General features: G+C 39.7%; 7 protein-coding genes across 15 annotated transcripts; 1 reads left to right on the forward strand and 6 right to left on the reverse strand.

Annotated features, from left to right (window-relative positions):
* Window positions 1-13,702: 13,702 nt before the first annotated feature.
* LOC144528218 (uncharacterized) lies at window positions 13,703-15,590 on the reverse strand. Its single transcript, XM_078266706.1, has 3 exons — window positions 15,573-15,590; window positions 14,574-15,356; window positions 13,703-14,026 (listed from the first exon to the last, which is right to left on the reverse strand). The coding sequence occupies exons 1-3, from the start codon at window positions 15,588-15,590 to the stop codon at window positions 13,811-13,813; spliced, it is 1,017 nt and encodes a 338-aa protein (XP_078122832.1). The 3' UTR covers window positions 13,703-13,810.
* An 891-nt stretch (window positions 15,591-16,481) lies between these two features.
* Window positions 16,482-20,984, reverse strand: htatsf1 (HIV-1 Tat specific factor 1). The gene is made up of 10 exons (XM_078266304.1): window positions 20,767-20,984; window positions 19,856-20,023; window positions 18,763-18,997; window positions 18,461-18,508; window positions 18,143-18,297; window positions 17,803-17,966; window positions 17,580-17,676; window positions 17,374-17,463; window positions 17,144-17,281; window positions 16,482-16,900 (listed from the first exon to the last, which is right to left on the reverse strand). The coding sequence occupies exons 2-10, from the start codon at window positions 20,021-20,023 to the stop codon at window positions 16,646-16,648; spliced, it is 1,350 nt and encodes a 449-aa protein (XP_078122430.1). The 5' UTR covers window positions 20,767-20,984; the 3' UTR covers window positions 16,482-16,645.
* Window positions 20,985-23,584: 2,600 nt separating this feature from the next.
* bod1 (biorientation of chromosomes in cell division 1) lies at window positions 23,585-39,259 on the forward strand. Its single transcript, XM_078266707.1, has 7 exons — window positions 23,585-23,923; window positions 24,145-24,269; window positions 25,782-25,992; window positions 30,581-30,653; window positions 35,290-35,432; window positions 37,133-37,344; window positions 38,932-39,259. Exons 1-7 carry the CDS (start codon window positions 23,774-23,776, stop codon window positions 39,257-39,259), a joined length of 1,242 nt encoding a protein of 413 aa, XP_078122833.1. The 5' UTR covers window positions 23,585-23,773.
* A 1,451-nt stretch (window positions 39,260-40,710) lies between these two features.
* On the reverse strand, window positions 40,711-47,765 carry bnip1b (BCL2 interacting protein 1b). The gene is made up of 6 exons (XM_078266345.1): window positions 47,658-47,765; window positions 44,117-44,209; window positions 43,931-44,022; window positions 42,934-43,041; window positions 42,030-42,148; window positions 40,711-41,816 (listed from the first exon to the last, which is right to left on the reverse strand). The coding sequence occupies exons 1-6, from the start codon at window positions 47,739-47,741 to the stop codon at window positions 41,620-41,622; spliced, it is 693 nt and encodes a 230-aa protein (XP_078122471.1). The 5' UTR covers window positions 47,742-47,765; the 3' UTR covers window positions 40,711-41,619.
* A 7,718-nt stretch (window positions 47,766-55,483) lies between these two features.
* crebrf (creb3 regulatory factor) lies at window positions 55,484-91,959 on the reverse strand. 4 transcript variants are annotated; one of them, XM_078265496.1, is made up of 10 exons: window positions 91,825-91,959; window positions 81,818-82,037; window positions 80,840-80,965; window positions 67,463-67,638; window positions 64,416-65,572; window positions 64,051-64,248; window positions 62,935-63,124; window positions 62,510-62,583; window positions 60,957-61,076; window positions 55,484-60,220 (listed from the first exon to the last, which is right to left on the reverse strand). In XM_078265496.1, the coding sequence occupies exons 2-10, from the start codon at window positions 81,824-81,826 to the stop codon at window positions 60,102-60,104; spliced, it is 2,169 nt and encodes a 722-aa protein (XP_078121622.1). In that variant the 5' UTR covers window positions 81,827-82,037; window positions 91,825-91,959; the 3' UTR covers window positions 55,484-60,101. The 4 variants fall into 4 exon arrangements, with proteins under 4 accessions (XP_078121622.1, XP_078121624.1, XP_078121623.1 ...); XM_078265498.1 differs by lacking the exon at window positions 91,825-91,959 and adding an exon at window positions 91,042-91,125; XM_078265497.1 differs by lacking the exon at window positions 91,825-91,959 and adding an exon at window positions 85,649-85,793.
* Window positions 91,960-95,513: 3,554 nt separating this feature from the next.
* pcyox1l (prenylcysteine oxidase 1 like) lies at window positions 95,514-104,350 on the reverse strand. The gene is made up of 7 exons (XM_078265999.1): window positions 103,935-104,350; window positions 102,177-102,383; window positions 101,236-101,410; window positions 100,062-100,273; window positions 99,573-99,713; window positions 98,462-98,873; window positions 95,514-97,656 (listed from the first exon to the last, which is right to left on the reverse strand). Exons 1-7 carry the CDS (start codon window positions 104,041-104,043, stop codon window positions 97,407-97,409), a joined length of 1,506 nt encoding a protein of 501 aa, XP_078122125.1. The 5' UTR covers window positions 104,044-104,350; the 3' UTR covers window positions 95,514-97,406.
* Window positions 104,351-104,632: 282 nt separating this feature from the next.
* tcerg1b (transcription elongation regulator 1b (CA150)) lies at window positions 104,633-119,981 on the reverse strand. 6 transcript variants are annotated; one of them, XM_078265635.1, is made up of 22 exons: window positions 119,912-119,981; window positions 118,390-118,621; window positions 117,459-117,611; window positions 116,541-116,814; window positions 116,209-116,451; window positions 114,065-114,124; window positions 113,118-113,189; window positions 112,363-112,563; window positions 111,843-111,949; window positions 110,879-110,967; window positions 110,636-110,796; window positions 110,225-110,306; window positions 110,000-110,135; window positions 109,766-109,855; window positions 109,565-109,683; window positions 109,081-109,231; window positions 108,720-108,884; window positions 108,113-108,295; window positions 107,677-107,856; window positions 107,355-107,438; window positions 106,867-106,967; window positions 104,633-105,408 (listed from the first exon to the last, which is right to left on the reverse strand). In XM_078265635.1, exons 1-22 carry the CDS (start codon window positions 119,956-119,958, stop codon window positions 105,207-105,209), a joined length of 3,132 nt encoding a protein of 1,043 aa, XP_078121761.1. In that variant the 5' UTR covers window positions 119,959-119,981; the 3' UTR covers window positions 104,633-105,206. The 6 variants fall into 6 exon arrangements, with proteins under 6 accessions (XP_078121761.1, XP_078121760.1, XP_078121765.1 ...); XM_078265634.1 differs by having other exon boundaries at window positions 107,662-107,856; XM_078265639.1 differs by lacking the exon at window positions 113,118-113,189.
* Window positions 119,982-121,048: the final 1,067 nt, after the last annotated feature.

Consider the following 121,048-nt stretch of genomic DNA (forward strand, 5'->3'; position numbering starts at 1 on the left):
CTCCTCCTCCTCCTCCTCCTCCTCACTTCCTTCCTGATCTCCCTCCATTTCTCCTGCTCTACCTCCTCTTCATGAAACTCTTCCTCTCCATTCTTGACAGCATGTGAGAGAAAGAAAACCAGACAGAGCCAATTGACAGACAGGATACTAATACACAAATATGCTAATCCTGCTTTGCACTCGTATGCTATCTGTGTGTGTGTGTGTGTGTGTGTGTGTGTGTGTGTGTGTGTGTGTGTGTGTGTGTGTGTGTGGCAAGGCCTAGCCCCTGGGTAATAAAACAATACAAAGAGAGCTTTAGGCCTGCTGGGCCCGCAACAGCACTTGAATACCAAATCAGCCAGCAGAGATCACTGCGGGAAAGGTGTAGTGTGTGTGTGTGTGTGTGTGTGTGTGTGTGTGTGTGTGTGTGTGTGTGTGTGTGTGTGTGTGCAGGAGTGAGGCATATAGCAGAAAGCGGCCCAGTTTTTTTCAGTAGTGACCGTTGTTTCGGTATCTCCTGCTTCTAAAAGTAGGAGAGCAACTTCGCAACAGCTCTGGGCACAGATGGATGAATTTCAAAAAAAGAAAGGAAGATTGATGATGGGGGGGGTGCATAAAATAGCAAACAAGAACGGGTATTTATAAAAAGATATAGAGTATAGAGCGCCGTAAAAAGGATTTCTACCAGTTTCACTTCTCTGTTGGTCCACACACACACACACACACACACACACACGTTCATATATATATATACATATATATATATATATATATATATCCACCCATCGCTTTTTTCTCTCTCTATCTCACCCTTGTCTGTCAGCCAGCCCTTGCCTTAATGGACCATACACACAATTACTACTGATTAATATACAACTTAACATTTTGACCCCACTCAGGCAACACACACACATACATGCGCGCACACACACACACACACGTACTACACAACACTTAACATTCTGCCCTTGCCCTGGTATCATTGGCTTCTCAGGTACCCAGCATGCTGCACCTACACTCCAGGGCAGCTCCGCTGAGACCACTGCTGTCTGAAGAGGAGAGTAAAAGTCTATGTGTTTGTGTGTGTGTGTGTGTGTGTGTGTGTGTGTGTGTGTGTGTGTGTGTGTGTGTGTGTGTGTGTGTGTGTGTGTGTGTGTGTGTGTGTGAGAGAGAGAGAGTGTGCGTGTGCATGTGCATGTGCGAGTGTGCGCGTGCGTGTGTTGAAATGAGAACATGCCAGCGCCAGCCCCTGAGGGACTACCAGCCAGTCCAAGTCCTCAGGAAACCTCAACACTTTGGGAATGGCCCTACAGTGGGGCATCATCTCAGCCAAGGGGCCCAGAGGGATGGGGGGAGAGAGAGAGAGAGAAAGGCAGTCGATTGGGGCACAGTGGGGCCTGATCATCGTCAAGAGAGGGAGGGAGGATGAACTGATACATGGGAAAGGTGGATAAAGGATTATGAACTTGTCAAACTGCAGTCAAACACATCACTTCTTATATTGCCAACAATATTATATTTAATTATAATGGGAGTGTGAGAGGATAGAAGGGTTTGAGGAAACCAGAGGCATGTAATGTGACCTGTGGAGACTTTGAGTCAACATCAGCTATTCAGCTAATTGTGTTTCTAAAAGAACAAAACTTTAACCTGCAATAACAGTTTTTTTCTGTCCACTGGGGGCAGTGGAAACAGGTTGTGACATATCATCACATTCTAAGTTGGTATGGCAAAAGCAGTTGCTTATTTACACATCCAGCAGATACAAAGCAACACTATCATTCATTTGGAGTCGTGTTTGTGGCAACCTGATGAATGTAAGTCCAATATTCTCTCTCTTTTTAGCTCTGTTTTGGTCTCTACCAACTTCTGAGGGAAATATCTGTCTCTTTAGCTGCTAAATGCTGCACTTCTGTATGTTCACCAGCTAGTTTCTAAATGCTGTTGGATGCTGAGCAGGTAGTGTACAGCTCTATGAGATTGGTGAAAGTAAACTAAAACAGTGAAGTTGTAGGTTGGACAGCTAAACAATCAACTGAAACTCGTTATAAAGCCCCGTAAAGCTGAGGGCAGCTGCAGATTCAGGTGATGAATTCTCTGTACGTTCATCAGAACAACCACTTGTTTTCACATTGTCATTTCATACATTGTTATTATAAAAAATGTATGTATTTGCTACAAATAATGGGACTTTTTGTCTCTGCTGCGGCACAGGCTGTTGCAAAACTGTCTGCAAAGCTACAGGTGGGTGACAAATTAAAGAAAAAACTGTGGATAAAAGCAAGTAATGAAATATAATAAATACAGATGCTTTTATATGGGCATGTGGGGTATGAAAGGTTTGAGTCTGAAAATGATGTGAATCATGTGCTATAGCCTTCGCAGTCACCAGTTTTTAATCCAACATTGCAACAGTGCAATGTACATTTACAGAAAGACATGACAGATTGTAAGCATTTGTAAAAACTGTGTTTTTTTCTGGACTGTTACAGTAAAGGCAACAGTTGGTCATCACATCACAAACAAACTTTGTCTCAGACAGACAGTAAGCCTGCACACTTCACATTCCAAGACCTGAGCTGTACTTTATTTCACCATAAACCAGCTCAATGTTGTACACTATTCAGCTTAGTATGGTAAGAGTGTAGAAGTGAGCTGAGAGCAAAAAGATAAAATGCACCACAAGCAACTGAGGGGGTTAAATTATATAAAGAGAGAGAAAAAGAAAGGCATATTATAGAGATAAAAAAAAAGGTTTGAATGTGGCATGAAGGTAGCAGTGAGGGAGTAACAGATCAAGGTGTGCGAGGATCACAAGGGAGAGGCAGGGATGGTGTGACAGTGAAAGCTGGAGGGAGGGTGTGAGTCAAAAATACAAATCAGAGGAGGGGTATTAATTATATTCAAGGCACTGGGGTGAACACGCCACGGGCCTGATGTTCTCATGATAGAGACATGAACGTACACATCACACAAACCCAAGAGGGTTACCTGGTGCAGGAGATAGTGATAGTGATGGTGCTGTGATAGTGTGACAGTCACAAAGTTAGTTTTTTATTAAGTTGAAGAATGCATGGGGTTTATCGTGCAAGTTGCCAGAAGGTGAGGAAACTGGGTTTTTATTTATCTTTATTATCCTTCTTCTCTATGTTCCACAAAATGTTTTTTTCTCCATTTTCTATTTTTTTCTATATGTAATGATATCTTTTACATAGGTAAAAGTAGAAATACTGCAGTATAAAATACAGAGTCAGAGTAGTATTCAAAATTGTATTTAAATGCAACCCTATCTCCTAGAAATTATATTTATATAGCCTACTTCTAATTTGCAACAGCAAATACATTATGAAACATGCTGTCCAATATATGTTTTCAACATAAGGAAATTAATTTTAAATGAACATATAATTGTAAAATGTTCATACTTAACATATGTGCATATAATTCATTTGTTTTCCTACTATATCTGCTCGTAGCAAATAAAGCATAACTATACTATTTTCCGATTATATTTAGGTGCTCACGGTAATCCGTTAAGGTTAAAAAAAGATTGCGATCTTCGTAAAAAAATGAAAAAGTCAAAAACAACTTGAAGCGCGAGGCAGGATGTTTTTACTTTGTCAACTGAAATCACAAACGTGACCACTTCCTACAACTACTGTGCAGAACATAAATATAGGGTGAATGTAGTTCCTATACTGAAAAAGCAATTCCAGTTAACATAATCCAGGCAGTAATTAATTTTTTCACTGTAAAATGTAAGTTAGTAGTAGTATATAAACATATAAACATTTTAGACATCTACAGTTTAACAAGGATCTAGTGAAAGTATTAGTTTCTTAATCACACAAGAACATGTATAAAATATGAAGGTTGAATAAAACTCATGCAGTGAACAAAGCTGATGTGTTACAGTGTGTTGCGATAAGTGTTGGAAATGATGTGTGTATCTACCCGTGTGCAGTCCACTAATGAGATATTGACTCCATTGTGACTGTACAGTATTGTTTATTCCCCTTATTTATTTATGAACAATTGATGTGTGGGTTCAGCTGAGTTCCTACAAACACACACAGTGAATGAGCGAGGCAGAGAGATCAATATGCAACATTAACACAGGGTAGTCTTTAATGTTATTTTCATTTGGAAAACACAAACCCACTGTTTATTTCCATTTCCATAACCCTCATTTTCTTATGATTGATACCTCTCGGTGTAGCTGTCTCACCCCCACCCCACTACCCTTCCAAACGCACACGCTCACACATACACACACACAGACACACACACACACACACACATCACACCCGGCCCTCTCTTTTCTCTCTCCTGGCTGTGTCAGCAGCAGCACCCGCAGTACTTGGGTCTTTGTGTCTCCTTCATATCATCTTGTTAAAAATTAAAGTGATTCTACTACCCTCCATCTTTCTATCTCTCTCTCTCTCTAATGCTAATCTGTTCCCTGTTGGACCAGTATGCAGATGAGAGGCAAATACAGCAGAGCCTGATGAATAGTGATGAAGCTATAACACACACACAGACATACACACACCTGAGCAGCCTTGGAATGCCCTGTGGTTTACCTGTCTGTCTGTCAATCAAAGCAGTGACCGAGTGAACCAAGGTTTGTGTGTCTGTGTATGTGTGTGAGCGTGTCCTTAAAATCACTCGTCAAACCATGACATTAAAGTTAAATTATGATCCAAAAAGTCTGTCATTTTTAAAATATACTTGTATTAGAACAACCAATGATCTTTTGTCATGTAGTGTGTTTCATTTACAGATAAAAGGGTGATGTCGTTATTGTTTTACCCTTGTCTGTAACCAAAGAATGTACTGTAGGTCTGAATATCTCCATGTCCCTTTAAAATATATGGTGTTACAGATCAATGAATTTGTTTCTTTTTTTACTATATTATAACAGTTGACTGTACATATATGCAAACAAGTAAAAATCTGGCATGGCTTAAGTGTTGATAGGAGCACAGACATACAAACTATATATTAACCTATTGCTTATTAGTCAGTTTAAATGAAGATCTCTCAATTAACCCCACTAATGTGTTTTCCCTCTTACAGTAACTGCTTTTCTCCTGAATATCTTTAACTGAGGAAGAGGGGGGTTCCCCTTTGTCCCACTGCTAGATGTATGGTTTCCTGCATGAGGATTTGAATCAGTCTATTAAGGACATAGACAGACAGGAAACTGAAATAAGAGAATCCCCTCCAAGGTCAACATGTGCCAGAATTTGTTGTGACATTTAATATTCTGTGAAAATAAAATTACAATTTCACAAACATACATGGTTGCATGATGGATGTGTGATGTGGTGAACTGGGGCTGACCTCACACAAAGTACAGGCAGGATACAGTATGACAGCAAACTAAACATAAACATATTAGATGTACTATGCACTGAGAGCCAAAATGATGATCCAGTGCAGCAACAGCAGAGGAGCTGGTGACATTATGAGGACATAGTGAGTAACCTTGGGTGCTCTGGGATGTATGTAGCTATGTAGCTGACGCTGGAAACTGTATATTTGTTGCCATGACAACACCGGAAATGAATATAAGCGATCTGTACGATTGCTAGGTAGTTTCAGTTTTACGCATTAATAAAACAGTATTTATTGAATTTCGGGTTCAACAGAGTTGTATTTTGTCTTTTGGTATATTTAGTACGAACGAGTTTTATTTTGGTAAGCCACAAGCTACAGGACCGGAAGTTTTTGACAAGCGCGAACAGAGGTGAGAAATGTCGGCCGTGAATGGCGAACTGTTAAGCGAGAATTATACTGGACGCAGCCCAGCTGGCGCGTACAAATGTGACGTCATGGGATCGCCGTGACTATTTATACCCGCGCTGGTGCTCGCGACCATAGACAGTATATAAGAATGGACCAACAGATCCCGTTGCTCTGGACGGAGACCAGTAAAGGATATTAGAAGCACTTTTCCGGTGAGCGCCGAGCGTTACTGCGCAGCCTCCAACTGAGAGAGACGACGTAAATGTGACGTGAGCAACGTGTCTGAAAGTTGTAAGTCTTCTGGTAGCTGTGCCAAGAGAAATCTCAATCATTCCCAATCTTGCAGAGACGGAGAGCGTAGGTATATGTAAGGAGACAACATGGACACAGGCTAATTATTACTAACTAAAATGCTAGTTAACATTAGTAATTAAACGTAAACAGCTAATGTAAGTCCAAACTGCCTGCGAGCTTCTCCTGTGCTATTGACCCTTTGCACGTGACATCACGCGCGAATTATGAACGCCATGACGGACGGCGGAAGAGCTATCATGAGCTAATTCATCTTAACCCAGTAAGTTTACCAGAGAGACTTGCAGTAACTCGGAGAGTCCTGGCATCCGGTTGTCGGCGAACCCGTTCAGGCCTCCCGTTTCCTCTTTGTCGCGCGCCGCTGAAAAAGCAAGAGCCGAGCGCGACAGCTGGACAGCGCACACCATAAATTGGGCGCGCCGGCAGGATATTACGTCATTTTGACGTCATCGCGCCACCTTGGATGCGTCCAGTATAATTCTCGCTTTAGGCTCCTGTTTTATTTTATTCTACTGTTGGTCTACCAGGCGAACACGTTTCCACGGTGTTTCATCATACTTCTATAAGGAATAAAGGTGAATATGGACATCAGTATGAAGTGTGGACTCCACTCCTCGCTATGAGTTGTTGAAAATAGTCATGACTCATGTCTGAAGGCGCTGGGGATAAAGTGACATTGATCTGCCAGTGCACAAAAAGACAATACATGCTATAGTGCAACTTGTATGAAATTGAAATCCTATTGAAATAGATGCACAGATATCAAATGTGCAAAACAGAACAAAGTTAAACCAGGTTCAACTTTGCTGCAACACAACGTGCACTGGCTTACAAATAAATGCAAGAGCACATTCCTTGTAGATTACTTAGTAATCACTGTGACAAAAGATAAAACAGTTGCCAGCATGTTACATTTCCACAGTTGTAAAAATCTGTCTGTGAGTATTACTGGTTTGTATCATTATGTCCTCTTAGCGGCTGGGCCCTGATGTAGGAAGATGGCTAAGATAGTTCTGCAGTACATTGCATTATTTTACATTTGGTGTGCTCATTGGTGTGTTTGGGAGCCCATAGATAAATTGGGATGTCAGCAGCCAGTAACTAAGAAAACGCTTTGTTAATTATGTTGATTTTGATGCTTGCTCTGTTTACCTGGGCTGGGTAGGTTCCAGTTAGGTGAGGCTGAGAACACCATTCACTGGAGTATGAGGGAGGAAGAAGGTGGCAGCTTGCTTTGTGGCTGCAGCTTTCATTAGTTTTGTGTTCTTTTTGCTTCAGTTTAATGTAGTTTTGTTGAATTGCACAGGTTTTAATTTAGCCTTTGTTTCAGTAAACTTATTGTTAATGAATTTCACCTTTTTTGCACTCACTTCTGCTTATTGAACTGGTTCCTATAAATCCCTTTTAAAGTTTTCTGGTGCCAAGCAACATCATCTGCCCTTTATATGGGATGGCGGTGCTACAAAGAGAATAAAAGAGATGGTTGCCTAACATTTTCAGTTGTAGTGGTGTATCATGCCACCTAGTTCTGTTGACTATTACTGCATTAATGTATTGCCTCTTCTGAATTTATAACATATAATAGCAAACTGCTGCTACTAATCACAAGCACACATAAATACACTCACACACAGCTGCAGAGAAGGCTGTTTCCTGTATGTGTCCACATTACTGTTCCATCTGCACAGGCATTTCCTGTCCGACCTTGAAACCAAGCCCTCACCCACGACCACCATCACGTTACACACTCTTCCCCCATTTCCCTACATACTCTGTGCTTTTGCTTTTTGAAGACAAGACATCCTTTTTGCTCAACATTCACATACTCATCCACTGTCCAAACACACAACACCCCTATGTTCACTTACGCACTGACAAGTGTCCAAATTAAAAAGTGACTTGGCAAAAACAATCCCCAGGGGAAGATAAATACGTAAATGCCTCAAACCTGTAATTATCAGTTATGAAAAACTAAATCCTATGGGACAATCTTGGCATTGTTTTCATGACTAGAAGCAAAAATACAGCACAAACTCCAACTTTACAAGCACCCAAAGTTACTCTAATCTGCCACTTTCACACAGGGAAGCCGTGATGTCATCAATCAGAAACCCAGCGCTCAAGCGGCGGCCAGCCTTCCCCAACCCGGCCACATGTGTTTTTATTCAACAGGAAAGTTATAGCAGAAAAGGTTAGGTCACAGATAGTTTAAAATAATATTATTCATGTAAAGGAAAGTGGAAACGATCCCTGCATGTGACTTCACTCTATTTACACAAGCATGCCCTGAATACATTGATATCGCCAGCCAGTAAAACTCACAGCATACACACACACACACACACACACACACACACACACACACACACGCACACACACACACAGAACATATTACACATTAATTGCATGAACTGGATTTCATAAGGTGATGGAAAGGAACCAAGTCAGAGCCTGACAATTAGCAAAGATTTAAAATAACAACTGAGGGCCTGAGGCATAGTGTTAAAGCAGAGGAGACATAATGAGAGTCAGAGTTATGATTCCACCTCACAGGAGAAACAGAGACACTGTTGTAGTGTTCGCATATCCAATGCCAAGTTGTTACCGTTCTTGGATAAGCTCTCTGGTTGTTTTAATACTGACTTGATAAGGAAAATATTGATTAAAATAAGTCACATAAAATTTGTGGAACAGGCATTTCTAAATTAATGCTGTTGGCCATGTTTAAAGACCAGTGGCAAGAGAGATGGATGGATGAAAAGCATCAACTAGTACTAGCCTATTTTTGCTTTACAAAATAGTCTTGTCCAAATGAAAATGCCTATGTGTGGATATTATATGCACTGAATTGTATTAATCCGATTTTGGTGACAAAAGTTTGTGTGTGTGTGTGTGTGTGTGTGTGTGTGTGTGTGTTGCAGTAGCCTATGTGTTTTCGTGTGAAAAGAGGACACATCATCAGACATACATGATACAGCACCACACTTCCCACAGGAGAATACAGAACATAGCAACGGAGAGAGAGAGAGAGAAATGTGGTCATGAATCTGAACATTCACACGGCTGTTGTCTTGCTGAAATAAATGGTTGACACCTCTAGCAAAGCGGTTTTGCTCTTTTTTACCTTTTGTGCCTTCTTAATTATTTGAGATAGTTTGTGCAGTTCTAATATGAAGTATCGCAAAAACACAGTTTTTACACTTGGCTAACAAGTGCGTTCATAACACGCAAACGGTAAGTTTACATATCAACTTGTCACGTTTTGTGTTTACAGCTTGTTTCTGCTGCCCCCAACTGGCCAAAACATAATATATTACATGTATGTAAACATGTTCACATGGTTTAAGTTAGAATTTGATTTTTTTTTTTATAGAAAATAAAAGTTGATTTTACATAAATGAATTCAAATTGGTGCCCTCTTCCCTTTCAGGATTACAAGAACAAAACAAGAATGAGGATGAAGAGACTAGACTGCCTTGCTCAAGGACTTCTCGGTGACAGTTACTGAAGGTAAAGTGTACCATCATCTGTTCTCCCATCCCTGTATCTTCTTGGACCCATATGCAATTCAAACATCATGATTGCAGACTCCCTTCTGTAACCATCAAGCTACTGCCCCTTCAGCTGGTCAAACTTTGTTAGAAATATGGGAGACAGTCTTTTTCACTAACCAACACACCAATACAAACACACCCATTTCCATAAAGAATCAACCTTATGTCATTTTCCCAGTAGACTGGAGCATCTGCAGCAAATCAACCTTGCTTTTCCTTCACCTCCCTCTTTTCTCTCTCTGTCTCCCACTCACTTGCTTCCTCTATTTTGTTGTTGCATTTTTCAGTTATTAGGAACAAGTGTAATGGGCCAAACACTTCCTTCCTCTATCTCTGAAACAAACAAGCATCCATTGGCTCTTAATGAATGTTTGCTGTAATGCACAGGTGCTTGTCTTCTGTCTCAGAAGTCACAATGTTGCCCCAAGACTCAAAATGAAAAGAACAATTGGGTCTGGTGCACAGGATCAGTAGGTAAGTAAGTGTTATTTATGTGTGTGGGGGAAAGAGAGAGCTATATGCAAACATAACTTCATTGGTCACCAGGAGTATTGGCTTGTGATCAATTAGCATCAGAACCACCATTGTACTCAGTAGGCATTACATTTTGGGCACTCCACTGCTAAGTTCCTAGTTCACACACTGGAAGACCCCCACACTCCCACTCCCACCCCCTTGTGCACGCTGTTAATGGAGCAAGACCTGTCTACGCAGCGCAGTGGACACATCTACTCGCTGGAATTTCCCATGGCTGATCATCATCTATGGTCACGGACGCCTTCCACTTCAGCCATCTCGCCCACTCTCCATCCCAACTCAAAAAAGTGGGAAAACAAATCAAACAATTCACAGTTTCCCATTATTCTCTCTGTCTGACAGCATATGGTTCCAATCAGCAGTGTGTGTGTGTGTGTGTGTGTGTGTGTGTGTGTGTGTGTGTGTGTGTGTGTGTGTGTGTGTGTGTGTGTGTGTGTGTGTGTGTGTGTGTGTGTGTGTGTGTGTGTGTGTGTGTGTGTGTGTGTGTGTGTGTGTGTGTGTGTGTGTGTGTGAGAGAGAGACACACCATGTGAATGTTTTTATTTTCCATACATTTTCTTCTCAGATACAAAGCTCTTTGTCCACACTCTTTCTCCATCTCTTTGGCTCCTCCTTCCTCTCATGCCCTCTCCATCTTCTTCCATTTCTCTCTCTCTCTCTCTCTCTCTCTCTCTCTCTCTCTCTCTCTCTCTCTCTCTATTTTAGTCTTGCTTTTCTTGGCTGCAAGTCAGACCTCAGGCAGACCTAGAGGTCTTTTTCCCAAGCGATCTCCAGGGTGGACTCCGGGGAACAGAACGCACACACACGCACACACACACAGACCCTGCTTTCACATGCTCTGTCCATTTCCTCCTCCGACTCTGCTCCTATCTCATATCTTTCTCTGTCGGCACCTCCTTGTTGACTCATAAAATGTTGTTGCATTACTGTTAAGCTGTGTTGCAGTCATAGTTTATTGGAAAACAGAGAACACAGTGTTCAAAATCAAGTATTGTGTTCTTGGCCCAGCTGAACTCTGCAACACGTACACCCATTTGTACATGTACATTGTACATGCTTTGTGGGTGTTTTAAAGCTTTATTTATCCAGGTTAGGGAGTCCTGGTCGGGACTGCAGCAGCACATTAAGTTTTAGACAGAAAAACTGCAAATTCAAATGAACCCACAAGTTTGATCGAGTGCTATAATGTAATGTGATTGAATAACACTGAAGGATATAGTGGATTAATAACAAGATATGTGCTGTTTCCTTTACTCCACCCTGCAAAAGAAGTATTTTCAAAGAAACTATACGAGTTATAAAATCTTTGCATTAAAATTTGTTCAAATTCATTTGAAATGGCAATACTCTGTAAGCAGTGGGTGAAGAAGTATAGTTTATAGTTCGTTTGTAGTTTAGTTTGAACATATATAAAAAATAATATATATATATATATATATATATATATATAGTAAAATTAAAATAACAGATAAATAAGAACATGTACATCTCAGCACCATCTTCCAAAATTATTGTAAGTGATTCAAATAAGAAATTCCTATGTTCAAAAAGGAGTAGGAAGAAGTTCCAAAAACAAAACTTTTCTGGTCCTAACCCCTTTTTCTAGTTTTATCCTTTAGTTAAATACAAAACAATACAGTATTGCAATTGATTTGGATATTTTGGCCTTAATATAATGTATATGTGGCTTCCAACATCATTTTTCATTGATTATTATTGATTATTATTGAGTATCAAATGCCTTATTAAGATCCAAGAATATCCCCACTGCATTTTTTTTTGTTCTATTGCTGTTGTTATTTATTCTACAAAGTGCATGTGAAGTTGTCCTATTAGCCCTGAAACCATATTGCTGATCACACAGTATATTGTGTTTAGTAATGAAGTTGTCGAGCCTTGTAGAGAATATTTTTTCTAGTATTTTTGAGAACTGGGAGAGCAGTGAAACAGGTTTTTCACCAGCTTTGTATATTGGTATCACCTTTGCCATTTTCATTTTATCTGGAAAAACTCCAGTTTTCAGAGATTGATTACATACAGTACATGTGTTAGATGTTTAACAACACAACCAATAATACTTTCGACCATAAACATGCCAATACCATTCCAGTCTGTGGACTTTTTACTCTAAATTGTTAAATGTTTTAACAATCTCAATAATTTATTTTTCATCAGTTCCCTTAACAAACATAGATTCATTAATATTGACATTCTTGCTTAGCACATCATTTATACTGCCAGCCTCTGTGAGCTCCTCAGCTAAACCTGGACCAACTCCAACAAAAAAATCATTAAATTGCATCTAAGGTCATATCCTTAACCGCTGTATTGTTTTTAGTCAGAAAATAGTTAGTCTCCTCTTTTGCCTTTTTTATTCTTGATAATTTCATTCAACACCTTCCAGGTGTTTCTTATATTGCTTCTGTTGTCTTCCAGTAGTTTACTGTAATAATTATTTGTATTGCTTCTCATGATTCTGCTCAGTTGGTTTTTGTATATATTGTATTTGTTTTCTGCTTCTTTTGTTCTCTAAGAACTCTTTATATAATACATTTTTCTTCTTACATGCACTTAATATACGGTTAGTTATCCACGGTTTTTCATCAGATTTCTGTTTTACTTCTTTCTTTACCAGAGGACAGTTTTTTTCATAAAGTGATGTTACAACAGTCAAAAATGAATCATAGGCTTCATTCACGTTTTCTACGTACACTTTGCCCCAGTCTTGTTTCATTAAATCCTCTTTGAATGAATTGATGTTTTCTTGGGTTCTGTGTCTGGTCATTGTGTATATTTTGTGGTCTTTCCTGGTCTTAGTGTAGCTATGTATGTTTGCAAAAACTGGCAGATGATCACTGACGTCATTTATTATTAGTCCACTTTCAACTTTATAGTCAATAACGTTGGTAAATATATTATCAATTAGTGCAGCACTATTGGTTGTAATTCTGGTTGGTCGAGTGATTGAGAGATATAAACCGGTACTGTACATCAAATTAATGGACTTAGAATTTAAATCTTGTAGTTAAATATTTTCTTAAGTCTAAATTTGTAAGTAAAAGTAGCCATACCACCTCACGTAAAGTACAACTACATCAAAATTGTACCTAAGTACGGTCAATTCCGTAATTTCCACCACTTTCAGCAAGTAATATTTAGTTTGAAACTGAAAATATTTTCAAGGTTTCAAAACTTTAACTTTAAACAGACAGTCCTGTTATGGTGCTAATGTGACATAACTCTGATATTGACTGTATGAGAACAAAGTTCACCAACCAACAGCAGGATTACAGTGCCCTCTAGTGGTGAGGCAGGGTGCAGATGTTCCAGAGTTTTATGATTTTGACATTTGCAGTGGTTTCTAATGTGACACGACAAAAATGTTAACTACTGTCAGTTTTATTGCCATGTATACTTCTACTGTGAGGTTAATGTTTGTACTCTCTTTCGGAGATAGGGATGACACATTGGCGGGAGAAGTACTCAGATATGTCTTGTTGTTTAGTGTAAAACATCCACAGTGACTCAATATTGTAGAATAATAAAAATAAAGAAATCAAAGCAAGAACTTTTTATGGGCTAAAATCCACATTTAATTAGATAATAATTATGACACCTCTTTTGCTGGTAAAGGTTTGCTGGTGGCGAGTTGGTTGGAGGGGACTGCTGTCTCCTCACTCTCCTTCTCTTTTTTTCTCCCTTTCCTTGTTTTCTTTCTTCTCTGTCTTCAATCTTTTCTTATCCTTCCTCTCATTTTCCTCTCTCTCCTTCTTCTCTCTCTCCTCCGCCTCTTTTCTCTCCTTCTTCAGCCTCTTTTCTGTCTCCTTCTTTGCCTTCTTTTCATCCTTTGCCATCTTGGCCTTCTCTTTGTTCGTTTTTGAGGCATACTCCTGAAAAGACAGAGACAGAATAATGATTCAGTATTTCCTCTTTAAAAACAGCCTGAAATGGGACAGTACTCACCAGTACTGAGTACCGGCACTTCTCATATTCACACGAGTACCCTTACTATAACGTAATTGTAACAGTATTGTCAATAGGCTTATATCATAGACTTTAAGTTTATATCACAATAGGCTATATATCATGATTTTTTGGGAGACACCAACGATTATGCTATATGTAAAATCTGACATTCAGCACCTTTTTTCATAACCACATTTTCAGACAATTCGACTGTGAGATTGGGAGTCAAATCATGCTCCTTAGATCAAATAGTCGACTATTCGGGGTCACCCTTACAAAATATACGTATAAATATAAATATATCCATGACACATGAGATGATCATGTCATGCAACTGCTGAATTATGGTACTGGCACCTTTTTTGATCCAATTCAGGCACTGTTTGAAAGGGTGCATTAGCTGATGTGGCGTACCTGTAGCTCAACATATTGCTGAATCAGGAGCTTCATCTCCTCCTCCATCTTGCTCACCTTGTTGAGCCACTCCTGTTCCCTGTTGAGCCAGTCCTGTTCCTTGATGAGCCACTTCTCTTCCACCCCTCTGCTCTGTTTCTGCAGCTCCTGTATTTTCTTAAAGCTCTCCTCCTTCTCCTCTGCCTGTCTCTGGCAGATCTGTGTCTCTAATGCTCTCACCTTGGCCAAGCTCTCCAGATTTCCCTCTATCAGTGCCATCATTTCCTTTCTGACACTGGTGATCACATCATCCTTTTCCTGGATGACCTGGCTCACCTTCTTCTCGCAGTCCTGCTGCAGAGTTTCCAGCTCAGCAGCTACCTCCTTCTGTCTAACAATCCCCCGGCTTTCCCACTCTTCATTTAACTGTATCAACATTTTATCAAAGGAAAGTTTCATTTCATTGAGCTGGTCCTGCTCTGCCTTCCAGGAATTTTTTACCTTCTCGGTCTCCATCATGTGGAAGTATAGATTTTCTGTCAAGGAGCGTACTTTGTCCTTGTTTTCTTTAAATGTTCCGTTAATCTTTTTGCCCACTCCTTGAGTGTCAAACTTTTTTTGACTAGCTCTCGCGAACACTAAAGCATTAACCATGTCACATCTGGCCATATACAGAGTTGACACTAAAAAGTCCTTTTCATACAGTAGCTTCTTTTTTTCTTGCTCCCAGCGGAGCTGCTTGATGGCTGTCCACTCCCTCAGAACAGCATTTTCTGTAGCCAGCTTCTTGTTTTCTGCTTTGGAGCCCAGAAAGACCCGTTGCACGGCTTGCACGAATATGCTGAGAGCATGCTGGGAGTCCTGAAAGACACAAATATACATGCAATAGACAAGTGAAAGAAGTGTAGCCATTTGTATGTGTTGTAAAAGAGCCCTGCATCACCATCAGGAAAATGTCTCCATTCATTTCTTTGATTGATTGAAAATGATTCACAATAATTGTATTTGTTGAAGCTTAAAACAAAAGATGAAGAAATAAACGAAAAACTACGCTGTCTCCTGCTTAGAAAATCTTACCTCAACGCTTTTCTCCATGTCTACTGAACACAGATACTGAAGCGGTATTGGAGTTTTAGTATTTTCTTGTAGTTCTGGTGTACTTTCCATAGTTGTTTCCGTTTCCACTGAGATGTTTCTCTGTTTGAGGTCAAGTTGTAACTCACTGGAGTTTGTCACAAGGTTTTAATTTAAAACATGTATGTCATCATAACGAGCGGTGTTTTGTGTCATAACAGGGTTCAGAATGTGATGTCAAGAGACAATTCCACACAACTTTATTAAACACATCAATGCTTTTATTTACAAGAGAGCATCCCAAGGGAGTGTGTGTATTTGTCGTAGAAATGGTATTTGTAATATTAGGTCTGTCTTAGCACATGACCATAGTTACCACCTCAGAGATCCAGATACTGGACACAGGGTCATTATCTATCTATTTTTGTTTGCATTCATATATAAGTGGAAGTACTATCTATCTTGTGTAAAGTGTGTTTAGATGCTGGAGGAGTGTCTAAAAACCTCAAAACCCTGATTACAAAAAGAGAAACAATCTTAGGCAACAGCAACATTACTGTCATGACATGCTCAACTGCAAAGCCATAATGGGGGAGACATTAAATAAATATATATTTAGCTTTTGTTTGGGTTCCAATTCTGCTTTTTTGAAAATCTATATTCCAAGAAGAACAAACCATGAGTGAATTGTTATCATTTAAAATAAAGTGTTATGATTACTAAATCTGAACAATTTTCTACAACTCAAATCCAACAGTTTCAGTCTGGTGTCTTTTGTAATTCATTCATTCATATTTTAGGGTAATCAGCACAAAACTAAACAAACTGGCACACTGAAATTCAGCAAAAGATGGGCTATACTTGACAAGTGCAGGTCTAATTACATTGTAAACCTAAATGATGAAAATAGGGTAGACAAAAATCATAATTTTATTTTTCTACATTACAAAACAGCTCCAACTGTCCAAATACCTCCTCTCCCTCCTCCTTGCCTGCTCAATACGGAGGTTTGCCACAGTTCACAATTAAGCAGGACTGTCCTAATTGGTTGCATGGGGACCAAAGATGTGCAGTATCTAGGCTTCCTCATCATCACTTCCTGCCAGGCTGCTGTCTGTAGAGTCTGCTTCCTTTTCCTCTTCCTGTTGCTGTGGTTCTGTTTTTGGATGCTGTTCAGGCTCCGTGGTGTTGGAGGGTTCTGTGGGTTCTGTAGAGGTGGTGCTGCCCTCCGCTGGCTTGGAGGTGTTGTTCTGCTGGCCCTGATTGCCTCCATCCAGGAAAGTAGACCAACCCTTCAGTCGCTCCTCCCGCTCACGTGTTGTCTCTTCCACCTGCACAGACAGAATTAGCATGAACGATGCAAATTCTTACCAGATGTAGAGTTCAAGTTAATCTAAGATATCACAATAACTCAAATATCCGACAGGCTCCGGTGTCCTATTATGTTATCCCGACTTTTATTCTCTAGTGTCGGTGAAGCTTCAAAAAATGCTGCATCCGTAAAATCGTCATAGTGCAACTCAATGGCATATTGTCATCATCATCCTCCTTGTTGTATTTTGCATTTGGTTTACCTGATAGTCTGTTGTTCCATCCCAAAGCTCAGCAGTCAGCTGCCTTCCTCCAAACCAGCGACCATTAAACGACTGAATGCATGCATCAGCTTGCTCAGGCTCCTTAAATGCGACTGATGCCACGCCATCTGGGTGTCTCTGCAGCAGAAACACATGCCAGCTCCTTATTGATGCCACTGACAAACCATTCTACTATGACTATGAAACCGCACCAATGACATTAAACTCACATCAAAGAGGATGACCTTCTTGACCCCCCCAAACTTCTCACACTCTGACCGCAGATCCTCGCGATACTCATTCAACTCCAGTGGGTCTTCCTACGAACGTCACACAGAGATTAATACCCTCAGTGTGAGAGTGTGAGAGTGTGTGTGTGTGTGTGTGTGTGTGTGTGTGTGTGTGTGTGTGTGTGTGTCTCTCTCTCTCTCCGCACCTCAAAGTCACTGGGGTGGAACATGTTCCTAATGATGACAACTTTTTCATGTCTCTTCCTCACTTCTCCTTGCTTCTCTGGCCTCCAGTCCAACTGTCTACACAGACAAAGACACTCAGTTATTTGTCTTCCCTTGGTCCACATCAGCATATTGGGGAGTGCTTATCCCTACATGCGGATGTGTGGGAGGTTAAATAAAAAAGAACAAGGAAGTAGAGTTTACTTCTGTTGCTGCTGCAGCTTCTTCTTATAATCTTTGTTCTTCTTCTTCTTCTTGCTGGCATCATACTGGCCCTTTAGCTCAAACCGTGCTGCTTCCACGTGGAGTCTGTAACCTCGGACCTCTGACTCGTCAATCAGACGCAGAGCCAATGCCACTGACTCCTTCTGCAGAGAATCACAAACACACAAACACTGTCACTTTACTAGAGTGTAATGCAATACTAACTAATACTTCTACTATGTACTGTGTCATGTAAAGCCAAAACCCATGCAGACCCTCGTGGACATACAGCCTTGGAAACTATAAATTAAGCTTTAGGCAAGCAGAAGGACAGACGAACCTTGAGATAGCAGCAGAGGCCATCTCCCTTCAGATTTCCCTCTTTGTCCTTGTAGAGTTTGACCTTGTACTCTTCAGTAATGGGGTCCCGCATAACAATGCCACACTTGGACATCAACTCAGCAAACTCCTCACTGCTGATGTCAGGAGGCAGGCCTGAGAAGGAAGAAGACAAAGAGGAAAAATGAGAGAGAGAGAGAGAGAGAGAGAGAGAGAGAGAGAGAGAGAGAGAGAGAGAGAGAGAGGATGAACAGAGTTAGCTACTCATTGAACAGCTTTCCTCCTTGACAATTAGAAAGAAAATGTTAGCGATACCAACCTGATACGTAGACGTTCGTGTTTTTATTGTCATCGATATCAAACCATCCTACAAGCATAAAAAAGGAAAAAAAGCATTTATCAAAAGATGCGTTTGTACAAACTTAAACTTAGAAATTTCACATATAAATCCATACCAGTAATAATCACTATTATAGACAGGGAGCAAGGTGGAAACATACACCAATGATTGTTTCTCTTTATGAAAAAAAACCATTATCATATCACCATTTGTTGATTCCCATTTGTTTTAGTTACTGCACTGGTTTTCTCCCTCCTCTCTGATTGTGGATGTCGCTTTACCTGGATCTGCTTTCCTCTTCTCCCCTTTATGTTTGGCTTCTTTAGCTGCAGTCTCATCCTGGTCTGGGTCTGGGTTTTGGGTGGCATCTTCTGGTTTCTCCTTTTCTAAGGGCTTGCTGTCTGGTTCTGAGGCTGCTGGGTTGGAGCTGCTCACTGCAGCGTTGTTGGCATCTGGATGGCCATCTTGAGTGAAGCCATAGTTGGCCTGGTAGGCTGCAATGAAGTCCTCTGTTATCTAGAGAAATGAAGCACATTAACATAAAAAGTATTACTACTACATAAAAAAAGAGGTCTGCAATCCAGTTTGGGGTGCAGTGACATTTGCATGGGGTCCAGTTTAGGTAACCAATGATGCATTTTATTGCCAAGAGTGGTCACTGGCAAGTACAAGCTAGTATGATGGAGACCTTGAATCTTAAAGTTAACATTATTGTTGCCACAGCTCCAGCTAGGGCTGGGCGATATGGAGAAAATCAGATATCACGATATTCTTGACCAAATACCTCGATATCGATATTGCGGCGATATTCTAGGGTTGACAATTGGTGCTTTAACAAAATATCTTCACACCTAGATTTTAGATAAATAATCACCAGTAATGTAGACATCATGTCTAAGTGGGGAAAAGGCAAATAATAGAACAGCTAGAACAGTCTGATAAGTTCAGAAAAGTACATCACTTTACTGTAAGGCAGCCTTTATAACCAGCAAAAGACAACACTTATGTCAATCACGATATTGCGATATCATTAATCTAAGACGATATCTAGTCTCAGATCACGATATCGATATAATATTGATATGTTGCCCAGCCCTAGCTCCAGCTCCCCTGTTAAGAGTGGCATAGTATACTCTGCATCGCAAAGTCAACCAAACTTCAGTAGGGCAAAACACAACAGACTCAGCCCATATTCAGTGTTGACAAAAATAAGGCCACATACATTTAAACACAGCATCATACATGCGAAAGACTGCTGCACATACAGCAACCGAACTTGTAGGAAGAAAGATCTGAAGCTCAGGGACTCAGAGCCTTCGAAGAACAAATATGAAGTAGGAAAACAAAAGCTGAGAGGTAAAGAAAAGTTCATACTTTAGGGAAAAAAGCCTTCTTTTCATGGTCCCAGTCATACACAGTCCCATCCTCTGGGTCAATGTAGGTGTTGGGGTCAGAGGAGCCATCCTCATTTCTCCGGTCATAGAGTTCCTGCATCCGCAGCTGCTCCAAAAAGTCTTTGTTGTTATTTGATTGACCACTCATCTGCAACAAGAATATGAAATTATCCAGGTCAACAAGCTATTACATTTCAGGATGTACAAAGCAGTGGTTTTATGCTCCAATGTAGCAGCAACACTGAGTAATGATTTAATATCCTGCTTTTCCATTTCCTAATTATAATTTCAGAAGTAGTTGCAAGATTTAGTATAAATTGGTTACTATCCATCAAAAATCTGAAAAGAAAGCAAATTAGCTCAACAGGGGTCTTTCCTCTGTGCTCATAGATTTAGTAAACATCTGCCAAAATATATAGTTAAACAATAAGGGTTGCTTGTGGCCAAAGCAGGATACGCAGATGTCACTGTCCTAGTCGGACCAGATCTGTAAAAACAAACAAAAAAACGACTCTGCTTAGCCTGTAAAATATTTCAACTGCCTGCACAACTGCCCACAACAAAGCCTTTTTGAAAACAAGCCATTTGACAACCAATCATGTTGCTACTGGCACTGCCACCATGAAAATGGTGTCAGCCAGTTGCTTTAATTCATCGCCTTATGATTACTGAGAACCCTACAGCTTCATCAGTGTCAGCAAGCTAGTTTGGACATGTTAAAATCTGCTGCCCGTATTTGAACGGCTGTTGTGGTTCAGTATACATAATGGTAATTTACTAAATGGTAAAACATGTGAAGATCTGTGCTTGTGAGTATTGAGATAGTATAGCAGGTAACTTAGCTAAGTAGTTAGTTGATGTTAGCTAACATAGCTTAAAAGCTATCGTTACCTTTTACAACAATAACGTTAGTCCAGACGATCTTAATTCTGGTAGGTGCGAAGGTTAACGAAGCCGAGTCCCTCCGTCTAAAAGACCAAACCACACAAAACACTCGGCTTCTGTGTTTTCAGATTTTTTTTTTTTTAGAGATGTTTTATTTAAATTATAGACAACGTTAATCGCTGCGCGTTAACCTTTCCCCCAAGGCAGGCACCCGGCACTTGAATGAAGCAACGAAGTACTTCCGATGTCAGGTTTCGAATGCGCATGTGTGACAACTGGGAATTGTTTTGTTTTTTTACAATCATACAAACAATCAAGGCACAATGTGTTAGTACATTTGTCCAAAACGTGTTTACAGCTTTGAGGTAGAGACAATATATATAGCAAATCATAATAAAGAAAATAAAAATAAAATAAGATGCTAGGGGTCTTTTAGTCCATTAGGGAATGTAAGTCCAACAAATACAAGAGTCTTTTGGCGTTTCCTTCTGTCATGTATTGTAAAGATGTAGCAAAAAGCTTATGTTCATTCTTCCAACCATTGATGTGGGGTTTGACCTTTAAATATTTGCACCTATGAATAAAATGTTTACAATGTTCAATCAAATTATTTATCAAGAATTCTAGATTTGTATCCTTTAAAAATATTCCAGCTTTAATTGACATTTCGTTTAATGGGTGTAGCAGTATATCTTTAGATTGAAGCCAGCATTGAAAAGACAGCCACAATTCATTAATCGGTTCACACTGAAAGAAAATATGTTCGACTGTCTCAATATCACTCTCACAGAAAACACAGGAGTTACTCTCCCAATTCAATTTTACATGTAGGAAGTGATTTGATGGATAAATATTATTTAATATTTTAAATGTCACTTCTTTGGCTTTTGGTGGGAGAGGATACGATAAGAATCGTTTCCTAATCTTTCTTGCCTCTTCATCACTGTAATCTCGGAGAATATATTTTCTTTTCAGTTGAAAGGAATGATATTTTATACATAATACACTCTTAACAAATTTGTTAGAGAACTGTTTGCTGTTCAAACTGACACCTTCAACACAAAGAGGCCTCATCTCTGATATAACATTTGCATGAACCAAAAGCTGTTTGGTCACAACTGGGACTGAAGCGCTCGATTTTCAGTTTCTGCCTTTTTTACCGTAGCAACTACCACTGTCCAAGAGTGTATACATAACGTTATACAGTGTATAAGCACATCATATTTCCACACACTGACACAAAAAAACACACACTCTATTTATAATTACTGTATTATTATTATTTTCATGTTGTTGCTGATATCAATCAGTTATGTTCTTGCTGTTGTCTTTCCTATTATTATCCTAACATGGTTGTTGCTTTTGCATCTTTAAAAAACTGTAACGTTACTTTTCCCTGTTGTACTATGTGCTTTAGCAATACTATGTCCAGAGACGGTTTAGAAAAGTATAGAGGATCGTTGCTATGTCTCAATCGATCTCAATATGGTCATGCTAACAAAGCCTCTTTGAAAAGTTGATCAATAAAGTATCAATAAAGTATCTATCTATCTATCACCCCGCCCGCCGTTTGTTAAAGACAGTCGAACGCATATCTTGTTAAATTCAGAGGGGAAAAGCATAGCATAGAGGGAAATTTCCAAACATTATTGGGATAGTGAAAAAAGGGAGACACTTGCATGCAATACAAAATAAAGTAGGAGTGCGAAACAGTGGGGCTAACCGAAAAGAGCAGGTAATTATCAGTGAATTGAGAATTGGTCACAGTAGATTGAACAGTACACTTTTTAATAATAGGAAAACACCCAACTGGGCACTGCAGTCTGTGTGAGGAAAAGGAGACGGTGGAGCATGTCCTGATTTCATGCAGGAAATGCAATCAAGAAATAGGGGTCATGTTAGCAGGATTACATAAGTTATGGGTATACGTGCAGTTTAGTGTCCTAAATTCCCCATACAATGTCCTTAATTAATTATGAACCTGCTAAACCACCTGTGCTACCCTAATCCTACCTAACCTTAACCTGTCTCAAATAAGACCCTAATCATTTGGGACACTCAGTTTTTGGAAAATAATTTGTGACACTAAACTGCACGTAAGCCATTTATATTTTTGAAAAGCACCGCACTGCTTAGAAAAGTATAATGAAATAATAGATAACGAGTAATTACCAGTAGGAGGCAACGCATATGATGCCAACTGCCGTAAAACCCCACAGAAGAAGAAGAAGAAGCATATCTTGTTGGAAAACTACAAGGGGGTAAGCTTCGCTTCAGAGCTCGAATCTCCTATGGCGCCATTTTGATGCTACAAAGCGATCACCCGACGTTAGCATTCCATTGACTGCCATTCATTTTGACGTCACTTTGACAGTGAATAACTTTACAACTGAAGCGTTTAAAGACTTTATTTGTCCATTGTTTATCTCTAAAGAAACACGACAATGTATAAAAGGCTCCATTACCTTGTACCTCACGTTATGGCTCCGTAGTATACGTTTTTGTAAAAATAGGCTAACGATTGTGTCATAACCACGCGACTTACTGTCGCATCGTAGAGGAATTACCGTATAGTACAGGAGAAGCTAGCAGGCAGTTTGGACGTACATTAGCTGTTTAAGTTTAATTACTAATGTTAACTAGCATTTTAGTTAGCAATAATTAGCCTGTGTCCATGTTGTCTCCTTACATATACCTACGCTCTCCGTCTCTGCAAGATTGGGAATGATTGAGATTTCTCTTGACACAGCTACCAGAAGACTTACAACTTTCAGACAGGTTGCTCACGTCACATTTACGTCGTCTCTCTCAGTTGGAGGCTGCGCAGTAACGCTCAGCGCTCACCGGAAAAGTGCTTCTAATATCCTTCACTGGTCTCCGTCCAGAGCAACGGGATCTGTTGGTCCAATCTTATATACTGTCTATGGAAAACTACAAGCGCTGACGGCTCAGCTAGCGTTCCATGTAGCTAGCAGGCACTTAACTAACAAGCAAATATTTACTTCGGTTTGGCATGGCGGAGGGTAGCGGTAACGTTAACGTCGGTGCGGCCAACCTTCCTCCGGGAGACCCACAGCTGATCGGTATGATTGTGGAGCATCTGAAGAACCGGGGGCTTTTTGATGAGTTCCGTCGGGACTGTCTCGCCGACGTTGATACGAAGGTAACGTCAGCTAATGCTACCTTGCTTCTTTTGTGGTTTACGTTAACTTTAGCATATACTTACTTGGAATTGGTATGCAGCTAACGTTAGTTATTAACTCGTTTCTGATTTAATTGGAATACATTTAGCAGTGTGTTCCTTCCCTTTTTGCTACAATATACTTTCAGTATAATGCTGTATGATGACCGAGTTTACATCGCTGTCACTGTCATTGCTGCTAGCCCGCCTATCAGAACCTGCGACAGAAAGTTGACAACTATGTCACGTCGCACCTGAGCACACAGGATTGGAACCCGTCTATCAACAAGAACCAGATGAGGAACGGACTGAGACAAAGTGTTGTTCAGTGAGTGGTACCTTATACTCGTCATGTACCTTGTAAAGGATTAACCAATGCCTGTAAAATGTACAGCTATTTTTTGAATTAAGAATATTTTTGATGAATTGTATTTACTTGCAATTTACTTGTACTGATTTTGTAGCAGACATTTGTTATGACATATGAAACTGAAATTCAGTCAGGCCGCCACATTGTTCCATCAAAGAGGTTCTCCAGATGTTTAGTATTGCACTTCCATTAAATGGGAAACCAGGATCCAGCCTCAAAATTAGGGCTGCAACCTGGCAGCAACTAATTATTTTCATTATCAGTCTATTATTTTCACTATTAATGGATTAATCATTTGGTCTATAAAACATAAAAAAAAAAAAAAAGTTGAAGTTCCCCTCACAATTTCCTAGAGCCCAAGATGACATCTTCCAATGTCTTGTTTCTTCAATTAACACCCCCAAACCCGGACGCCCGGATAGCTCAGTTGGTATAGCGGGCGCCCATATATAGAGGTTTACTCCTCAACGCAGGGGGCCCGGGTTTGACTCTGACCTGCAGCCCTTTTGCTGCATGTCACTCCCCCTCTCCTCCCCTTTCATTTATTTAGCTGTCCTGTCAATAAAGGCCCAAAAATAATCTTTAAAACCCAAAGATATTCCATTTAAAATTATATAAAACAGAGTAAAGCAGGAAATCATTACATTAGGAAATGGATAGTGTTGTTGCTTGAAAAATTTACCTAAACGATCGATTTTCAAGATATTGACTTATCGCTGCAGGTCTAGTCAAAATCCAAGTAACACAATCCGAGATATCCCAACTCTTTGTCTTTAATATGTCAAGCCCTACAAATACTGGATCCTATTATTGCCATTATGCCACTCAACAGTGTCTTTCACTCACTGACATTCAGTGACTTTTCACTGTACATGCCATACTGTAGTTGACCAGTTTCTGACTTGTAAATAGTGTTCATGTCATCATCCAAGTCGTAACTATGACTGGGAAACTTGTATTGTTCTGAAAACCCATATCTGATTTGCTGAAAATGCAAACCAATTTGGATACCCCTGGTTTGTCTGAAAATATAGCACTGTATCAATTTGGGTTTAATTACCTCAAACAACAATGTATGGTACTTTTAATCTTTGGAAAACCAACCAACCTTACCTACCATACAACCATCATGAGTTGTCTGATGACATGAAAGGTCACATGTCGTGTATGTATAGGAAATTGTTCCATCTTTAGCCAAGATAAATCCGATGACATCATGAGGGTTATTTTATCTTCAGAAAGCTTCTTCAGAACCACAGAAGTCATTGTATAGGTTTAACTGTTTTCACAGAATATGTACTACATTGCATAAGGATTAAACTGATCTTCGCTCTTTAATGGTGGCCATACCTAACTAACCTTTAATTAGACTTGAAGAGAGCTTCATTACAATTTTTTCATGAGCAGTTTAAAAAAAAAAAAACAGTACTTCTGTAACTCCTATTTTTGTGATGTATTTATTTTTTTCAGATCAGGTATGCTGGAGTCCGGTGTGGACAGGATCATCACTCAGGTTGTGGACCCCAAGATGAACCACACTTTCCGGCCGCACATAGAAACTGCCATCCATGATTTCCTGTCAGGGGACAGGAGAGAGGAGAACGCCTTGTGTCCTAACTCTGCACCGCCTGAACAGACAGAACTACAGGAAGCTCCGTCTGCTTCTGGCCCCCAAACCCCCTGAGGTCTGTTTAAAAACTGAAATCCAATCTAAGTTCAAGAACAATTTAGAAATACAGTTTTTTTTTTAAATCTATGTTTTCTTTCTTGCTGCAGGTACACATGCTGGTCTACACATAATGTTGTATGGGTGGCCTTTTGAAATGTGCAGCATCAGACAAGGGGACAAAGAAGAAGAAGAGGGGATTGTTTCCTGCTACCTCTGTTTAAAAGACTGGAGTCAGGAGCCTGGAGTGTTTCTGCATTCAAAATGTTCAGCATGAGATGTTGTTTCATTGCTGCTGAAGAAGCTGGACAATGCTGAGTGGTGCACATTTACTGCACGGCTCTGCCTATAAAAAACATGGCACAAACCTGGATTATTAGTTTTTATTTTTTGTTTATGTTTTTTATGTGCGATGTCAGACAGATTTTGTGCTTTGGAAAGTTGTATATTGTATAATGCAGATTTCTCACTCTGTTTGTGTGTATTTTCCACAGATAACATGTTGCCTAACAATATGTTAAACTAAAGAAACTACACTGATTCAGAATGATAAGTGAAGTCAATGTTCTGGTTCCAGTTAGGAGGATTAGAGGAAGGAGAGGCTTCATTTTATTCTTACTCAAATTATTGAAAGACATTTATGTAAATATATTTTGATCAGTATCTAGAGGTCTTCATTTTTCATCAAACGTGTCAGGTTTCCTTTTGGTGCATCCTATGTGCTTTACTAAACACAGTTGGCATCATGTTTCTCTGTGTGTTCTTTTTCTTATTGTACCAATTTATAGTTCATGTGCTTTTATTAGTAAAGATACTCAAATGTATGTAAGGCTATTGGGTAAGTTTGTGAAAATATATAAGCCACACAATCAATTATTTCATCTGAGTTTTTCTCTGTTTCCTGCCATTAAAACAGAGACCAGAGCCCATAATCATAAAACGGTACCACTAGGTGGGGTAATTTTAAAAGTATTTTTAGATTTATGTTTTAGAGGCAAACCCCCTGATTCCACCACCTGAAACATACAGGTCCTATAATGAGTTTGCATTGAGTGATGAATGGTACAGTACTGGGTACCTTTTGCATGAGCCACAGAGGGACTGTCATGTAAGGACATACTCTCCAGCTGTTTGTGTTCATTCTGTATTGTAAAATATACCATCAAACCTGCAGAGGCATGCATAGTGGTGTAAAAAATCATTTAAAACCTTTTTTGTCTAATTTCTCTCAAAAGTTATAGACAAAAGACGTGTGTGTGTGTGTGTGTGTGTGTGTGTGTGTGTGTGAGAGAGAGATCGCTACTTGCGTAACTTTATTGATTTAACTACTTGTTTTTGGCAGGAGACCCACACGCTGTGTGTCAGAGTGTCTGTAAATCTGTTGCCCTCTGTTCGTCTGTGCTGTGTGAACTCAGATACACTTTAAGTATTGCACTGAACAAATTTAATGTATGGATGAATATATTTGTAAGTGATTTTAATAATCCATATTGCCCATTTAAACATCAATTAAATGCCAAATAGTTAATCTTTTAAGCAAAAACGTGCAAAAAAAAAAAAATCTATTTATCCATGGATTCACTTAATTTGCAAAACCTTTTCTAATTCCTGTTTTTATTGTTCAGTGAGATATCAGTTGATACAATGCTCTTAAGTGGCACCCATGGTCATACATTTTCTCATTTACCTCTGTGGTGCTCAAAGCAAAACTGGAAACTGATCAGATTATAAATCCAAAGGTTATGGTAATGCTTCCTCCTCAGATCAATTATCACAATTAAATACTGAATGACTGTGATCTATACACACAGAGAAAGACATCCAGAGGCAGACATGTTTACAACATGATCATGTGAGAGCTAGAGAGCATAAGGAGGTCCTTCATGTGTACTGTTTGCACAGTGGTGTCTATGTGCATTAGTGTGCCATTTTGGACATGCGAGTGTATGTTAGTCTGTTTTTGGGGTGAAGGGTCATTGCATGGGTGGTCATCAGAGGTTGTGTGAGGGAAGGGATGTTGTTTTGAAGCAGGATAAGACAGAACGAGCGGGAAAGGTCAGGGGAAAAAGTCCTCCAACAAACGTCCAAACATCAGCCCCCCGTAAGAGTACTGTATGTCTTCCCCAACTGGGCCCCCTTCATAGACACACACACACACACATACACACACCCTGTCATTGTACTTTGACCTCCCACTGCAACACACACACACACACACACTTGTTCTAAACCATGTTCACTGAAGGCCTCTTGGATGCAGTATAGATAAACCCAAGAAGGCAGGGGAGCTACGAGTGAGAGGTATTAGGTTGTTGTTTTTTTTTACCCGTGTGGAGACTCTGATGACATGGTGTCACATTGCTGTGGCCTGTCTCTTTGTAGATGTCAAGGGTCAGAGGTCATGGCCATTATGAGACAAACACAACCACAACAACTAGGCTGCAAGATTTGAACATATTGTAAAGAAAAAAATCAAAGGCTAACTCACCTTGGACACGCAAACACAGATATGTTATTCTTTGATGTGACCAATCTAACTAGAAAATTGTCTGGAACTACCAAGAGTTACCAGTAACCAAAATAAAGCCTCATTAGTGATCTCAAAGAACAAAAAAGTCAGTTTCCTATAACCTGTAGTTTTAAAGAGTTTGTTCAAACAAACTAAAAATAAACATTTTCTCACTTACCTCTAGTGGTGTACTGTAGACATGCTGAAGTTTGAGATATCTGTCACAGAGATTTTTGCTTCCACCCCAGTACAATGGAGGATGACCACATACTAAGTTACAATTATTATTATTTTATCACAGAAGTTTCAACCAGACTTTTCAGGTATTTCTACGGCAGATTGATACAAAGTGACAGATACAACCTTCTATAATACATACACCGCCTGGTGGCTATCTCTAAATTAAAGTCAGAAAGAAGAGTTTAACATTAAAACATAAACAACATAAAAAAGTTGAAAAATACCTCAATATCTATAAACATTTTGACAGGAGATAGCATCAAAAATTATACCGCAGCATGTTTACAGCATGTTCCAAAAATGTTAGCAATCCTAACTCGTCATAATGTCACGTGTGTGCATTAACCATAACCAAACCAATAATAAGAACAAATGGGTTGCGTTAGGTTGGCAGGTATTTATCCTGTCTCTTTGGTAATAATTCAGTTATACATGTTGGTAATATATTAATTAATGCTCATGGCTATCTCAATTTCTATTATGTCATTGAGTCTGCAGTTATAGATGTTAATAAGTCATTAATAAAGGGTTCAATTCTGCAGTCGTAAGTGTCAAAAGTAAAGTAAAGTAGTTAATAAATGGATGTTTGGTCCAGATTTGTCTCTGTCCCCTCTTTAGCCCTTTTTATTATGGATTTCTATATAGATCTCTAGGGATAGATGGCAATCAACAATTACAGTAGGCCCAGACATTCATGGTCCTCAGTGAACGAATCCGACCAATCCACCAACTGACTTTGGTGATCCCTTGACTTTTCCTCTAGCACCACTATGAAGTTGATATTTGTGGTTTTGAGTGAAATGTTAGTGAAATGTTAGCTTTAAGCCCCACTGTGCAAAAGTAGCTACAGTCTTGCAGAGCTGTTAGCATTGCTGTAGACTCTTGGTCTTGTTTAGAAATATGGGATCAAAGGGATTTTTTCCCAGCCTGGTAACCCAACGTTTCCTCTTATCAATAATTAAATTGACCTGATTAGCATTAGTAAATGTATTATTGACATCAACAAAGCTGTTCGCTACAGTATATCCCTTTATAAATAGTGCCTTATTAGAGAGTGGTAGGCTGTCGGATATTTTGTATTATTATAGGCTTTTTTATATGAACATGTCAAACAGAAGTGATGTGAAAAATGTCAGAAATGTAGCACTAACAATTTATACAAAAAACCTGACCCTCTTCACACAATCCTGCTCTCTCTATCTTGCAGTCTGCCAAGAAAGCAGCTGGTACCTCTCAAACACACACACACACACACACACACACACACACACACACACACACACACACACACACACACACACACACACACACACACACACACACACACACACACACACACACACACACTGGCTGTCGGGTTAATTGAGTGTGGATGTCTTGAGTGGTTGACCTTCACGTAGCCTACCCCTGCAGACTCCAGAGGAACAGGAAGACCTTATAAGAGCATTTTTCGATATTATATAGTATATTGGAAACCTAAACCAGATCGAAGCCTGATCATCGATCAACCAGTTTATTCAAACACTGCACTGCACTGCAACTGCACACATTCTGCTACTGTCGGTCCTCTTTTTCTCTCATCAATGATAAACTTTTGGCTCCAGTGTGGTGCGCTGTGATTGGTGGAGACAAGCGTGAACGCGCAGCGCTCATGCAGCTTTAAATATTTCTGCCTTCATGCCGCGGTCATACTTTATAGTGGAAACTCCTCTGCAAGGCTGCTCTCGTGCTGCTCCAACCTATAAAACAAACACTTTTTCAAACAAAAAAAACTCAAATATAAAGCTTTGGTCAGCCTAAAGCATGCCGGCGAACTTGTCCGCTGTGTTTTTTCTGCTCCTGGCCTGTCAACAGGTGTTGACCATGGATCAGCATGATGTCCTGGAGAAACAACTAGCCAAAAGACGCCTCTCTCTGCAGGGCACAGGTGAGTTCTAACAGCAAGTGTACTGCTGCCTTAACTGCCTGTCACACTGTGTACAGATATTTACAATGTCCTCATGCCTCTGGCGGTCGCATATGGGTGGTCTCCAGACAAAATTAAGGTTCGATTAGTCACTGGCCTTTTAATTGTTAACAGTTTGAATTCAAAGCATGTGCAAGATTGCGAAGAGCAATCTCTGCAATGAGGATTTTTTATGATGTGACTAAAAGTGCTTGTTGACATTGAAAAGTTTGGGAAGCTTTGTTTAGTGTTTAAATATGCGTTTTTTTTGCATTTCATCAAATTGTGTAGCCTAAGTAGTTTGTTCATATGTGGTGGAGTATGTCTTTACTTTGCAAGGAAAACCTTCAGTAGCCTACTAATTCTTCCTACTTTCTGTCCAGTTTTAGCACTGATGGGACAATTGGGCCTGTTTTGTGGTCTGTGGCGTTATCATGCTCCCTCTGGATCCCACTGTTCAGTAGCCTTGGTGATGGCAGCCTGCAATGCAAATGTATTTATGCATATTTTAATGTTAGTATATTATTAGGCCTACTGACTTTTGTTGCAGAGTAATACGTCTGCTCCTTACGTCTTCAGTAAAGTGAGGAGCGTTAAAGTGACCCTATGGCGCCTTATTTCTATCTTCATGTTGGCCTTTCATTGCATCTTTAAAATAGTTTGTATGTTGAGCAGCCTATATCAGTTTGAACTACGTATATCATAAGCCGGTGTCGTTACTGTCCCGGACCGAGAGCAGGGCGCGCCTCTCTTTTTGCTCTCCTGCTCCGTTGGGGGTGTAACTCAATTCGCAGCTCCGGCGGCTCTATCCTGTCGAAGCGCATTCCCTCCGTACCAACCGACCCGGAGCTGACCTGCAGGATGCACAGCATCAGCAACAACCGATAGTATAGACATATAACAGCAAGAACAACATCATAACAATCCTAGGCTATATGTTGGTTAAAGATTAATTTAAAACAAACTAAACAAAAAGTGTCTGAGATCTGTATCACTTCACTGTTTTATTTGAACAGGGAAGTAACCACAATAGGCCTAAACTAAGCCTACTTGTAGTCATAGTATAGTAGGCTATGTAATAAAAAATGTTATCACTTTTTTCGACATACTATGACTTTTTTATCACTTTTTTCGACAAACTATACTATGACTTTTAATGATTTTTTCGGTAGGCTATACTATGACTTTTCTATCACTTTTTCCGAAATACTATACTATGACTTTTTAATGGCTTTTTTGACATTCTGTACTAGGCTTTTTTCGACATGCTATACTATGACTTTTTAAATTGCTTTTTTGACATACAATACTATGACTTTTTTCAACATACTATACTGTGACTACGGCTCAGTGGTTAGCACTGCTCCAGCAACCACCAGCAAATAGGAATGGCAGACTATTACTAGATAGATACTAGTCCGGGCTGGGCCTTTTGTGTGAAGTTTGCATGTTTTGAAATACTATACTATGACTTTTTCATAACTTTTTTTAACAAACTAAGCTATGACTTTTCATGATCTATTTCGACATACTACATTATGATTTTCAACATTCTATACTAAAACAAGAATAACATGGTACTTTTTTTCTGGGAGATACTGATAACTTTGTTGCAAAGAGAGTTGTTTGAATGCAGCCAGTTATATTGTTGGCATTTAACTGTAGCAGAACAAAGTTGTCTGGTTCAACAAGGATGAGAGTTGAACCCACACTTGTAGGGCACAATGAATTAGCAGTCCTTCACCTTAACTTCTTTGCCTCCTCCTCTGCCTTCATGTGTTTTCAGAAGAGCGCTTGTTTATCATGCTATACAATGACTTTTTTTTGACATACTATTCTATGACTTTTTTCAACATACTATACTATGACTTTTCCGACATACTATACTATGACTTTTTTATCACTTTTTTCGACATAGTATACTATGACTTTTTTTTTTACATACTATACTATGACTTTTTTATCACTTCATTCGACATACTATACTATCACTTTTTATCACCTTTTTTGACATAGTAAAGTATGACTTTTTTCGACATACTATACTTTGACTTTTTAAAGGCTTTTTTCAACATACTATACTATGACTTTTTCATGACTTTTTTCAACATAGTATACTATGACTTTTTATCACTTTTTTTGACATACTATACCATGACTTTCATGACTTTTTTCAACATAGTATACTATGACTTTTTTATCACTTTTTTCGACATACTATACTTTGACTTTTTTATCACTTTTTTCACCGTACTACTCTATGACTTTTTCATGACTTTTTTTAACAGACTAAACTATGACTTTTCATGATTGTTTCGACATACTACACTATGATTTGTTCAACATACTATACTAAAAACAAGAATAAAATGAAATGAAATTTGCATCATACGATACTATGACTTTTTTCGACATACTATACTTTGACTTTTTAAAGGCTTCTTTCGATAAACTAAACTATGACTTTTTATGACTTTTTTCGCTGTACTATACTATGACTTTTTATGATTTTTTGACATACTATACTATGACTTTTTTGACATACTATACTATGACTTTTTATGACTTTTTTTCAACATACTATACTATGACTTTTTATGACTTTTTTCGCTGTACTATACTATGACTTTTTTATCACTTTTTTTCAACATACTATACTATGACTTTTTCATGACTTTTTTTCAACATACTATACTATGACTTTTTATGACTTTTTTTCATACATACTATACTATGACTTTTTATGACTTTTTTCGCTGTACTATACTATGACTTTTTATGATTTTTTTCAAAATACTATACTATGACTTTTTCATGACTTTCTTTAACAAACTAAACTATGATTTTTCAAATTACTACACTATGATTTTTTTCAACATACTATACTAAAAAAAGGAATAACGTGAATTTTTTTCTGGGAGACACTGATAACTTTGTTGCAAAGAAAGTTGTTTGAATGTAGCCAGTTATATTGTTGCCATTTAACTGTAGCAGAATAAAGTAGTTTGGTTCAACAAGGATGGGAGTCGAACACGTGTAGGGCTCAATGAATTCCTCACCTTAACTTCTTTGCCACCTCCTCTGCCTTCATGTGTTTTCAGAACAGCGCTTGTTTAGCATGCTATACAATGAGTTTTTTCGACATACTAGTCTATGACTTTTGCATCATACTATACTATGACTTTTTTCGACATACTATACTATGACCTTTCCGACATACATACTATACTAGGATTTTTTTATCACTTCATTCGACATACTATACTATGACTGTTTTATCACTTTTTTTCGACATTGTATACTATGACTTTTTTCGACATACTATACTTTGACTTTTTTATCACTTCATTCGACATACTATACTATCACTTTTTTTATCACTTTTTTCGACATAGTATACTATCACTTTTCTTTTACATACTATCCTATGACCTTTTTCATGACTTTTTAACAAACTAAACTGACGTTTTATGACTTTTTTCGCCGTACTATACTATGACTTTTTCTTAACAAACTACACTATGATTTTTTTTAATCACTTTTTTCAACATACTATACTACAAGTTTACCTTGAGTATACTATCACTTTTTTGACACACTATACTTTGACTTTTTAAAGGCTTTTTTTTAACATACTATACTATGACTATGTCTCAGTGTTTAGGACCGCTCCAACAACCACCATTAAATAGGAATGGCAAAATATAATCCCTGGTTCAATCCCAGTCTGTGCTGAGCCTTTTGGTGTGGACTTTGTATGTTCTTCCAGATGCTTTGACATACTATACTATGACTTTTTTATGACTTTTTTCGACATACTATACAATTACTTTTTCATGACTTTTTTCAACAGACTATACTAGGCCTTTTTTCGACTTTTTCTCACTTTTTTCGACATACTATGACTTTTGTTTTATCACTTTTTCGAAATACTATACTGTGACTTTTTTCAAAAATACTATACTGTGACTTTTTTATGACTTTTTTTGACATACTATACTATGACTTTTTTTTATCACTTTTTAGACATACTATACTATGCTTTTTTCAACTTACTATACTATGACATTTTTAGTCACTTCATACGACATACTATACTATGACTTTCTTAGCACTTTTTTTGACATACTATAATATGACTTTTTAATGTTTTTTTGAGATATTATGCTATCACTGTTTTCAACACAGGTTATTTGGTGGCACAGTATCAGCCATAACTGCAGCAGATAACGTCTAAAATAAAATAAAAATACAACTAGGCCTGTAAAAAAAATCTCCTGCTACCCTTTACCTGTATTGATACAAATACACAGGCTTTTCCAGTGTTACACTGAAATCAGTGACCCTTCAGAATGTGTGCTCTGTACCGCCATCTACCTGCAGTAAATCATTTTTTACTTTGCAGAAAAAATCGGACCTGGGCAGAGTCATTGTAAGTCTCATTTGCTGTTACAGGTCATTTATGATCATTAGATGAAACATTTCAGAAACATTTAAAAGTTACATATAGTACAGTAGCAGCACATGTGCTCTAAGAGACACACTTGCTTCTGTGGTATCACTTTAGGGATGTTAATACTGATTTCTCTCTCTCTCTGTCTGTGTTTCGGTCTCTCAGCGGAGATTCAGAGTTGCCTGGTGAGTTCAGGGGATGTCGGCTGTGGGACGTTCCAGTGTTTCAACAACAACTCCTGTGAAATCCAAGGGCTGCACCACATCTGCCTCACTCTGCTGCACAATGCCGGGCGCTACGACTCACAGGTGGGGAGCAGCACGATACTCAGACACTTAAAAAACACTTTTCAAAAGGAATTTGTTTGTAGTTAGGTCCATTTTGCACTAACTGACACAATCTGAAACCGTGTCTAACACCAACTAAGGGCAGGCTTAGATAAGACATATTTGGATACATGTTTTTATTTCATTTAATCCCTTCAGTCATTACAGTCATTTGTGAGGAATGTATGTTATATAAGGAGCAGTGTATGTTATGCATGGTAGCATTGGATACAGCATAAACTGAGAGGGGAGCTGATATGAGAGAGGGAACAGCTTGTCTACTTTACTAGAATAGCAGTGCATGAGAGACTGATGCAAGTCTAATGTGTCTCCAGCATGAAAAGGCAGAGTGGATTAAGTTCAGTAAGGATCTGTGAGTAAGTGTACTGGATATATACAGTTCCATACAATAACAAACAATATGATATTTAAATGTGAATATCATGGTAAATGTGTGTCCTTGTTACACTGTAAGTCACCATATCAACATGCTTTAAAGCGGCTATATTCAATATTTTTACAATAACTTAATCAAATGACAAATCAAATACAATGTGAAAGGAGGAGCTCATAGTGATGAATCTACAGATAATTATCACCTGAATCTGCAGCTCCCCACGGCTTTAAGGATCTTTATAGTGAGTTTCAGTTCATTGTTTAGCTGTCCGCTCTAAAAACCCACTGTACACTACCTGCTCAGCACGGAACAGGAGACACAAAGTTAACAACGCATTTAGCAGCTAAAGAGAAATATATTTTTCTCTGGAGGAGGTAGAGACCAAAAACAGAGCTAAAAGAGTGAATAATGGCATTATAGGATAGGTACTGTATGTGGCATGACTTCAAATTAATGATAATGTTGCTCCGGTTTTCACTTTTCCCCGGTGAATGTTTGTTTGGTCGCTTGTTCAACAAACTAAGACTAAGACGTTCACAAGTTACATAACAATGTTAATTAGGAGACTTTAGCAGGAAAACTAGTGTGGGTTATTGTTCAAAGTCTGTGGCTCTTGTGTTGTGTAGCAGGCTGACGCTACTGCTTTATGCAAGATTTGATTGGCAGTATTGAAATAAGATCTCCATTTACATATTCGGTCGGATTAATGCAAAACTAGTGTGCGCCATTATGAAACCAAAAAACATACTATCCCTTTAGGAACACAGGACAAGTGATTTACAGAGCAAATATGTATGCTGACTGAAAATGCGATTTAATATCAGTTGTACTTTAAGTTACAGTGTGTTAATGGCTATGGTGACTTACTCTAAGAAAATATTGCACTTGCATACAACTCAATTATCTTCTTGTAATGGGACACACATGCACGTACTTTCACTCTATAAAAAGATACTTATGACCTGCTCTTTCACAACACATGCATGGTCACTATTTTTATCCAGTTGGTTCACTGATGCACGCTTAATGTAACACAGTTACTTTATTTAAGTAAGATAATGACCACATGCAAGCATGTCAGATTCTTGTGGATCCAATGTACACAGAAAATTGTCTGTAGGTATGTAATTCTACACAGGAAGTGGCAGAATCAGGGGAGTTGGCACACCTCCCATGACAGATTTGACATTGTGATCGCTGATATCGAGTTATCGAGTACATTAAGCTTTGCTGATCAAGCCATCAAAAATGAAACTGATTCCTCCTGTTGCTCTCCTCCTCCCAGGGCAAGTCATTTGTGAAGGATGCGTTGCGGTGCATGGCGCTGGGACTGCGGCAGCGCTTCAGCTGTGTGAGCCGCCGGTGTTCAGCGGTAAAAGAGATGGTGTTCTCGCTCCAGAGAGAGTGCTACTCCAAACACCAGCTCTGCCTAGCGCTAAGAGACCACATTGATACCATGGGCAACCTGGTTCAATTCCACCTGATGTTTCCCTCGGGGTGAGAAACACACACACACTAACAAATCATCAGTAAGCTTTTATCACCATCCAAAGTAAAAAGTCGAAACAAAAAAAGGCAACAGTAAAACCATCCGCTGTGAAAGATGCAGTACTCTTCGCTGTTCAATAATGCAGCATTGACCTGTAGTTTAAAGCTATGTGCGTAGTTTCTGTCGCATCCCATGAAGAATTCTAAGTAATGACAACAACACTGTCGCCGCATCCACACGACACAAGCCTTCGGTGATTGCACACCACCCTCTCCCCTCCTCCTCACAGTTGCTAGTAGTCCTCTTCGTCTCCAAAGCTGAACACTGCTGTTGTCCTTTCTCAGCGGTGACGTAAAATGCATCACTCGACCTGATGTTGCCGGACTACACCATTTTGTGAACATAGCCATACTGAGAAATACAGAGTTTTGTGGTGATAGGCTTAATTAGCTTTGTAGCAACTCATTTGGCAATGGCTTGAATGTAACCGACGTTTATTAATATAAAATAGTCACACAATATAGCTTTAACAGTAATAAACAGTCTAAAGCTACTTTAAAATCAGAGTATGTAATTTTTGAAAGACGAAATAACAATCCTGCTTTCCCAAATAAAGCTTCATTTATAAACAATAAAATTAGATTTGATTTGATTAGATTAGATTCAACTTTATTGTCATTGTGCAGAGTACAAAGTACAAAAACAACAAGGGTTTAGTTTGTAGTGGCTTAGTAGGTAAATTGTCACGGGGATGCAGAGCAAGAGTTCAGTAGGGTGACAGCCGCAGGAAAGAAGCTTCCTCTGAACCTGCTGGTACGGGTGCTGAGAGACCTGAGACGCCTCTCTTGATGATGCTGCGCGTCTTACGCAAGCATCGATAGCCCTTGATGGTCTCGATGGAGGGGAGTGAGGAACCGGTGATGCGTTGGGCAGTTTTCACCACCCTCTGCAGTGCTTTCCGGTCATGGGCAGAGCAGTTGCCACCGCAAATGCACCAATGCCCAATTTAACACACTCACACTCGCTACATGCTTATGTATGGCTGATGGTGGCTAACGTTAGCTAGTGTTAACAAGCTACACACAGATAACTCTGTGTTACTGACAATACTGAGTTAGTCGGTTGACTTTATGACTCTCTACTCGGGTTACTGTTATACTACAGTTTAGCATTTCACAGATAAATATTTCAGTACTTTTATCACAAAAGTAAAACACAAAATAAACAGCGTACCTCACTAGGAGACATGTTTGTTGTTTCCTGCTTCTGGGCCCACTGGCCTTTTTCACTTAAGATATTTTGACATTTCACAGTAGGGAAAGCACTGTAGTAAATAATAAATTAATGATGGCTGAATTCCATTTAGCTGCTTCAGTTTTAGGGGCCTGGTTTTGCACATGCTGTCTCACTATCACCTATCACGGCTTACAGGAACACTTGACTTGAACGGAGCCATCACTAATGTTATTAGTAAGACCTGTGCTTTTCTTACTATGAGAAGTAAAATTATATGCTGTATGTGCTTTTCATAATATACCATAAGTCTGTGTTGAAAGTTGAAAACATTTTTTTCACGTGTGTGCATGTCCAACTAGACCGTACGTGGAGCTGATGAACTTCCTGTTGAACTGTGGAGACGAGGTCGGGTTGTGGGTCGGCCAGCGGCTGCGCGGGCAATGCATGCAACACTGGGGGGCGCTGTGCAGCAGCTTCGGCAGCACCTGCTCTCTCAGCCAATCAGATGCTCCGCAGCACACCACCACCCCACCACCCACCGTGCCCTTGGCTTTCACCACTCAAGGACCCCTGCAGCAGCCAACCAGAGCAGCCGGACCAGAGAACAGGACCGGGTTTAGTCAGCTCGACAACGCGACCGAATCTGGTCTCCCCGTGTCTAAGAAATCCAATGTTACTGCTTTCTAAACAGACAGACGAGTTATACAGAGTTGCAGACAGGATACACAAAGATCAAGCACTTACTACTATTATATAAGTAGTAGAATGAGTAAAAGTAGTGGTAGTGGTTTGGTGTTGAATTGCTGGTGAAAGCAATGCAACATAACTTATTTAATCTGTTGGGTATTTGTGCTATATTAATATTTTCCTTTACACTTGTCTTTGTACAAGGATGAAAACCAATTATCTACCTCACTTCAACATCATAGCACACCACAGTGGCTGTATGCTTCAGCAAAGGGCATGGACACACACGAGTAAACACTACAGGGAATCAGTGCAGGGCAGCTGATGGCTCAGAGTCAGTATTCTACCTATTTAAATCTGTTTTTGTATATATGAGGATTGTGAGAGGCACCATTAAGTTGACAGGTTATCAAATGTTATCTTGTAGACAGTCAGGGTGCAGTCTGCAAGAAGGGAAGCACTCTTTGGTTATAAATATGTATTTTTAATGTTCTACTTGAGCGATCACATTTCATACAGACCCCAGGTTTCAAGCTATGTTTTGTAAGTTTTTATTTAAATTAATCTAAAAAAACATTTGTAAGCATTTTGATTGAAGTTAAATAAACTACAATGGCATAACTGGAGAGAGAGTGTGTGTTAATTAGTCAGTCCTGTGCTGTAAAATAGTTCTTCACACAAATTAACAGTACAGCATCTCTGATGGTATTACAGTTTTTCTCGATTGCTAAAACACTAAAACCCATTGGCTGAACAAAGCTCTCAGTTGCCTGAACTCATTTAGCTAATTGTGCAGTCTGTTGTCAATACCTTAAACCATTTCACACGGTAAAACACAATTTGCAGATCTCACTTAGACTTTTCAGCAAAACTCTAAACACATTCTGCACTCTAACGCACATGTCATCCATACTGGTAAACACAAGTGGCAACAATCAAATACAAATAGAGAACACATGTCATTTATTGAACACAACCACTCAAAATTGATTTCACTTGTTTCAAATGATGTGACACAACCAATATAAGCCAGTTCAGAGAGCAAACAGGTTGTTGAAGGTGGGAAGGAGAAAGTCTGAGAATGGATAGATGAAACAATGTGAGAGGACGAGTGTGTATGCGAGGGGTCAGGGCTGGATACGGCACACAAGAGGCTTCTTCCCCCCGTTGCCTCAGGAGGGACAATATTGCTTGTGAAGTGCTCTGGCCTGACCCAGCCCAAAGACAAGAAGAAGCACATTGATCACGTTTACTCCTTTGATTTTTGTCCCTTTTAGTATTGTATACTGTAGTACAGTGCATTGTAGGCTGTATACTGTACAATGAACAAATTGTATGGCTCTGAACATTGTGCTTTCCATTTGTTACTGTAACAGTACTGACTGCTCAATAGAGTTTGACTGGTTGCAGGAACTATATGTTTTGAACAATGTGTTTTAAAATTTTTTTGGTGTATTGTTTACTGACTGCTTGATAGTGTATATCATTTTGATCACTCTGTTTATGATTTGAGAGCAGTGTTTGATTTTGAACACAGGTAAAACTGTTTTGAGGCGAAAGTTTCATTTTGCAAGAGCAGTCAGAGGTTTTGTAAATAGTGCTTGAAGATGAGGTTTGTGTTTAATGTTTTCAGAAAATGGAGCAATTTTCAAAAATTGTGTTTTAGCAATTGAGAAAAACTGTAAATGTTGGGTATCCTGCCACCTACTGGCGCATCTGTGGCAATGCCTCACAACAATGTATCCCTCAAAATGTTGGAAATATTCAACTTTATTCTAACAAACATTGGTTAACATTCACACAGTCTATGACTTAACATGGCAGATACCCTTTTGTCTGGACGACCGAAAGAAGAAAGGCACAAAGTAAACTCCCCAGTAACTAACAATTGTGAGAGCAGACAAACATGCACACTTTCTCTGTTGAACACACACACAGACTGTAATTATACGAAAAGTAAACAAAGTGAGGGTTATTGCACACTATGGCTTTGAACCTGGTTAGTTCTGAATGCCAGATGAAGTATTAAGGCCTTAGTATGCTTCAAAGTGTTTTTCTAAACAGTCACTTTGTGCAGCATCGGTTCAGGTGTGCAGAGGTGTGAAAGTAGGCAGGATTTGAACTTCTCTCAAAGTGCTCTACTGCTGTCACTTTTCACGCAGCACCGTGAAAAGTGAAACTCAAAAGCCAGAGTTCTTGAGGGAGGAGGCTGTGACAAGTGGCTTCTTCGCCCTTGCTTTGAATGTGGCCATTTGCAAAAAGTATAACAACTTTTGCCTTTAGACATGGTTGAACACCACAAGTTTGTTTAAAGCATTCTTCCTGAAGCCTGGGTGCATTCTTTAGCTAAATCCATCTGGCTAAATGAAGGGGAAGATACGTTTCTTAAGGATGTAGAGGACGGTGGCGAGGAAGAGGGCCAGAGCCAGGAAGATGAGCAGCTTGTCTGTCAGCTCCCGCCGGTTGTACTTGAGGATCAGTTTCCTCCCCAGGTGGATGGTTCCTGTCATGCTTTTAAACTCGTCGTTGGTTTCCTGCACCGTCCTGGAGGAGGTGGCTGTGTGAGGAAGAAGAAAAGTATTAAAAGGTTTAAGGAGGAGGAAGATAGGTTTGGAAATGTTGATGGGAGATAGAAACATAAAAAAAAAAAAAGATTTTCACAGGGAAAAACACTGTTGTAAATTGGATGTACCTGTTGTACACAAACTCTAACCCTGATCAAAAGTTAACAAACACATGGACAAAGAAGATAGTTCTTTTTTTTTTTTACCCAGCGTGCCAATGGTGTCCTCGCTCTGCTTCACCTGTTCAGCCATCATCCTGCTCATAGACATCAAATTCTCTGTGATGCTACTACTGGTTTCTACTAGGCTTTCTTTGGTCGCCTTCCTGATACACAAACACACACAAAGCAGACAGGTGATGCATAATTGCTGTCAGTAATACGTATGTTGTGTATATATAGTGCGTCCAAGTGAAAGTTAGAGTCCAAGGAATCTGTGTTTCTTTTTTCTTAACCATTTAATAATTTAAGCTCTTAAATGTCAAATGTAATGACCCATTACGAATGGAAACCTAAATAATATCTTAAAATCTCTGACAAAAAGCCCCATTCAGACAGGATTAAAATTACAGGGAGGTGGGCAGTAAAATATTTCCCCTCCTACTTCTTAATACAAGTTGCTTTATCAGACGGCATTTTAATCACTGGCACTGTAACAGACAATAATGTGCTGTGGAAAAAACATTACCGACAGGTTTATATTATTTTGAATGATTCAGCTGTAATTAAATTATTAACAAAGACAGTTGCAAACTACTTAAAAGTATGTTTCTGAACAGAGATTAGGCCACTTTTACAGTAAGAACAAGAATGGTATCCACAACAGTTTATCAGTAACAGTAAACACAGCTCTATGTATAAAGACTCAGAGATACACTTTTTAAATGTTAAGAGTCTCTCCAGACTGGAATTTTTTGGAGATTAGAGGAACAAGAACAGAGAGTTTGCCAAAACCTGTAGGTAGGTAACTGGGGTGTAATAAGTAATGGGATGGGGGATTAGGTTTAAGCTGAACGAAAGCAAAACACCTGCCATATTACATTTATATTGGAAAAAGGTGATTGACTCATTGAGCACCATAGTAGAGTCTCAGCCTCAGAATTGTACTCACCTCTGTCTGGTGCTGTGGTTTTCTACTCCATGCAGCAGCTCGTCCTTCTCCGTGTTGTCTATGGCTAGTTTACATGCCAGGTTAGCTTTCCTCCACGCTGTCTGGTTACTGGAATGCACAGAAACCAACTTTGAGAACTGTAGATTATGTTATAGATTTCTTCATGTCATCTGGTCTGTTGTGTCTGAATCGGTTTCGTTTGCATGCTGTTTAACCCCATCAATCCCAAATGTGCTACTTGCATTTATTTGCCTCGCAAAGTCCTATTAGCTCCAGATATGGATGTACTGCACATTTTATCAAGGGTCAACACCTAGAATGTGAATTATTTCCAAAAACATTTCAAAAGCAAAATAAACTACAGGCTACTATAGAGCTGGGCAATATATCAATATTATATCGATATCGTTATATGAGACTAGATATCGTCTTAGATTTTGGATATCGTAATATGGCATAAGTGTTGTCTTTTCCTGGTTTTAAAGGCTGCATTACAGTAAAGTGATGTCATTTCCATACTGTTGTAACTGTTCTATTATTTGCCTTTACCCACATAGTCATTATATCCACATTACTGATGATTATTAATCAAAAATCTCATTGTGTACATTTTTTATTGAAAGCACCAATAGTCAACCCTACAATATCGTTGCGGTATCGATATCGAGGTATTTGGTCAAAAATATCGTGATATTTGATTTTCTCCATATGGCTCAGCCCTAGGCTACTATTTACAATATTAATAATGAACTTTTACAGTCTCTAATCTAACACATTTCAGGCACCACCAAACCTGACACAACATGCAAAGAGGGGTTACAACCAAACATTTTGAGGTGTTGACTGAGAGCAAGATACAGATCGGTTCACTCACTTATACATTGGAATGAACGTTGGCATTTTAATGGGATTGATAATGTCAATAAAGTCAGTGATTCAGGGGTAAATGAAGATGACTGCTGCTAATTTTTCCATGTCTGTGTGTATGTCTACACACCTCAGCATTTGCCTTCGCTGGCTCTCTGTCTCTGCCTGGATGGCCAGTCTGTCCGTCTCTCTGTCCTGCTCTCTGGCCATCTGCTCCAGATCCTGACAACACACCACGTCCAATAAAACATTTTGTTTGGATTTTAAACAAGAAATCTGTCAGATGCAACACAATATACATGGTGTGAGGCCTGACCTGTATTCTGAGTCTGAGCTTGTTGAGCTTCTGTTTGACCTGTGAGTTGAGCTCCATGAGAGTTGACTGAGGTCCAGGACAATCCCTAATGTCCTGCAGGTAACACAAACACACGTATGTATTCATGATTGATGTGGAAGTAAACATTGTAGGGCTGCACAATTATGGCCAAACTAATAATCACAATCTTTATGATCAATATTGAGATTATGATTATTTACCACAATAATTCACATTTCATATTTAAATAAACAGAGCACTGCTTTCACTTCCATGTTGCGCTACATTCTTGCTAATGTACACATCTTTGCATTAAAAAAAAAATGTTTGGATGGAATATTAGGATATTTGTTGGGTAGGTATTCTGTTTATAATTTTGGGATTCAGATTTCTTTTTTTTTACTTTGGTACTGTAAAATAACAGAATCCTTAAAAATGAATGCCTTTAATTAAATTGACGGGTTGCAGCGTAGTGTTTCCATTTCAGGTCAGTGTAAGAGTCTGTACTGTGATTTACTGTCATGTTTCTCTCCTTTTACACACACACACACACACACACACACACAGACACACAGTGTGCAGTAGTAATGACTCAGCAGTGCTGCTGGCTGAAATTCACGGTGTTGTTCTCCTGGGATAAAGCCACTAGCTAAGCGTCCTCTAACCGCTAGGCTAATTTATAAAGTGAGTTTAAACACTCAAACACTGCAGCACTACGCCATCTATGTAATACAGATATTCCAGCTGCTATAACAAAACAACAACAAAACGATCGGTATCAGACGTTTATGGCTATGTCGATCAGCAATCAGTTTCAGGGGCAAAAAATCAGGGCATCTCTAATATATATACAGTATCTCATAAAAGTGAGTACACCCCTCACATTTTATTAAATAATTCATTATATCTTTTAATGGGACAACACTGAAGAAATTACACTTTGCTACAATGTAAAGTATTAAGTGTACAGCTTGTATAACAGTGTAAATGTGCTGTCCCCTCAAAATAACTCAACACACAGCCATTAATGTCTAAACCGCTGGCAACAAAAGTGAGTACACCCCTATGTTAAATTTCCATAGAGGCAGGCAGATTTTTATTTTTAAAGGCCAGTTATTTCATGGATCCAGGATACTATGCATCCTGATAAAGGTCCCTTGGCCTTTGAAATTAAAATAGCCCCACATCATCACATACCCTTCACCATACCTAGAGACTGGCATGGTTTTATTTCAGTTAGCCTAATAGCTGGTTTGATTTGCATTGAGAGATGATTTTATGGAAAGTACCCCATGCCAATCTCTAGGTCTGACAGCTTGATTCAGTCTAAAATAACGTTAACTCAAACTAAACACTGGGTAAAGCAGGCTACAGCTGACGTAACGGCTGTTATATATTTTAACGGTTATTTTCAGGTTTTATTTTGAGGGTCTTTTAAAGTTATTACATGCTGTCTCAGCTAGCGGTTAGCCAAATTAGCTGTTAGCTAAACTAACATAGCTTCCTTTATTCAGTGGTGCGCGGTGGTTTATGGGATGAGTAGTTCCTTCGCTCGATAATGAAACTATGTACACAGTCTTTAACCTTTGACTTTTTGGGGATTTTCTGTTAGTTTTTTCAGTCAAAATGATATGTTGTATGCTTGTGAGTCACGTCGTAGCTGGTTAGCCTAAGGCATTTTCTAAAACTCTTTATGGAGGGATTTTTCCAAACGTCAATGGGAGAAATGAATGGGAAATTTACTTCCGGAACCCAAGGTCTCTCGGAGGAGGGGCAGGACTGTTGAGCTCTATAGAGTAAAAATATAAAGAAAAATGTGGTTTGCATCTAAGGAAAATGTCTTCGCTAAAAGAAAGTATTTGTGCGTGCATTTGGTATTGAGTAACTTTTGTAACACTCTGTAACACTGCTTGGTCAAAAGGCCTGGTGTGATGTCTAATAATTAGTCTGGCACAATAGAAGTACATTGCCAGGATATGACCCTGGCATCTGGCACGTTTCCATGCCGGATGTCCGGCTTTGCCCCTCCCCTTCTGCTATCTGTGTGTTATATTCTAAATCCCTTTGATTCAGGAAACAACAAGAACAACCTTTGAGTTACCAAGCTACACACTGAAAATGGCAAGTTTTGACAAAAATTTAGATGGTGCAATAAGGCTTGCTTGGTTCTTTCTGTAAATGATTGTAAAGATTTACAAAGAATATGTTTACGGCATTTACTATCCAGGAACGTGCTAGTATGTTTGCCCACCGGTTATGGAAAAAGGTTATTATGCAGGGCAAGAAAAAGACACGGACGGGAAAGAATTGCTGCGGCTCCATCATATACGGATCATCAGAAACATTTGTTGGCAATGACATGGAGAGCAATCCAGCAAACGCCAAAGTTGCAGTCTCTTTTTCCCCTCGCCTTTCCTTCACACAGCCGCTACGCTGTGTACGCTCCTTCCCAAGACCTTTTTGCAGAGGCATCGTCACTATGTCTGGAGCATGGATGCATTAAAAAAGAACCTGAACAAGCCTGGAGCCCTGTTCATTCCTACGAGAGTTGCTCAGTGGCGCATAAAGCCAAAAAACGTACTTGTATAAATTTACCTGGGTGCTGCTTCCGCATTATGGGGCCCATAGAGCAGGCACACTAGGAACCTCTACCGGCGGAGCTGGCCACTTCCGCTTTAGCGCTCTACTAACTTGAATAGGGTTTCAATGATTTAATCGTGTGACTCTTCTAGACAAAGATGGCAAATTATAGGACACATTTTATCAAATTCAGATATTAAAACAAGTCATTTTGCAGGGGTTGTGATTGGCGCTCGAAAAAATGTATCCACTGATTTACAGACGTCTCTTTCGCAATGTAAATCTATGGGAAAAAGTCTTTTTGGGCCCCATGGCATCACGTGATGGACCTGGAAGTTGCAAATCCACTGTTTAGCTGCTATGTCAAATTGGCATTCAAAGTATGGTGCCCTGGTCTGGAGCTTAGCACCGCGCACCAATTGTGATTGGTGTAAAGAAATGCAAACAAGCAAGAGCGTTTGAGAGAATGTATCTGGGGTTACTATTTATTTATGCCTAAATCCTACTAAACTGGTGTGTGTGTGTGTGTGTGTATTTATGCTCTGTTTCGTTCTGAAAGGAGTATTTTTAATTGCCTTAACCATGCTTTTTCAACAATAATAACTTACATTAAAGTTACTCCTAATTGATCCGTCAGACACATCCGTCAACTGTCGAATCAGCCAACGTAACGTAATTTCATGATAACGTTAGACGTTAAAAGTAGTGGGAATAAAACGGTTAGCAGTAATTAAAGGAAATAAAGGTAAACAAAGTTAATATCGTATCCTTATCACTTTCTTTTTCTTACTGTGTATCTTTTAACTGAACGTTAACGTTACTTAGCCTCGCTGGTGTAACGTACAGCAACTTTCAGACCTGTAATGTGATGTTTCACGGACACCTCTCCAGAACAAAACCGATACCAGCATGAGCAACAACAAAAAATTCAAAAGAAAAACCAGACGTTTTCAGTTCTTACCTGAACAAGAGCCTTGATTTCTAGATCATATTTTATTATTTCTTGTCCACAAATTCGGACGTGAACATCAACAGAAGACGCCATGTTTGTTTTTGTACGACTACGGAAAGCTGGAGGCCCAAAAGACAACTCGCTCTGCTGACTGCGAAGCAATATATGTGATCTGTATGGATCTAACGGTTTTCCTGTCAAACTGCATCCATTTATCCGTGTAAAAAAAAATAAAAAATACATATTTTGTTAAGGTATGATAGAATAATTACCGAGTACATAATATACAAATAGAATTTAAGTTTACCTTATAAAAGTTACAAATTCTTTTTAACATGACTTCCCATTTAAAAAAAATATATACTTTATTTGGACAAACCTTAATGTTAGCAGAGCATTTATGCTTTGTGAGTGGTATAATCTTGAACTCATTATCTTTTTATATTTTGTAGCTGATTTTGTATGGCTGCATCATTTTCACATGCATCCACTCAAAATGTCCCCAAATTTTGGATTTTAAAACAAATGTATGTTCAACTGCTTGACAATACAATGTGAGTTTGTAAAAACAGAACCACCAGTGGGCCTGCAAGAGTTTGTCAGGTTAACTTTACTTAAAAGTAGCCAGTGATTCTAAGAAGGCCACAATAACATAATAACACTACTAATCAGCTACCCTTGTGTTTACTAAAAACACTCCAGAGAAATGAAAGTGTGATCCCACAAACATAGGCCTATGTTATGGCTATGTCCAAAGCAGGAGGATTTCAGGACATTAGTTTTTAAATAGACTGTATATAAAGATTTGCATAGCAATGTGTCACCCATTGGTTTGCATTGGAGCCAATTTGAAGCCCAGAGAGAAATACTGCATTAGTAATAAGCACAAATAAGCATTGTTCAAGACTTTACACCAAATTTACCCTGTAAAAGAAGTGTTGGAAAAATGTAGGCAAAATATTGTGATTTTTGTTATTTATATATTTCAATTATACTCATTTCTTGTGGTTAAGTAAGCTGGCCAGATCCAAACCCTGCTTTCATCGTGAGTTTAATCTAATTTCAATTGTAACATGAACTTCATTTAATGGACTTTATTGGACTTACTCCCCTGGTTTGTACAAACTTTTCACTTTCGCTTGAGTAAAACATGCTAAAAAAAAGTTATTTTGGGGAATTATTATATATTTGTGACCTGTTTTTAAAGAGTTTTGAAGAGATATCTTCAGTAGAAACAAATAGACTGAAATCCAATAGTGTGTCATGTAGGTACTTCTCTTGTTCTCTTGTTATCTATACATTCTTGATTTATACTATTAAAATTCAATGAAAACATTTGAGTATATCTGTATGTAGCCTACACTTGGAACTTCATCTCAGTCACCAAAAAAACAAAACACACACACACACACACACACAAGAGTCAGGATGGGGTGCTAATGGTTTTATTATTTCGATATTAAAATCAATAAACATAATCAGACTATTGTGGTTACAAGCAGAGCTGTGGTACCAACTCTCAGCTGATACAACACAGAAATAATGATTGAAAAAACAAGAAAGAAAAAGAGAGGCACAACAACACAACAGAGATTTAGGGCAGGTGTCCGCACTATGTTGAGCAGCTACAGACGAAAACTGTCAGAAGCTCTGAAACAAAATATGTTGTTACAGTACAAACCAAAAAAAAAGGTTTCCAAGCCTGTGCATAAATCCACCCACTGTGCCTCCAAAAAAGAAAAAAATACAATGTTAAGCAAAAAGAAAAAGTTAGATAAAACAAATGTAAAAACCCAGCACGACATTTAATACACAACATAAATATAACAATTCTCAAGATATTGTATTTGAACAGGCATATATGTGAACTACAAATATAGACGTCATTGCTAAAGAGAGGATCAAGTTAGTTTCAGCAGGATACACTTTCTGCAGGTTTTGCTTCTTTATGAAATTATCACCAAGAGATCTATTATAGAGCACTTAGCAATGAAGTACAGCCTTCCTACTGAGACTGGGAAGAGGAACACACACACAGGACTAACTACAGAAAGATCCCATGCTGTTGATCTAGTCAAATAAGTTACCATACAAGACCAGAAGCATCATAACAATGGCATGTAGCTGTGGAGCTCAGGATGACAGATACCTCCCAAATCCTCAACATGTTTGGACTTGTGCGGATTTCCTATAAAATCTTACTGGTCGTCTTTCTTATCAAAATAGAAAAAAAAAGAAACAGAACATATATGCTTTCTGGTAAACATTTTCTGTTTGTTAAATGTATCTCGCTCCATGCATTCTGGCAATAGAAAGGAGATGTAAATCACTGCAGTGTTGGATGATGACGTGTAGAAATGGAAAGAGGGGTTTTGTTTTTATTATCGAGGGTGGGTTGTTGTTGTTTGCTTCAATAAGATCAGTCTGCAGATGAGGAAATGACTCCCCCCCCCTCCCCAGATCATTCACTGCAGGGGAGGGGGAGAGGTCTCTGCCCACTAGCCTTTAGTGGCCCCTGGCTAATCTCAGGAGCTCCCTGACAAGACAACTGCGAACCAAATCCCTTCAGAAAGAAAAGCACCCAGAAGGGAGCAAAACATCTCTGGCGCAGTGGTGAAGTTTTCGCAGAAAACTGATCAAATGCTCAAATTTCCCCTCCAAAGTTAGAGAGAGCAGGCGAGCCGAGTCCTACATTGAGCTCCAACGCTGTGAAGCAACCACAGCTCATGACAAAAGAAGAGTTGTGTCAAGGAGAGGTTATCTTTGATGACTTGGTGAGTCTGGTTTATGGCTCTACTGCACCGTCTGACCGTGTCAAACCTCCAATGACAAAACGCTTCATGGGCTTCACAAACGATTACTCAAAGTCACAATGAAACTGCTGTTCTGAAAGCATCTAATTAGTTTCCTTTAATAGGGCAGAACATAATGCAGAGAAAGTATTAAGTCATTAGATACTGAAGGACAGGAAGGCAATTACTACACTAAAGCCACGGTGTGTGGTATTTTTATGTAATTATACCTTTCAAATTATTCTGATTACATACTGTAAATTTAGTTTTTGGAAAAATATTTGTTTATGGAAAAATCTGCTGAAAGTTGGTGCAGTCTGTGTGTTGCTTTGAGCCTATTAATCTCAGACTCTATCCGCACTAAGCCAACTCATTTTTTAAAACAGTTTTGTTGTAAAAACAACATGCACCCAGTACTAAAACTACTACATTTATTGTTCATCTTCCTTTTTGTGTGTATCACATCCAACAACTCCACTGGTTGCCTGGCAGAAAGTCACTGCCCCGTGCCAAGAAATAGTCTGGCACATAATACCTGTAAAACTGGTTTCTATTTGTGTACAGATTAAACAAACAAGATATAACACGTTAACCAGTGAGCTTCAGAGGTGACAGGCGGGTGTTTTAAAGTTGTGGACAGAGCCACTTTCCAGTTTTTGTGCTAAGCTAACATAACTGGCAGCTGGCAGTAGCTTTATATTTACTGTACAGACAAGCGCAGTATCGATCTTCTCATACGACTCTCATCAAGAAAGCAAATAAGCGCATTTCCTAAAATAGTAGTAGCATTGGTCATGTAAATGATAACAGCAGCTTTTGCAAAAGGAGTAGCCTTAATTGGGAAACAATTAGCAAATCAAAATGCTTATTCTTTTTATGTCCATATTAAATTAGTTGGATTTTGCTTGCAATTTACAAATGTGGTCTCTATTCGGCATTTGTCCATCTATATTAATGCATCCTTGTATTTATTTAGTTTTCAACTGATTTATTGGATTTCTACTGTCTCTTTCTATTGTCAAACTAAATTGTTTTGCAATCTGATATTGATGCACTCTTTACTCCCTAATTAAACATGAATCCATGATCGTCTTCATAACCATTTGTATCATTGAGTGCAGAAGCGGGATTTTACAAAAATCTTATTTATGGTACATGATGAGGTAATATTACCTAAAATCTTACCTAGTAAATCTAATTACATTTCTATGAAAAAATACAAGAACATGAATTTTGTAATTATTATGTAATTATATAGGCTAGTTGTATAAAATGACATGGAGAATTATATACAAAAGTCATTTCTGGTTTCATTGTGACTTTGATTCATGTCTGTGAACCTCATGTGAAGTCTGTGTCTCCTAGTAAAGCCTGCAGTGGAAAAGCTATAAAGTCTAGGTCCAACAAATTCTCTCCTTGCATGTTAATTTACAGGACAAAACAAATAAATATAAAGCGAAGTGGTATAAACGCTGGAATCAGGGAAAAAAAGGCAACAAAATGAATTTAGGGAGAAAAAATTTAAAGGTGCAACATTTGACCGAGTCAAAGCATAAATATCAAATAATATCAGTTAAAAAAAAAAAGTTTAAACATATAAGCAGGCCATCGGCCACATAAAGATACAACATTCATGATCTTTTTGGATCCTGGCGATAAGAGTCTCCCTCTGTGTTCCAAACAAAAGTCTAACAGGAAGTAGCACAACAGGAAAAGCTGCACCAGACACTCACATCTGTCTGTATGATCCTGCTGAGGAAGACTAGTCTACATTCATCAGCAAAGCAGCAGCAGCAGAGTTTATACCTCGCTATGTCAGCATACAGCAGTGCAGCAGTCAGAAACACAAGACTGCCCAGAGTCATCGACAAAAGGAATAATATGGCTAATACAGCTTTTTAACAAAGCCATGTTAGCACCCAGCCACTGACAGATTAGCACCACAGTTTACCTCCATGCTCAGTTTGTTGCTTCATTCGCAACCCGTGACTCAGTGCCAACACTGACTTCAAGGAGGGTCTGGCACTTCATATAGCAAAGTTAAGAAACAGAAAAAATAGTTTTATGCTTTTTTGTTTTGTTTTTCTCGAAAAAGATCTCAAGAGGCAGCAACATGGTGCTCCATCAAAACCACAGAAGAAGAATGCATTGTAATTGTCTAGATAAAAAGCAGGCCCAAGTCTCCCCCTGCCTCAGACACAGTGGAGGTTTGCTCTTCTCTAAACGGACACACCAGCAGTGATAGCAGCAGCAGCCAATACAGAAAACACAATAATGTGGCATAGTGGGCAGAGAAAGAGCTAAAAACGGAACCAGGTTTCCCAAAACATATATCAATTTATTTTACAAGTTTATATTTATGCTCTTCTTCAGTAATACTTCTTCAGGGAATCCTATGCAGACATGACAAAGTGTATCTGCTGTTAAAGGCTAGATTATTATACAAAATGTAGTGATTTGGGTTAAAATGAGGTTTTCATTTTGTTTTTGTACTTCAAGTTTAGAGTTTGGGAAACCCAGCCCCTAGTTTCTGTAGGGAAACCCCCTCCAGACTGACAGAAGGTGCAGATTTGTGTTATCATATATTTGATTAAGGCACCTGGTTCAGCAGGCATCATATTCAAAAACCAAGTGCATGGTGAGTAACACGCTTGGTCTTTTGACTGTCGTAGGAAAAAAGGTGTGAAAAAAAAACATGTTGTGTGGTAATAATATACTGCAATTGCGTCATGGACACTTTCAAACAAAAACGTAAGTGTTTTTGTGCTCATTCAATAGCAGCAGGTATTAAATCATTCAAATTAGAGTGCAGTGAGTGAACTTTCTGACCATGGAGACGCTTTCTGTTGATTGGCCAAATTAATTCCCAATCTGCAAAGAACTCCAGACGTCACTTGATTCTCTCAGTGCTATGCAGGAAATTGGCATGCAGAAACATCATTCCCACCGCGTTTTTTTTTTTGTCACAGAGTACATTTCTGTAGGTATCTAATTTACACAGGAAAAAATGTGAAGGGTAGTAAGCATAAAACCTCTGAAGATGAAGTGTTTTTACAAGCAACGAGGGCAGCCCACATGGGTCTGAACAAGACAGGAAACATTCAAAATGCCCAGAAAGAAACTCCAAGCCAGACTCTGAGATCTGACATCACAGCCAGCAGGAGGTGAGAATTTTTAACAAACCTAATTTATTGAGACAAGAATATTTGGTAATGTTCATTTTACAGATTTGTAATTTCTAAATAACCTCCTAATAAGTTGCTTGGAAACAACTACTATTTTCACTTATAAAGCTGTTGTGGTGAAGATGTAGACTCTATTTGTCCATTGTTTATGTCTAAAGAGACACGACAATGTATAAAAGGCTCCATTACCTTGTATCTCACGTTATGGCTCCGTAGCAGGCGTTTTTGTAAAAATAGGCTAACGATTGTGTCATAACCACGCGACTTTCTGTCGCATAGTAGACAAATTACCATATAGTCAGGAGAAGCTCGCAGGCAGTTTCGACTTACATTAGCTGTTTAAGTTTAATTACTAATGTTAACTAGCATTTTAGTTAGCAGTAATTAGCCTGTGTCCATGTTATCTCCTTACATATACCTACGCTCTCCGTCTCTGCAAGAATCGGAATGATTGAGATTTCTCTTGGCACAGCTACCAGAAGACTTACAACTTTCAGACAGGTTGCTCACGTCACATCTACGTCGGCAAGCTCAGTTTGAGGCTGCGCAGTAACGCTCAGCGCTCACCGGAAAAGTGCTTCTAATAGACTTCATTGGTCTCCGTGGAAATCTACGGCCTCACTTTGTCCATTAATTTCACTGTCTATTGTAAAAACCAAAACAATGAGTTCAAAGATGCTAGAATGCTCAGTAGAGCTGAGGGAAGCTGCAGTTGCTGAGTTTTTTCAGTTCTCTGTGGGTTTTATTACTATGAGCAATACCCGTCACTGTACTTGTACACCATGTTTTTATACATAAATATTAATTAATGCAGCTTTATCCCAAATATATTTTCACTCGTTATTTAAAAGTTATAATTATGAGTGATTATTTACTTGGGTGAATTTCCATATATGTTGAATTATATGTTTGGCATGTTTAACTGACCTGCTTTGCACTGACTAAAACTGAATCGATTAATTGTAAGCGTATCAATTACTTGTTATTTTCCCTATTATCAAATTGCATACATGTAGTTCTTTCAAAGAAACTTCTTTGAAATTATTCTTAAATTACAGAAACAATAATAAAACAAAGCGTTACCGAATATTTCCTCTGGAGATCGTTTCTGAATGCACAAGTAAATACATAGCAACATGTTAACATTAGTAGGAAATCTCACTTGCTATCTAAATCAACAAAAACAATGTCCTAAGACACCAGAATATGTGCTTTTATTTTGCAATTCTGGTAAATATTTTGTACCTCTCAGATGGAATAAAGATCATCTGTGACTTTAGGCAGTGGTATCAAATCCAGGAGTCTGACTTTCACAAAATAAATAATGGTATGCTGAACAATAGCGAACATACAGCTCAATAATACAGTAATCACCATTCTGTTGTTGTTCAGAGTAAGAATCTTCCTCTGATTGGTCCAACAGTTAGAATCAAGGAAAATGATTGGGAGGGAAAGTCTGGTCTGATGTAATTTGTGGATCTAAATACAGATTTTAATTCTTGGATGGTTTCTTGAAAAATTAAATGTAATCAGCACCATGTGACAAACCCCAGTTATATCACGGCAGGAAATCAGTGTTAAATCCTTCGTGAGAGGAAAATGTTGTAGGTTGTGTATGTTTGAATACCAGTGGGGAAACAGCGGAGAAACTTTTTGAATTCTTGTGACAAGTCTGTTGGCCTTTTGTTGTTTGTGTACAGAGCATTGCACTATATTGATTGACATTGATAATTCATAACACACACGCACAAAATATTTTAAAAAAGAATGGCGACAATAATTGGAATACATAAAAATATTTTCTTTTGATTTTATATGTCATCACATATGTCAGATAGAAGAACGATATTACCCTGAATTGCTGAAGAAGAGCTTTATGGATCCACTTTTTATTGGACAATAGTAGCACAAAGTTACACACTCTATTAGCTTAATAGTTGACTGTATAGGATTTACGTCAGAAAGGAATTGTTTTACTGGCGTGGATTTTCACTCATTTCCTTGACTGTTCAAATGCCACAGAGTCTCCTGGTTTGAATGTAAAGTTGCACAGCTTGCACCTATCATGTTAAATGTAAAAACCTGTGAGGACTCTTCCTTGAATCAGCCTCGTGATCCACTAGAAAACACACACGCTCTGCTGAGCTGGTCTACTGTTGGACAACCAGCGGCCCTTTAATTACTGTCGACCCCCTACCAGACATGGTCAAAAATGTGGTTGAAGAAAATGCTTCAAATATTGTCCCAGAAGATACAACTGATTACACATAGTAGATTTTAAGCCATTTTTCAGACATATTTCCCCATGTCTGATTTTCAGTCAAGGTCGTTTTAAGCCAATTAGGCTGAATGGTTTTGTTGTTGTTGTTGTTGTTGTTGTTGTTGTTGTTGTTGTTGTTGTTGACCGTTTATTGGCAGAACAATGTCATAAACCTCGGGCACAGCCCCTTGGCAACTGACATGCCTGCCACATTATTATTTTTTGTGTGTGTACGTGAAAAGTTCAAAAAGGCAATAAGTGTCCGGATTGAGTCTCCATTTATAACTGGCTTGCCATACAGTACAGTGATATAGTAACTTCCCCAAGGCGGCCCGGAACAACATCTTTTAAAAGGGCTCTCCCTGGCCACCCTAGGCTAAACCCCCTCCTCATTAAGTCACAAGTAGAAATCAGTTTACAAATGATAACAATATAGCTCTCTGGAGAAATGTGTCTACACTGTACATCACCCTGAAGAGGAAGCCAAAGCAGAATCAGTTTATCCATAGGAAACCTCTACTGAAGGCAAATGAATCATGACGCCAAGGAGGTTAGCATCAGGATCAACGTAGGGGCCCTGGAATCAAAACCCTCTTTTTTTAAGACCACAAACACACTATCCACACGGTTTCTGACCAGGAAATAGACCTATCCTGTCTAGACTGGGCTTCCCAAAGCCAAGCAATGATTGTGCTTATACCACACCTCATATCATTACATGGCTCCAGAAACATGTAGACCTAACCCTCGTCAGGCCATACACCTATTCCCTGCTAGTTTATAGACCCAGCCAAGTCAGGTAATAGACCTATCCTAGCAAGTAGTCGTCAAGCACACTTGCAGCATTCACACCAGGCCTTTTTAGCAGCAAATGGAAGAAAAAAAATGCTTTTTCTTTTTGTTTTGTTTTCCTTTTTTGGACAAAGTGCTTTTGTTTTCAAACATATAAGATATAGTATTTTATACACATATCTAACATTTAGAAGATACATATTAACTTATAGTCTATTTACAAAAATGAATCACTACTAAGAAAATAGCTATGGACGGGAGGGAAGAGCAAGTCACTAGGCTACAACTAGACTAAAATGTCAAATAAGAATCATGGATAATCATCATTCTAGTTTCAGAAAAAAAGCACCATTTCTCCCTTTTAGGCGGAACATAAATCAGTAAAGTATATATATACATATATGTAGCACTAGCTGTTATTCAATCACACAATACAGAAAGCTGACAGCTCTGAATCACCATCATCAGACATCAGTTAATTCTGTGAAGGAGTACTTTCTTCACTTCAAACTAACCTGAATCAAACACTTGTCAAACACTTATTGTTTGTTTGTATTTGCGTGCTAACAGAGTGAACTCCGATTGAATTATAAAATTCCTGGGAATTGTGGCATTTCTTTCCAGGAGGCAGCAGGCAGGGCAAGCATAAAGGCATCATGCATTTTAAAGGTTGGACATGCTGCCAATTTGTGGCCTGGATATTGTAACTCTGTGTGTTTTGGTGAAGAAAGTTATTCTTTGCAGTTGTGACTGATCAGGAAAGATGTGAGCTAAGGACCAAAGGCAATGCTTGTCAGATAAATTCAGCAATGCGACCCCAAAGGCAGCAATGCCAATCCCAGGAAATGCAAAATTCAACCGATTTCATGGTCAAAGAGGGAATACGTGTAAAAATCGGAATGATTTTCACACCAGATCAATCTGGGACCGACTCAAATGGCTTTGGCTTTCTTACAGCAACTGCCCTCAAACCTCCATGCCGTTGTCCTCTGAGTTTCTTGCTTTTCTAGACAAGTCCCTGTTCTTATTCTCTTTATAGACCATCAAACTAGACCATGGCTTCACTGCATTGTGTTTTAAATAAATCCAGTCATGATTCTATGTATATCCCTCAGCCAGCAAAAGAGACTGAAGGGGTCAAGTGTTGGTCATCAGATCGACTGGCTGCTCTTTAAAACCTTTCTCCTCTTTTCCTCCACATCTTCTTCTCTCCACTCAACTAATACTTCCAACCCAACAGGAAAGATAGCAGGCAGCTAAAGTACAAAAATATAAGAACTTTTTTTTGGTGGTTTTTGTGTTTTTTCTTTTTTTTTTTTTCTCTAACTTCTGATGCAAGGGTAGGCTTAAGAAATGTGTCATGCTTAACAATTTATCAATTGTCATGAAAAGTGGCATTTCACCATTGATAGATATAGCATTAATGGTTCTATAAACAGTACTTTGAAACACAGTTCAGTAAATATTTTGTTGATGAACTAGACCTCGTCTACACACAGAAATCAAACAAGTGAGGAACAAAACATTTTGGTTATTGTTGGTGACATTTTGACATACAAAAATGTAACATAGCTTATCAACTAGCGCTCTTGGTTTTCTCCTAGATAGCGCTATTAAAACAATTAGCATGTGGATGGAGGAATCAGTTCAGGAATGAAGTGCTTGCTAAGCAACACATCTACTGGAGAAGCCCACAGATGGGGTTAATTTTTAGATTTTAAAAATGAATGAATGTTCCTTTTCTGACCCAAGCTAATTTCACAGTTCAATGAAGTTTCCTGACCCTCCCACATTTCTTACATTCAATACGGCATCAGGTAAGCTGTGCAAAACCTTACTTTAACTGGCTGGTCGCCATTTTCGTTGCATGTGTCTTTGGTACAAAAAACAATCAAAATATAGTGTGGAAATATTTTTTTGTAACTCGAAACAAAAATAAATTTTAACCCTCCCACAATCCCTAAAGACAGAGTACCAAAAACCAAAAGTAATCTATTGCAGAGCCCTCCTATATACACAGACTCTGTGGCATGACGCAACGAGAGCTTCCACTTGTTTTATGTACATTCAGAATATCTTTAGACAACTGAAATACACACAGTTGTCTCCCTCCTCACATTCACTAACAATCTCCCTCAGTGTGAAAGTAGTACTCTCCTTGGCTGGACCTTAGGGAGTTCTGACCAATCACCTCTTCTTGTTCAGTCCCTCTCACACACTCACTCAGACTTACAGAAACGCACACATACATACACAAGGCACAATGAATAGAACTCTGATCAAACACTAGTATGAACACACCAAACTGTTAGCCTGGTCATCTGTACTGTACAAAAACTGGAGACAGTGCCCTTTTTCACTAGGAGACACTTTTATGTACAGTTTCCTAGAGGAGATGGATCACTGTTTGTCATTTTTATCACCACCATCATCATCTTCCTCACAGTCTGCTCCCATTCTGGCAAAATGCCCGTTTCACTCAGTCAAGTTACAACCGGCACAAGGCCAAAAAGCACCAAACTACATGCACTTCCTCTCAACATGGACAACTACTTCCTGTTGTTTAAGTTAATGTAGTCATAATTAGCCATTAAGCTTCCTCCTGCCTGCCGCAAACTGTTGCTTAATCGTTAAAGTCTAATTTTAATTTTAAGCTTTTGCCTTTAATGTTTCGAGATTTAGTTTGCTAAAAGTTAACTCCTACATTTTAACAACAGCAGACCTGATTGGCAAACAGGGGATGGCATGAACATATTTAGGCCTTCAATACGAAATAAATTCTGCCACCCTGAAACGCCTCGGAGCATGCTGCTTTTTTTCCTCTGCAGCTTTCTTGGCAACTAAAGTACTTTATTAAGTGGGTCAATTTGACATCCTGGAGTTAATTTTTGTTGCCATGTGAGGTGAGCCTCTTCCAGTAAATGATAACTGGAACTTTTTCCAACCTTTAATGGTGTCTGACCTGAAACAATATTTACTTTATCAATTGTGTGAAAGTATTTTGGTGGTTACACTCTTTGTCTCAGCCCTGGAAGCAGATCTCTGACAGAACCACCCCGACACAACACAATGTTAAACACATCTAATTATCACCAGTGGATTTAGGATATGCTATTAGCCATACAACTAATCATCCCTTGCTTTTAAAAAGGTGCTTTTCCCAGCAGACACTCACGATGGGTTGGGAGACAGTGACACACTGACTCTGCGCAGTGTGCAGAGACAGTAAGCTAGGGTGTATGCCATTCAAGTGCATGGCTAAATCAAGCACACATACATACACACAGGGAGTGGTATGTGTGTTTGTGTGACTAACAATGTGTATGTACTCTGTGTTGGAGGGGCATGCAGAGGGGAGCATAGTTACAATGGAACAGCAGGGTGGTAATATTTAGTCCACTCCTCTCAGTGGACCGCGGTTTGTCTAGATTTTGGAGGTGGGGACTCGCAGACCGACCAGTCCACCGGTGGGATCGCCGTGTCCTGTGTTCTCCAAGATCTTGTTGACGAAGTCTGAAGTCTGCCCAGCAACCGGTGATGCCACTGCACGCACAGAAAGACATGAAGATACATTCAGAAATGTTAGAAATCAAAAAAACTTGTTTATGCAACTTACTTGTCTCAAACAAATACTGTCTTTTGTACAGAAAACATTCTTTATTACCGTCATTAACCCTCCCTGTTCAAATTGAGCTTGATGTAAAAAAAATATATAATAACATATCTATAAATATATTTTTATCCATCAAATTTTACCAGGGATTTGTTTTTGTTTTTTTAGAATGGGCACTTAAATATCCTTGTAAAATGCTTCATCTGTATTATTTTCTGATTGTGTTAATAATATAATAAAAAGGGTCAATATTAAATTGATTGATTTGCTGTCTAAATACTAGCTATATTATTTCTCATCATCTGCTTTTTCAATCATGTAGATTTTAGTAAAAGTATGTACTAGGCCTTAGTTTCATATTTTAACCCATATTTCATTATCAAATGTATTTGACAGTCTTGTAATTATTTCATTTTTGACAGCAATTCTTCTGGAAATCTCTTTTTCTGTATATTACATTTTTTAATTAACTCTCCTCTAAGTTTCCCACACAGTCAAAGACAATGGCTTCCATTAAGGTATGGATATATTATATTATTTGTTCTTTAATCTTTGAATCTTTAAATAACAGCTGTCAACCTTCCAGTGTTTGAATTTCATAATGATGCTAGCTGTTTATGTCTGTCAGCTGTAAATGACTCAGTCATCCCCCTCTTTAATTCTCACCAAGTGTCTCCTGGATGAGATGCTCCAGAGTGTCAGCCATGTTGGTCGGACGCGGAGCAGAGTCCTCCAGTCGGGCAACTATCTCCTCCTTGATGGCATTGATCACAAACAGCAGCCGATCTACAGGAGGACACATGGTGGAGCACACAAACTGACATCTGACTATAAATAGAGGACACTCTGTGTGTGTGTGTGTGTGTGTGTGTGTGTGTGTCAAATATCTCGAGAACCAAGAATCTACTTCACACTTGGCGGGTGTATTTCTTGGTACCCAATGATGCCGTATCTCAGTTTTGGTGCAGTTTGGACACGCAACACATTCAATATTAATGAACTGTGAATCTAACAGTTTTTGGCCCACATGCAAAAAAGACGACACACACAGCACGCTGTTGTACGAGTCTCTGTACAGCAGTGGGAGCGGGGTTGCTACAGCCGTAGCGACTTATTCATTGTGGTTTACCAGCTCTGACTATTTGCTGCTACCAACGTTACATGATTGCTGGATAAACCAACCTAACATTTTTTTCACTTTCCTGGAGTTAAAGAGGACGTGCAGATAGTCTATAGGAGCATCGCAACTCTTGTGTAAGTGTGCCATACTAACTTTCACCACTAATAACTTATTACGTTAATACCTCTGTTAAAACAAGCAAATAATACACCTGAACCTGATGTTAAGTATGCCTATAGCTACCTCATACAAGGCAAAAGCATGGGTGATATATTACAAATAGCCATGGTTACATGCATTACTAGAATCATAGAATAGAGTCATCAATTATAAATTATACAATGTTGGTTTCACCCTGCCATACCTGCGGACTGTGACTGTGTTAACATTGACTACATTTGTTGAAATAGGCATGCACCATTCATGCTGAAAGGTACATACAGGTTTTGGAGCAACATATGCTGCCATCCAAGCAAAGTCTTTTTCAGGGACGTCCCTGCTAATTTCAGCAAGACAATGCTAAGCCACATTCAGCATGTGTTACAACAGCGTGGCTTCGTAGTAAAAGAGTGCGGGTACTAGACTGGCCTGCCTGCAGACCAGACCTGTCTCCCATTGAAAACATGTGGCGCATTATGAAGCGCAAAATACGACAATGGAGACCCCGGACTGCTGAGCAACTGAAGTTGTACATCAAGCAAGAATGGGAAAGAATTCCACCTACAAAGTTTCAACAATTACTGTCCTCAGTTCACAAATGCTTATTGGGTGTTGTTATGAGGAAAGGTGATGTAACAGTGGTAAACATGCCCCTGTCCCAGCTTTTTTGGAACATGTTGCAGGCATCAAATTCAAAATGAGTGAATATTTGCAAAAAACAATACAGTTTATCAGTTTGAAGATTAAATATCTTGTCTTTGTAGTGTATTCAATAGAAAATAGGTTGAAAAGGATTCTCAAATCATTGTATTCTGTTTTTATTTATGTTTTACACAACGTCCTAACTTCATTGGAATTGGGGTTTGTATATCAAGGCATGAATAAAATGGATGCAGAGGTGTATGAACTTGGTGTGAAAACTGTTTCGTAAGCAACATACCGTACTCCGTGCTGAGTCCCCAGAGCTTCACTTTGTTTGCTTCATACTGGGCCTTCTTTTTTAAACGACAAGCTCTAAAATACACAACAGATGAGTGAAGTTTACTAAGGCATAACAGAAAAGAGTTCTTTTTAGCAAACAGTCGGCACTGAGAAACATGACATACTGCTCCCAAATCAGCATTTTGACTACAACTATACTCCTGCAATCATGTTCTAAGCAATACAACCTTTTATATATATATATATATATATATATATATATATATATATATATATATATATATATATATATATATATATAAAAAAACACATAAAAAACACATAAAAAAACATGTTTTTTTAAAAAACATATACTGCTGAGGTCAGCGGGATTGTACATAAAGGTCTGTGCCACTCTAATGTGTACATGCTGGCATGTTTTACCTGGATGCCAGCTTGTTCTTCTCCTTGCGTGACCGTGGTCTTGCGGTTAGCGGCAGCTCACTGACAGGGGTCAAGTCGCTGATCACCTTGTTCAGTTTGCGGAGCTCTGTGCCAATCTGCAGCAGCTTGCGGGGATTGGGAGTCAGGTCTTCCACATCTGTGCGGCGAGACTTCTTCAACATATATTTTCCTTTATGACAACCAATGAAAAGAAGGCATTAGAGACACATCAAAATCAGTGTCTGTGAGATGGCACCTATTGTAGTTGCCATGTCCACTTTTTCAATTGGTTTGTTATTGTTTATCAAGTTAATTAATTTTTTTATATGTTAAATAATCTAAATAATAATAATTAATCATGACATTTTTACTTGCACCTCTATCAGCCAAAACTCTTTTTTCCCTCTTCATTTTGAATGCGAAGGCAGAGTGGGAGAATTCATTTGAATGTTACTTTTTCACTGTTTTACTGTTCATGGAATATCTTGCAGAGCATTAATTAAAACAATTGCTGTTGTGGTATAAAACCAGTAGTAACCAGAAGTAAACATATTTTAAACTGCCATTTTCCATTCAGTCACAGTTAGTGATACCTGTGGTGGATCTATAACAGGTTCAGTAAGAAAGAACATTATCACTGTGTGTTGGACCCCTTAGTAATTACTGAATTTAAGCAAACTTGAAGCAATTTTTTAAAAATATAATACAAGTCATCCTCTACAATTGCAAAGAAATGCAAAAAAAAAAGGATGAAATAAATAAATACAGACATTAATGCAAGAGAAATGCTTTGCAAGCCTGTGCTGTTTATGTGAGAAATTAGACATGCTCCTTTTATTTATTTAATATTTCCAATGTGATCACCTAAACTGTAGTATCACTGCAACATGCTGAGCACAGCTGCTGTTGTGGAAAAACCAAACCGTCACAGCCCCACTAAAAGACATATACGATATGTTTTATGCTGTGATCGAGGTGGTGAACTGAAAAGTAAAAAATACAATAATCGAAAAGTCTTTCCTTTGAACATAAACAAGTTTTAAAGGAAGGCTCATATTCTACAGTGCCAGCTTGTGTTAATATATATACACAGTATGTATGTGTGTGTATGTATACCATGGAGAGGCCCGTTCTTCTGGAACAGGTTGCTAGGCAGCGTGTGTCTGTCCCACTCGGACGGCTTGAGCATGCGTTCCTGTTTTGAGGGGGTGAGCTGCTCGCTGTACTCCCAGAAGTAGCGACGCTTGCCTCTCTTCCGGCTGGAGACTCCTGCTGTCAGGCCTTTAATGTCCTCCATCAGCTCCATGTCACAACCTGGAGGAAACAAGACAGTGGAATAGGGAGAAAATCAAAGGAACAGAAAGACAGAGAAGAAACATTAAGGGAAAATAAAGACAGAAAGGTAATAATAATAAAATAATAATAATAAAGTCAGTGATTGGTCACACATAACCAGAAGCATAAAGATGAATAGTTGCTACCTGGCTCAGAGAAGGCGTCACTCATGTCGTCATCCTTGTCAGCTTCATAGTCTTCATCCTCCTCCTCATCCTCCTCATTGTCAGACAGCTCGTGCTCGCTGCCGAAACCCTCATCATGGTCTTCGTCATCTAGCTCAAGCCCATCGCCTTCCTCCTCCTCTGCAGCCTCTTCCTCGTCATCCTCCTCTTCCTCCTCCTCCTCATCCTCTTCCAGCTGGGAGTGGACTCTGCCGGCCAGTCTGCTGCGGGTCAGGAACAGAGAGTAGTTGTGCTCCTCCTCTTTGCTCTTCTCCGTGCCCTCCACAACCAGAACGCCGCCACCGCCGCTAGCCCCTGCCACACTATCGCCGCTGCCAACCAGCCCAGAGGTGCTGCCCTCCATGGCCTGGCTAACCTCGACCAGTTGTGGCACAGTGGCAGACAAGCCTACAGGTATCTCCCTCCTCCCTGTTCCCTCTGCCCTCTTCTCAAAGCTCGTCAAGCTGGCAGAGCCACTGGCTGCAGCAACAGGAATTACCACCAAGGTGGCGCTCGCTGAAGTGCAGGCCTTCTCGTCTTGGGGCTGGGAGAGAGGTAGAGGTGGATCTGACCTCTCAAAATCCGTCTGGGAGGGCATCTCGGGCTGAATTTTATGCACACGGACTTTAGCCTTCCGCACAAAGTCAGTGCTGTGAGAAGATGGGGCTGCCATCTTGGTTCCTCGCCCCTGATGCTTGGTTTGAGCTTGGCCGTGGTCCTGTGTGAGACGGAGGAGGTTCTGGGTCTTGGCCATAGTCTCGGTGCTGGAGGGGACAGGTCTGGTAGCTTTTTGGGAGGTTTCAGGAAAGTCTGGGAGAAGGCTGTGGGAAGGACGGGAAGAGGATGTGGAGCTTGGGGAGGGCCGTGCCGTGCCGGGGCCCAATCCTTGGCCAGGGACCAAGGGTCTCTTATTGTGACAAGAAAGCTGGGACGGCTGAAGCTGAGGGGCAGGCAGGGTCAGGTCAGTAGGGGGGTAGAGCGCCTCACACACAGGCAGCGAATCCTCGCTGTTGAGCTGAGCCAGCGTCGGGGTTCGACCAATCACTTCCTCGTCCTGGTAGGGACTAGAGAAGTCATCTAATCCAAGGAAATCCACCTCTTTGGTGCCCCAGATGTCACAGCTAGCCAGCCGTGTGTACCTGCCAAGCACAGACACATGCAGTTCCATTAACAGTTAAAGCTTTCATTGTCTTGTATATAACCTTTAAAATGTAACCGTTTCCTGTTTTTGGTCTAAATATGTATAAAAATGTCTGACTATTGCAAAGATAAGTTCATGTCGTGAATATATCTGGACAAGACAGGATATTTGAAGATGTCACCTTGGACTCTGGAAAACTTTTTCAGCACATTTCATTGATCGCTTGAGAGATTAATCAATGATGGAAATAATTATTTGTTGCAGCCCTAAACATGTCCTCTGCACTATTTAAAAAGTGCAATGGCACCGGTTTTGGGATAACGGCAAAATATTTCAAGTTGAAACATGTCTGAATCATGCATCTATGCCTTAATTCAAACCGCCTTGAGCAGATTTCCATCAGTTTACATTTGTTTTTTCACATGTAATTTTTGCTTTGGGTTCAGTTATAGATCCAAGAACCAAACAGAGAGCTCAGAAGCAGCAATACATCTGGTAGCTACAGTTTTGACAAACACAGTACCTCAAAACACACAAACACAAAGAGAATATGACTTCTACTGACCCAGAAACACAGGCTCCATTAGACATTAGAGCTACCAATCCGCAGCTTGGACCTAATCTGGACAGTCAAGGTTGTAAAACAATGACTTACCCATTAGCCAAAAAGATACAGCAGTTCCCTCTGTTCCACCAAAACATGACCTTAATCAACCCTGTTAGCAGCAGATTCCCCCAACCCTGCAACAGCCAGCACTATTCCACCTCAGTTTAAATCGCCTTTAGACTTTAGAAACTGTTGTTTGTCTTCAGCAGTCACTCTACATCAGAGGAGAGAGTACAGAAACTATTTTGGCAGCAAAGCTTCAGGATAGCTGCAGGACAGATGGAGCATCACCTGCAATCTCAGGAGACTGCGGCTGCTTTGTTGTTTACAGGCCTCTTAAACCACTTCCTGCATTCAAGCAAAACCGCTACCTGCTTCATATCATCCTTTGTCTGTGTCAGACCAAGATGACCTGCCTTGACGATTACCGGCCAGTGATGTTGAACTCTACTGCTATAAAAACCTTTAGGCACCTGTCCTATTGCATAACATTTACAAACTGACTTCTCATCTGCTTTCCTACAGTAAAAGTCAGACAACCTGAGCCCACATGATGCAGGGAACTACTGAGTACAACTTTCTCTATGCCAGAACCCTAACATTTTTATCAAACGTAACTAGAGCAAAAGAAAATAGGACTTTTGTGTATTTTCAGCTGCGCATTAAGACGCATTTGGTGCCTTAATGAGTATTTACAGCAGCAGGGCGATGTATATGGTATTGGCTCAAGGTAATCTACAGTAATATTTCCATCATAATGAAGGAAATGTCACCCTGTGCAACAGTGCGGCTCACTAGTTTTAATACCAATAATGAAGCTCTATGGCACAAGAGGAATGAGTTATATCAGGCTTTGGATACACAAGGCTCTTGTTGGTAGGATTAATTCATTTTTGGTTTGGGTCTTTTCAAGGAATTGTTGACAATAAGAAAAATATTGAATTTTGCCAGCCAAATCACCTAAATGACTCTTCTATTATCTATATACTATAGATTTTTTTTCCCCAGGCGATTCTTTGTCAGAGCTGGTAATTTGCTGCCCATTAGAAAAGTCAAGTGGACACTAAATGCAACCTCCTGTAGCATTAAAATTTAAAACCACGCTAGTTATTGCACAATAGATAGGTAATGTTATGCAAAATTATCGGCAATGCAAGCCTCCTTCAACTTCAGAAAGAGTGTTGAAACGCAGTAAGGCATTTGAGTTTGTCTTATTTACTTGCTGCTGTTTTAACTCAAACTCAAATAATCCACAGCACGCACATATAAATAATTCAGTACCTGGTGACGTCTTCCCAGTAGGAGTCCCACTTTTCGAACGCTGAACTGCTGTAGACCGTCTCACACTCGCCCAGATCCATGAGCTGATCCACACAGCCCTCCACCTCCTTGCCTCTGTCCCCGACCCCCAAGTTACTGTCCCTACAGGGGCTCTGCCGGTGGGTTATGTCTCTGTCCTGTAGCGAGGATGAAAACATGAAGGTGAGTCAAGCAGGTGGTGGGTTAGAAGATGGTCTATTATTTATTCTATTTTGTTTACTTTTTGTTCTTACAGTTCATATTCTGATGATTTTGTTAACTTGCATAGACATTTAAAATCACAAAGAAAATTGATTACTGCAACCTGAAACAATTTGGTTGACTTAGATCAGTAACTAATATTATGGTATATCCTAATAAAACATATAAACAGTTAGTTTGACCACTATTTTTGCAATAACTGACAACAAAAGAGGAAGCCCCTCTCGTGCCAGAAATCTAATTAATCATGGTAGAAAGTAAAGAAACCTACAAGTGATAGCAGAGACAGAAAATGAAACACTATTTAAGTTTTTCCCCTATCAAAGATGAACCTTTATTTAAAAATAGTGCAAATGGACTTACCAACAAAAGATCGACAGGACTACAATTGTTAATGAAATAAACTGTATGGAGAAATTGACTTTTACCTTAATAGTACAAGATGAACACTATGTAAAATACCAGAAATCACTACATATATGTTCCTGTACATATGTTAGTGAAACACTAAATTCCATTATCAATTTAATACATTAAAGTTTCTTTAAATATCAGTTACTTTTCGAAATCCACATGATCCATTTGTTACTTTGCAACAAATTGGGTTCACCGCACAGCACATTTAAAAAGAAAATATGTCAATTTTAAAGCTGGTTCGCCTGTTACTCCCATTATTTACTTACAAGCAATGTAGCATATAACTATTTTTTTTAAATGGAGTCACTCCAATTAAGACCATAAACTGTTAAAAAAAATAATGGACGTAGCATCAGTGATGTCACCGAACGCCGAAGAGGGAAAGTTGCAGATTTTTAACCCTTCTGAAGTCATCCAGCAGAGTTTTACTGGCGGGTAAATAAGTTACCAGCTAACATGAGCGCTAGCTAGCTAGCTAGCCTTTGTTGGCTGCTATCGAACGCTAAACAAGACATTTTTAGGCGACCAAAATGTTCCAATTAACTTTGTTGAAAGGAAACGCACAGTGAGAGGGTCAACATTTAACAGCAAAAACACTCACAACACACAAAAACAAGTTCACAGCTATTTTAATGTACACAGTGCCATGGATACGCATTGCTAAGCCTCTATCATGATTGACAAGTCGACATGTAGCCATGCCCTGAAGCATCCCCTGCTTTATCGTCATTTTAAAATATATGGGACCATTATTTACAAAATGAACATCATGCTGTATTGAAGAAGACCTGAAACTAGAGATTGAGACCATAAACTCATTAAAATGTTTACTGAGGTAATAAATCTGTGAGAAGTAGGGTCATTTTCTCATAAACTTCTATGCACGCCGGCTTCTTTTTGCAACCAGTGGAGTTGCCCTCTGCTGGAAATTAGATAGAATGCAGGTTTAAGGCACTTACGCACTTTTCAGACCCGGAAGCTCCATCCATTATTTTTTACAGTCTATGTATAAAACACTACATTACTTCCAGCAAACTTCACGGAGAACAACGATGGCAAAACGGCATCACTGATCTGTTTGAACCGAATATTCTCTGTTCCAGCTCAGCTAAAAACACAAAAACCCCAAATCTGTCGTTTACTACCGAGCTTGCTGTTACCGACTTGAACTAACCACAGACAGTTGCCTTGTTCATGGACTCACGGCAGTGAGTTGCTGCAGTTCATGGCGGTGCACCGCTGCAGAATGAATATAGGGGAAACACAATGGATATTTGGCATTATTTTTGTCATTTAGAAAAAGCTTTTTCTGGCCTGGTGGAGGTTCCTGTTGGCCAGGCGGCCGGCAATGCCTGTACAACTATAGGGGAAACACTGGGGTTGAAAAAATAACAATGAACAGTATACTATCAGAGAAAATTTGATTTTTATACATTTTCTGCATCAATGTGTTTCTATTAAATTCATGCATAAATGGGTACAGTGCTGACTGCTGGCTTAACTGTCACATTGCAGTGCAGTACTAGGAGTATCAAATTATGGGTAGTAGAACTTTCGATAAATGCTGTGGTAGTTGCATGTTAAACGTGTAGTGATATTATCAGCCAAAATGTAATAAAGCCCACCACAAAATGTTTTATTATGCTGTATTTTGTTAAGATGTTATTAAGGCGCGAATGCCGTTTATTTGAGCCATTCATTTCGGGTTCAGCGCCGAATGCTAAATCTATCTTATTTTGCACTGCTTCTGGAGCTATTCCATTTTGACTGACATATTGTGTGTTGTGTAGGGCTGTTTACACCTCTGTCCATGCTGTTGAAATACCCATCTTAATTGATACTGGTTTCCCCATATGCAGATCCATGTACAGAACACAGTGAGACTGTCACATAGAAGACTGTCACATTGGTGCTGTGACTGTACCATTGAGTGAGCGGATGTCTGCCTGCCATGTTGACGAATCGCTATAGAATTGGGACGGCTCTCAGCATTATCCTTTGTATGTGGGAAAGGACTTTAGCTCTGCTGAAATGTTTGCGTTTTTCTTTGGATGCTGTTTTCCTTTGTTGGTCATTGCTGTGTTTCTTGTAACAACTCATTCTTGTAATGAGTAACACTACACTTGAATCACCAACCCAACTCAAGCTTCTGTTGATAGGAGGAAGGATGTATTGCAATTACCTACTTCGTTAATTGGTTGTCCTGTTGCTAGCAGTAACGTTGAATTGGGAATGGATGGGGTTGACTTTTCGACTGATTTCCCCCCCCCCCCCCCCCAACCTTACTGACGTGCATAACCCACATACGCAACCAGTTAGTACGTCAACATCCCACATGGTACCTGACTTGTTAGGCCAAGTGGGCTCAATCACCTACATTACTGGACAGCAGATAGCTGACAATATTATGTCTCAGTTCAGCCCACCTAGTCTAAGGTGAGACATACACAATGACTTACACACTGAACTGTAACACTTTCAGCCACCAAAACTTGATCAGTCCCAGGCCCATTTGGTTTGCAAAGAAAAGTCAAAGAGCCTCTTTCCCTCAGAGGGGATGGATCTGATTCAGTCTTGGTATGAATGACAAGGCAAATGTTTTACAAGTTGATGTTAATGCAGCTTCTTGCTCTTGCCATGTCTTTGGACTACAGCAGTGTAGATCTGCAGACCAGGCTTATCTAAAAAGGGAAGTATTGACATGCTGGAGAAAGTTGTGATGCGCAATTCAAGCGTACAGCAGCCTAACTCAGGTCGACACAATGCCAGACTCCCAAGAATTGATGGCTTAGATGCCTTACCCGGTGCCATTTGTAATGATGGTGCTCTATCTGCCCTAGTCCCCTGCCGTGTGCATCGTCTATGTTTTCAGTGTCAGTCACCCGGCCATTCCCGACGTAATTGTCCGGTGTCGTGGACTACCCTACTACCATCTAGACAGGGAAACTAACAGGTTTGCGAGAGGGGAAAGGGCAGTGCAGATCTGAATAGTCAGCCTCCTATTTGCAATACAGGTGGCTATAAGTCCATATATGTGCTACGTAAAAGCTCCTTCTGATCAGACTGTTATTTTCCAATGCCCACAGCAGGTAACAATGTCTGAGACTTTATTCTATACCCATGTTTGTTTAAAATGGCCCGACGCTAAAGGCACTGATTGGCAATGGCTCTATGGTATGCACCCTGAGGAAGCAGCTCAAGCTAACCTGTAGAAAGCATGTAACATGATAAAAGTATTCGGCAGATGATATTGTTGTTGTTTGATGTGGAGGTCACCAAGTTACCCCTAAGTTGTTATATGTAGTCTGTTTATGGATGTAAAATGATAATCCCTCTCTTGGTTGTGACAGGCCAGACAGAATAACTGACTCTTGGCAGCAACACTATCAAAGCTCTGTGGCCTTACTGAAGAGCACCATCAGCTACTGGAAGTTGATGACCATGTCAAGCGGAGATGGAATGGATGAACCTTTTCAGGGTTTGTCCTTGCTTTCTAAGAGAGATGGTAAAGTGTGCCATAAAAAGTGGGTACAGCTAAGCTTACGAGTAGTGTAACATCGCAGCCACAGAATGAATACCTAGTTTGGGGTAAACTCCCTAGTAAGGCTATAGTGTCTGTGTGTAGTACTGTAGTCATAGAGCCCACTCCACTAATCTCCCTGTGACACTGAGAAGGAATGCAAAAATCGGTGATGTGTCCCTGTGCATTGCAGTAGAGGACTTCCCAGAGGTTCAAAGTGTCCAGGGTAATGTCCAGTCCTTTCAGATTCCTGAGCCGTCTCTCAAGTTGGAAGAGGAGTTGGTCGACATTCTGAGGGACAAGGGATTGAAGGATTTACACTTAAGTGCATGTGAAGTGTCTCTCGAGTGGAAGAATAAACTTCTTAACATCATCACAGCACATGAGTCTTTATTCTTGTTGAACAAGATGGAGTGTGTCCTGGCCAAAGATTTTGTTCACAGTTTCAGTCTGATTGATGACAAACCATTTTGCCAACTACCGGATATCACCAAGTCATTATAAGAATCTGTGGACAGCCCTGAGTGACATGGAGGAGAGTGGCATTATTAGAAAGTCTAACAGTGAGTGTCATCCCCTTTAGTACTGTTGTGGAAGAAGAATGGCGACCCCAGTACCTGTAAGACTCCTATCCTCCGCGCACCAGTCAGACTACATGAGGAAGTATGAAGTGGGAAGAATGATTGTGTCATAACCCATTCAGAGTTGGTGTCCCACCTTAAAAGAGACCTGAGTGAGGCAGCACTGGTTGCTCAGAGGCACAGTTCAGCTGAACAGGCCTGACGTGCCAAGCTCTTTGACCGCAAGGTAAAAGGCTCACCGTTGGCTGTTGATAACAGGGTCTTGTTGTCAAACAGAGGTGAAAGGGGAAAAAGGAAAGTTGCAGACAAATGGGTGTTAACTCCTTATGAAGTGTTGTCAGTCAATCAGCAAGCAATGTCTACCGCATGAAGGACACAGTCACTGACCAAGGAAAAACGGTCCACAGGAACCTACTCCTTCCTGTCAGTTTTCTGCTGAGAGACGATGTTGACCTGTTGTCTGATTTGGTTGGTGTTGGAAGTGACCATGGTGTTGATCTGCCTCATGACCTACTTGACAGTGATGAAAAAACATTACAGTGGATTTTGCATTCTGGATAGAATACTGAACCTGGTGAAGTTGTTGTTGCCTTACCCAGTTAATCCGACACAGTAGAGAAGACTCCTCTTCTGGATGACACTCCCAATGGCAATGACAGTTCATTCAACGCAGTAGAGAATACCCACAGTCAATCCATTCAGCTCCCCACAGACGCACCAGATGATACACACGCATATTCTCAGTAGTGCAGTCACATAATCAGCTGAGCCTGTAATTTGCACTCACCCAAAACAAGTACTCCCAGACATGATTATGACTTGGACTGGTAGGACCGTTAAATCTCCAAAAAGGTGAATCTTTGAATGACCAAGTTGTAAAGGATTCAAGGTCTTCAGTGGGTTCTTTTGTTACTCTTCTGAGAAATGTATTTGCAGTGTAGCCTGAGTCTTTAATGTACACTTGAGGTATCCCTTTTATGAGTGTAGACAGATACTCAATTTTCCTCTGGAGTTATTGAGCTGTGTCTATTAAGAAAGTTGTAAACGTCATCTCTTACAGTACGTCTCTGTTAAGCTTTAGGTTTTGGTACCAGCCTATCCTTGCATTACGCAGAAGTGCTCAATGGAATCCACTGAGGACACTCATTTTTTCCTTTCTCTTTTTTGGATGCACTTCCCGGATTTCCCAGAATATTATGGTGGTGTATGTAACGGGTGTAAATAAGTTCTAGTTAAATGTATGCGTAAACGGAGATAGCGCCAAGTGCTTGAATTACTGTCACATTGCAGCGCAGTATTAGGAATAACGAAAAATGGGTAACCCACAGTAGAACTTTTGAGAAATGCTGTAGTAAGTCACATGTTGAATAGTGTAGAAATAGTATCAGCCAAAATGTATTAGGGCCACCACAACATGTTTTATTATGCTGTATTTTTGTAATGATGTTATTAAGAAACTAATGCAGCTAAGTTTAGTATTCAGCTAAACCTAGCTTATTTTGCAGTGCTTCTGATGCTATTTTGCACTGACTGATTTATTGTGTGTAGGGCTGTTTATGTCTCTGCCCATGGTGTCAAGATACCCATCTGAAGTGATACTGGTTTCCCAATATGCAGGTAACTGTTTGCATCTGATGTGTTTTTATTATTTTTATGATTGTGGAAAATGTATACTGTAGAAACAACATTCCTGTGCTGAAGACACAATACCATTTTCTATATGTATGTGTACTGTGTTACTGTATTTTGGTTCCTAAGACTTGTACAGGAGAATTGTTTGGCTTACAAGCTGAGTGCTTTGATTTTATTTTACCTCTTACTGTAAGATTTGCAAAAATATATTTTTGGAAATCAAATAATTTATTTTAAGACCTGTGCTGAGATGCTTTTGTTACAAACATTCCACTATATGGTAAAAACTTCCGTAAGAACAGAACCAGAGATGTCTGACTTTATGATGCAGAAAGGTTTAATGAGACACCAGATGAATAAACAACTTGAACATGAAGTTGTATGTGGTTCTGAAAAATAAGCAAATAATAAAGAATGTACATTAATAGGCATCTGACTCTTCATGTTACCACTAACATTATTTAGTGAAACTGTGTGTTGTATCCACCAGCACATAACAATATACTAAGAAATTACAATACATTCCATGTAATCAAGGCTGGCATAGAAATAGCATAGATGACATGTAAAATAATGCACATTAGCACAAACTGAGATTTAGCTACATCAATTCCAACTACAAAACAGTGATCTGCACCTTAAATAGCTAATCATGTGGTTCCAACAGCACTAGTCTGTCTTTACAGCACTTGCACATTCTTACTAACGATAACACCACCCAAATATGAACATGTATGCACAAATTATGATAAACTATCCGCATATCCATCAGCAATGTAATAAAAAACACAGTACAGCAATAGTATCAAAGTGATCAAAGTCTAAAACTTTCTACACACAGTAGCATAATAACCAATAAATGTAGTCTTAGCGTTTCCACAGATAACAAGGCAATAGGACCCATAACAGTGTAGCAAAGCTAAAGAATAGTTTTGACTTACGTTATGGGCTATACACACATCACTTCAAGAAGTCCGAAAACGGGGAATTAGCTGTCTGTAGATGTAGCCTGAGGCCTGAGGCTAAATCTACACTACTCCATTTTGGTGTAAAATCAAATATCTTTTGCTACGTTTATGCCTCGCATCCACACTACTCAGGCGTTTCAGAGCCACTAAAATGGAGAAATTTGAAAACACTGCTGCCCCTGTTTTGCTTTGAAAATTCCGGGGTTGCTTTGTGGTCTAGACGGGCATAAATGGAGACCTTTGAAAACGACGATGCTGGTGCCAACGTTTGCCATCTGATTGGGTCTTACTAGTCATAACGTCTCGTTCTGATTTGTAACGCCCCTACACATGACTATTTTCCAAAGAAACACAAGCTACAACATCCTGGACTGACTACCGGTGGTTATTTTAACCTGGATAAGGAATTCCAGGCAATACTGACCTTGTTGTCGAAGTTAGTAGCTGTTGTTCAGTTAAATTCTGCATTTTATAATGAAACTTCTGCCTACATGCGCAAGTGATGGGCAAGAGGGCCCGATGCCCTAAAATTTGACACCAATTGGTCAGGCATCTCAAGATAGAGAGCAAATGTTATGGCCTTTTCTACAATATGATCAGTTTAAAAGGACATTCAATAAACAGTAAAACTTTCGATAGATGCTGTGGGCTCTTTATGTCTCTGTCAAGACACACATCATAATTGATACTGGTTTCCCTATATGCAGATCCATATACACAACACAGTGGGATTGTCACTGTTTTGGTGAATGGGAAGGTTCTGTATAATTTGACGGGTCCATAAAAGGTTGTGGCCACCAGGGGCATCGGTTAGAATGCACTCGACAAGATGTTCCTTTCGGTTATTTATTGAAATAGAAAACGAGGGTGTGGTTCTGGAACAGAGATAAATGCAAATAATTAGTACAATCTATATATGCATATTTCAACAGGTTGTTACATGCCTTACAGATATACAGTGCAACAAAATACTTAAGATATTTCCCTTACACATGACTTAAAGTTATAGTGCGTAGTTTCTGTCTCCCACATGAGGAATTCCAAGTAATGACAATAGTCGGCTCATCCAAATGATACAAGCCTTCCGTGATTGCGCACCACCCCCACCCCTCCTCTATGAGGAGGACACGGAGGATTAAAAAAACATGACTGTTCAGAAGAGGTAATTATATTCACTCGATTTTCGGCGTGCGAAAGTCGCCAGACGACACCAGTTTCTGAACATAAGCATGCTGAGAAATACAGAGAGAGTTTTGTGGAGCCGATAGTCTTAATTAGCTTTGTATAAACTCATTTGGCAATGGCTTGAATGTAACGGATGTTCATTAATATAAAAAAGTTACGCACTAAAGCTTTAAATGTAGCATTATAATAGCTGCTTAATACAAAGCAAATACAACAACCACAAATATTACTAAGGCCATATTTCACAAATCTCTGTTCAAACGATGTGCAAATAAGTAAAACGCTACAATAAAACATCACGCTAAATCAGCATCTACAGTATTTATAAGCTACAGAATTCCTAATTTTTTTTATTAAGGCTAATGACATAAATTAGATAACACCAGATTTTGTACTCTATGCATCCATACAAATATTAGCAATTTAACATAGCACAGAAATAAACGCTGTGCAAACATTGTGCAATAAAAAAACGAACTAATAATAGTCAAATTGAGGTACTTAAGGCTTGTAAGGTAACACCTCCATTAATATGCAGCATTATACACTGATAGAACAATTAAACATAGGGGAAGTACTAGGCTCTGCCATTATACAACAACAACAAACGAGCAGCAATATACCGGATGAGACTACAGTGCAAACAAACACAATGTAAACATTATTATGAAATAAAACAACAAATATCGGTATTACTTACTAGTTGTTTGCATGCACACACTGGAAAAGAAACTCAGAAAGGGCCACAGCAACGCTATTTAAAATATTATCCATTTAGAAACTGTGCAGTCTTTTTGCACCAGCACGCTCTTCCAAAACTATAACAAACTGAATTTCGGCCGTCTTCTTCTGCAGGGGAGCGTAGTGCGGTTCCCGATTGGCTGCTTCTTGGACAGCCAATTTGACGGAGATCGTCCTTTGTCACAGTCAAATAGAAGACGTCACACTGGCAGCCGAGCCGACCGCATTCAAACGTTTATTTACAGTTTTTCAATGGAATTTAAATTCATACAATTTTTACTACTAGTATGACTATGACTAAAAAACACTAAAAGATGAGGGAATCTGGGAAGTATTTTTGTCAAACAAATGATTGCTATAAGTGAAAGAAGAGATAGGCCTTCTGTAAAGATATCACTCTACTATCATACAAGGGAAGTAGTCCTTTATTTTATTTTTGGTTAAATAATAAGCACAAACAAAACATCACTGTGCCATTTACTGTGCTTTGAATAAAAAATCCTTCTGGTGTTTGTTGGGAGCTTGTGTGCTGTGTAACATGTAACCTAGTCTATATCCACGACGTTCCACTTCCGTGATTGCTCCGTTGCCGCCAGGAATTCCGCCGGATCACACTCTTTTGGGCCGGATATCCGTTACCTTCCGCTTTCTTTGTGTTGGAATTTTAAACTCTGGTCGATTTATACTATGGTTAACTGCTCCTCAGATCTCTGTAGGGTAAATTGAGACAGCTAGCTGTTTTCTGTTGCACGATTAAAACAACTTTTGAACGTACACATGTTCCACCAAAACAAGTTCCTTCCCGAGGCTATTTTGCAGCGGCAATGCGGCTGTCAGGCGCTTAGCACCACTAGAGACGATTGCGATTGGTTTAAAGAAATGCCAATAGACCAGAGCACGTTTGCCTCCCATCCCAGAATGCTGTGTGGACTAGCCAGACCCTCCACCGCAGCGCTGTGGAGGAAGGTCTGGCAAAGCAAAACAACATGTGACCTTATATTTCTTTTTGATACGGTAGGGGATACTTGTGCTGAGTCGTGAGCAACTTTGACAACTCAAGCCGCACTGACACGAATGTTTTTCAACTGCAAGGCATGTCAATTTAAAAAAATCTGTTTGCCTTGATGGAGGTCTGCTGAATCACGCAAACCACATTTAAAGTACGTAGCTCTTCATCTTACATCTCAGTGTGGCAGTTTTCAGCTTGTACTATTCCACCCTGCAATATTTAAACCTGGTCTGCAGACCAAATAGCTCATGATATGTTGTGTAGACATTTTTTTATTGAAGAATAGCTAAGCAAACGAAGATCCGCTAACTCTGTGATATACCAATTGCATTTGCTATAGGTGCTTCACAGTATGAGGCTATGCAGAGATTTTAATGTGAAGTGGCATTAGCAGGACTGATAGCGATCAGTAAACAGTAAAAAAAAAGGGCTGATAGATAACTCCAAACTACAGAGATTCCAGTTATATAAAAGTATTGAAAAAATATCTGCATATGTTTAGGGTTTTTCCTGCATATAGGATTTTTTGGCGCACCCCCAAAGAGGTTTTAGCCAGCCCCAAAGGAAAATCACCAGTGCCAAAATGATACAAATTGAGAGAGAAAAAAATAGCACTTCCGACTGTGTTTAATAGCAATTTACGAAACAACAGTTGAAAAAGCAGAACATAATCTTGAATAGGAGCGCTTATCTGAGTTTTACCGTCCAGAGTCAGGCTGTGCCTAGTCTATATCCTTCACATTCCACTTCCGGGATTGCTCCTGTGCTGCAGTAAATTCCGCTGGATGCATGTATTTTCCATTTCCTTCCCCTTTCTTTGTGTTGGAATTTTAAATTCGGTGAATTTATGAGGACTATTGTTGACTGCTCCTTAAATCTCTGCATGGTAAATTGAGACAGCTAGCTAGACTATCTGTCCAATCTGAGTTCTCTCTCGCACGACTACCGCCCATGACGATTCTGATTGGTTTAAAGAAATGCCATTAAACCAGAGCACGTTTCCTCCCATCCCCAAATGCTGTGTGGAGTAGCCAGAACCTCCTTTAGCGCACTTTGGAGGAGAGTCTGGCAAAGCGAGACTAGGCTGTGCCGGACTCTCCCGGTGATTTTAACGCTGTTTTTTTTAATATTATTTTTATATATATATATATATATATATATATATATATATATATATATATATATATATATATATATATATTTATTTATTTATTAACACACACACCATACAGAACAAACAAATACAATCGAACAAGAACCAAAACCCTCACCCACCCCCCACGGTCTCGAGGAAAACAAAACAAACCAAAATACAAGAAAACAAAAATCACATCTTGCCTTGTCGCTCTCTACTAATTCTTGTGGTGTTGAGGTCACCAGGATCGATACCTGTGCTGCTGCATTTCTCCATAGGTCTATAGTCGATGACTTGGCTTTGTTAAACCTTGCTGTAGAGAGCTCAAGCATTACTATGTCTAGGAAGTACACCAACCACTGTTTTATACAAAGCGAGTGGGGGGGAGCCAGCGTTGAGCTATCATTTTTTTGGTTGTGGTTAAGCCAGCTAGCCAAATTTTCTTCTGTCTCCCAAGCAGGTGTAATTTAGAGTCGTCATTAAGTAACAAAACAATCGGGTCAGTAGGAATTCAACATCCTATCACATCAGATATTATTGATGTTGTTTTATTCCAAAACTCATGCACCTGTTCACACTCCCAGACCATATGCAGGAAAGTTCCAGTTTGTTCAGGTTGACAGAAAGTACAATAGGGAGTGGGAATGACTTTAGAGATTTATCTGAGGAGTCCAATATGTCCTATGACATATGTTGAAGTGGATCTGCTGGTGATTTGGGTTCTTGGAACAGGAAATGTTGTCCCAAACTGTCTCTCCCGTGTTTGTGGTACATTGCAGGGTAGAGTATTTTCCAAATATACTGACAAATTACAGTATCAAGTTTCTTCCAGAAATGTATTGGTGGGGGTAAGGGGATCATTGTACTTAAGAAATTCACATGAGGAACTATGTTGATCTTAACAACCGCAATCCTGGACCATAGCGATGCCGGCAGCGCAGTCCAATTGGCCAGATCCCTTTGAACACTACTTAATATAGTTTCATAGTTGTCCTGGACAACTCACTGTAGCGATGCATGAATGGTGATGCCCAAATATGTAATTTTGCTTTGGGATGGTATTGTATCACTAATAGCTGATGTCACCTGTCTGTTGTTCACCAGAAGAAGTTTAGATTTATTCCAATTAATTTTATGGCAGATTGAGCCAAATTCATTAAAGATCTTAAGAATTTTTGGAACAGAGTCCTCAAAGTCAGAGATGTACAGTAAAATATCATCTGCAAATAACAATATTGAGTTGTTATTGGATTTAACCTGGACATTACATATTTTATGTTGCCTTATGGCTTGGGCTAACGGTTCAAGAGAGATCGCAAATAGCATGGGAGAAAGCGGGCATCCCTGTCTCGAGACCCATGCGATGGGGAATGGCTGTGAGTGCAGGCCATTGGTTGAGACTATGGCCGTGGGATTCACATATAAAGGACGTACCACGTCAATGAATTTGGCTCCCAAACCAAGCCTCTCCATTACTTGCCACAAGTAGTTTAATATTATTTTGTTAAGCACTTTTGTTGATTGGAGTTTCATTTACTCAAGCGTAATAGACAATTTTGATTATCAAATTGTTAGAAATGACAAGGCAAATGCATATAGATTTCTGTCAAATAAGGTAACACAGACTCATTGCCTTTACTGTACGCAAACCGATCATGTTTACCATCGCCCGTAGTCCACCCCCTCCCCTCCTCCTACTTAAAGGCCCATTTTTAGTCAGGAAAAACCCTGTATGTTTGGCAAACTCCCCTGTCTCTCACATTGCTGCATCTTCAAAATTGGTGTCTTTCTATTTGCCACAACTAGCAAGGCAAGATCTGTTCTTTTATTTTTTAGCTCTGCAACACAAACAAAAGTGTGTGTGTGTGTGTGTGTGTGTGTGTGTGTGTGTGTGTGTGTGTGTGTGTGTGTGTGTGTGTGTGTGTGTGTGTGTGCGCGCGCCCACTCACCAGTTCGTACATGAAATCTGGGTCAGAGCTAGTGGCGAGCAGCTCAGTGCTGGTGAGGGCCTGGTCAGCAAACGAGTAGTTCTGAAAGGCGTCAGCAAAGGGAGGCTCCATCCCACTGACGCTGGGCTGCAACACAACAGAAATAAATAAACACTTAAGTAAACAAACAATAATAGATTTTATATATATATATATATATATATAAAGTGCTGCCAAGCGATTCAAATATTTAATCGTGATTAATCGCATTAATGTCATAGTTAACTTCGCGATTAATGGCACATTTTCTCTATTCTAAATGTCCCTTGATTTCTTTTTGTCCCATTATTTTTTCTTATTTTAATGCTCTTATCAACATGATACAACGATACTTTTAAAAGCGGTTGCCTGAACCGAAAGATTTATATATATATATATATATATATATATATATATATATATATATATATATATAACGAGCACCTTGTTCAATTGTATTTGTCTGCTCTCAAAAATATAAAACAATAAAAAGTTGATCTAAAAAAAAAAATAAATAAAAAGGAGCACAAAACGGCGAAAACAACTACTGGATGGGAAAGGGGTATTTTACAATTACTTTGAATGCACCACGAGGCTGGCGAGGCGAGGCTGAGTCTGTTGTTAGAATCCTCTACAGTGAAATACAGTCACACTTTACAATGTTTAGCTGTCAGTATTTTAACCGTGTTTACTCCAGCTGCTAGCTAACAGTAGGTTAATGTTAGCTGTTGCTAAGTGTAGTGTTGACTAGCGTCCCGTGCTGCGATGTTTCAGTTCCCTCTAATGTTTGTTTTCGGAGCATCAGAGAGAAGCGCAGGCATTTAAGTGGCACCTAAATAAGGCACACATATATATATATATATATATATATATATATATATATATATATATATATATATATATATATATATATACATACACACACACACACAGTTTCCCTCCCTCTGCTGTCCCTCTTACCTGAGGCATTGTCAGGTAAAGCTTAGAGCTTCAGCAGGAGGGACCTTTGGACCTCCTGTCTAGTCCCAGTGGTCTGAGTTTGTCCGATCACCACAATAAATTCAGACAATCTGGTGGATGCAGCCTACAAGGCTGTGAAGAAGGAGGGGAGAGTATCAGTATGTGGCTCAACCTGGTCTGGTCTGTTGTAGTCTGATGTGGTTCTCTGTATGCTTCAGGTCTGTGGTAAAAACAGAGAGGGTGCACAGAGCAGAAGTATAAGAATCAAAAGAGGCAGAAACAACAAAATGATTTAACCATAGTTGCTGAGTTAGTTTGTTTCTTTCCCACAAAACTGCAAGAGGCAAACAGACTTTAAATGAATTTATCCATGTATGGATTATTTATCCCACCCTAATTTACAAAGTTATTTATATGGAGTGTTGTTTTGCCTCTCTGAAATGTGCTGTGAGAGCTACTGAGAACTGAAAGTAAATGGCTGCAACAACACAGCAAACCGTTTGTTTCCTTTGTGGTTTACAGATATTGAAGAACACATCTAGTCTGCCTTCTATAAAGTTGATATGATTGCGAAGAATATAATAACCCATTTTTAATTGTGTTGCAGGTCTTATTCAATTGTCGTTTTTCTGTCCTTTAGAGCTGTCCCATCTTCTATTTTCACTGTTACAATGATGTGAATATATGTGTATGTGTATTGACTTGTACTGTATGTGCTTTTGTTTCTCTTGTTAAAGCACTTTGCAAACTATTGTTTTTAAAAGGTGCTATACAAATCAAGTTATTATTATTATTATTATTATTATTATTATTATTATTATTATTATTATGGTGTGGTCAGATTAGTGAAATTTACATGCGCACCTCACTGAAAGACCGGTGGGACAGAAATGGGTTGCAACAATAAGCTGTAGGAGCTAGCAGGTTAACAACAGCATTTAGAATTGTAAACATTTTCATCCTTTTTCCTATTATTTATTATCAATGTCCTTCCATGCACTGCCAGCCAGGTAGCACCCCTCCCTCTCTGCTGCTTGCTTTATCTCACCATGCAGCTGCATGAACAAGTCTATAAATCCCACCCTCTCTTAAAGTTGGCAGACAGACACTGAAGAGGTTCACCATTTCACAGGTCAAAAAAGCTAAATAATCACTGAAATGGGGAGTGGATTTCGGTTGCTAGGTCGCTTATGGACTGCAGATGCTAACTGGTCACTTTAGTACAGTTTAAACATAACTGAAACTAAGTAGAAAAATACCCTTTTCACTACTTAAAAGTCTGACTCAACAATAAGAGTCATGCCTTTGTTTGTCAGATAAATACTTTCTTTATCTTTAAAGGAACACATCATGGGAAAAACTGCCCCAGTGCTTCTAAAAATGCAGAACTATTGCCTAGAGGCCTCGCTCAGTTTACGGATAACTTCTGAATGGGAGGCTGGGCCTTCTGTCTCCACCTCTAGAGCGGGACCTAAAGTCAACACAACACTGGGCCATGCTAGTCTACTGTAATCTCATCTTTCCTCCTCTGTCCCTCTTGACCACTTCTGCGTTCATAGATTTAAAACCTAAATATACTCTGATGTTGCTGGGCTTTATAAAGAAGCAGGATTTGTGGGTTAGCCAGCTATCTTTGGGCTTGACTAAGGGCTGGCTCACTTTTAACCAGGGTAGATCATCATGGTAATCTTTGCTACATGGGTAACCTGTACCAGAGCAGGTTAAAGATGCCAGTATACTCCATCAGAACCGCTTGTTAAAGCAACACTATGTAACTTTTCCCGCTTCGGTCCCCCTACAGGTTGTTTCATTGGAACTACAGCCATGCAAGCTGTAGTTCCAATGAGACAACCTGTAGGGGGACCAAAGCGGGAAAAGTTACATAGTGTTGCTTTAAGTGGTCAAACAGCTTCGGAAACCCATTCCCCCACACATTTCAAACATTGGATTAGGGGGAGCTGTGTCCAACCATTTTGGTTACTTTCCGAAACACAAAATCTGACATTTACGACCACTGCACAATGTGATTGATCAGCTGTGAGAGAGGGAGGTGCTAGGGTTTTTAGCTCGCTCTGTAGCTCTTTTTTTTTCTTCACAACAAAATGATGTCTTTCACTTTTCATGTGAACAACTCTATGCAACACTATGAATGCCCTCCAGGAGAGACTGTCTGAAAATGTGCACCATTGTCCCCATATTTAAACAATATTGCATCTGACATACAGCTTTTCCCTCCACCTTCTAGTGTGGTCCTTCTGAACAGCTATAAACACTTTTGCAACATGTTCGGACAACACATCGTACAAAGTAGTTCTGATCGAGCATAACGCGACCCTTTAGTGAAACAGATCAGAAACTGTCAATGGCCCAAAAACTAACCAATCAGATCACTGGAAAAATTGAGACCCGATCATGGATGTATTAAGACAGTTGGATACAGCGCTGCAGCTCAGCCTTGCTGCCAATTTGTCCAAGTAGCAATACTGCAACAACACAACAAAAATCCCCCTCCAGCCCAAAATTATTTTCTCCAAACACCACCATTATAAACGTTTGGTAGGACACCTGAAACTGCAAACATGGTAAAAAAAATTACTCTCTGTATTATGAATTTTGAATCCATGGAGATTTTATATATGTTAAACTTTCCCAGAGCCTAGAAACGCCTATGGGCCGAGTGAGAACACCAGCAATAATAATGCGCATGTGCAGTGGACATCATAACGCAGAAGTAAAGTGAATGGGTTCAATCTTTGGAGTCCAGTATCCAGTAGTTTACATAATATATCCATGATGTTGACAAGGACAAAAGTCCTGAGCTTCCAATAAGTAGTAGAGCAACAAACATTTTATAGGTCTTTAAAATCACTTTTAACTACCATGATAATTAAGGCAGAGACAGAAGAAACATTTTTCAAAACCAAAAGGCTCTGGAAGTGCACTCAGTAATGAGCCCATTAATCCCTATAGGCAACGCCAGCCCAGGCAGGCTCCAGAAATCCCCTGTGCCACGCAGCAGTTAGTCTCCCCAGTGGTCACTGTGAAAGGACTTTATCCAAGTAGACCTCACCTGTTGTGTGCATAGATGACAGAAATTAAGTGTATATAAAACAGAGAGAATATTCCATATTATGTTATACCTAGGGAATGACTTAAGCAATTAATCTATTATCAAAATAGATGCTGATTATTATTTTCTTAATCAACTAATTGATTATTTGACTAATCGTTTAGACTCCAATATGAAGTAAGAAAACAGAGTTTTGTTAATACTGTTGTTGCATAGGCAGACGTGGGGCGTCTGATAATGAATGAATGAGTAAATATTTGTCTGCATTTACTCTTCCTTGTCCCTTAGTCCAATCAACATACCAAATCAGCAGGTCCATTAGCAAAGCGTACAGGAGCTCTCTGTCTATCCAGCAGCTGCCAGAAGTTGTTGAGAGAATAAGCTTCTGAGTAATTTGGTGTGCACTACAATCCCTGCCCCCAATGTTACATTACATTACATGTCATTTAGCTGATGCTTTTATCCAAAGCGACTTACAATTGCTATATATCAGAGGTCACACGCCTTTGGAGCAACTAGGGGTTAAGTGTCTTGCTCAGGGACACATTGGTTGATGTTTTGCAATGGGAATCAAACCCAGATCTCCCATCTCAAAGGCCTGTGTCATATCCACTGTGCCATCAACACCAATATATGTTCGGAAAGCACCGACTTTTCTGAACCAAACTGCCTACCCACATTCGTTCAGAGAGCAACTGATTTGCTCTGCGTACATTAAGCTAAACCTCAATTTCATTTTTATTAATCACTTCCAACCTCACCTCATTCTCTGCTTGTTTGTTGTTCTCTCACCTTCCTGCACCACCAACCAACTGTGACACATGGACTGATCTTTGGGCCGTTTACTGCTTTTGCATAGAAAAAACATTGAGAACCTGCGTGGAGACATGACCCCTGCCGTGAACAGCTGACAAACAATAGTACACCAATCCCACTCCGCTGAGGCCAGGGAGACATCACATCCTCTCACGGGGTGCTGACTGACTCAAATTAACTTCTCACCCATGAGCTCTGTCCCCCGTGTGTTCACACTTTGCATCGAGACAGGAAGCACCAGAAAAAAGCATTGGTACACACACACACACACACACACACACACACACACACAGCAATTGTAAAAGCAACATCTTTACAAACACCAAAGCACATGCAAGCACACAAGTCTATGCACAAAAATATCGTGTACACACATACTCTCTTAATGACCAACAGTATATTTGGAAGCTCAGCCTCTGAAATACAAATACAAAATCTCAATCTGTGCCCTTCCAGGGCAGTTGTGTCTGGTGTTCGTAGCAGAATGAGGAAATATATGGACTAAACACAACAGTAACGCCACTAGACTATTTGCTATCACTATTTGCTATTTGTGTGTACAAACAGGGATTGTACAAACAAGTCACAAGGCTCCTCACCACTCCAGGCAAAGCTGCACTGAAGATTTTCCAGTAGCAGAATTTATTATAATCTAACTCACCGTTTAGTAGCTGACATGGACTGTGATGTAGAGCTGGATATTTATGATCGAGCCTGACAGCCCCCAAAAGAATCAAGCTGAATGTCTCTCTCAGGATTTGGTCAGACATAGTTTGGTGATGAAAACTGCTAGCTTATACTTATTCTTGGGATTTTGCTTGGTTTAGGGTCACAACAGTCCAACCTTTGGGCTTAGGTCAGGGTTAAAAATTTCAGAAAAACCTTATACATAGGAGTATTGTTCGCTAAAAAAGAGACAAAAAAAACTGAAAAAGACAGAAGCTGCTCAACAGGACAGAATTTTTGCAGCATCATGTTTACATCTCAGAAGTGCATAGGGGATAGACAATTTTTTGTTGAGTGAAATAAGAGCCGGCTTTCGCCCATCCAGTACATGTTACAAAGCACTACCCTCCCTCTCAATAATTTGATTGACTTTTGATGTACTGTGGTTGCATCACTCTTGATGGCTGCAGCTCACATGTTGGATATATCAAATGTCTTTTTAAACAATTTACAAAATTGTTTTTGTTCTTTCTAGCACCCCATGATAACTAACTTTGACATGTTGGGTCACAATGCAATCTCTCTACAAATGTGCAGTTTCCTGTGTCGATGCCAGGTTCACAGATGCAGCTGTTTACAGTAAGTTCAATCAGAACAGCTCTGTCTTCTATGCAGCATCAGCTGGGTTCGCAGTATTATCAGATAGAATAAAATGTGTTTTGCCAAGCTTATATCAGTGGATTAATGAATGAATGAAGTGGCAGAAAGAAAAGTGAATGCAAAGTTGATAATTATATATTTTACAAATCATTAATTGAAATGAATCGAGTAAAAGAAACTTTGCTTGTTAAAGCTGACAAATGTGACATGTGAAGTTTCATATTATAAATGTTGGGGTTTTGGTACCTTGCTATGTAAGCATTTTAAGAAATTACCAGCTACTGTATGTTTCCTCCCCTCTTCGTCAGGTCTGAACAAAAAGAGGAGCTTAGTGGTGACTGTGCTAATAGCTCCACTATCATGCAAACAGCTCACATTCTCCGCCTCACAACATTGGACGTGATCCAAGTAGGCCAATCAGTAGTGTCTTATCTGGAATGAGTTGCCTACTGATACCAGTCAGCCCCTGATTCCTTACAGGATAACAGCAAGAGATGCCAGCCTGTTTGCTAAATGTGAAAATGTGAAAGAAGCTCTGCAAACATCATGAAAGGTCATTAATCCACAACTCCTAAATGTGTGTGTACAGTGTGTCAACAGACATACAAAACATGGATACTCACTAACAGCCAGTTGTGCTTAAAGGTTGGAACTTTTAAAGATTAATTTATATGATGAGTATAAGCAGGCCGGATACATTAGGACTAGTTTTTCAATATTATTGACTATGTATCGATAGTGTATTGACTTTCAGTGGAATCCTATTGTGACATATGATCACAGCATCATCATCTTTCTACAAAGGAAATGTTTAATGATTTATTAGGTCCCAGAAGTCAGTCAGCAAAAGCCCTATTGAAATTGCTATGTTGACTATTATTCTCTGAAATTTCTTCGCATTTCTGAGAAGCTTAAGGTGCTCGAAAACGCACCAAAATTTGCTCACACATCAGAACTGATAATTTTGTTTTTATATTTTATGGGTTTCGTGCTCGGATGTGACAAAATAGCTCAATAGTGCCCTCTACAAATTTTTAAATTGAACGTAGACTAGCGAAAATTGGTACGCATATGTAACGTGTGACGTACAAAAAAAAAAAAACTCTTGGAGGTATACTCTAAACCCAACAGGAAGTCAGTCATTTTTTATTTAATGTACAATTTTAGGGCTTTTTTCACCATTTTCAGGCGCTGTACTTTACAGAGCCGACGGCCAAACGTCGGCATAAAAGGCAGTTGGGCTGATCAGTCTCCCCAAATTGGTCAAAAAAGTGCCTCAGAACACACCAAAGCGACGAGACGTAATACGTCTCCATAACAGCAGGCGGCGCTAATCTGTGTTGTCACCCAAAAATGAAAACCTGCAGCTGATTGGATAAACGCATGGGTCTTATTTCTCCGGAAATTCAAAGACAGACTGTCATGGCGGCTTGTTCAGAATACGATCTCATATTGTACTAAAATAGTTCACCGAAACGTGTTTCTGAAAACATTTTAAGCAAGAAATAGGCCATGCAGTTGCTGAATCTGTCTTCATTTCAGATCGACAAAGGTCAGTTTAAAAGATTTGTCAGATTTTGAGAGACTCTAGTCACGCTCATTCCGCTCCCTGTTTCCGGGTTAGCACTCTACCAATCAGATGGGTCATTTGAGTCCGACTGCCGGCAGTACCCGCCCTGCCGATTATACATGTCAAATCGGCCAAAATGAAGGACAACGGCACGGAAAGCACCAAACAGACTCGAGTCACTGACCTCGCCAGACTGTCCAACGGCCGACTATCGGCTCTGTGCGTCCGGGCCTTAACAAACTCCTCCTACAGATTTAACCCAATCGACTTCAAATATTTTCAGTGCGATCTAAAGAGCTTAACAAGGAAAATGTATTTTAAAAAGTTAAATTTTTTTTTGCTTGAACGACGCTGCCGTGGCTGCCATTTTGTGTGTTTTGCCATGAAAAATTAAGTTATTGTAACTCCAATGTCTATTGTCCAATCTTCCCGAAATTTCTAATGCTTTATAAGAGTCCAGGCCTGAGGACATCTTCATGCCAATACTGACTCATAGTCATAGCACCACCTGCTGGCAACAGGAAGTCAGCCTTATATGACAAACATCAGATTTGCATGACATTTACAATGTGTGGTTTGCACTTGATATTGAGCAACAAAATGGGTGTCTCTTGCCACCCCCTATACATTAGCCATGTCCACTTTAATAACTGATTAACCGTTTGACATAGACTCTTGTATCATTGCAATCAGTACAGAGTTCCTTTTTCATGCTGATGATTTGCCCCGCCCCCCCTATACTTTAGCCACACCCCACCTGAATTTTACTAAATTCTACAGCTCAGACCAATGAGTTTCCCTCATGGGGTTCAGCATTTGAGAAAAAGTATATGTCACAATTGATAGGTATTCTTTACTTCAGATGTCTAGTTCTAGTCCACAGCAGCTCTGTAACAACTACACACCTACAGGAGGATTACTGTAGGTGTGGCAGCCCCCCTTGGGGGGGACACAGAGCCATTTAAATGGGAACGCACATGACAAGAGGATAAAGTGTTGACTGAAAAGTTGAACAAATCTTTTTCACAGCACCCTAACATTTTGATTTGTCAAACACAGGTGTAATGAATACCATAGATAATTGCGGTTCTGCATTGCAATCATTTCTTAAACTGAGCCATTGTTATGTTTTTAGCCCCACCTTTGCCTTTCCTGAACAAGGTAAATCAATCTGATTCAGTTGGAAACGATAAAGAGTTAAGTACAGTTAGGATAAAAGAAAAACTTTACTGCTAATGCTCATCAAAGAAACAGTCAAATCAAAACAACAACGTCAATGAAATAGTCTCTCTTTATCTCAGATTCACTGTCAATATAATAGAAGAGCCTTGTGTGTAAAATAGTTTGATGTATTTAACTTTCACTTTTCATGTAAATAAGAAACATTGATTATGTTATTTTAATAAGATTAAACACAGCTCTTTTTGTTATCGCCCAGTTTAGAATCCTCTGCTGTAGCCACACAAGCACATGGTTGATGAATGTGTTGTACCAGCCCATGTGTTCATGGTATACAAATGTTTTTTCTTTATCACACAGACCCGCACTGTTACACCAGCTACAGTATAGTATGACAAGCTCTAGTACAGACACTGCAACTGCTGATGAAAGCACAATGACCTTTGCAGTTTCCCAAAACCTTATATTAACACCCACAATGCCAGTAGAAAAACACAAAATACTACACAAAAAGGTATGAAACAGTAATAGAAAAAAAAATGATGTTTAGTATTTTAAATCAATCTCCTAAAAAACACTGAAAATGACATCTATGCATCTTTGTGCTGGATTCACTTGTTTTGAAGAGGCACAGTCTGAGAGCACAATCGTCTTCACAACATCATCATCAACAGCAGGAATAAATTACAAATGACCTATTATAAACACCAATAAAGCCATAAATGTCACCAGTATCCCCACAGTCTCTGCACTCATCACAGATCCTCAGCAAAGCAAAACAAAACTCAACCTATCCCATTGCGCCAACACCCACGTAATCCTTAATCCTTATGGGTCGAGCAAAAATGAAGTCCCGCCTCCAGGCGTGCCTGAATGGTCTGCCATGACTGTCAATCCGAGAAGCTTCTACATACTAAACAGCCCGTTTCAGTCTAGGTTGAGGCAGAAGATAAACAAGTTGGAGGCCTGGATGTCCGTAGCCTTGATAGCTATATTTAAAAAGACATTTAAAGTAAAATCTACCATAAAAACCTGAACAAAACACATGATTATGCGTCAATCCGTAACATGTGTTAGTGTTTATAACGTTACTTAAGAAGAAACACCAAATCAAACGTTTAACTGCCGAAATCGGTTGATAAAACTATACAGCATATTGTTTAGGTGATAATCCAAACTAATCTATTATCCCGAAGAAGCCGTTACTTAAGATATCTCCTGAGTGGAAACATAAATCTGATTCGGGTGTATTATCTTACTTACATCACATAGAAATTTCTAGCTGTGTCGAGTTTTTTTTCCCCCAGCAGCAGTGGATGTTTCTGTTGGGGGGCGTGTCCCTACAGAGAGCTCGGGTTGTCTGCAAAAAGTCTGTGTTGGTCATTAAACTGACACACTGAGGCGTTTTAAACAAAACACAGCAAAATACGGTTAAATTATGTTCTACTAAACATATCAATGACACATTAAATAGCTATAGCCTATAACTGTAAGAGGTGGAGCATTCTTTATAGTTTAAAAGTAGAGTACAAGCCGATCTTTTCACGTGCAGATTTTAACCATTCTGACCCCGTGTCAAACATGTAACCCAACTTCTGAACAAACTGACCAATTAATAAAACGAGGAGACAATTCTAAGCAAAATCGGTGAAATATATTTTTGGACAGGGTTAACGCTAAATGGCATTTGACAGTGACAGAAATGGGTCTCAGTTCACCGTTCAGCGTTAGCTAGCTACATTTCTGCATTTCCTCCAAGAGCTCGATAAACTGCAATGCACAATAAGAGACACATTAACCGTATTTGTTGCCCCGAACTGTGGTTTTTAATGCGGAACTGACGAATCTTGCTGCCCTTTCACCTGCAGCTCACAGCAGTATGGCCTCCGTCCGCCCCCTTCCTTATCCCAGCTGAAGCCCGATACACAACAACAACAACGTACCGTTAGCTTCAAAGCTATCCTCCGCTGCGGAGAAAACACACATATCCACTGTAACGTTACAGCAAAGTTCCCACCAAAACGAAACAATAACGGTCCAACTCACTTTTAGGACGCCCATGCATACGTCTCGCTTCGTGTCGGACCTCGTGTATGTTCTTCTGTTGGAGATAATATGGCCCTCTTTTCAATGGAGTCCACACGCTGTTACAGCTCTCTCGGGTTTGTTTTGTTTTTCTTCTTCCTGACGGGTTCCTGGAAAGCGCGTGACTGCCCACCACGTGGTGCGACGCTGGGCCAATAGGAGCAGAGTCCGAAGCTGGGTGAAGTTTTATACAGTCGATGCTGAAAACCGTGAAAACCATAAACCGGTAGACTGTAACATTTCACCAAATATAGGCCTATATAATATTGTAATGGAAAACTGAGATCCCGGTATCTAATTTAGATCATTTAGACCAATTTTTTTTTTCATTTGATTAAGTTAGCTAATCAGTTGTTTTCTGTAAATTGTATTCCTACATGGAGGTATGAATGCTGTTTCAAACCATTTTCCACTCTGCAAGGAATACAGTTCTGGTGGGGAAATACAAAATCACAATTTGACTTAACTTTATTGCATTTTTAAATGTTTAAAGGTACCCTGTGGACTGGAGTTTTTGACCACTATAGGCTACAGTCACACTCTGGAGCAAGTGTTTTTGCAAGTTGGTCCCTTTTTGTTTATTCTGGAGAAAGATATCAAACAAAGTAAAAAAACATCAAACTAAAAAATCTCTCTCTCTCTCTCTCTCTCTCTATATATATATATATATATATATATATATATATATATATATATATATATATACACTACCGGTTAAAAGGGTTCTCGACTGTTGTAGAAAGAAGTGGATGATCTTTAATGCATTATCTACATTGCCCATTATCAGCAACCATTCATCCAAATGTTCCAAAGGCACATTCTGTTTACTAATCTGATATCATTTTAAAAGGCTAACTGAGAAAACATTGGAGAACCCTTTTGCAATTATGTAAGCACATAATGTAATCTGAAAACTACTGCCCTGGTTAAAAAAACAATGCAACTGATCTCAGCTGGTATTCTGTCTATAATGGAGTGGAATGGAAATTTCTAAGTGACCCCAAACTTTTAACCGGTAGTGTGTGTATATATATATATATATATATATACATTTGTGAGGTACAGAAATGTAATGTGAAGCACGCTAATGGTGATATTGTTGATCTCCTACCGATAATCCTAACTAAAACTGTTTCCTTAACCATAAGATAAACCTACAGTCCACCAAAAGAACACAATTTAAACCTAAACTAAATCTAGCAATGACCCAGACCCTGTAACTAAGTAATACAGATGACCAAGAACAAGGTTTTTCCTTATTTTAACAAATTTGTGAACATATAACAACACCAAAGGTTACATTGCATTTCTCCATAACATATAACATTACATCCCACCAGTGGAAAACTGTTAAAAGACAAGTAAAAGCAATAAACTCCCTGATTCCCATAAACTGACCAATGGTGTAAGTCTCCTTTGAGCTCAGTCCAGAGAAACTGAGTCCAGTAATTACCAAGTGTGACAACATAAGACAAACAATATAACATATAATAATATACAAACAAATAAATAAAAATACATTCATTAATTATTTAACAAAATAGTTGTGGTCTGAGTTTAAGCTTTTAGAGAAAGAAAAGTCACAGAGAAAGAGACATCACTACACTTTATTTATTTTCAGTATTACTCAGGATACATGAACATTAACACAATACTGGGTCTGAGCGCTGCTTTGATTCAGGCCAAACAGCCACAGCAGAGCCAGTGTACAAAATAACATCACAAGATGCAGGGGAACTCTCAGTGTAACCTACAACCTCCATTCTGCAGCTGACAGAGTGAGAGGCTGGGTCTTTATAAACTACCATTGGATCTATTTATCTTTGCAGGTCAGTTAAAGCTGGCAGCAGCAGCAACACTGCAGCTTACAGGCTTTTACTGCGTTGATCTAAAACAGTCTCAGAGTATACAGAGATCACACACACCTGCAGAGAGCTCTGCCAGGTTGGCAAAAGATGGGAGAGGATCAGATAGAAGAGAATGGGATGAAATATGGAGTGTGTTTGTTCTGGGGAATTTGTGAGCATATACTTAAATGAGACCTTTTTTTCAATTCAACAGTATTGTTTTTATTAAAACTCAGTTTTAGTGACTTTCATGCAGGACACATAACTTGATGTGTTATGTGTTATTTAACCCTCTGGAGTCTAGGTTACTTTTGGTTAATGTTTGCTGACTTTTCCATGCATTCATCTATCTTCATCCGCTTATCCGGGGTCGGCTCAAACTTCCCTTTCCCGAGCCACATTACTCAGCTCTAACTGGGGGATCCCGAGGCGTTCCCAGGCCAGTGTGGAGATATAATCTCTGCACCTAGTCCTGGGTCTTCCCCGAGGCCTCCTCCCAGCTGGACGTGCCTGGAACACCTCCCATAGGTAGGCGCCCAGGGTGCATCCTTATCAGATGCCTGAACCATCTCAGCTGGATCCTTTCGATGCAAAGTAGCAGCGGCTCTACTCCGAGTTCCTCACAGATGACCAATCTTCTCACCCTATCTTTGAGGGAGACGCCAGCCACCCTCTTGAGAAAACCCAAGCCATTTCTGCCGCTTGTACCCGTGCTCTAGTTCTTTTGGTCATGACTTTCATGAATCCTGTCTGACTTATATCCTTTTGTCAGGACTTTTAACAGAGTATTTTACACTGTTGTTTTGCTACTTTTACTTAAGTAAGTACACCACTGCAACAGTTTGACTGTGGTGACTGTATGATAGCTCATCATCAATATACAGTAGAGGGAAGTAAAAGGAGCATAAGTGATCCATGTTGTACCAAATTGAATCATATATAATCATATGAGTCTCGGGACACTTTGTTTTGAATGTTCCCTTTTGATTATAATATCAGCATTGTGACTGTGCTCTTGCTGCTGGGAAGCCAAGGAGGAGACATAGGACCCATTATAGACTACATTGTAATAAACATACTACTGGGGAGAGGAGGATACGCTTTGTTGATGGTTTCTACTTCCTTGAAAGTTTTATAACATATAACATGATTATGAACACAGTACAGTGCATCATCCTGGAATTGCTCCTTTTCAAACACTTTACAGGAAAATACAGAATATATTTCAGAGTTTAAATCATTATATGGTAAAACATTCTTTCTCCACTAAAAGCAGGGTGAACTTTATTTTTGGTCTTTGACATGACATAGTTAATTATCTAGATTCTCGAGGACAGCAACAGGATCTCAGACGATGTTCTTGAGATATATGTCCACTACTTCAGTTTCAGGGCATATAGACTGAAATAAATAATTTAGTGTGTAAATTAGGCAGATTTAGGATCTCATAATTGCAGGCCAGTACGAAAACTTCCAAAAACGCTGCAACATGTTAAGCACATTAAACTGCATGAATCTGATTCATAAATCTGCAAACTAACATTTTTAAACTATTCACTGGAACAAATGTGGCAAGAATTTACGGGCAGGCAACCACCTACAGTAGATGTCCTGTTAGTGAAATATCACTTTCCTTTTTCTTTCCATTCCAGTAGAAGAAAATTCAACTGCAAATGACCTAACACCAACAGAGTGAAATCAAGCAAGAAAACTGATTTTGTTCATTGCTCACTCAGAGGAAGTTTTTCAACAAGTCAATTCTCTGCCCAGAGTTTTTAGTTATTCTTAAAAACAAACAAAAAATTACAGCAAACTTTCCAATACTTTAATTGTATTAACAGTCAGAATAGTGAACATCATTCATTATAAACAGCTGCATTATTTTGTCGGGCAAATGAAAAATGTTGATTGAAGTACATGCTGTACTTAGCAGAAAGTTAAGTTTGTAAAGCAGCAAAGGTTACACATGTGACAAAATAGTTTACTCAAATGTCTCCCTCCTCGTTTTTGTCTTAATTTTTAATCACATCTCACGACCTTCATTAGTGGATGGAGCTTCCTCAGTGAGATGCCATTGAACACTTTGCAAAAAGCTAGTAAGTGAATATTGATTTGGGATTGTTTTGTCAGCCCACAAGATGGTTCCATACAATAATATGCATTGTGTGCATTTGCATTGTGTTTTTGTTTTACAGAATATCATAAAGGTGTTGCTACAAGTCTTTGACTGTTTTATGTATAGAAGCTGCAGCTGAGTGAAAACTTTGAATAATAAAAAAAAAAAGATCAACAATCTTCATTCTGGCATTTTGAAAGTTTTTAGTTGGCAACAGTTAAATTAAGTTTTTTTGAGAACGGTGGATTCAGTCCAAATCCACCGTTATAAATTAAAAAAAGGAATAAAACAAGGAATTTCTCAAAGTCTTATGAGGATAATCAACGGTCAGTTTTCTTATCATGTCACACCATCCTTTCAGCACTTGCCATTACTGTAAGTGGAATGTCCAACTCTATCTTCACATGTGTTTTTCCAAGATTATTGTGCTTATTATAAAAAAAAAGCAGGATGCAGGGGGAGGGGGGTGTGTGTCATCATCACCACCAGCAGTTCCACGGATCTGTCCTCTGCTTTCAATTGGTCCAGTGTGAAAGGCTGTTGGCTCCGTTCCCCGAAAAAAATTCTTTCTGCTGGATTATGCAACAAAAGCAGCAGGAAGGGGAGATAATGAAACAATCTGATGAAAGGGCCAATAGAGCATAGCACCAGTGGCCACTACCATGAGTCACTGAATAATGATTTTATTATTTACAAAGATCTTTCCGAGATTACTTTAATGAGATCTCCTTGTGCAGTTTGGGCCAATAATAAGTCCATTGACAGTCCTTAAATGTATAGACAGTCATAGCAGTGCTGCAGTTGTTTTTGATTATAGGACAGAGGGCTGGTTTATGTGCCTAAAGGCAGTTAAATCAGTGACCTGGAGCATATCTCACAGCTGTCACAGCACAGTCAAAAAGCAGCCATTTAGAAGAGTCTCATTCATGCTCTCAATCTTGATTCCAAGAGTGTTTTCTTGACTTGGACACAAGAATTTTTTATTTACACAGAGCAGCACCAGTAACCTTAAGACTAGCACCCATATTAACTGGTGTTGAGTCACTCTACCAGCAACTCAATAAAACAGTGTCTCCTAACAGTCCATTCACTTCCTACTAAGATTAGTATTATTAGGGGTTTTTCACAGTTGCTTGGTTTCCTGCCTGCAGCTGGATTTTTGGTTGAAACCACTAATTAGCATTAGCATCACTCCTCAACCAATACTGAAAAAATGTTTCATATATCTGCATATCTTCTCTCTGGCAGCGAAATCAAACTGGCCTTTGGAGAGTTGCGCAGTACCACAGTTGTCTATAGTGGTGCCATTCAAATTTGTTTTAGACTTGATTTGACTTTGATACTGTTTTTCTGTTGTATGATTAAGTTTATTTAAGATAAGACAGGGTCAGATTATGTTCAACATACAGTATGTATCATTGATTCAGTGTATTAGATGTACAGTATGTAGTAATATATTACTTGTCTCTATATACACTTTGCCACTGGAGACCTCTCACAAGTCAAACTGTAAAATGTAGTACCCAAATACAGGCATTTTCCTCAGCTTAGTGATGCAATAAGGCTTTCAGTTGACCAGGTCAAAGTTCAGTCTTGATTCTGTGCATAAGATCTTTCTGGTCCACCATGTCCGTCTGTCTGTTCCAGCGGTGGTAAGCCAGCAGGGCGATGTTCTTGGCCGCCACTGAGCTCATCTCCATGGCGCTGCCGGCCAACTCGATGCCATTGAGGTAGTAGAGATTGGGGTGGAGCTCCACAGGCGGCAGTCCCTGGCTGCTGCCGTAACAAGGGTAGGCCTGCCACTCTGTCACCTGAACTGAGTAGTATGACCTGAGATTAAGAGGTACAGTAAAGGATGAAAGTTGGTTATATGCTTTTATGAAAAATCTTATTACGATAGGTCATCATGTTTAATAAACTTTGCATGGCTGTTGTTGAATGAGTAAACATCAGCTTTTTAGCTACACTAGCTCTAAAACTAATCAACCAATTAATAGATTGCAGATTTTGGTACACATATTTATCATCCCATCAGGAATAATTGTAACAACTTTGGTGATCCCATATTTTTCATGTAGCACAATCATCAGGTCAAAATTTCACTTTGTTAATCACCAGACTAAGCAAACTAATGCCATTCCCATTAGCCTCAGCTGTACTCAGTGTTTTGCGATAATTAGCAATTGTTAGCATGCTAACACACTAAACTAAGCCTGTGAACATGGTAAACATGACTATTTCATTCTCACAACATGAGCAGAATGTATCTAAAGGAATTGTTTTAGTTGGTCGGTACTAGAGCTGAAACAATTAGTCAGTTAATTGATTAGGCGACTGACAGAAAAGGAATCAGCAATCATTTTGATCAGTTAATCGTTTAAGTCATTTTCTGGCTCCAGCTTCTCAAATGCAAATATGTTTTGGTCTGTTATGATAGTACATTGAATATCTTTGGGGTTTGGATAGTTGGTAATTCAAATATGTCAACTTGGGGAATTACGATGGGCATTTTTCACTATTTTCTGGATCAATGAATTAATAACAATAAAAGATAATCACCAAATTATGTAATAATGAAAATAATAGTTAGTTGCAGCCCTAGTAAATACCAGGATTACTTTGCCAAGTGGCTGACCTGAACAGTGTTTTGAGATGAGTCTTTTCCAGAGGTTGTGGCGAGAACACTTTATAGACTCCGGCCTCTTGTGGCTGCTTACGTCGAAAGCCTGTCGAGATGTTGACGGGACAAACACTTGCCACACTGTTGAAAAACAGATCAGGCGTCTCAGTTGTCAAAACGCTGGCGAAGGGGAAGAGGCGAGGGTCCGGGAAACCAAAGAAAGAAGTGTTGAGGTAACCATGGACAATGGTTGCAACAGTGCTGTGATAGTTGCCGGGGAGCTCGTCAAAAGGAGGAGTGAAACCTTGGAACTGGACTCCAGACCTGACACTGGCCTGGAGGGGCGTCGCCAACACTACAATGTCGTACAGCTCTGATCTTGTCTCTGATGCTGTGGTGAAGCTCAGCTGGTACTGGGGCTCCTCCCCTGTCAGGAAAATACACACAATCAATGTCAACACTGTACAACATGAATCAGATACAAATTAATCTACATCAGTCCCCTAGTATCTACCGGCAGATATAATCTAGAAACATCCAGCACATTTCTCATGTCTCCAGATGCCAACATGCAAATGTCCACCCACTGCAATGATAAACATGCATTTCTTTGACAGGACAAGGTTTCTTTCTTTGAAATTACCTTTCTGGAAATTTCAAAGAAGGGGATGCAAACCAAATAAATTCAGATACTGTAAATGGTTTCAAAGAGGAATATTGCAGTGCTATCACTTCAGTGGTGTTTAAATGTCTACAGTAAGTATATAGTAGTGCTTATATTTCATAATGGAGGTATTCAGTTGCTATACAAGTCAAATCATCATGGCCTTTCTTTACTTCAATACTTGTGTCGGCCCCAGTTATGCCACTTTTTAATGATGTATATACCCGAAACGTCCCAGTTTGTAAAATACTGTGGAAACACAAGGAAGAACCTAGCATCAAGTTCAGTTTGCCCCAGGTTAAGAGTTGTTAGGTTCCTGCCGTGCAAAAAAAGGCTAATATTCTGCTATAGGATCAGTCTTGTGGACTGTACGGTCACTAACTAAAAAGTCCTTGTAAAACTGAATTAAAATGAATTAGTAGCTTGACATGATCCCATTCAGCTAACATCAGGGTAAAGTACCGGAGTAGACGGGCGAGATGGAGTTGACTTGTGCTTGCAGCAGGTTGGCGTTGGCCATCTTCAGCAGGCCAGAACACACCAGCTTGTTGCCTCCTTCCACCGCCCACAGGTTGTTCTGGGCACCAGCTAACGATACAGCGCCTGTAACACATACACGCACGCTCACTCACAACAGTGCCAAGTGATATAAACCAATTATCAGCTGCTCACATATTTTCCTGTTCTCTTGCTCCCAGAGGCCACCACCTCCTCTCACCTTGCTTCCCTCTCTTCTCCTCTCGACTCCCTGCTCCACCCTTCCTCGTCTCCTGTATCTCTTTTGTTTTCCTTCCTTTCCTCTCTCCTGACCTACATCAATGGGGACGTAGATGTTCAGCTCATAACTAGCCCTAATTTCAGCCCTGCAGCCTTCCTCTTCCCTGTCTCTTTCCAACTCATCACCCCCGCCCCCCTCTACTTCTACTGCTCATTTTTTCACACTCATCTGACCTACAAAGGCGGGGATGCTGACGTTCTGTCCATAGTTGACCCTCATGATGGGCTCAATGACCTCGTCGATGAAACGCTGCGACACACCCAGCTCCAGCAGCGAACTACAGAGCGGCCTCCGGGTCATGTTGATGAAGCCACTCCCCCCGAGAGAGTCCAGTAGTTCCTCCACTGAGCTGAAGGCGTAGCCGTGGGCCTGGTACTTGTAGATTCTGTCACACACACACACACATTTCTGAAGATTTGGATTATCACACATTTCTCAGCAATCTGCAAAAAAAAAAAAAAAAAACCCAGAGAGACAGACGAAGGGATATGCAGGCTCAAAGTTGTTGATTTAGAGAGAAGTGCAAGAAAGACTAAGTGATACAGGAGATAAATCCCTTCCAGAGGAAGGAAATGGAGGTCAGTGAATGGCGTTGGGATAAAATGCAAATCTGAGCCTTGGATCATGTTTCAAACAGAAACCGAGTCAAACTAACATAACTCCAGCAAAACATTCAATGTCTCAGCCATATTTGACATTCACTTGTGAAGTTGTGTATCACCTGATATCTGAAACAGGACTGGCTAATCAAAGACATAAATTTTAGTGTTTTATACTTTAATATTTGAATGAATTATAGAAATTATAGGCAGATGGTTGTCGGTATTTATACAGACGTCATGCTTGCAAAGTAACACACTGAGTCACGGTTTTGCAGTGATTGCAGCCGCAGGTTTGGGAAATAATAAATAGCTCAGCATAGGCCTTACCCATTGACTGCCACACTGTGAGGCAGTGTTGTGCATTCCTTCTTTACCTGAAGTAATTGTCCCTACAGTGATTCGCTTTGTGATAGAGTGAAAACAATGGAGACAAAAAGAAGGTTTCAACTTTGCTGGATCAGTAATGCTAATTTGTTTGGCATCATTAGATCAGCTCATGTTATCTTGGACCCCAGAAACAGGTGGGAGAAAATATAAAGCAGACCAGGCAGACCAATCACGTTACATCATTTTAAAGAGGTGCAGGTATAAACTAAAGTGGGGCACCTCTACGCACCTACAGAGACACGGTGGACATCTACAACAAAGGTATGAAGCTTTGACACGGGAGCATAAATCAGGGTTCAGCTGCACCACAGCTACATCCTCCTGTCAAGCAAACAGGGTATTAATATTTCTGGCTCACCTCATGAATTTCTCCATAATTTCCTCCACCCACATCTGCAGGCGTATGAAGCTGATGCCGTAGCGCCACCACAGCCGGAACAGGTCCAGCAGGTACCAGTCTGTCTCCTCCAAAATCACCTCCTGGCCGTTAAACACCGCCGTCTTGCCCGCCACGCTGCGGCGATACTTTAAACCTTAAGATGTGGAGACAAGATGACACAAAAGACAAACACAAATACACAGGGAGGAACTTAATATTAAGGATTTGTAATAATGGAACATTTTATTATTATATTATTAAAATATAAATATTTCTCACTTTGTATTTCATAAACTGTGATTTGACTTTTGTCTCTGAAATCAGCTGGAATTTGAGATCTACCCAAAATAAAGCATAATAAGATGTTAACAGTCATTTGGTGTGATTACTTTGGCAGGGCACTGGATACAGGATGCAGAACCACAATGACTGGAATGATTTGTCTTCCAGTTAGAGAGCCACACATGTGGCGCTGCTTATTAAACTCAAACCTTCAACCTTGCTTGAGTGATGACCGCTCTTCCTGCTCAGCTTACATCTACTGGAGGCACAACATGAATCCCATCAAGCTACATTCTTATCTTTATCGCTGTTACACAGGATCTCTATACTCTAGAGAAAGTGTACCTCATTTCCACTTTAACTTGTAACACCGAACAGATGTTTGCAGGTTCCACTGGAATTCACCTCTGTTGCTGTTTTTGAAGTCCAGCTCGTTTTAACTGACTTTTGACTATTAATATGCAACCATGCATCCTTTCTGTTAAAAACAACTAGAAAAGGACACGCAGAGACTAAATTAATGCTACGCAGTATAACATGAACACTTATTGTCCTCTGGGCCCTTTGTCTGTGTGTGTGTGTGTGTGTGTGTGTGTGTGTGTGTGTGTGTGTGTGTGTGTGTGTGTGTGTAAACAAACCTAGCTGTTTGACAAACTCCTGCATGTGGAGGTTGAGGGAGTGAATGATAGAACCTCCAGACTCGTAGTCGTTGTGATTGACGGTTACAGTGGCGAGACGGCCTCCGACCTCCCCCTTCTCAAACACATCCACCTGGACCTCAGGGCCAAAGTGCTGCCGCAAGAAATGGGCTGTGGCACTGCCTCCTATCCCCGCCCCGACCACCGCTGGAGCCCAGAGGATCAGAAGAAGAAAAAACTAACTACCTAACTTCAAGCACAAGATTCTCATACTGAATAAACTACAGGACCTGTGGATTAAAAAGCCTGCAACCTGTCACACATTTCTATCAGGCATGAAAAACTGGTGATCACCAGATGAAGGCAGACACAGAGAGGAAGTGTGAAATCAGAATGTGTTATAAAACTAATTACCATCAATCATACTGAATTGTTTGTATTATTTTGAGGAAGCTGGGTGTTTAAAACACATGGTAACATGTATATGTGTCTCGAATGGAAGAGGAATCAAACAAATCGCAATCAAGCAATTCAAAAGTAATAATTGTTTCCTGTTATTTTGCAGCTTTTAGTGATCAGTCATCATATCCACAGCAGGAGAGAGGAGTGTAAGATGACAATGGTGTCTTTGATGGAGTGTTGGAGTAAATTTGTATTGGGAATTAGGCAGAGCAGCTGGTTCTTCTACTTTTCTTCCCATTGGAAATTTCTATTGCAGGGTTTACTTTTAACAGCATCCTTACTATGATTCAATACAAAACCATGGGAGTTTCTGCTTTCAAGCTAACTTTACTGATGCAGGCAATCTATATCTTATTCTGCCTTTGTTTGGCCTCTGGACTTATTTAACTACTTATGTCCCAATTAATGCTGAAACAATTAGTCGATTAATCGAACAAAAGAAAAGTATTCTTGGTACTACTATTTTGATAATTGATTGATCATTCAAGTAATTTGACAAACAAAAATGCCATAATTCAAATATGGGATTTACTTTTTCTGTTTTTGTACACTTAATATGTTTGGGTGGAAAAGATAGTAAAGATAGACATTAATTCAAATTCTTTTTGTAACACATTTTTTAGCCTTATCTTTAAAGTTGTACTGCCCTTTGGTTACTTTAGGACTTGATCTGACTTTAAGTTGCAACTAGCAACACAAACAATCTTGTACCTTTGTCAAAAAAACTCAAACTAGTTGCAAAATGTACATTTACTAATGGTGCAAACCAAGAGGATTTAATGCAATGCCTATGAAAAAACTTTAACTGTCAGTCATGAAACACCATCTATGGATAGGTATGTGTTGGTGAACTGTGAAGAGGTGGACCGGTGAAAAAAAGGGTTGTGTAAAGATGAGAGGAAAGAAGACCGACTGCCTTTAAAAACACATTGCCATTAACTTATCTTCATTAACGTTACATGAATGCAATCTTTGAATAAATGAGGCATCACTGGATCCCTAGTAAAGTCTTAGCTTACAAAATATTAGCTAACTTACCTAGCTAGCTGCCTGCATATATAGCTAGCTTCAATAGCCCACATGAATGCATACATATCTAATAACCTAGCTAAATGAATTTCCAATTAACGTTACATGTCTGCTCATCATTAAAACACAATACAGGAGTTAACGTTAGCTAATGAACACTAACAGTTACATTATTATCTCGCAGTGAGGCTAGCTTTAACCATCTAAATGCGTGCTAACTTTAGCTAAATTAAACAGCTGACAATGATGTTTTAATACTTTTCTTGCCTATTTTAGAAGGCGGAGTTCCGTCGACATCAGCGGATCCCGCAGGGTCTCCGATAGCCGACCGTGCTGACAGCACGACGACGATCAGCGGGAGAAGAGGGCAACCCATAGCGGCACCGGAGCTGAGATAACGTTAACCGGGAGGAGAGGAGGTGAGCGAGTGCAGTGCAGCGCAGCGACAGTTAACACATTAGGTCAACTTTAGTTCCTCCTTTTCTCTTTCCTTTAGACGGGTAGTATGTTCAGAACAAGGAAATGCACATGTCGATTGACCCTGTGGGTAGCTAAATGAATAAGATTGCGTTTTAAATTGGATCATAATACTGCACAAAAGATTGCTTTATTGTCATGACGATGTAGATCAATTCTCCAACCGACGTCCGTCGTTCACATCCACGTCCGGAATGTCATCTGAAAGCCTGGCTTGTTTCAACCAATCACAGCCGTCTGAGCAGCTCCGCGGCAGTGAGTCTACGTACTTGCTACAACTCCGTTTGCAGCGTTGCAGTATTGAAAGCAGCCACATTGGCTAATTTAAACATGATACAGCATAATTGTATCATTCTCCACAAAAAAAACATGTAACCCTTAGTGTTTTAAGTTAGGATTATTTTCTCCATAGAGATCAGAGCTTCCGTCAGTAATATTTACATAGGAGTGTAATGTGTTCACTTAGAAAAAATCCACATGACCACATATTGAAAAACAGTGGAAGTTGCCTTTATTTCATTGAACAGAGAAACTGCTGCAACGTCGGAGTAAACCACTGAGCAGAAACTAACATTCACACTGAGCCGCTGAAAAAATTACTGGCAAAGTGGAGCAGTAAGGCTTAAGGACGCCTCAGACACATGCGCTCGCACACACACACACACACACACACACACACACACACACACTCTCTCTCTCTCTTACATCAGCTATCTTACACTCTGTGGCTGCTCAGGCAGCAGCCTTATCACTATCCCCTCTCCCTCTATTGTGGTCAGTCAGAGGTGAGGCCTCAAGGGTCACCTTAACATCAGGTCACCTCTGTTTCTTGCCGTTGCCTTAAATGCAGGGCTATTTCAGGGCTAAGAGGTGACATAATATAGAGACCTTAACCGTTCATCTCTATAGTTCATGTCTAAGCAACATGAGCCCCAGCAATAACACTGCGAGGCCAGCCGTGGGCCTGGAGGGCGGGGTTCAGGGGAGTTTGGGGGAGATCATGCTCTGGCCAAAGGGAGGGCAAGGAGGAGTAGGAACCGGCCAAGATGATGATATGATTGGTCACTTTGTAGAGCGGCGGGTGGGCTCAGAGGCAGTGGGGGGAGGCGGTGGGCCACGGCGGTCTAGATCTTCAATGTAGAACATGATGAGCTTCCTGCGCTCCTCAGGGACACACTCCAGAACAAGGTACCGTTTGTCGTTCTGAAGGATCTTCTCCACATCCTTCAGATGCTGCTCTGACTCCTGGATCAGCTTTCTCGACCTGAGGGAAGAGAGGATGTGAGACAGGCAGAAGGCACTCAGAAGCAGCATGGTAATACTATGAACAGTATCCTCTCTGTGAGATTTAACAGCTGCTGTTCAGATTTTGGTTCATATCTTATCGTATCTGTATTAGATACATTTCTGTACTGTCAGACTTTCCTTTGCAACAAATTCCCTTCAAGACAAACATTTTGATTGGTCAGGGGTTAAAAAAACATCGAGACTGTTTATAAGTGACACAAGATGTTTATCACCATCACATCCTGTCCCATCTACGTGAAGAGAACCCTCTCCAAGATCAACGCCCGCAAGGCTGCAGGTCCAGACAACATAGCTGGTCGTGTGCTAAAGGACTGTGCAGAGGAGCTCAAAGATGTCTTCACGGACATCTTCAATGCTTCTGAGTCAGGCTGTTGTTCCGTCAAAGCCACCAACATCATACCTGTTCCAAAGAAGCCCTCTCCATCCACTTTCAATGACCATCGCCCCATTGCACTGACCCCCATCATCATGAAGTGCTTTGAAAGGCTAGTCATGGCTCACATAAAATCGTAGACAAGACCAAGGAAGTGGTTATTGATTTCCGGAGAGGCCCCACCCCGAAACCCCCACTGACCATCAACGGTGCTGCTGTGGAGAGAGTGAGCAGCACCAAATTCCTGGGGGTGCACATCAGTGAGGACCTCTCCTGGACAACAAACACTGCATCACTGGCCAAGAAGTTCCAGTGGTGCCTCCACTTCCTCCGCAAACTGAAGAGAGTGAGAGCCCCCTCCACCCATCATGTGTTCCTTCTACAGGGGCACCATTGAGAGCATCCTGTGTGTGTGTGTGTGTGTCTCTCTCTCTCTCTCTCTCTCTCTCTCTCTCTCTCTCTCTCTCTCTCTCTCTCTCTCTCTCTCTCTCTCTCTCCCCCTTTTTTATATTATACTTGTTGTACATGTCCTTATTGCACCGTGGGTTGGAGATAAACATATTTTCAATTGCTCTGTATGTCTGGCACATATTGCAGAATTGACAATAATAAAGTTGACTTGACAGCTACATGTTTGCTGCTTGTCCCGACTCAAATGCTAATTGTCTAAGAATTATTCAACCATTTACTAAAGTTATTAGGCCCAAAGAATTAATTTCACATACATTTAAAATGTTTGTCTCAGTCTGCTTAATATAATGGAAAACTAATTAAAAAACGGCATCTGAAGTAATGGGAAAATAATGGCCTAGGACAAGTGGAGTTGCTCGTAAATACTTTTTTTTTTCGTATAACAGACAAATCTCAATTTTGAGAAAAAAAGATGTCTGGGCTGCAATTGTATTAGTTTATGTATATTGAATATATATTTTGTGTGTATATATAAATGTGTGCATATATGTGCAAACTATTTGTAATAATTGCATTGCTATCAGCCACTTGTTTTGATGACCTATCTAGTGTGAAAGTGAGTGTACACACCTGTATGTGATGAACTTTGTCTCCTTCAGCAGGGTTCTGAAGTCAGCTTTGGCTGTGATGTACTTGTCTTTGATGTAATCTTCAAACTCCCGCTGTCTCTTCTACAGACACACAGATTAACACATCAGAAGGTAAAACTAAATAAAATGGATGAAACTGTTACTGCCTAATTAAACTCACATCATAACACATTTCAGACCGATAGAAATATATCAACTACCCTTTTGATCAATTCAGAACTGTGGTTCAAATTTACGCAAGAAGCCAGCTGATGTATGGCTGATGTGTTCCTAGCTTTGGTCTTCCCTACATAACAGAGTAAGAGTGCTTTGTTTTTTTTCTTTTTAATCATTTTGCTTGAGATTCTTGCAATGTAACTACAGCATGTCTTAACCCGTCACTGGAGTTACAAAACTCCAGTTAATTGTCAGAAAGTGACTATAATCTTTTATCATTTCATAAATCATACAAAACGACATAAGTCTTACTCTGTCACTGGAGGAGAACTTAATACAGCGAGGGTCCTCCTTGATAACCTTCTTCACCTCCTTCCACGTGGTTGTCAGAGTGATCTACAACACACACAAAAAAAAAATTGTCAAAAAGCTTATAAAATGAATCAGGAATTAAGGTGAAGCAAGTCAATCAAAAAAATGTATAAAGCACATCAATGGACATGACCGTTTTATGTTACTTCTAGTCATGCTGGTTATATGTGTCCATACACAAGAAAAAAGCAAATAGAGACAAAATGAATAGCTTAGTATGAGTGGAAACTTGTCCTGCTTTTGGCACCTTTTTACTTCTCACCATGCTGGTCTCATCCAATAGCTGCCTGAAATGTTCTTTCTTCTTCTTGGCCAGTGCTTCTACATGGTCGTTGAACAGCTTCTCCTTTTCCTCTCTCTCTAGCAGTGATGCCGATTCCCAGCGATGGTCCTTCCGCAGGTTGCGACGTGTGTCTGACCACGTTGCATCTGAAGACCGTACCTGAGGGAGGAATGAATGAACGACAAAAAAACACGTTTGTCTTGTGATCCAGAAAACATACCTGCATTTCTCAAATGTTCAGAAAGTGCTCTTAAACATCCTATATGATCATTCCTCCATCCAATCAATTTTTCTTATTATTCTTAAATCTTAAAGTGACTGGAGAGAACGCAAAATTAAGGAAAATATGATTATTATTTTTCATCACATTACAGCAAGTTTCATGGGGAAATAAAAAAGCTGCAGAGCATCTCACCATATCAGACATGAGAGCTTTGAAATGCTGGATGGCCTCCTCCCTCTTGTGCTGCTCCCTCTCTCGGTCGATCTCTTTGGTCTGTTCTGATCGGGCCTTCTGCACCTCCCGCTCCCTCTCTCTGAGACTGGCCTCGATACGAGCCTGCCGCTCCAACTCTCTCTCCTTATCGATGTCCACGCTCTGTGGACGATGACACATGTGGTCTGTGGTTAGTTTCGTTTGTTATGTGATGTCGACAATGAGGACGACGCTCAATCATCAGGAGATGCTTTAACTCGTTTTTACTCGTCAGGAATTTATTGCCTCCATGGCACAAACAAACTACTGAGCAGTCAGAAACTACTGTAGGTTGAATTGGGCTTAATGAACACTTTTAGAGTGGACTGACTTTTCCATATGCATTCGCTCACAATCCATATACCTAAATATAGATCGCTCAATTAGTAATCGATTCATTCAATTCATACCAACGCTTGTACAAAAGTAAAAAGAAATGTTCAGTTCAACAATGAACAATAAGTTTACAGCTGCTCTCATGCAGATCAGATATCATTAGGACATACATATTGAAGCCATCATCTTCCATACAAAGAACTGCTCATACCTTGGCTTGTTTTTCCATGTACTGTTTGAAAAGTTCTTCTCTGAGCGCGGAGCTCTCTACAGCCTTGTATCGTGGGTCAGTCTCTAGCCGCTCTTTCAATTTGCTCCACCGCTGGCCTCCCTCTATGTGCTGCTCACTTAGGAGATCAAAGAAGTCTTGCTTCACCTGGCAGCAACACACACACATAAAATAAAAGTCTGTCCAGATACAAATGGTCAGCAGGAAAGCAGGACCCCCTGCAGATGGTAAAAGCCTGCAGAGGTCTTGACTCATGGTCAATCGATCTCTTTCACCTAAAAAACACCACAGTCTTGTTCTAGAGAAATACGTATATTAAGATTTGAATGTGAGCGGGTGATACCTTCTCTCCTCTGGACTTGGAGTCCTCTTTCTCTCTCTTCCTCATAGCGGTCATGAATTCCATGAAGATCGCCTCCCTGTCCTTCATCTTTTCTATGGTCTTAAATCGCGGATCTCGGCCGTGCTTCACTGCAAAATCACTAAATGTTGTTCTGTTATGATAAAAAAAGAAAAAGGAAAAAACAATGCAGTTTGTGAAAGTGAAAAGTTACAAACATCTCATTAAATGATCTCTTGTCCACAAGGAGTAAGAAAACAATACCAACACCTTATTATGTTAAATACTAATAGTATATTATATTAAATATTGTAGTAAACTCCCAAACGCAGAAGGGGAATGTAAAATAACTGTTCTATAAAATCACATATCTGTTTTACTCGTGCTCATCAACAAAACAGAAAAACAGAATACAGAATGTTGTAATAAGAATAAATTAACTTTTAAAACACAAAGTACCAGTAGAAAAACTGGCCTGTCCTTTTACCTTGGTGTAAACTTTGCTTCCTCCATCATCCTCCTGAACTCGTCTTTGGCCTGCATCAGCTTGTTCTTCTTCTCCTTCCTCTCCTCCTCCGCTCGCGTCTTCACATACTGGTCAAACACCTGAAGTAGAACACAATACTGTGAGAATGAGTAACAATGAGGGGAGAGAGGAAAACACATGAGAAAGGGAGAGAAACGTAACCTGTTTCCTCTCTTTTGGGTTGAGCAGAAGGTAACGTGGGTCAAACACAATCTTATGAAGCTCTTTGTCCCAAGTCGAGAATGCAGACACCTACAGGTAAGATAAACAAAGCGGGCATTAGACAGTCTAATTTAAACTTGCATATATTAAAGATTAAATATGTTTGTCTACATACAGTGAAGAAAACAAAAACCTCATGACATTTTTATGTAAGAATTCACAAATTGGTGTTACCCCTCTCTCCAGCAGCATCTCTTTGAACTGGGTCATCCGGGCCTCTAGCGGCACTATAGCTCGTTCTCTGGCAGCTCTGAGCTCTGCCTCCATTGCTGCTTCCTTCTCAGAGTCTGCCTCCTTTACCTCCTCCTTCCTGTTAAGGTGAAGGAAAAGGGTTAAAGAAGATTGACAATTGACAATTTTTTTTAGAGAGATAAGGTGAGGTACTATAGCATGACTAACTTTCTCTTTTTGGCTTTGGATGGCTCCTCATCCTGATTCTCTTCAGTAGCAATGGCCAGTTCTGGCTCCTCCTTATTGACACCTGTGAATGAACACAATGCACTTTTGAATTTAAAAAAAAATGTTTTTTTCTTTTTGTTGTTCAACCCAAGCAGCAACCTCCGATGCCGAAAAATGAAGCCAACGTGTTAGTGCCAACTTGGCCGAGCCAAAAGGAAGTCAATCCCCATAGACCCCATGTTAAAATGCCCAACTAAAGCTCTAAAGCTAATTTCCCCCTTCATGACAACTGTACGGGGGGTGAACTGCTTTATAACTTATCAAGCAACTAGCTTATAGTTATCAAAAATCAAAAGTACTGTGTTGAATGTCATTATCACCGACTGCATGTGAACGTTTGTTTGTCCACACCTGTCTTCTTGCCGTCCCCCAGCCCTCTCTTGTGCGGGGGCTCCTGGATGTGCTTGTCGACATCAGCTCGACCAACCAGCTCCTCAGGCCGGTCCCACATGGACAGCCGTGTTGTCGGATTGTAGAAGAACACGCGATCGTCACCCGTCCATACCACACACCTGATATATTTTTAAATGCATTAGGTTTATTGTAATAAAGTGGAGTGGAGAGATGGTGTGGACTGTGATGTGGTGCGTGTACCATGGTGTGCCAGGGATAGGGTTGGTGGCTATAGGTCTGGCTTTCTGAGCTGCTTTTTCCTCCTCTGTCATCTCTTCTTCTTTTGGCTCCTTGATAAAGAAGGAAAGAAAAAACCCTGTTATCTCCATTACATTACATTTATACTGCGAAACTATAGCTCATCTATATTCTTATATCTTTTTAATCATTGTCATAATATATCATTATTTTACATGTAGAAATGTTATGAAGTATAGTTTATGTTGTGCAGTGTACAGAATTTCTTGCATTCTGAAATATTATAAATAATCTTACCCTTTTACAACATGCTTTGAGAATACTGTACTTAATTATAGTCATGGCAACTACGCACTTTTAAATAAAAAAATTCGAGGCGGAGTTTCTTTCTTTTTGTTGTTCAACCCAATCAGCAACCTCCGGTGCTGAAAAATGAAGCCAACGCGTTAGTGCCAAAAACAGTTCCTCGAATGGCCCCTTTCCAAAAGGAAGTCAATCCCTACAGACCCCCATGTTAAAATGCCCAACTCTACAGCAAAAATAAACATGTTTTCAGCCTGGTACAAAACTCAACTCTCTAAAGCTAATTTCCCCTTTCATGACAACTGTACAGGGGGGGCGGGGGTGAATCGTTGTATAACTCACCCATTTAAATTATATTAAGGCTTAAAGTTGTGCATAATTAAGGGCATGATGCTTTGAGTCACAGGAGGCGAGCATAGACTGTAGGCTTCATTGGGCTTGCCTCAGCTTCATCCACACTCCACCTCTTTGCCTATATTTGGATTAGCAGGGAGTTAGGCAACTACGGGCACTACTACCAACACGGCAACGGCCGGAGCCCCCGGGAGCCGCTCACATTGAGCTTAATTTTGGCTCTTCAGAAACCTACGGGTGACGTCGCAGAGACTTTGTCCATATTGTATACAGTCTATGGTTCAACCAGGGAATTCCAGCCTTCACATACCTCCTTCTCGTTGTTAGTGTTATCTGTTTTGTTCTCCTCGTCCTCCATCTCCATCGCCTCAGCCTCCTCCTGGGCCAGACGTTCCTTGACCCTTTCTGCTTCTTTTTCTGATGGAGGAGAAAAAAAGCACACACACACACACACACACACAAACTGTGAGGTAACTAAAAGTGGTGTAGTGTAACTCAAGAAATGCAGCATGTCATCAATTCTGCCAGGGTTTCATGTTCAGTAAACCTGCTAATTATCAGTCATACCTGCTGCAAGTGACACAGGTAAATCTTAGGACAGGTAATGTGGGATGAGGGTTTTTGTGTGTTTAGCTTGTCAGACAAATGACAGTGTTGTTGGTGAGCAGTAAATCAAAGTAGGTAAAGCTTTTGAGATTGGTGATACAGGAAACCAGCCCAAGCTTGGCACCCATCATCTACTAAAACCATTTATGTTCCACCCAACCACAGATCATCTCATCATGTCGGGCCTGACAAAGCTTGTGTGTGCACTAGTCAGCAGTGCTTACCTTTCTCCACGAGGGCCGGTGGTTTTTCCCAGGTGGACTCCAGTGTTCGGTTGTTGTAGTAGTACGTTTTCCCATCTGCTGTTTTGTACTCTGACCACTCGGGCAGCTGCAATGATCCGGCCATGGAGGCAGGAGCTGCCGAGAGAGCCAGATGTGGGTGCATCATGGAAACTAAAGGCGGACCCATGCCAGGAAGCATGCCTGTAATTAATCAGAGAGGAAAGAGACATACCATGATTGTCTGAGTCATCTTTTTGTCTGAGCCAATAATAACAGTGGACTATGCTCTAGAAAGGGCATTAGTTTATACATCAATTTGTGAAATGTCATTTACGCCATGGTTTCACATTTATAATCAAAAAATGTATAAGCAAAACCAGAGGTGAGACAGAGAGCTCCGCAGGCAGACTAAAATGGATTCAATGCAACTTAAAAAGGGCTGTCCCTCTAAGTATTTGCCTTTTCATCTAGAGCAGTGATTCTCAAAGTGGGGTCCGTGGCACTCTGCCAGGGGTCCATAAACAATTTACAGATTAATTCATTTAAATTATCATGTCTTTTTTTTTTTTTTAAACAAGAGACATAAATCTATATTTTATAGATTACGTTTTAATCTAACAAATCTATAACTCTTAGAATCTGCAAATATGTTTAATACACATCTACTAACTTTCTAATACATTTATCTTGTGTTGTTTCACATAACTAAGACTATAGAAGTATAAAAATTAGGCTACATCAAATTAGGGACATACATGAGGGGTTCCCCGGTATATTCTCTATCTTGTAAGGGGTCCTTGGCTGAAAAAAGATTGAGAACCTCGGATCTAGAGGAGTAGATTATTAGATGAGTGAGTGAATAAAAAAAATTAGTATTATTATCATTTTGTGGAAGAAACTGCTCAAGTCTAAAGATGCCTTCAAGAAACAAAACTGATTTACAACAAACACAGGCCACATACACAAAAAAAAAAAGAGCAGTGACCCCCCACACACACACACACACACACACACACACACACACACACACACACACACACAAAAAGAAGACAAACACATGACCACAACATGTAGCCCTAACTGCTATATTACTGAATCTCTACGAAGCAAAAGCCTCTCTGTCTCAACTTGGTTACATTAACCAACCACACACCTCAAAATGACTGATCCTAACAATCAATGACTCGGCCCAATCTAACAATTTAGATGCTGATTTTCAAGTTTCATTTACTAAAAGCCATTTGGACAACGCAAACAAAGTACATTCATCATTTAGTGTGAGCTGAATACTCTGAATGTTTGCACCAGGAAATATTTTTTGTTTCCCGTTTGTTTTAAACAAGGGAATGCAAAGTAAATATCATTATAAAAATATGTGATGGTGATAAAATGTTGTATGTGGCGTATGCCTTGCAGCTCTGCCTTTTTAATTCAGAGCAAATAAAGTAAACTGAACATGTTAAGTCTGTAAAAATAATCACAAATGAGTTTAACGAGGCTTAATAACAATCAAGCTGTATGTTCTGCTTCTGTCTGTTGGAATGGAAGAAATTTCTACTGTACACCGGATGGATCATATTCACAGCATTCACCACCATGCCCCTGTTTGAGGTTTCCCATATATGCCATATGAATCATGTAGACACCATTCACTACCATGCCATCTACTGTAGATCTGAGATGCGAGCGGCTGGGTGTTTACCGTTGGGGCTGGGGCCTGCCTTTACACAGGGGGCACCTACTATCTGCATCATTGCTACACCTGCAAGAACAACGGACAAGCAATCATCTGGTTGAACACAGCAGGACACTAGACATGAGCTACCATGGTGTGTAAGATTTTGTTTGTGGTCCCACTCAGACAAAACGCACGCCCATATTTTGAACTGTGCATTACGGTTATGTTACAACAGTTACTCAGCCTCTGTTGACATTTATGTGCCTGTAATAATGTATTTAGAGATGAAAGAGGACAGCATACATTAGGTTTACAAACTAAGATTTATTTGGAGGCCATTACTACATTAACAATTACGATAAAAAGAAAAGAAAGAAAACTGAAAAAATAAAATCCAAACTAGCGAATGCATAATGTTGGAACACCACAAATCTCAAAGTCAATCAGGAAGCTCTCAGTCTGATATTTGTCAGCAAAAAAACAATCAGCCCCAGTCAAAAACTAGCTACCTGTAATTCTGATACTGCCAGACACTTCGTCCACAAAGAACACAATAAACAGGGAATTACTAGACCATTAACCTTCTTTGATCAAAATATACCAAAATAAGGGACAGAAGAAGACACATAACAGAGGAGAAGAGAAAAGCAACAGAAACAACTTTGAAAGCAAACACAAAGGAGCATTTACATTAGCCTAAATTTGAATCCAAGCCACTACACTCAAGACTTGTTGTTGTGCCACCCTTAAAGCAACACTACGTAACTTTTCCCACTTCGGTCCCCCTACAGGTTGGAAGCGGAATTGTCCATTACATTACATTGTGCAAGTCTGCCAGATCAGGTCACCAGATCTTGAACTGGACAATGTAATGTAATGGACAATTCCGCTTCCAACCTGTAGGGGGACCAAAGCGGGAAAAGTTACCTAGTGTAGTGTTAAACAAAATGTTGCCTGACAAATCTGTGCTGACTGAACTAAATAGAGTTATCAATGACCAGGAGATATCTGGTGGGAAGTCTTTTGAGACACTTGAGACATTTACATGAATAGAAGTGTCCCTATAATCCCGCCCTTCTGTGGTGTTCCAATAACAGCAAGAGTTCACGGTCCACGGTCTACTCTCTTTTTCTGATGTAATCAAAAATTAACCCATAATGTGGAGTCTGAGTTTCCACAGAGGCTAACTGAATATCAGCTGTCGCAAAGCATTTACACAGCTAAGTAGCCTATTAGCATTAGAGCAATCGAGTAATCTTAACTGGTTAAATTACTAGCAACATTATACTACTAGAGGTATCCCGATCAAGATTTTTTGGCCCTGACGTAAGTCATGAAATGCTAGGTATCTGCCGATGCCGACTCTGATTTCTATATTTACATAGCAGCAGGAGATAGGCCTATGCAATGTTGATTAAATATATATCTGGCACATTAAAATAGCAGGTGTGTCCTACGAAATTTGGCCCACCATATTTTTCAGGAGCTAATTAATCCAAATATCAAAGGGCCTGGTTCAAAGTAGGGCTGGGCGATATGACATATATCGTCAAAACGAGTAAATGTCAAAACGAAAATGTTTATCGCATATACATTTTATTTCTATTGCAATGTCGGAAAAAGAAAATGATACTCAGTACTTTTCATTTGTCAAGTATTTAATTTGCACAGAAGTATACAAAAATAGGCTTTACCATGTGGTTATTTCATATAGACTATTTATTTATTAAATTACCAGCAAACATGCTATATCGTGATATATATCATTATCAAGATTTGGAAATGACCTATATCAGGATAGAAGATTTTGGCCATATTGCCCAGCCCTAGTTCAAAACCATTCAAATGATAAACTTACATTATTGATCTGACATAGATGAAACTGTAACAGGGAGACACAATCGGCTAGAGAAAGAAAATATCACTTTGCCACTCTTAGCCCAGATTGGCCCCCCGGCTCAGGATATTTCTACTTTCAACATGTCAGACTAAAAACTAAATTTTGTCCTGGAGCCCGACCAACAAATCTGCAATATAACCTATTGCAGTATTTTTTGTAGGACTATTTTCCTGGATTCCTAAATATTTATACAACCTGTTTGTAGCATAATGATAGCAGCTAGATATTGTAGCCTGTTAGTTTCTTGCTCTTGGTGTGCGGTTCTTACCTGGTAGAGGGATGTGCATGCCTGGCAAGGGCACCCTGAAAGGAGGCACCATGACAGGGGGGAAGGCAGACATGGCTGCGGTGGGCTGGGCCACATTGTGGGGCATGCCTGCAGGCAGCAGTGGCATGGTCTGCACAGCCGTAACAGGTGACGGCACCGTGGAAACAGTTACCACAGTGACTGGAGACACAGCAACAGTTGAGGACGCTGTGGCAACAGGGGATAGGTCTGCTACAACAGTGGCTTTTGGGAACAAAAAGACAAAAAAAGAGGATTTTTATTTTTGCTTTTGTGTGTGTGTGTGTATGGTCAATATGAGACTGCGTACTTACCGGCAATGGTCACGGAGGGGGTGGTGGAGTCTGGACTGGAGGCGAGTGTGCGGGAGGGGGTTGTGGACAGGGCCTGAGTAGGGGAGGCTGTGGCTGCTGTGCTGGCTGTAGTGTTGACACTGCTCGAGCTGGCAGCTGTAGTCACCCCCACACTTGGACCTGGCCCTGCAGACCCCGCTACAAGAAGAGGGTTGAGTTCAGACTGCTGGATGATCTTCACACCATCCGGTTTACTCCATGATGACTCTCTGGTCCTGGCGTTGTAGTAATATGCCTGTGAAAGGGATAGTAGACAAGAAAACACTTGTAACTTGGGAACAAACAGTAAACAATCATACCACAGGATTTTTTTTATGGAGTGAATCAATGTTGTTGTTTGTATTGAAATTTACTAAGCAAGATTTCTCCCAAAATGACTTATTTTGGAATGCCAGCCCAATTTCCAAACCAATGTTAAAGATATTAATTAGATAATTTACCGTGGGATTTTCCTTAATTATTATTATTATTATTGTGTGTGTGCAACGAAAGCTCTACAACGAAACAATAATTTTAAGTGAGTCAGTGGCTACTTTCAGCAGTGTATATTTCTAGTTCTACAGACAGTTTTACATCCTGCAAAGCTGTTAAAATGCAATCAAGTGATTAGCACCATTAAATCAGCCGTGTATCTAAAGTCTAATTACAGCAAACTATTTCACTCTTAGAGATAGACAATAATAGATTCCATATCAACAGACAACCCCCAGTAATACCAATGCAGTCTCTTTCTTAAGGGCTATAGTTTTCTATATTTTAATATACTTTTGGAAAAACTTTAAAAGACTGTAAAAATCCTTAATTAATTCTCCATGCTTTTCCAGAATGTGTAAACCAGTAGGGACCCTACGATGTGTTTACATATTACTATTAGCTTACCTTTCCCTCTGGTGTCTTGTTCTCTACCCAAATCTCCTCTGCAGGGTTGAGTGCAGGGGCTCCAGATGTAGGAACCGGGGGCATCCCAGGAGGAAACAGCATCCCTGGAGGAGGCGGCAGGTTTCCCATGGGAGGGGGAAGGAATGGAGGTCTCTGCAGCAGAAGATAGAGACCAAGCATTACATTTTTAGACTGTAAGGAGTAGGGCTAGGAATATAAATTGGCCAATAAGAGTCCTCCCTGGTGGCTAGTCAGATAAGCAGTTGACTATTTAGCCGGCACTTGAAACCTCTGAATTCAAATTAGGAGGTCCATACATCAATATTGCACCATTCAAGAGAGAATCCCACTGGATCTGAGAATCAATTAAGAAGAAGTCAAATAGAATCAAGGAGGAATATGACTAAAACCATATTATAATCTCTCTTGTGCCTTGTTCTAGGAGCTAATACTACTGTTATTTGTGCCCAAAAGGACTAATGCTTTTTCTTGTGGTAAATGTCTTTGCCTGCCAGATGGCTGAACCAAGGATTGATATGAATTCAAAAACAAACTGTGGATCGTTTCTCTGCTAAAAGGATTTACCCTTTTCTTTGGACACACACACACACACACACACACACACACACACACACACACAGCCTCTGGAGTGCAGTTCCATACACTTCACTGATAAATCTCTGAGTTATGCTAAATAACTTCCAAATAAAAGTTAAGTTTCACCTCTTACTGTACATGACCACTCCCCTCTTTCTCTCTCTCATTTAAATGTTGTTTGTGTATCTAATATTTTGGCTTTTATGGTCTATTACAATAGTAATTGTCTGTTTCTCTATAAATGCTGTGTAGAACATCACTGCAGGCAAAGTTTACAGCCTTACACTTCCATGAAGAAAAACACGCATGGCACATAAGAACGGGAGTCAGTCACCTGTAGATGTGGAGGTCCAATGGGTGGAGGCATGCTTCCAGGTGGTGGGATGGGTGGCATGTTGGGGTCAAAGGGTGGGCGTGCAAATGGGGGGCGGGGCGGGGGTCCCCTCATCATCCCAAAAGGAGGCGGCGGAGGCCTAAGGAGTGGTGGTGGGCCTCGTAACACTGGGGTCTGGGCAGGCGCAGGTGCAGGCGCAGGGCCGCGGAAACGCACTGCCTGCTGCACCATTCTAGCACACCAGAACAATATAACGTTACAACCAGTGTTCAATGGCAGATCACTAAGTATCATTAACAAGAACCCTCTGATATGGGCACTGTGATCTGTACTAAAATGCTAATACTGAAGGTAATTCTAATGCTTGAATGTAACTGTAACTACAGGTAAGGCTGGGCAACATATAAAAAGGTCATATCACAGGTTTTTTCCAAATATCACAGTATCTGTGGTAGGTGTGGCAAATTTCAAATTGTTGATAATAACATCAGAGTGCATGATAATATGAAGTCACACATATTTCAGATGCCATGGTCATGTAATTTAGAAATCATTCTGGGAGAAATTCAGCTCAGTAATTAACTCTATAGTATTAGTTAAGGCACCAACACTGTGCTTCACAATATTGGAAAAAGCAATGTCAGAATATTAACAATACCTACATACTGCAGTTCATGCAATAACTTTTGGTACTTGCTTATCAATCCAGACATATTGTAGTGAAGATATATGTTTACCAGGTGTAAACGTGGCTAGTTTAGCAGATTATTACAAAACCTTTGCAAATGACTGTTGTCTGTGCGTAAGTAACTATTTGGCATTATTGGCTTTGTAATGATATGGTTTTGCTGATTGATGTACAACATGTGAGCTGCAGAAATACGTTCTTGAAGATGCAATCACACTGACGTGGATGATGTTTTGCTATGAAGCCTTTGGGTGTAACGTTACGTAGCTCTAAGGTGTTTATTATTCCACGTTCTTTAGGGCAAGAGTAACGTTACATACGTTGATCCTAAATTACACCAAACACTCAGTTTATCTCGTTTATTACCAACTAGGACAACAGAACGCCAGTCAAAACACTAAATGGACGGAGGCGTGTGCTCCTGCTTACTAATGAATGTAGCATAGCTTAGCTAAGTGGCTACTATACATTAACATGTGAGCACAGAACGCACACGTATGACATGAACTGTGTCTGAACACAAACGCGGGGCCTGGTGAGGAAGGAAGCCCGTTGAAAGAGGAAAACATCTGGCTGTGTTTGATCTGACTGCCTGTGTTTACCGCGTGCCACGAGCGGAGAGGAAAGAGGAGCCGCTTGGCAACACAGGCTATCGTTAGTTAGCTAGCTAAAAGCTAGTTAGCTAGCATGGCTATATTTAAGAGTAAAACCACAGTTTATCACAACCCCTCGACCAAAAAACAACGCCAACCAACTTCGCATTATACCTCGGCTTGTGCTTAATAGTGCGCTGAGCTCATTTTCATTTTAACACTTTATTCGCTATTATCTGACCTGTTGTCGCTGAACCCGATAGTCTCGCTCTCTGTCTGGTCCGCCATTACAGGAAAATGTAACCACTCTCTTCCTGAACACGCCCCTAAGTGGTTTCTACTTCTTGTATTCGCTAAACTTTCATGTCAATCATAGCGCAGTCCTAGCTGTGTGAGCTCTGTTTGGATAATGATTTTCTGACGGAGGTGTAGCCAAGCATTCATTGGGTCCTGTTTTTCATGATGTCTTTGTTCAGTAATGCTGCATTCATGTGCTCCTCTGATGGTCCCTGGTCCCGAGTTGGGAGGTCGTGCTTCTGACTGTATGTGTTCATGTAATGTGAGGAAAAACATGGACGCTACAAACAATATGTGTTGTATTTGTTTGATCAGATAAGCTGTTTCCTGTATTTATTCCAATTTGAAGCTTCATATTAGTGATTTTGTCCCAGACTTTTTGCTGCATCAACACATTCCCTAAAACCACTAGGCATATTGCTTTACCTGACTTGTTATCATCAGGGATAATGGTAATACATAACTTTTCTAATACACTCCACGTAGACAGCAACTAAAGTTACAACCCATACCATATTCAAAATAACATGTGAGCAACAAAAAGTATATGCAATACATTAATTAAAGCGTAACTCTCGCCAAAATGATCGCATCCAAATGAATTTTGATGCAATCATACTAGTGCCCCTAGCACTCCTATTCAAAAGGCCATTTGACCAAAAACGAAAATACAAAAATACGGTCAATCTTAAAAGTGGCGCTCCCGTCCTAATTATGCTTTTAAACAAAAGTTTGACTCGGGTACATTGACAAAAATACCCTAGGTTGCATTTTGGCTAGAGTTATGCTTTAAGTTTCACATAACTTAACATTTACTTTCGTCTGCCATGTCACTGCGTGATATGACGCCAACTCGGCAAGTCTCTCAGCAAAAATGTTTTCGGAGTTATTGTTCCGACTAGAGGGAGAATTCGGGAATTCATTTTACGAATATTCCGACAGCACATGAATGCAGCATCAGTCTCTGCAGTGTTGATAATAAATTGGATTGTAATCATTACCACTTTTTACAAACTCAATTAGCTGTTCTTCTCTCTCTGTTTACGGTGGTGGTAGGTATTTTATATGCTGTGGGTATTTT

This window comes from Sander vitreus, chromosome 13, assembly GCF_031162955.1.
Source record: "Sander vitreus isolate 19-12246 chromosome 13, sanVit1, whole genome shotgun sequence".
NCBI classification, from domain to species: domain Eukaryota; kingdom Metazoa; phylum Chordata; class Actinopteri; order Perciformes; family Percidae; genus Sander; species Sander vitreus.

Coding starts and splice junctions, on each gene's coding strand:
- crebrf (XM_078265496.1), bottom strand. Junction 65,573..67,462: donor TACTGGGAAGACGTCACCAG/GTACTGAATTAT, acceptor TGTGCTTGGCAG/GTACACACGGCTGGCTAGCT. Junction 64,249..64,415: donor TGACGCCTTCTCTGAGCCAG/GTAGCAACTATT, acceptor TGTTTCCTCCAG/GTTGTGACATGGAGCTGATG.
- LOC144528218 (XM_078266706.1), bottom strand. Junction 14,027..14,573: donor AACAGGAGTGGCTCAACAAG/GTGAGCAAGATG, acceptor CTGTCTTTTCAG/GAGTATGCCTCAAAAACGAA.
- pcyox1l (XM_078265999.1), bottom strand. CDS start 104,043: ATGGGTTGCCCTCTTCTCCCGCTGATCGTCGTCGTGCTGTCAGCACGG. Junction 102,384..103,934: donor AACTCCGCCTTCTAAAATAG/GCAAGAAAAGTA, acceptor TCTGGGCTCCAG/CGGTGGTCGGGGCGGGGATA. Junction 98,874..99,572: donor CATCTCGCCCGTCTACTCCG/GTACTTTACCCT, acceptor TTTTCCTGACAG/GGGAGGAGCCCCAGTACCAG.
- bnip1b (XM_078266345.1), bottom strand. CDS start 47,741: ATGGCGTCTTCTGTTGATGTTCACGTCCGAATTTGTGGACAAGAAATA. Junction 44,210..47,657: donor AAATCAAGGCTCTTGTTCAG/GTAAGAACTGAA, acceptor TGTTACCTGCAG/GACATTAGGGATTGTCCTGG. Junction 44,023..44,116: donor AGCTCAGACTCAGAATACAG/GTCAGGCCTCAC, acceptor GTGTGTTGTCAG/GATCTGGAGCAGATGGCCAG.
- bod1 (XM_078266707.1), top strand. CDS start 23,774: ATGGCGGAGGGTAGCGGTAACGTTAACGTCGGTGCGGCCAACCTTCCT. Junction 35,433..37,132: donor CCGGGCGCTACGACTCACAG/GTGGGGAGCAGC, acceptor TCCTCCTCCCAG/GGCAAGTCATTTGTGAAGGA. Junction 37,345..38,931: donor CACCTGATGTTTCCCTCGGG/GTGAGAAACACA, acceptor ATGTCCAACTAG/ACCGTACGTGGAGCTGATGA.
- tcerg1b (XM_078265634.1), bottom strand. CDS start 119,958: ATGGCGGACCAGACAGAGAGCGAGACTATCGGGTTCAGCGACAACAG. Junction 109,856..109,999: donor AGATGCTGCTGGAGAGAGGG/GTAACACCAATT, acceptor TCTTACCTGTAG/GTGTCTGCATTCTCGACTTG. Junction 105,409..106,866: donor ACAAAGTTCATCACATACAG/GTGTGTACACTC, acceptor CTCTTCCCTCAG/GTCGAGAAAGCTGATCCAGG.
- htatsf1 (XM_078266304.1), bottom strand. CDS start 20,023: ATGAGTGGTCAATCAAATAACAACAAAGACTTTTTGGAGCAGCTGCGG. Junction 18,998..19,855: donor AGAAGGCTTTTTTCCCTAAA/GTATGAACTTTT, acceptor TCATTTCTCTAG/ATAACAGAGGACTTCATTGC. Junction 16,901..17,143: donor ATGGAACAACAGACTATCAG/GTAAACCAAATG, acceptor CTGTCTGTGCAG/GTGGAAGAGACAACACGTGA.